The 140310-nt window shown below is 51.2% G+C and overlaps 5 protein-coding genes and 1 long non-coding RNA gene across 8 annotated transcripts in view; 2 read left to right on the plus strand and 4 right to left on the minus strand.

Moving 5' to 3' along the window:
* The first annotated feature begins 2505 nt into the window (after positions 1–2505).
* On the plus strand, positions 2506–28198 carry RAC1 (Rac family small GTPase 1). Of its 2 annotated transcripts, XM_066388251.1 has the most exons (7): positions 2506–2802; positions 15170–15241; positions 17478–17595; positions 22734–22790; positions 25291–25353; positions 26133–26292; positions 26571–28198. In XM_066388251.1, the coding sequence occupies exons 1-7, from the start codon at positions 2768–2770 to the stop codon at positions 26699–26701; spliced, it is 636 nt and encodes a 211-aa protein (XP_066244348.1). In that variant the 5' UTR covers positions 2506–2767; the 3' UTR covers positions 26702–28198. The 2 variants fall into 2 exon arrangements, with proteins under 2 accessions (XP_066244348.1, XP_066244349.1); XM_066388252.1 differs by lacking the exon at positions 22734–22790 and having other exon boundaries at positions 2511–2802.
* Positions 28199–29133: 935 nt separating this feature from the next.
* DAGLB (diacylglycerol lipase beta) lies at positions 29134–57142 on the minus strand. Its single transcript, XM_066342313.1, has 16 exons — positions 57012–57142; positions 55161–55312; positions 48673–48844; positions 46340–46598; positions 44422–44544; positions 42851–42978; positions 41794–41920; positions 39408–39491; positions 38334–38411; positions 35238–35318; positions 35018–35145; positions 34018–34086; positions 33870–33942; positions 32226–32476; positions 29930–32107; positions 29134–29446 (listed from the first exon to the last, which is right to left on the minus strand). Exons 1-15 carry the CDS (start codon positions 57104–57106, stop codon positions 31912–31914), a joined length of 2016 nt encoding a protein of 671 aa, XP_066198410.1. The 5' UTR covers positions 57107–57142; the 3' UTR covers positions 29134–29446; positions 29930–31911.
* A 3742-nt stretch (positions 57143–60884) lies between these two features.
* KDELR2 (KDEL endoplasmic reticulum protein retention receptor 2) lies at positions 60885–79466 on the minus strand. The gene is made up of 5 exons (XM_066342326.1): positions 79000–79466; positions 69330–69430; positions 65001–65159; positions 63519–63771; positions 60885–61989 (listed from the first exon to the last, which is right to left on the minus strand). The coding sequence occupies exons 1-5, from the start codon at positions 79088–79090 to the stop codon at positions 61955–61957; spliced, it is 639 nt and encodes a 212-aa protein (XP_066198423.1). The 5' UTR covers positions 79091–79466; the 3' UTR covers positions 60885–61954.
* On the plus strand, positions 77700–78993 carry LOC136376355 (uncharacterized). The gene is made up of 3 exons (XR_010746173.1): positions 77700–77847; positions 77951–78109; positions 78722–78993. It is a non-coding gene; the product is annotated as an uncharacterized lncRNA (long non-coding RNA).
* Positions 79467–89103: 9637 nt separating the features above from the next.
* Positions 89104–118527, minus strand: GRID2IP (Grid2 interacting protein). Of its 2 annotated transcripts, XM_066342293.1 has the most exons (22): positions 113825–113859; positions 111032–111280; positions 110717–110802; positions 109025–109094; positions 108451–108545; positions 107998–108181; positions 103055–103209; positions 102917–102919; positions 101719–101847; positions 101385–101482; positions 101112–101229; positions 100038–100393; positions 99196–99615; positions 98262–98349; positions 97046–97123; positions 96290–96486; positions 95820–95975; positions 95594–95680; positions 94180–94309; positions 93972–94090; positions 92911–93075; positions 89104–92674 (listed from the first exon to the last, which is right to left on the minus strand). In XM_066342293.1, exons 1-22 carry the CDS (start codon positions 113857–113859, stop codon positions 92603–92605), a joined length of 3090 nt encoding a protein of 1029 aa, XP_066198390.1. In that variant the 3' UTR covers positions 89104–92602. The 2 variants fall into 2 exon arrangements, with proteins under 2 accessions (XP_066198390.1, XP_066198391.1); XM_066342294.1 differs by lacking the exons at positions 102917–102919; positions 113825–113859 and adding an exon at positions 118514–118527.
* Positions 118528–125677: 7150 nt separating this feature from the next.
* LOC136376350 (zinc finger protein 1 homolog) overlaps positions 125678–140310 on the minus strand; it is a 172870-nt gene continuing 158237 nt past the window's right edge. The window contains exon 8 of the transcript XR_010746172.1: positions 125678–125795. The gene's annotated coding sequence lies outside the window, so the exon portion shown is untranslated. The remainder of the gene's footprint in view (positions 125796–140310) is intronic.

A 140310-nucleotide genomic window follows, 5' to 3' on the forward strand; every position in this document is an offset into this window, starting at 1 on the left:
GTGTATTTTGATTTCTAGCTTCCCTTCTGGAGGTCCTGCTCATATATCCTTTAATTCATGGTTGTCTGTTGCTGATCAGAGTTCATGGGAAGCTCGACAGGAGTTAGGAGGCTTCCAGGAGACACTTCCCAGTTGCTATCTGTTCCTGAGTGGAGCCCTCCACTGTCCACTGTCCACTCTTCTGCTTTGAAGAAAACTAGAGAGAGCCATAAAGGAGGGGGTTGGAGAGGTTCCAGAGTCAGCCTCGGCTACTAAATGCTCTCTGGTTTACGCTCTTTATTTTTTTTTCTTTTCTTTTTACAGAGACAGAGAGAGAGTCAGAGAGAGGGATAGACAAGGACAGATAGACAGGAACGGAGAGATGAGAAGCATCAATCATTAGTTTTTCGTTGCACATTGCGACACCTTAGTTGTTCATTGATTGCTGTCTCACATGTGCCTTGACCGCGGGCCTTCAGCAGACTGAGTAACTCCTTGCTCGAGCCAGCAACCTTTGGGTCCAAGCTAGTGAGCTTTTTTGCTCAAACCAGATGAACTCACACTCAAGCTGGTGACCTCAGGGTCTCAAACCTGGGTCCTCAGCATTGCAGTCCGACGCTCTATCCACTGCGCCACCGCCTTGTCAGGCTGGTTTACGCTCTTTAGAGAGGAACCTGTCGTCTTTTGTAAGGGCGGGGGAAGGCAGCCCCCTTGCCTTGTACATGATAGGAAGCCATGGGGACTGCCTGCTGACGCTTCTCAGCTTTCCTCCTGGCTTCCTTATCCGGCCTTCCTTCCTCCCCAGTTCCACGGGTGCCGGGTGCTGCCGGTCCCCAGCCCTTCAGTGGTTCTCTGGTGTAGACGTGGTGTGGGTGGGCTTTTCCCACAGCTACCATCAATGGCTGCTTACCATTGATCCCATTATGCATCCGCATGTTCATGTAACCATTCCTCTAGTATCAGACAGCTGAGTTGTCCCTATTTGATAAACAATGCTGGGATGAACATGTGCAAGAATCTTTCTAGGTTTGTTTCTTTATACTACTTTCCCCAAAATGGAATTCCTGGATTAATGGATTAATGTTTTTAAATTTTTATTTTACTCATTTCAGAGAGGAGAGAGAGAGAGAGAGAGAGAGAGAGAGAGAGAGAAGGGGGAGGAGCAGGAAGCATCAACTCCCACATGTGCCTTGACCAGGCAAGCCCGGGGTTTCAACTGGCGACCTCAGCATTCCAGGTTGAAGCCTTATCGGGGGAGGATGTTTTTAAAGCTTTGTTCTAATAATGATTCAGTGTGGCTTCACAATTTTGTTTAAAACACGTTCACTATGTATATATAAAATCTACCAAAATATTGGCGCAATACTTGAATGGTCCGCTAACAGCATGTTATCTCCAGGACTTGGTACAAAGTGACAGGACAAAAAGAAATCTGAGATGTTCTGAGTTAAGTTACAGAGGGCTGGCGAGCGAAAAAGGGACAGGGTAGTTAGCCTGTTAACACCTGGGGGCCAGCTAACAAGACTGCTCGCATTCCTGAGTGTCAGCTGGAATTCCGAAGAGACTTCCAGGTGGCTCCGCCATTATCTAAGCAAGGGTAGCCAGGAGCCATCAAACCCCAGGAGCTTCCACTTACTTCCTTGTGAACTTCCTAGACTGTGTCACCTACCCCGTCCGTCCGCAGGAGCAATCCAAACCCTTGTTCCTCAGGGACTCTGCGCCTATCCCCCAGCCACCCGGGCTTCACCTTCTCCCGCCCGCCCGCTCATCTGTAGCCAATGTAAATTCTTTCACAACAACTTACATCTTTCTTCCCCCAAACTGTTTGTGTAACAGAGCCGGACAGGGCAGGACGCCGACGTTTTCCACTGGGCGCTGCTGCAGGTGGTTTGGACTCGACGCCTCAGGCCCTGGTTTTCTTTTTCCGTTTAGAAATGGCCCAACAAGCCCGTTCTTTTTAAAAAGACATTCGGCCATGCGAGTTAAAATTTCTGTTCAACAAAAACATAGGACATAGTAAATGTCCAACGCATTAAAAAGAACAGAAAACGTATACACCGGGGAAGAGAGTTCAGCATGTTTTTGGATGAATGAACGTTTTTGGTTATGTCTGAATAAATGGTGCGGTGTATGGCCTTGTCTCTCTAGTTTTGGGTTCCGAATTTCTAGAAGGGCCTTGTCATTCAATAAGTTAAGGTAATCACACAGAAAGAACAGAGCGACGCCCTCCTGCCGCCCTCGGACAGGACTTGGTCGCGGGCACCTGGGGCTGGTGGCCCGGGACCCAGGGATGCTCTTTCAGCAGGAATCTGGGCCTTCCGCCGCGGGACCGCGGACGTCAGCGCGCACAGGTGGCAGCCGGCGCGCGCCGGGCCGCAGTCGAGCTCTCCCGAGCGTATCCGAACGTTCCCGTGAGTCCCCGAGCGTTCCCGAACGTCCCCGAGCGTGTCCGAAGCCAAGAGGAGGAGCCCCGGGAGCGCGCGGGCGGGTGGGAACGCCCCGCCCCAAGCCTGGGAGCGCCGGCGCCGGCGCCGACGCGCGGGGGAGGGACAGCCGGATGTGAGTGGAGCGGCCATTTCCTGTTTCTCTGCAGTTTTACCCCGCTTTGGGTGGTGGCCGCTGCCGGGCTTGCGCTTCCCGTTGGCCGAGGGCGAGGCGGCGTGGACAGCGGCCCCGGCACCCCGCGCTCCGCCGCCCGCAGCCGCGCGCCTGCCCGCCCGCCGCACCCCAAGCCTGCCGCTTCTCGCCTGAACGCCCGGCCGTCGCCGTGGCCCACGGAGCGGCCCAGATGCAGGCCATCAAGTGTGTGGTGGTGGGAGACGGGTGAGTGCGCGGGCCGGGCCGGGGCCGGGGCCGGGGTCTGCGGGCGGGCCGGGCGGGCGCGCCTGCGGCCTGCGCTCTGGCCTCTCCGGGGCGCGGGCCGCCTCCCCTCCCCGGGACCCCGCGGCGCGGGCCTGGTTCCGGCCCTTTTCCTCTCTCTCCCGTGGGGGGGGAGGGATCGCCGACCGCGGCCGGAGGGAAGAGGGAACTCCACCCTTCGCTGGTACCCCGCGCCCGCCCGCCCGCTGACCGCCCGGCCGGACTCACCGGCCGCCCTCGGCCGCCTCGCTGGCTGGCTGTGCGTTACGTGGGCTCGGAGAGTTTGCTTTCCTTAAAAAAAAAAAGGACCCATGCTTGGCTTTTGCGGGCACCTCTCGAGTCCCGTGGAGGGAGAGCGTCCGTGCTGCCCGGCGGTCCGGCGGTCCGAACTGGCCAGCGTGCGCCTTGCGCTGATTTGGGGACCCTCCACTGATTTACCGCGGGTGCCCTCCGCTGGTTCTTGGGCCGATTTGAGGTTGTTTCAAGTGAATATTTTTGCTCCTTCCGTGGAGAAACTTTTTAAGATTCTAGTTGCGAGGAGCTGGGTGTGATTTAAGACGATTTTTTTTTTCCTGAGCGTGGTGTGGTCATTAAAAGAGGGAAATTGGCCTCCGCTTTTGGCGTTAGGTCTGGGGTGTAGCCCCCTCGGCCCCTCGGCTCAAGGCATTTCTTTTCATTACTGTCTGCGGTGGTTCCAGGCCTTAGAGGAAGACAAGACTTGTCTTATGCAGTTTTTTTCCCCTCCCATAGAAACAAGAATCTCAGTGTAATGCGAGCAAAATTGTGCGTCTCAGCACTGCTCCAGTAGTTAAGCGAAGAATTGCTACCAGTTTTCATCAAACTCGGGATGCAACTGGTCCTTTTTTTTTTTTTTTTTTTTTTTTTGCGTAGCGTCAAGTCGAAGAGCACTGCCATCAATGCTCCTTTGAACTGCTGTTCCCCTAACTTGTCATTAGAACTGATGTTGTTTTTATGCCTCTCCATGAGTTTATGAATTTCAGCATATTTCGGTCGTTATTAGACACTTGAAATTGTTTCTGTAAGTTAAGAGGAAAAAAAATTGCAAATTTTCTTTTAAAACTGAAACTTAAGCCCAACAGATATATGTATATGTATATGTATATGTATATGTATATGTATATGTATATGGTTTACTTAATACTTAGAGGTGATGAACCTGTTTGTATTGGCTTGATCGGTCCGAGTGCTTGCTGAATGTCGACTGTGGGATCTGATGCTTCCTTCAGACCCTGGCCCCACCACTTATGAGGAATCGCTGAGCGATCACTCCCTCATCCCCCCCCCCCCAAGAGAGGTGCCTCCAGGGGAAATGGGGAGAGTTAAACAAGGTGCCAGAGATTACCTAAGAGCCTCATAGGTGTCTGGTCCTGTTGAGTGCCTAGTAAGTCAGCTGACAGTGTTATTGCTGTTCTGTTAGTCCCAGGGTCCGTGAGGCTCTGTGAAGGGAGCTGTAGGCATACAACACAGTTCCTAGCCTTGAGTTTTTTCTTTTTTAACACTATTGACATTGATGTTGACCACAGCTAAGTGATACTAAAAGTGAAATGAACCTTGACAAAAAATTTCAAGATGTATCACTTAACAGGCAGTAATGCAGTAATCGTCACCTCAGCACAAAACTTACTTACCGTAGATACCTGATTTTCCATGCTGAAAATATTTTTCTGCTTTTACCCAGTTAAAATATATTCCTGATGATAAAATTGGAACGTTCCTTTTTATTCAAGAATGGTTAAAGCTGTCAGTGTGGGTCTCAATTTCGTGGGACTAAGAGGTCACTTCATGTGTGAGATTTTGGCAGTTAAAGGCAGCTTAAGCAAGGAAGGCAAACAGGTTCCACAAATTGCAAGCTTCCTCATTTTAAACATATTCTTGGGAATTATGGTTAAAAGCCATGTCCTAACCATGTTATAACTAGGATCAATTAACGTACATTCTCCTAATGGATTATGTCCTGTATTGTGATTTAATTGGCATTGACTCTTTTAAAATATGAGATAAAATTTGATACTTCTAAAATTCTAAGGCAGTCCTTCGTGAGCACAGGGTCCATCACTTTTATATGGGGGACCTCTGCCCCAAGATTTTCTCTCAGTTTTACTTAGGTAAGAGAGCATCTCACATTCAAATATTTATAAACAACCATTTTTAATAGTGTTGTTTTGCCTTTGGTTTACTAGAAGACTAGGAGTGAATTACTTGAAGCCCGCATTTCACTCATACAAACTGGTGTCCAGATTGGGCTAGTGGGCTCTTCAGCCCAGTCTCTAATTTAGGTACTGCTGGCCAGGAATTTTGTTAGTTGAGCATGAAAAATGCCTTCCATGATGTCATCTTTATAGGAGTGTATTCCCACTAATCACTTTCTACTTCTATTGAACATTCAATAATTGCATGATACATGAAAGTTTTTTAAGCTTCATGAATTGTCTTGATGTATTTTGTCTTCAGGTATAGGATGCAATGTTTCTGACCTGTTGTAAACATGTCTGAATTCCTCTTTGGCTTCCACAGTTAGGTTCAGTATTTGATTCTGATCTTGGTTGGTAAAATGACACATAATGCTTTTTTTTGGGCTAACATGTCATTGTTAATTATAGCCATAGCTTATTCAGTCATTCTGTTGGATAGTTAGGTCATATGTGATTTACTTTTTGTGTGTGTGTGAACTATTTTTCCCCCCATTGATTTGGGGGAGGAGAAGGAGGGAGACAGAGAGAAGCATCAACTTGTTGTTCCACTTAGTTGTGTACTCACTGATTGCTTCTCATACTTGCCCTGACTGGGGATTGAACTCATGACCTCATTGCTTTGGGACAATGCTTTATGCCAGGGCTGTAAACTATAAAATTTATTGGGGTGACATTTGTTAACAAAATTGTATAGGTTTCAGGTGTACAGTTCTATAATGCATCACCACCCCAAGCCAAGTCTCCTCCTACCATTTATCCCTCTTTTCTACCTCCCCCCACCCCCTTTCCGTTTGGTAATCACCTTACTGTTGTCTGTGTCTATGAGGTTTGGTTTTTTGTTTGTTTGTTTGTTTTAAGTGAGAAGAGGGGAGATAATGAGACTCATGCAAGTGCCCTGACTGGGATCCACCTGGCAACCCCTTTTAGGGCGGATGCTCCAATCAACGGAGCTTTTTTTTTTGGTATTTTTCTGAAGCTGGAAACGGGAAGAGACAGTCAGACAGACTCCTGCATGCGCCCGACCGGGATCCACCCGGCACACCAGGGGGCTACACTCTGCCCACCAGGGGGCGATGCTCTGCCCCTCGGGGCGTCACTCTGTTGCGACCAGAGCCACTCCAGCGCCTGGGGCAGAGGCCAAGGAGCCATCCCCAGCGCCTGGGCCATCTTTGCTCCAATGGAGCCTCGGCTGCGGGAGGGGAAGAGAGAGACAGAGAGGAAGGAGAGGGGGAGGGGTGGAGAAGCAGATGGGCGCCTCTCCTGTGTGCCCTGGCCGGAAATCGAATCCAGGACTCCTGCATGCCAGGCTGACGCTCTACCACTGAGCCAACCAGCCAGGGCCTCAACCGAGCTATTTTTAGTGCCTGAGGATGATGCGCTGGGACCAGCTGAGCTATTCTCAGTGCTGGCGCCACAGTCAAACCAATTGAGCTACTGGCTGCAGGAGGGGAAGTGGGAGAAACGGGAAGAGGGAGGGGAGAGAAGCAGATAGTTGCTTCTCCTGTGTGCCCTGACCTGGGATCGAACTGGGACATTCATACTCTGGGCAATACCATCCACTGAGCCAACCATCCAGAGCCTGGGTATTTTTGTTTTTTTTCTTTTCTTTCTTTTTTTTTTTACAGAGGCAGAGATAGACAGGGACAGACAGGAATGGAGAGAGATGAGAAGCATCAATCATCAGTTTCTCGTTGCGCATTGCGACTTCTTAGTTGTTCATTGATTGCTTTCTCACATGTGCCTTGACCACGGGCCTTCAGCAGACCGAGTAACCCCCTGCTGGAGCCAGCGACCTTGGGTCTAAGCTGGTGAGCTCTTTGCTCAAGCCAGATGAGCCTGCACTCAAGCTGGCGACCTTGGGGTCTTGAACCTGGGTCCTTCCGCATCCCAGTCTGACGCTCTATCCACTGCGCCACCACCTGGTCAGGCTAGGGTTTTTTTTTCTTCTTAATTCTTTCATCTTGGCCCAGGCCATGGGGATCAGTGGCTCTGGTCGGGGCAGAGCACCGCCCAGGAGGGGCAGAGCATCGCCCCCTGGTGGGCAGAGCTTCAACCCTGGTGGGCGTGCTGGGTGGATCCCGGTCGGGCGCATGCGGGAGTCTGTCTGACTGTCTCTCCCCGTTTCCAGCTTCAGAAAAATACAAAAAAAAAAAAAAAAAAATCCTTTCATCTTTTTCAACCAGTCCCCTAAACCCCCTCCTTTTGACAGCTGTTTCAAATGATAATCTCAGTAAAAATTCGGGATTTGGTTTAGTGGAGGATGATCAGAATCCAATTTTAGCAACCTTAAATCACCTTTTATGATCTGTGTTTGCACTAGTCATCTAGTGTTTCAGTATTTAATGCTTTTTCACCTCTGCATCATCAGGTAGCTCTGTCTTAAAATTCTGGTCTTCCGGCCCTGTCCTGTTTGCTCAGTAGTAGAGTGTCGGCCCGGTGTGTGGAAGTCCCAGGTTTGATTTCTGGTCAGAACACACAGAATAAGTGACCATCTGCTTCTCTATCCTTTCCCCTCCTCCCTCTCCCTCTCTCCCTCTCTCTCTCTCTCTCTCTCTCTCTCTCTTTCTTCTCTCTTTCTCTCTCTCTCTCTCCCTCCTTCCTTCCCTCCCTGCCTCCTTCCCTCTCTTTTCATCCCACAGCCATGGCTCAAATGATTCGAGCAAGTTGACCCCTGGTGCTGAGGATGGCTCCATGGCTTTGCCTCAGGCACTAAAATATCTCTGTTGCCAAGCAGCACAGTAACGACCCCAGATGGGCAGAGCATCACCTGGTAGGCGGCTTGCCCAGTGGATCCCGGTTGGGGCGCATGTGGGAGTCTATCTTTCTGCCTCCAACCTCTCACTTTCTCACTTAATTAAAAAAAAGAATTGTGGTCTTCCTAGAAAGGAGATGTTTTATCAGGAATCCTGCTACTACTTCCTGATCAGCCATTACTAGATGTCATCAGAAGGAATATTTCCTCCAACAACTTTTTTTGTCTTTTATTTTTAATTTATTGTGGTAACATGGATTCAAGTGTCCCACTCAATATAACACCCTCTACACACCACATTGTGCTCCCCATGCCTCATGCAAAGGCTCTTTCCACCCCAATTTCTTCCTCCTTGCCCCCCCCCAACATCATTGTGTGTGTGTGACAGAGAGAATCAGAGGGACAAATAGGGACAGACAGACAGGAAGAGAGAGAGATGAGAAATATCAATTCTTTGTTGCGACACCTTAGTTGTTCATTGATTGCTTTCTCGTATGTGCCTTGACCGCAGGCCTTCAGCAGACCGAGTAACCCCTTGCTCAAGCCAGCAACCTTGGGCTCAAGCTGGTGAGCTTTGCTCAAACCAGATGAGCCTGCGCTCAAGCTAGCGACCTTGGGGTCTCGAACCTGGGTCCTCCACATCCCAGTCTGATGTCAGCTCTATCCACTGTGCCACCGCCTGGTCGCCCCCCCCCCCCCCCCATCTTAATATGAAAAATGTTAACCTTGGCCGGATAGCTGGGTTGAGCATTGTCCCGAAGTGCAGAGGCTGCAGATTTGATCCCTGGTCATGGCACAGAAAGAAACCGATCGTTGTTCCTTTCTCTCTCTCTACCCGCCCCTCTCTAAAATCAACAAACTAAAAAAAAGAAAAAGAAAACATTTTAAACTAGAAAAGTTGAAAGAATTGTCCAGTGAACACATGTATACCTATGACTTCGTTTCTGTAATAATCATTTTGCTCCGTTTGCTTTATAAGGTGTCCTCCCATTATCGGAGGGAGTATTTTAAGAGGGTTTAATGGAAAAGTTGATTTTGAAAGAGATCGAGGGTGATAGGCAGTTAGATATAAATGCCTTTCTTATTTCTTACACTATCTTCAACTAACTCAAATATCAACTAACCCTAGGGTGGTTCTCAAAGGGCGGTCTGTAGTAAAGGCTGCTTCAGACTTGAACTCTTATGGGTAGTATCTTCAGCTTTCAGTCTTCTAGAAGCTACACAGAATCTGAACTTAAAAAAAATGTACTAATTTTAGACAGAAACATCGGTCTGTTCCTGTATGTGCCCCAACCGTGGATTGAACTCATAACCTTTGTTGTCGTTTTTAAGATTTTATTTATTCATTTTAGAAAGGAGAGAGAGAAGGTGGGGGCAGGAGGCATCAACTCCGATATGTGCCTTGACTGGGCAAGCCCAGGGTTTTGAACCAGTGATCTCAGTGTTCCAGGTTGATGCTCTGTCCACTGTGCCACCACAGGTCAGGCAAACCTACAACCTCTGTATATTGGGATGATGTTCCAACCAATGGAGCTATCCAGCCAGGGCAGAATATGAGTTTTTTGAAGCCTCCAATGGTGATAATGGGTGGCTTTCTGTAAGCTGATTGCAACGTCCTCTGTTAGTAGCAGAACATCAGAAATTCCGTTTAGGTTTTGTATTTTTGTAGTGTGAAACGACTCTGTTCATAATTTTCTGAACATATTCTCTGCATAGTTATTCATTCACTGCAGGCTTACTATTAGAGTCCCTGTTTCCATTTCCCAGTGTGAATTGAAGGCTTTTATTCAAGGTGTTTCAAAAACCTTATTGATTGATATTTTTAAAAATTGATTTTAGTGAGGGGTGGGGGACAGAGAGACAGGAACATCAATCTGTTCCTGTATGTGCCCTGACCGGGTATCGAAATGTCAACCTTTATGCTTTGGGATGATGCTCTAACCAACCTAGCTATCTGGTCAGAGCTATTCAATAAATTGATTGCTTTGAGAGAGAGAGAGAGAAGCATTTATTTGTGTTCTACTTGTGCGTTCATTGGTCGCTTCCCATATGTGTGCCTTGACTGGGGATGGAACCCACATCTTTGGTGTTTCAGGATGATGCTCTAATAAGCAACTGAGCCAACCGGTCAGGGCCACCCTTACTTTTTCTAACGTGAAGAAATTGCTGATGCTTCTAGGTTTATTGACTGTTTTATAAAAAAGTTTTGGTTTATAAACTTCAGGAATTAACACTGAAATTTACCCAAAATGTTGTAAGTTAAACAATTCCTTAAAATTCTCCTAATGCCTGACCAGGCAGTGGTGCAGTGGATAGAGCGTCGGACTGGGATGCGGAGGACCCAGGTTTGAGACCCCAAGGTCTCTATCTTGAGCTCAGGCTCATCTGGTTTGAGCAGAGCTCACCAGCTTGGACCCAAGGTCGCTGGCTCGAGCAACGGGGTTACTCGGTCTGCTGCAGGCCCACGGTCAAGGCACATATGAGAAAACAATCAATGCACAACTAAGGTGTCGCAATGAAAAACTGATGTTTGATGCTTCTCATCTCTCTCCGTTCCTGTCTGTCTGTTCCTATCTATCCCTCTCTCTAACTCTCGCTCTGTCTCTGTAAACAAATAAAATAAAATAAAAATTCTCCTAATGGAAAAATGAACGTAACAGGAACAGAAGTTACTGGCTTCAGTCTTGGTTCTCTCTACTGCAGGGGTCCCCAAACTTTTTACACAGGGGGCCAGTTCACTGTCCTTCAGACCGTTAGAGGGCCGCCACATACAGTGCTCCTCTCACTGACCACCAGTGAAAGAGGTGCCCCTTCCGGAAGTGCGGTGGGGGGCCAGATAAATGGCCTCAGGGGGCCACATGCGGCCCATGGGGCCGTAGTTTGGGGATGCCTGCTCTACTGGATGGGGCCGAAGCACTGGTAGGTTAAAGAAAAGGAGCCATGTGAACTTCCTCCCAGTGAACTCACATTCATTTTCCAGAGCTAAACATCTTTCAGAGATTAAAAAGATGTTGAACTGAGCAGTTAAATATATAAAATTGGAAATTCAAAAGCAAATAACTTCCAGAACTTCTGTAGCAGCTTCAGTCCAGGCTGTGACCAAAATGGCTTCTTTCTTCCTGTGGGGAAAGCTTTGACTTTGCCTGGAGCCAGTCAGCTCGCAGTTGTGTCATATGCGCCTTGGCAGGGGGTTTGGGGGGTGCTCAGGCTGAGCCAGTGACTCTGAGCTCAAGCCAGGGACCTCAGGCTTCAGACATGGGACCTCAGTGTCCCAGGTGATGCTCTGTCCACTGTAGTACCACTGGTCAGGGAAGTAAATATTTAAATCAAAGGTTGGACATGTACTTATTTAAAATGTTATAATTTTATAATTTTCTTACAGAATTCAATTTGTGGCAAATGATTGGTAATAAAATTTCAGTCAAAACAAGGTTATGTCTTTATCTTGATTTACTTTACAGTTCAACCTTTCAAAAAATAATGCCTCAGCTGGAGACAAAGTTTCAGGAAAAGAAATTTTACAGCATTTAAAACACAGATGGTTGTATTTATAGTAATGGCTTTGTTCCTGTATATACAGAAGAGACTTAGGCCATGATCTTTAAGGAAGTGCTATTAACATGGAAGTTAAAATCATTTTTTTTCCTTTAAATCCCCCCCCTCCCCCATTGATTTGAAAGAAACATCTATTTGTCATTCCACCCATCCATGCAGTCATTGGTTGATTCTTGCATGTGCCTCCACCAGGGATAGAAACCTCAACCCTGGTGCATCAGGACAAAGCCTCGACCAACTTGGCCAGGCCAGGTTAAGTCTTTATCACTGTTTATTCTGAACATTAAGTGGCACAACCTTTGAACATTTTTGCACATTTGTAACTTTGAAAAGAGGATCACTATGGCCTTAGCCTCTGCTCTTTTCCTCAGCTAGCATATTCAGTCTGTGGCCGAGCCGTGCTTGTGCCTCAAGTCTGCATAGCTCTTAAACGGCCCCCTTCCCTTCACCCTGAAAGCCCCTCTTGGTCCAGACCACCGGGGTGGTTCCCGTACTGCGGCCGCCACTGCTTCCTTCCTTTCCTGCTCCAGTGCCAGCTTCCTCTGTCTTCTCTCTGTGCTTCTTCTAAACATGCAAATCTAATGGTTTCTTGGCAACTAAAAACCTGTGACTTCCCAAGTAGATCAAGTCCCATGTCCTTAGCAAGAACAGATGACAACCTCTTCACATTTTCCTCTGCCATTTCCTTCTTATTTCTTTGTTCTTCAGTTATTCTGGGCTTCTTTTAGTTCTCAGCATCCCCATACGCTGTTGCTTTTGTCTAGAATATTCCTTCCTATGGTGTCCCTCCTCGTAAGTCTCAGCATACACTATAGCCTCCTTTGACCGCCCCACAACTAGGCTAGAACTCGCTGCTTACGTTTCGAGAGCATCTTTGATAATACTTGCCTTATCTATAATTTTATGTCATGACTGCTGCCTTCATTTTTTTTTTTTTTTTTTACAGGGACAGAGAGAGTCAGATAGAGGGATAGATAGGGACAGACAGACAGGAACACAGAGAGATGAGAAGCATCAATCATCAGTTTTTCTTTGCGACCTCATAGTTGTTCATTGATTGCTCAAGCTGGCAACCCCGGGGTCTCTAACCTGGGTCCTTTCGCATCCCAGTCCGATGCTCTATCCACTTCGCCACCGCCTGGTCAGGCTGCCTTCTTCATTTTTGAATTAAGTAACTGCATGAGTTCCATGAGACCTTGTTCGCAGTACCTAGTACGCTTCATGGCATTGCACACACTTTGTTGAGATACACTGAAATCGAATTAATGCTCACAGTGGTTTTGTGATGGAATTGGTAGTTATGCATCTATTTTACAGTTGAGAAAACCGGAGGTGAAAGAAGTTGAAACTTACCCCAAAATTCCAGCCAGTAAGTGATAGAGTTGGCTATGAGTGGGTCTCAAATCCGGGGTAATGACTTCAAATCTTAGGCTCCTGCTCCTACAGGTTTATTTTGACATTCTAAGCCTTTAACAAAATGTATGGCCAATGAGTCATCTCTGTTTAGAGAGCCTCCTGATGAGATACAACTATTGACTCTGAGGTCGTTATGGTGAGGAGTTCCAACTTTTGTTAAGTCCTTAATAATGTTAACAGTGAAACAAGTATTGGCAAGACTGGATGGGCCTGTAATCTGCTCTCGATGACAGGTTTTTGCCTTAAACTAAGAGTGCAGGGAAAATAGGCACTGTAAGTAAGTTCTTTATGGTGAATCCTAATTTAGAGTAGTTGAAATTGAACAACAGAGTCTTACAATTTGAAGTCCATGTGTCCTCATAACTTTGGTAAACCAACAGAGGGCAGCAGGGACACGGGCTCACAGAGGAGAGCATTTGGTAAACCATTAGGAGGCCAGGGACACAGGCTCTGAAAGCCCCTGTATCACCTTCTGAATTTTGTAAAGTTTAGAGGCCTTTTTTTTTTTTTTTTTTTTTTTTTTTTTGGCTAATGGTGTAGTAACCTTAATTTTTAGGTGATGTTTTCTTGAAAAGAAATTAAAAAACTTTTTTTTTATTCAGTGAGGGGAGGGGAGGGGAGGCAGAGAGACAGACTCCGGCAGCACCCTGGTAGCACCCTGACCGGGATCCACCCGGCAAGCCCACTAGGGGGCGGTGCTCTCCCCATCTGGGGCGTTGCTCCGTTGCTCAGCAACTGAGCTCTCAGCGCCTGAGAGGGGGGTTTGCCCCAGTGAAGCCGTGGCTGCAGGAGGGGACAGGAAGAAAAGCGAGAGGGGACGGGAGTGGAGAAGCAGATGGGTTCTTCTCCTGTGTGCCCTGACTGGGAATTGAACCTGGGACATCCAGACGCTGGGCCAGTGCTCTACCACTGAACCAACTGGCCAGGGCAAGAATATTTTTGAGGTGGTTGGGAGACTTCAGCCCCATGCAGACCTCTGCCTGATGGTACATGGCACCCAGTGCCGTCTGTGCAGGAGGCCCTCCTGTCTCTGCAGTCGTTCTGCGTGGGTCTCTTTTACTTTCTCCTCCTCGCAGCTGCTTGGGAAGTTGACTCCAGCATCCCTGAGCTATTAATTAATATGTCTGGATTATACTGTGTTAGCTGCTCTAAAAGCTTGTGGTGATATGTGAGGATGGCGGGGCGGAGGTGGTAAGTGAAGACAGACGAGTTAAAGTGAGAACAGTTCTGTGTGGTGGTTATGACTAAGCAGTCTGTTAAGAGAACAGTCATTACTGATTGTCAGAGGGAGGGCTCAGGAAGCTGCCACTCAGAAGCAGCAAAATCTATGACTTAGCAACAAAGTGGAAGCTGCAGAAGTAAGCTGTGTTTGCATGTCAGTACTGGTCAAAATAATTTCAGGACAGAAGTGAAGATTTTTGGTTGAAAGACTTCTCTGTAGATGGTCACAAAAAATATTTTCCATTTTAAAATATTGTAGGGTGACGAAGGATGATCTGACTTTGGGTGATGGGTATACAGCATAATCAACTGTCCAAATGATGTGGAGATGTTTTCTCTAAATCTGTGTACTCTGGTAGACCAATGTCACCCTATAAAATTTAATTGTCTAAATAAAAAATATATATATATATATTGTTCCTCTTGCCCTGGCCGGATATGTCAGTCGGTTGGAGCATCGTCCCAAAGCACAGAGGTTGCCAGTTCCACCCCCAGTCAGGGCACACACGGGAGCAGATCGATGTTCCTGTATCTCTCTCCTTTCCTCTCTCTCTAAAATCAATACAATAAACATTTGAATATATATAACATATATATATATATATTGTTTCTTTTGAATCTTGTGCTTACTTAATAGCTATTTTTTTTAGCGTAAGACAGACGGGGGGCGGGGATGGGGAGATGAGAAACATCAACTCATAGTAGTGGCACCTTAGTTGTTCATTGATTGCTTTCTCACACGTGCCTTGACCAGGGGGCTCCAGCCGAGCCAGCAACCTATGGGGTCATGTCTGTGATCCCATGCTCAAGCCAGTGACCTCGGGGTTTCACACCTGGGTCCTCAGCCTCCTAGGCCGATGCTCCATCCGCTGTGCCACTGCCTGGTCAGGCTTAATGGCTATTTCTTGTCTAGGAGTGCTAATACACATACCTGAACAGAATGTGAAGGCTCCTGACTTTGCCTTTCTGAAAAATTCTAGTTTGTTTACTTTGAATTTCAGGATAAAAATATGTATTTAATGTTAATTAAGAGGTTGTAGAAATGCTTTTCTTTAATGCTAAGTACTTGGTGTATACTTCCTGATTTTTCTGTAAGTTATTTTAACAGAATAATGAAAATTAGGATTGCATTCATGTTGACTAAGCAACTTACACCTTTTTTCTGTCTCTTTAGGGCTGTAGGTAAAACTTGCCTACTGATCAGTTATACAACCAATGCATTCCCTGGAGAATATATCCCCACTGTGTAAGTATCTGAGGTTAAACTGGGAATGAACTCATCTATGGTGGTTTTGGACACCTTTGATCTTTGTTTTGCTATAAAGTCATTCTTAATCCTTCTATGAACAGGTATGCTTACCTCTCAGACATTCACCAAGGTCCAGGTGTTTGGGCTTTTAAAAATACTTAAGGTAATGTCAAGTTTCCACATAGTGATGAAACACACAGCTTCCCTAATTGATTTTTAGACACTTTGGAAACAAAAGAAGTTTAAACTGTTGAAGTGTAGAGGCTGGGTAGTGGAAGTTTGAGATAAACTGGCTCTTGGGCTCTGTGTGAGCGAGCAAGGAGCTGGGACGTGAACTACTCCAGCAGGGTTTTATTGGCCTTTGCTGGCGAGGAGCCTGCTGGGTACCTGTCAGTGTGGAGTTACGGGCTTTGGAATTGAACCCGGGTGTGTGTGGTGAGTGGATGGGATTGGCTCACGGCTGCTTGTGCCCTCGTGGCAGCAGGGTTGGGTGGAGGTAGAGCAGTGCTTTTCTGATGATGGGTTACTGGGAGCCCCGTCTCGCCAGCCCAGCCTCAGAGCGCCGCCCTGTGGCCATGCGGGCTCTGTCCTCGCAGCCCCCGTCCGCCAGCGCTCACCTCCTCAAGCACCACATCACACTTAGGTGCTGCCTGGTGTGTCTTGTGCATACTTTCACGTAAGTGGAGTCTTCCTGCCCATCTTTGATGGTGAGGACTGTCCTTACCTCACGTCTATGTAGAGCTAACTCCTACAGCTGATTTAACCACTGGTCATTTAGGCCCTTTTTTTTAAAAAAAACATTGCATGTGTGTTTGTACACATGTGACAGGTTATTATCAGTAGTGGAAACATATTATACATGCTGTGGTCCACATGAGTTGAAAAAGTTACCTCATTTGCATTTCTGATCATTAATGAGGTTAATGTCTTTTGATGTTAATGTTTACTGTCCATTTATAGTCTTTTGTGAATTGCCTGTTGAAGTTTTTTTGCTTATTTTTCTACTGAAATTATTTTCTTGTTGACGGAACTTTTCTATATAAGAAGTATTACTTCCTGTCTCGTTTGTCTTTGAACTTTGTTTGGTGTCTTCTGCCCTGAACAAGGGGAGCATTTTAACGTGACTGTGCCCCTCTCCCCGTTCCCTGAGTTTGATGTCTTCCTGAGGAAGACCATTCCTACTTAAGGGATGCAAAAATATTCTCAGGTCATTTTTCTAGGATTTTTGTGGCTAAAGTTTTTTATCTTTTAATTCATTTAGAATGTATTTTTTGGTATGATACAGGCACCTGATTCTTGTTCCCAAAATGGGGGGAAATAGTCTCCATTTAGTGACTAATCTGTCCTTTTCTCATGAGGCAGAATTACTACAGGTCACGCCTTTTCTTTGTGAAAGCTAGCTTGGTCACTAAATTCTAGAGACCACACTAGCATCTGGCTCATACCTTGACTTGACTTTGCTGTCCCACTGTAGTAAGATTCTAAGTTTTAGTCTTCAAAGTATGTAAAAATGAATTCTGAGTATTACTGTGTTTTGTTTGGTACCTGTTCTGGTTTGAATTGCAATACCAGATTTTCTTTTTAATGAACCTCATAGTAATTTTTTATCAACCTTATTTTTGCCCAGTTAGCCTGTAGGTTTTCCTTGGTGACCTCTTACGGTTAACGGATTTTTGTGTAGCAACTTCAAAGTTATTTAAATACGTGTAATCTGGTACGCACGTTGACAGTGGCACACGATAGCTTCTCTGAACCTCTGCACGCGGGTTGCGGGCATGGGTGAGCAGACTGACTCAGTCCAAGCTGCCCAGGTGGGTCTGGAGGCCCAGCTCCAGCCACGCGCTGTCTTGCTGAAAGCGAGTCAGTCATCTGAAAGACAAGTGGGATTTGAAAGAGGGACCAGGCTTACACTTTATTTCTTCCTGGGGAGAAAAACCTTAATGTTCTTATTAAAAGCAAAGCCTTTTCATTGCTGGCATTTTTTATTTCAGTCAAACTGAGTAGCTTTGCTTTGTTGTCAGGCATGTTTCTCCAGTTGTGTTTGTTTCCGTCACACTGCACCTTGTTTTCCCTCCACTTAGCTCACGGGCAGCTCCTCATGTCTGCAGGAAGGGCACTCCGGCCTTCTCAGGACCACCTCCCCTGGGACCCAGCTGGGACAGGACTCGGGGCCTGGACTTGGGCCTTAGTGCTCCAAGGCAAGGGACTAACCATCTTCCTCCCTGTTTTACAGCTTTGACAACTATTCTGCCAATGTTATGGTAGACGGAAAACCAGTGAATCTGGGCTTATGGGATACTGCTGGCCAAGAAGATTATGACAGGCTACGTCCCCTCTCCTATCCTCAGACAGTAAGGAGCTCTCCTGGTCTTTAATGTGCTCTTTAGAATGTACAGTTCCTGAATGTTTAATTAGTGCACACCATCGTGAATTTGCCTCTGTTACCTTTTTTTGGGGTATATTTAGTAATAGCAAGTAGTTCATTAGTGAAGTGCAGAGCCCACTGGATATAGACCCAAGTTTTGTTTGTGTTTGTTTTTTTGAGCATTACCAGTTATTGAATACTGTTGTTCTAGGACAAGCATATGAAATATGTACTGTTTGGTTGCAGACCAACTTTAACAGGAGCTAATTTCAAGGTGGTTTGCATCGTAAACAATTTTGGAGGCTTAGTGACTAAGTGGCACACACAGTATAGAGACAGTTGAGCTAATTTCTGGGGTTCCAGTCCAGCTCTCTTACTAGCTGTGGGGCCTTGGGCAGCTCTCTTCATCTGTGGTCCTGACTTCTTTCCTCGTAGGAGTCAGTGAGTTACTATACGCAAGTACGCGGGACGCCCAGGCACGGTGCAGATGCCGGGGCAGCTGCCCTTAGGATCCCTGCGCTTCTTACGTGGACACGTTGCTCTGAAGACCTCCTCAGTTCAGGGTCGAAACCAAATTCTTGTAAATTGTACACCTGTCCTCCCAGCAAGCCAGGGGGGCCACGGGGGTGATGGTCAGGGTCAGGAAGACACCCAGAGAAGGTGGGCTTGGATCCTGTGATTGATTTAACCATCACTTTTCCTTGGTGGATAGTGTGGATGAAAAGAACTAATTTGTTCCCGTCCACCAAAATCTTGTGGGTTTTTTAATGAAGTTCCTGCTTAGTAATGATAGTTTTAAGCCTTCGAGCACAAAGCCTTTTCCTGGCGACAGCCATTGTCCTTGCTGGGTTTCTTGCTGGCGGGATAGCTGACTGCACCTCTGAGGTATGGGTTTTTGCGGATTGTTCTTTAGCTGGGGTCCAATAACAGACCCACATTCTAAAATGGGAGGTTTGACTCGTGTGATTTATTAATCTCCAGCTAAAAACTAAGTATTAAAAACCAGCCAAGCCTGACCTGTGGTGGCGCAGTGGATAAAGTGTCAACCTGGAATGTTGAGGTCGCCAGTTCAAAACCCTGGGCTTGCCTGGTCAAGGCACATATGGGAGTTGATGTTTCCTGCTCCTCCCCCCCCCCTAAAATGAATAAATAAAGTCTAAAAAAAAAAAAAAACCCCAGCCAAATCATCAAATGGTTCAAATTCTTCAATATCTTTGAAAATCTATTCTATACTGGTGGTGCTTAATAATTCCGGCTTTTACATGTATTTGTAGACACACTGAGAGGGAGCCTCCTAACCCACTGGATATATCTGGAGAGGTGGGGAGTCGCTTGGCCACCTCCTGTGACTCAGGATTGGGCGTGGCCTTTTTCTCTGAGCGTCACTCATAGTATGTCAAAGGTGACTTGGCAAGATTCTTGCTTTGTGTGCTAAAGAACACATAGATAGTAATTGACAATCAGGCTGTCGTGCTGAGGCCTGAAGTCAAATTCCAGAGGGTGTTGTCTTTCCAAGGGCTGGGACCTAAACTTATGTTGCATCCTGTCTGAGAGGAAAGGCTGTTTACATGTCAAATATCTGAACAGCCAGAAGGAGTGGGATGTGATTCTTGTCCTCAAGCAGCTCAGAGGTACCGTGTGATACACTGCACCACTTACGAGAGTGTGTTGGGCTGCTTAGGGGCGAAGGTAGAGCGCCCAGCTGGTAGTGAGAGACCGCCTGCCTGGACCCCTCCGGGATGGGGGAGGATGTCGTCTCGGTGCTGAGGGCAGGCGCGGGTGAGGGACCTGTTGGGAAGGCCTCCTTCCTGTGAGCCGCGCTGTCCCGCTGGGAGGAGCGGGCCCTGGGACTCACAGGCTGGCCCCTGGTTTCTGGCAAAGGAGGCGACAACTCTGAACTTCGTGCCGATGGGACATGGTCTCCATTGTTGGCTCTTTGGTCTGCAGGCCTAGTCCTGTGGCTCATCCCTGACTGCTCACACACACTCCGGAAGGGCCAGTGGGAGTCTTATCTCAGCGTCCTAAAAAGAGTTGTTCCACTTCCTGTGGTCACTCACTGCTGGCCTCCTTCTCCAGTGGGTAGCTCTGTAGCTAAGTTCAGTTCCTTAAACCATTATTTTCTACTTCATGCTCCAAAAGGTGATGAGCAAGTAGTCATTATTTTCAGTATAAATTGTCCTTCAAATTTTCAGTTTTCTAAATTAAGTAATCCTTAGGGCTTTCTAGCCTTCAATAAATGACCTTTATATTTCCTTTAAAAATACCTTGTAGGTTCTAAGAAATACATGTTGTGTAAGTTCTGCGTGTTGGTCTTTAGCTGGTGGTTCAGAATCGAGGTGGTTGGCACGCACTCAAGCCCGACATCTCGTGTGGCATCTGCTCACCAGTATTTGCCTGCCCGTCCCAGCCTTCAGTGGTGTGAGTGGGAACAGCTGGGACTTGCGAGTCACCAGGCCCGAGCCCGGTGCTTGTTCTGAGGCCCAGGTCGCTGTGGTTGGTGTGCAGAGCCCTGCTGGCCTGTCCCTTGGGGTCAGCCAGGGCCCTGCTGTGTCATGGCCGTGTTTCCCTTTCTGGGGGTGCTCTGACTGGAGAAGGGTCTTTAAGTGCTGAGCATGGTTACTGCACCATTAGATACAAAGGAAACCAGTGTTTAGCGTGGCTGTTTTGATGTTCAGAAGGCTTTGAGCTTTGTTAGGTTGCCTGCATTAGTGTCCTCCAGCCAGAGGCCACTAGGGCCACACCTGTGGTTGAACACAATGGGGGCTGTTACTCTGCCCTGAGGGAGACACACTCGTTGGGGGGCTGTGGGGCACGGGCTCAGGGAAGTGGAGGTTTGCTCCGGCTCTGACACTGGCAGGAGCAGGTCCTGGCTGGGTGGTTTAGTAACTCTTCTCCAGAAGGTGGGGATGAGGTGAGGCTGATGCTGTGCTTGGCACAGAAGTGGTTCCTCTCTTCGGCTGCGAGCGGGAGCTGTTTGGTGGTGTGTAGTTCGCAGTGACCTTGTATTTGTTTGTGCTTAGACACAGCTGTGGAGGAAGTACTCTCCCATTTAGTTCTTCACTGTTGGTCTCAGTTTCAGCCTGGTCACAGTGACCTCGTGTGATGCTGGTGTCCTGGGACTTGGCTCGACCCCATGTGGACCGTGGCGGAGCTGTGGGCGCCAGGCCGGCTCCCAGTGCCAGGGCTCCTTTTCTCTGCTGTGTTTGCATACCCTGGTCTTTTTCTTGTGCATAGAATGCCTATATTAAAAAATATTCCAAGCCTGAAAGTACAGACCAGGTAGGAAATGTCTGGAGAGAATAAAATGGAAGAAATGATCATGCTTTTGGAGCAGTGAGATTTCAGCCGCTTCGAGTTCTGCCCACCTCTCACTCTGCTCAGAGCAGACTTAGGTTTTTGTGAATTGTACCGCTGAGGGGAGGGAGGCAGAAGGAAGAACAGCTGTTGACCAGTGAGGACAGGAGGAATAAAGCCTTTGAAGGCCCGCAGGGAGTCGGTGTAGTCAAGATGTCCTGCCTGGAACACTCAGGTCCAGAGGAAAGGTGGCCTGTGACCCAAGACCGCTTGGATGGGATAATGAGGCTCCAGAGCACACCGGTGGGTGACCTGTGAGGAAGGGAGAGAGTGGCCACGGCACGCACGCCTGTGCTGAGGACGGGCCCAGGCAGGACGAGTGGTGTGGACACTGAGGCATCAGGGTGGGAAGCAACGGCCGAGCAGCTGGTTCTGGAAGATTAGTACTAGAAGCATGAGAACTGACTCCTTAAAAGCAGAGTGAGGCAGGGGAAGGAGCAGGCAGCTGGTGTAACGGTGACACAGGGCGGGAAGCATTTGATTTGTCAGAAAGATGTTTAAAACTGGGAGGCCTTGGCCAGTTGGCTCAGCAGTAGAGCATCGGCCTGGTGTGTGGATGTGTCCCAGGTTCATTCCTGGTTAGGGCTTCAGTCAGGGCACACAGGAGAAGCGAGCGTCTGCTCCACTCCTCCCCCTCCTTCTCTCTCATTCGCATGCTCTCCCTCTCTCTCCCCCCTCCTTCTCCTCCCATAGCCAGGGCTCAACTGGAGCAAGTTGGCCTGGGTGCTGAGGATGGCTCCATGGCCTCTGCCTCAGGTACTGGAATGGCTCTGGTTGCAATGGAGCAACACCCCAGATGGGCAGAGCATCGCCCCCTGGTGGGCATGCAGGGTGGATCCTGGTCGGGCGCATGTGGGAGTCTGTCTCTGCCTCCCCTCCTCTCAACTAAATAGTAAAAAAAAAAAAAAACTTGGAAAGAATATCTTGAAACTGCAGTTTTGTGGCCAATCCCCAGGAGTCCCTGAATTACAGTGAAGATTTGGCATCATGTCAAGGCTTGGAAGGACAAATCTTCAAAAACAGCCCACAGATTAAACCAGAATATTTACGGAAACTTTAATGGCTATTCAAATTGTAAGTCAGAGAAGCTTGAGTGGGATGAAATTAATTCCCGTCCACCTGTCTCTTAAAAGAATCCAGGGCTCTGTGTTGCTGGAAGAGCAAGTTTCCATTGTTACTGGGACAGACACTTGGATGCTGTCACTTCTGAGTGGCCTCACCCAGATCTGCAAGGGGTGAGGGACCAGAGGACTCAGTCTAGCAGCTCCGCTCCCAGCCCCTGAGGAGGAGCCCAGCATTTCTGCACAGGCAGCGGCTCAGCCCTGCCCCAAGGGGCCCGCGTCTCAGACGCCTGTGGGGGCTTTGGCCTCAGCTGGGTGCCCGTCTGACAACCGGGGCGGAGACCTGCGAAAGGCGTGCCTGTTGCTGCCAGCTGCCAGTGGCAGGAAGGACCCTCACGGTACATTTCCTCACTGAGCATAGGTTTCCTGGGCCTGTTAGTTCTGCTGGGAAAGGAGCCCCAGGTGCACACGGGGAGAAGACACACTGTCTCCCCGTGGTTGCCTGAGTTCTGTCTTCCCATCCTCGTGTCCCTTTCCCAGGTGGTTAACGGTGTTTTGGTGGCTTTGGCTTCATACACCTGTTGGGTCATCATCTGCTTTTAGATCTAAATCTTGGGAAGGCTGAGACAAACTTCTGTTAAAGAATGAATAATGGGCTGTATTAATTTTTATTTTACTAAACTCAAACCAAGTTCTCGTGCATTAATAGGTTGGAGACACGTACGGTAAGGATATACCCTCCAGGGGCAAAGACAAGCCGATTGCCGTATGTAAAACTTTCAATCGACTTCAGTTTCAGCTCTGTCTGTTCTCTCGTTTCACTTAGTTTTCCTAGGATTTCCTACTCAGCCTCCTGTTCCTTGAGTGTTTTATATTGAATTCACTCAAGGCTGGGGTTTTGCTTGACGAGCCTTGCTTTTACTAGAGTGTAACAGTTTATCTCCTGGCTTGAATGAAAGTGGTTTGGGAACTTCTGTCTTCCCTCCCTCCAAGTGGAAGGGGAGGGGCTTTTGTGAGCGGCCCCTCCCCAGGCTGGTGGGGAGGGAGACGCGGGGGCTCACCCAGAAAGCCCCCTGTGCCCGCGCTCAGCCAGGCAGGACTAACCGGGCTGCCGGGCCGCCTTCTCCTGTGGGTGTCCGGTGCGTGGGCTTGTGGGGCGGCTGTGCGGGCTGGTGAGCTAACCCACCTGCTTTGTCCTGTCATAATCAGCTCAGGTGATTCTCGGACAAGCTTGTGCATGCGCTGGCACTGAACACGTTGTTCCTAAAGAGCTATGGTGGGATGTTTCTTCCCTTTCAGGTACAAGATTCCAGCTGGATGATTGACAGTTAGCTTGGGCATTTCACAAATTAGCACAGTTGTCATTTTTTTCTAGGAAAATGTTTTTAAAATTAGCATTTTAGAAACTCTTAGACATCTTAAAATTCAAGGAAATAGACCTTTTTACACAGTAGCAGAAGAGGAAGAAAAACCCAAATATTTCACGTTTAGTCCAAAATTCTCCCAGGTGTTCTGCACCTACTTTACTTTGAACCTACTTCAGGCACGCCTGCCCCGGGTACAGGCTTTTCAGAGGCTGTGCGTGGGTGTCAGAGCTCTGACAGCGCGAAGAAACCTCACTCACACTAGACCAGCCTCCCTCACGGGGACGCGCCCCGTTAGCAAGTGCTGGTACTGCTCTGGGCGGGTGGGACTGTTGGCAGTTTTTTTTGTTGTTTTTTTTTTTTTTTTTGTATTTTTCTGAAGTTAGAAGCTGGGAGGCAGGCAGGCAGGCAGGCAGACTCTTGCATGCGCCCTACTGGGATCCACCCAGCATGCCCACCAGGGGGCGATGCTCCATTGCAGTCGGAGCCATTCTAGCGCCTGAGGTGGAGGCCATGCAGCCATCCTCAGCGCCTGGGCCAACTTTGCTCCAATGGAGCCTTGGCTGCAGGAAGGGAAGAGAGAGAAGAGAGGAAGGAGAGGGGGAGGGGTGGAGAAGCAGATGGGCGCTTCTCCTGTGTGCCCTGGCCGGGAATCGAACCCGGGACTTCCTCATGCTGGGCTCTATCACTGAGCCAAACGGCCAGGGCCCTGTTGGCAGTCTTAAAAGAAGCAGTTTGATTGGATCCTAGGATCATCTAAAGTATTAACATGCAGATAAGGAGCTTCACAAAGAGCACCTAATTTGTAGATAATGTTTTGAGAAACAGACCAGGTTTCACAGAAGTTATCTGACACTTGCTTTTGTCCCCTATGTCCTTTGGGTCCCAGTGGGAATTGGGAGTGGTGGGAAGAGGCCTCCCAAGGTTCTGATGTGAAGCCCCCACAGCCTCAAGTGACATTCAGCACAGTCCCTTCCTTCCCCTCCTCACAGGAACCGGCTGCTTCATGGGCTGGTTCCAGTGTGGGAGCCGTCTGACAGCCTAGGGGCGTGCCCAGGGAGCTGGGGCCGGGCCGCTGGGGCACTGTCCCTGCACCCGGCCGGGCCTCACTCCTGGCAGCCTAGTGGCGTGCCCAGGGAGCTGGGACCGGGCCGCTGGGGCACTGTCCTGCACTGTCCCTGCACCTGGCCGGGCCTCACTCCTGGCAGCCTAGTGGCGTGCCCAGGGAGCTGGGGCCGGGCCGCTGGGGCACTGTCCTGCACTGTCCCTGCACCTGGCCGGGCCTCACTCCCCGCAGCCTAGGGGCGTGCCCAGGGAGCTGGGGCCGGGCCGCTGGGGCACTGTCCTGCACTGTCCCTGCACCTGGCCGGGCCTCACTCCTGGCAGCCTAGGGGCGTGCCCAGGGAGCTGGGGCCGGGCCGCTGGGGCACTGTCCTGCACTGTCCCTGCACCCGGCCGGGCCTCACTCCCCGCAGCCTAGGGGCGTGCCCAGGGAGCTGGGGCCGGGCCGCTGGGGCACTGTCCTGCACTGTCCCTGCACCCGGCCGGGCCTCACTCCCCGCAGCCTAGGGGCGTGCCCAGGGAGCTGGGACCGGGCCGCTGGGGCACTGTCCTGCACTGTCCCTGCACCTGGCCGGGCCTCACTCCCCGCAGCCTAGGGGCGTGCCCAGGGAGCTGGGGCCGGGCCGCTGGGGCACTGTCCTGCACTGTCCCTGCACCCGGCCGGGCCTCACTCCCCGCAGCCTAGGGGCGTGCCCAGGGAGCTGGGGCCGGGCCGCTGGGGCACTGTCCTGCACTGTCCCTGCACCCGGCCGGGCCTCACTCCCCGCAGTGTGCAGACAGCAGAGCACTCGCCGTTGTGAGGTCGTCTTCTAAACGCTTCCCTGTGTTTCCTTCTCACAGGATGTGTTCTTAATTTGCTTTTCTCTTGTGAGTCCTGCGTCATTTGAAAATGTTCGTGCAAAGGTGAGTGGGTGTTTTTTAAGAAAAGTATTTTCTTACATAATGTCACTGTTAGGAAGAAACATTAAGAAATAAAAGACCATGTACTGCTTGAAATTTTCAATGATTTAAATTGGTTTCAGTGATTCTGGGGTAGGTAATCAGTTTTGAAGTGTACGACCTCAGTGTCGAGCACCCTGAAGTTGCAGGCTGGTTCTGAGTGCTGTTCCTGGTTAAATGCTGAGGCACAGCCATTACTTTCTACTCCTGTGTCTCTCAGAACCTTAGTGAAATGATACTTAGGAGATGCCCTTTCCTCAGAGTGACCAGTGGGGTGAGGGCAGCGGAGCTGAGACCTCGGTCCACCTAGTTTATTCTCATCCTTGAACGTATGTATGGAGTGTTTTCTGAGATGACCTAAGAACTTGACTTGTTTTACCACAAAAAGTGTTTTGGGGGAGGAACCATCCCTCTTCCTTCCCCTCTCTCTCTGACACGTGCAGCTGCCCTGTAGGTTAATTCTGGTTGGGAGTCCTGGCTTGCTAACCTGCAGGTAGTTCTGTGGTCCAGGCCCTCCTGTTGTCCTGGTATGTCCCATGGTGCACGCAGTCCCTTGTCTTTGAAGGTGTGGACGGAATGTGAGCAGGGCTGGAGAACAGGTGCAGTTTCCTGCGTGAAGGCTCTGTAGGGACAAGGGACACAGTGACCAAGGTCTGGTTGACATTTTGGCGACTGGACATAACTTAGGTGAAGGATGCTCATAAAGGAGAGTGCTACAACTGTCTTCCTTTCTTCGCACCTAGTGGTACCCTGAAGTGCGACACCACTGTCCCAACACTCCCATCATCCTCGTGGGGACCAAGCTTGACCTTAGGGATGACAAAGACACGATTGAGAAACTGAAGGAGAAGAAGCTGACCCCCATCACCTACCCGCAGGGCTTAGCCATGGCCAAGGAGATTGGTACGAACTGCATACTGCACGTTTGCTTTGCACGTTTTTATTTCCCTGTGGAGACTGGAGCCAGTCTGGGAAGTGGAGGTTGTATTCCTCCAGCGCAGGGTCTGACTGACTTTTGGGGAACCGGCTGAGTAAGGGCTGTGTGGTGTCCAGTTCAGGAGGAGGCTGGGGCTGCTCTGCTGTGCCTCGCCTGCCGGCAGGTCGGGCAGGCCCAGGGCTCCGGCCTGGTTCTGATCAGAAACGGCCGTGTGGCTGTCTTGTAAGAGCTGTGTTTTCGGCAGGTGCTGTCAAATACCTGGAGTGCTCGGCTCTCACGCAGCGAGGGCTCAAGACAGTGTTTGATGAAGCTATTCGAGCCGTCCTCTGCCCACCTCCTGTCAAGAAGAGGAAGAGAAAATGCCTACTGTTGTAAATGTCTGGGCCCCTCTCCCCTGCTGCCCTGTCCCCTGGGAACCCTTTGTATGCTTTGCTCAAAAACAATGGAGCCTTCGCACTCAATGCCAAGTTTTTGTTACAGATTAGTTTTTCCATAAAACCATTTTGAACCAATCAGTAATTTTTAGGTTTTGTTTAAACAAATAAATGTAAGAGTTCAAACTTTCACATTCTATTAAAATTTAGCCCTAAAATTACAAGCTTTCTTAAAGCCTTATTTTTCAAAAACCCCTCTTCTTGTTCAGATTAAGAGTTGCCAAAATACCTTATGAACTAAGTTGCATTGTTGTGCTAAGAACACTAAGCACTGAGCTGTTTGAAGACCTCCATCTGAGGTTAGGGAAGGCAGACACTTTCTAACGAGTTTCACAGGCAAGCAGTTCAGCCTCCTCTATGAAATGTTGCCATTTAATGCATTGATAATTTATCAACCCATGTTCATTGCCTAACATTTGTACTGTATAGCATAATGGAGTGTAACAACTCAACTCTCTGGATGGATCTTTTTGATTTCGTAGTGAGATTTATAAAAAAAATTAGTGTATTAGCTTTTGCTGAGATTTTGAACAGAACCCTTGCTCACATGTCCCCTCTGAAGTGTTCTGCTCTAGCCTGGGCGCACTGGGTGGAGTGTGCGGGACACCTGATGTGATCAAAGGATGAAGACAGTATTTTGACAAAATAGGAAATCGAGATTTACACTACATTGTACACATAATAATTAAACTGAATAAAAATGTCACGGGTAAAATTTTAAAAGGGTTAATTTCTGTCCAGTGCGGTAGATGGTGAAGAAAGTCGGTATTAATCAGTAAGTGTTCTCTGACGCTTTCCTTTTTCTTAAACCTGCAGTTCCTGAAATTGGGCATTTAATTAATTCATCACTGAACTGGCCATTCCCATAGTTGCTAACTTAGTGCTTTTCTTATAGAACCCCTTTTCAGCAAGCAATATGCCTCCTTGTATTATAAAATCTTTCTTGATAATGCATTAGAAGTTTTTTTGTAGATTAGTAAAAGTGCATTCCTGTTTTCATGTTCCTTTATTCAAAGCTAATAAGTGCTTCCTTAGTTTTCTAGTAACTAGATGTAAAAATCACGTGTTGCACCTTTACGGTTTTTAAAATATTTTAGATATTCTTAAACTATGAACCTTCTTAACATCACCGTCTTGCCAGACCCCAGCACCGTCCCTGACTAATGCTGGCCCTCTGCCTCACCTGCGTGGACACGCCCCTGTTGCTCTAACAATCTTCCTCTGGGTGTGTGTGAGGTTCTGTAAACCCTGTGCTCGTGCTAACCAAGTTTGTACAACTTACCCCCTGGCAAGAATACAAGGTTGGACCTTTCAACCACTAGAACAACATTTTTTAAATTGACAGTTGCAGAATTGTGGAGTGTTTTTACATTGATCTTTTGCTAATGCAATTAGCAGTATGTTTTGCATGTATGACTTAATAAATCCTTGAATCATATGACTGGTAATACTTGAGTTCTTGAGAGCTTGGGGAATAGCCTTCTGGTTTATGTGTTCATTCACCTCGCTTTTAAGTCCTGTGTTGTCGGTATTCATTTCCAGTGCATGTTTTCTTGCTGGGGGACAGGCAGTGGGCACTCCAGGGGAGGACATGGATCCATCAGCAAACGGGGGACGGTGTTTGGTTTGGGACCTGTTGAGTGTCGGTAAGATCCTCACGTTGTGTCCGCCCTGGGGCATGTGTGTGCTCAGGCACATCACAGGTATATCTCGGGGCTGAAAATGAGATGTTGGTACCTGAGTTAGCATCTTGGGAGAGCGGAAGCCAACCCTATGGCTCTTACTGTCCTGTCCTTTCTGGAGCCTGAAATTGTGCTATAAATAGTTTATACTAGAATCCATTTTCTCAATACGATTTTTTATTGCTTTGAAGATTGAGTCTCTTTCTCACCAAAGATAAATATGCTGTTTAAAGACCCAGTAGTTCTAAAGGTTTGCTACAGAAATAGCAGTCTTCTGCTCTTAAACCCTCCCAGAAGCAACTACTTTTGAATTCTAATTTTTGATGCTTATCTCCACGTCTAACTCATACACTTTTTTATTTACTAGATCAGCGGCTTATTATAAAAGGTTATCTAGAACTTGGCCTGATGGAAGAGCTGCGGGGGCAAGAATGGTGAACGGCTGTGGGTGTCCATGCCTCCCAGGGCCACGCTCCCCAGGTCTTCCTGAGGCCACCCACCTGGAGGCTCTCGGGGCCCAGGCCCTTGGTATGCTTATTGGGGTTGGTGCTGTTGAGTGTGTGTTATTATATGAATACACACACATATAATACACTACACAGCCGAGCAATAACAGACCTTATTTTCCTAAAGTCTCAGGATCCTCTGAGCACCATATTTCTCCGATGTGTTGGTCTTTTATTGCCTGCACCCTACTTTTTTTTTTTTTGCGCAAGAGAGAAGATGGGAAGGGAAAGAGATGAGAAGCATCAACTCATATTTGTGTGACTTCAGTTGCTCATTGATTGCTTCTCATACGTGCCTTGACCGAGGGACTCCAGCCAAGCCAGCAACCGTGGGATCGTGCTGATGATCCGGTGCTCAAACTGGTGATCTCAGGGTTTCGAACTTGGGAACTAAGCATCCCGGGTCGATGCTCCATCCACCTCGCCACCAGTGGTCAGGCTCCACTCCTTTTTTTCATTTATTGACTCATGTCAATGAAGAGCTTCTCCCAGAGGTTCCTGAAAAGTGTAGGAATTCTGTTTTTGAGCCCTTACAGCAGGGGTAGTCAACCTTTTTATACCTACCGCCCACTTTTGTATCTCTGTTAGTAGTAACATTTTCTAACCGCCCACCGGTTCCACAGTAACGGTGATTTATAAAGTAGGGAAGTAACTTTATAAAATTTATAAAGCAGAGTCACAGCAAGTTAAAGCATATAATAATAATTACTTACCAAGTACTTTAGGTCGGATTTTTGCTAAGTTTGGCAGAATAAGTCTTTATAAAACAACTTACTATAGTTAAATCTATCTTCCCCCCCCACCCTCCCAAAAAAAAATCTATTTATACTTTGGTTGCTCCTCTACCGCCCATCATGAAAGCTGGAATGCCCACTAGTGGGCGGTAGGGACCGGGTTGACTACCACTGCCTTACAGCTTTGAAAGGAACTTCATTCTACCCTGATGCACTGGCTGGGTCTGCAATTCCAGGTTGGAACTACCTTGCCTTTAGGTTTCTGGAGGCCGTTCTCCCACCGTCTCCCCTGGCCATTGCCATTGCGTGGGGCCCCCAGTCCCAGTCCGAGGGGCTTGCCCTTGCTCTCCATGGCCCGGGCATGTCTTCATCCCTGTGCTCCGAGTCCTGCACCTGGAAACGCACGGCTCCCGTCACTCGGGTATCCGTTTCTGCTGACGGCAGCATCTTTCATGCTTTTCTAACTTCTGGGGTGTTTTTTTCTTTACCATCTTTCAGCATTGTAGATCAGTTCTGTGGGTGCAGCTCTTTATGCTGTTCCCTACTTGTAGCTGGGGTAGTTTGAGACTTCTCCCACACCTGTTTCTCTTGGTCCCTCTGTCCCTTGTCCCTCAAGTGTCTGGCAGTCCTTGGCTCGTGCTTCAGGGCCGAGAACGTCAGCAGCACTGCAAACAGCACAGAGCCGAGTCACAGCAGGGCAGTGCTGGTGAAAGTGTGCCTGAGACCTCGGACCTTTGTGCCTCGAATGTACAGGAATTATAGACAAACTTGTAGCAGTTGAGCATTACTGTGGCATTTCTAGCGAAGTTTGTTTTTTGTTTTTAGTAAAGAGAGGGAGAAGAGGGGAGGAGGGAGGAGCAGGAGGTGGTCAACTCCCCTCTGTGCCTGGACCGGGCAAACCCGGGGTTTTGAATGGCTGACCTCAGTGTTCCAGGTCGGTGCTTTGTCCGCTAAACCACCACAGGTTGCGAAATTTTAAAAGTGGCCCTGTGCAGGTGTCCAGAAACTCGGGCGGTCTGGCAGTGCCACCTGAGGGGCCCTGCGGGGAGGCGGCACTAGTGGTCAGATTTCCCTGGTGATTTTTTCCTTGAAGGTTCGAGGAGCCGAGTGGGAGGAGGTGAGGAATGCCCTGCTCTGCCCTGTGCTGGTGTCCAGCCCCCTGCCCCCGGGGAAACCGAGCCAGGTTTCTTCCGGCTCTCTAGTGACCCTCACCTCGGCTAGTCTCCCTGTGCCCTCCCGTGCCTAGTGCAGGGGTCCGGGCGGTACAGCAGCTCTTCCGTTTACCCTCAGACTTTTAACTGTCCCGTCTCTTCCTCGTCCTTATGGGCTCATGCTCTTTAAGGAAATCCCTGGATCGTCCTTTTCTGGGCTTTGTGTGCTGGGCTGAATACAGCCTTCACTCTGCAGCCACATGGCCAAAGACACATAAGACTTGTTTGCAATGTACAGAAAATGATCCACTTAAGAGATGATCACTGTAAAAGCACCCCGTATGCCAGACCTTCCTGGAAGCATCCAGTAGGAGAGCCCATCCCTGTACAGACACCAGTGACACATGTAAATGCTTTATTTTTTAACGGCTTCAATCCATGGTCAACTCCAAGAGCAAGGAGGATGGATGCACATCACTGAGTGCTGATGAGACAGGCGGATCTTGTAAACGAGGAATGGGCTGCGGCCCGAAGGGCAGGAGCGTCTCCACTCACCTTCCTGACCTGTTTTTGTCTCGATTCCCGTTGCAGTTCAGGGCTAACCCTTAGTGGCAGCCGGAGCAAAGCCCAGCTGAGGACGGTTTCGTAGCCAGGAAAATCCAGTTTGCTAAATGAACTATCTGAACGGAGACAAACCAAGACCCCGCTAGTGAGAAGTGGCGCGAGGGGTAGGAGTCTACAGACCCATGAGGGCAGTGAACCTGGCTGTGGGTCCCAGCCGTGCCCGGGCTGTTCTCGGGCGCCCAGGAATCCACGGGGAAAGGCCCTCCGTGAGGCCTGGCGCACGCTCGGTCTGAGTCCCGTCACCTCTGCTCCCCTGACTCCTGGTGCTCTGACACTGTGATCGAGATTATTTCTCTATTTCTCAGATCGTTTAGTCATTCAGACAGCTCTCAAGTTCGGTGCCTGTCCAGTTCCCATGGGTGCACCGGCATCATGGGATTCACTCGGCCGTCAAGTCATTTTAAGAACAACAGTGCAAGTCCGAGTCCACCGTGGAAGTTTCCAGGGGCTTTGGTTACACCACATCCACATTAGAGCCTCGTGGGGCGGGGCAGGAAATGCAGACGGCCCTGTCGGACACCACACTGTCCAAGGCTCTCATCAGGATGTCTGGCATGTGGTCTGTTAGCATCTTTGGGCCAATGAGTATTTTGCTGAATTCTGATTCATGTGACCACTTTGCAGTATACTGAGCAGTATAACAGGAAAACCTGAAAAAGAAAAAAGTCATTTAGCGAAGCATCGTTCTGAGTTGAACTCCACGCACATTTCTTTTCCTGGTGGTGAATGGCTTGAGCCACGTCAGGGCCCCCGCCGCCCACGTCTCACCTCCCGGAAGTGCCTTCTTCCTCCAGATGGATGATTCTGCCAGGCGGGTAGAGAGGGGGGTACTTGGTGGGGGACTCCAGGGGGGAGTCACTGGAGAAGCTGTACGGCGGGGACCTGTGTGTCAGCAGACTCTGCTCCCCGAGGAGAGGCTGGGTCAGGTCTCGGTGCTCGCCCCCGTCCAGCTCTGTGGGAAGGTCATCCGGGTTCCCTCCAAACAGCTCATACCAGCACCCGTGCAGCAGGATCTGGTACTAAGGGCGAGACCCAGGAAGGCAGCGTTCCCGTTACTCAGGCCCTCGTGGTCACCGCACAGATCTGGGACCTGTGGGCTCGTGCTGAGTGGCAGCCACTTCAGAGCTTGGACAAACGTCTAGCTGTCTTGTTTCTAAGTCCTGGATCTTAGGAGTGTGGAGATCGGTGGGACTAAACTCAGGCGTCTCTTGGGCAAAGAAGCCAAAACACTAGAAGCAATATTTAAAAACCAAATCATGCAGATTTTGAGGGAAAGATATCCTTAATTTTTTTCAGATAACTCTAAAAACCAGTTTTACTCTTCCCTTAAAGATATTAGATACTAATATTTTTAAATAGCTGATAAGAAAGTTTACTCTAAATTTTTAATATTTTTTTTCTGACCAGCAACAAAAGAAGTCAGAAAATAAAGGTTAAAAAGAGATCTAAACAAAACCCATTCTTGTATGTTTTTGGTCAGAGCTCCTTGTTACTTAACCCCTGCCCTCAGGTCATACCTCCAAGAATTATTTTTTTTTATTATTTATTTATTTTTTCATTTTTCTGAAGCTGGAAACGGGGAGAGACAGTCAGACTCCCGCATGCGCCCGACCGGGATCCATCCGGCACGCCCACCAGGGGGCGACGCTCTGCCCACCAGGGGGCGATAATCTGCCCATCCTGGGCGTCGCCATGTTGCGACCAGAGCCACTCTAGCGCCTGAGGCAGAGGCCACAGAACCATCCCCAGCGCCCGGGCCATCTTTGCTCCAATGGAGCCTTGGCTGCGGGAGGGGAAGAGAGAGACAGAGAGGAAAGTGCGGCGGAGGGGTGGAGAAGCAAATGGGCGCTTCTCCTGTGTGCCCTGGCCGGGAATCGAACCCGGGTCCTCCGCACGCTAGGCCGACGCTCTACCGCTGAGCCAACCGGCCAGGGCCTCCAAGAATTATTTTTAAGCCTGCCTACATTTTTTAAACTTTTCAATACCTGATGGATAGATAGCTCTATTGGCATATAAAATTTTATGTCACCATTTTTAATGGCTGCATAATATTCCACAGGACAGTTATACCATTTCACTTTAAACTCTGTGGCAGCCTGACTTTCTAAGCTTTGGGACCAAAGGCATTGGAATACTGTTGGTCACAAGACAGGGCTAAGAGGTATGACGGCAAATCACTTAACTGGAACGGGATGATTCTACTGTAGTATTCTCTAGCTGGGTATTTTATGTGCTTAATTTAGCCATCTGCTTTCTTAGAGATCATCTGTGGGACACCGGACAAGTCTTACAGCAGTGGCAGCAGCTGCCCTGGCTAAGAGGCTCTGAACTTAGGAAAATCCCCCTGCACCCACAGACAGCCTCGTGGGGAGACCCAGACTCCCGCAGGTCCCCTGACAGGGCACACGTTACCTTGGGCTTGTTACAGTGGGCAATCACTCGCAAGATTCTCTTCTTCAGATCTTCCAAGTTAGTGACACTTAACCTGTTAACAATCAGATGGAGGCTTAGTGCTGTCTTTTCAGCTCCACCAACCCCAGATGCAGCCTCCAGCACTCACCTGGGAATCACATCCTTGCCCAGGACTAGTGACACAGTGAAGTTCTTCGAGTATTCATAAAGGGATTTGCTGAAATTTCAAGAAAAACATTTTTATTTCTCTACCTTAACTTGATAATATGCACCCACATGTTCAGTGCAGCATTATTGACAGTAGCCAAGATAATCCAAACAGCCTAAGTGTCCATCGATGAATGAGTGGATAAGGAAATGTGGTGTGTGTGTGTGTGTGTGTCTCTGCAGACACCCTCAGACACCCTGCAGACACACACACAATGAAATATTATTCAGCCACAAAAAATAATGAAATCTTGGGAGTATGTGAGATCTTGCTTCCCAGCATATGTCATCAGTTTGGCTCAAACTCTTATAAAATTTTTCTATAAAAAAAGGAAGGAAGGAAAGAGAAAAAGAAAGAAGGAAAAATCTTGCTGCTTCAAACAATATGGTTGGGCCTTGAGGGCACTGTGTTAAGTGAAATAATGCAGAGAAAGACAAATACCATACGATCGCACTAATATGTGGAATAAAAAAAAAGCTTACAGAGAGAGGACTGGTGGTTGCCCCGCGGAGGGCGAAATGGACAAAGGGAATCAAAGGGTAGAAACTTTAGTTATAAAAGAAATACGCAACCACAGTTAATACTGTATTGTGTATTTGAAGGTTGCTAAGAGTACTCAAGAGTTCTCATCCCAAAAGTGTGTGGTGACAGATGTTAATTAGACCTATCATGGTGATCATTTTGCTATATACAAAAATATTAGATCATTATGTTGTACACCCAAAATGAATAAAATGCGTGTCACTGGGCATTATATCTTCAGGAAATCAAAGCCACGGTCAGGTAGACCTAGGAAAGACTGTTCAGTCTTTCTTCAGCTAACGAGCACAGTACTTGAAAACAAAACTTGTGAGGGTGGAAAAGGAAATGACCGGCAACAACCCGGTCTTCAGCACCAACTCGCCCGCAGCGCCTTGTGACAGGGTGAGGACCCCAGTACCTGAGCAGCCCCCGGGGCGGGGAGAAGGCGTAGCATCGGACTTGCGGGTGGGAGTGTCTCAGCATGATGGCCAGCAGGGCGGCGGCCCCCGCGCCCAGGCTGTGCCCCACGACCACCAGCCGGTACTCCTGGAGGACAGAGGGAGGAGGGGGAGAGGGTCAAGGAACCAAACAGCGAATGACAGAGGAGATGAGAGGAAAGAGAAAAATGACAATCTCACAGGAGCAATGCTGAAGGCCTGGCTCAAGATCCCGTCGCTGACGAGTCGGCGGTACACGTATCTGGCAGCCTGAGAAATCCCCTAAAAAGGCAGACAAAGGAAATGACTAGTGATGGTCAGAGGAGGCAGGTTCCATCACGACGGATGGCGGGGCTACATGGCATACTTATGGGTGACTCTGTCTTTCCAATAAGAGAAGTGTCTGGTGCGGCGGCCACGCCCACTGCACTGGCCCGACCCGGCACCTGGTGGAGACTGGCGTGTCAGTGGGGGCTCAGCAGGTAGTGCCGTGAACCAGCGGGTGACGTGGGGAACACCGTTCCTCGTCAGTGAGTGTTTCCACACGGTGTTTTCTGTTGCTGTGCAGTCATGTGTTACCATGTGAGTGTACCACACTTGAGTCCAGCCAAGTCTCTATGGTTGGTCAGATTTAATCAGATGACTGAGGTTGCAAAATGAGGTTAGAATAAAGTTCGGAATCAATGACACTGATTAAGCATCCACTGTTCCTGCACATGCAAAACTTAGACCAGCAGAATTGAGTTTTAGGGAGGTTGGGCTTTGATTTAATTTCAAAAAGTAAAACGTAAAGCTTCCTAATAAATACAGCTTTCTTGAAAGTGAAGCCCTTCTAACAGGAGAGGCCAGGCTATCAAGTATATTTTCGAAGTGCTTCCTCCATGACAAGATAGCCTGGCCTGAGGAAGGAGAAGTTCTGTGCACGATGGAGGCTGGCTGACCCTCTCTGAAGCTCCTGAGATTTCTGATTCAGTAATTCTGTGACTCTGAGTAGAATGCTGATCCTGGCCTCAGAAGAGAAACCAAGAGAAGGCGTGAAGGGTTTACCATTTGGGGTACAATCTGATGGCACTTCGTGACAAACCACCCAGTTCTCCTCTACTCCCTCCCACGATGCAGTGCAGTCAACTTCCTTCCACCGTGTACTGGGCACCTATCACATGTCTGGTTCTCAGCAGTCAGAGCCAAACGACTTGTGTCTCCCTGGCAGTGCCTCCCACAGACAGAATGCCAAGACCGTTTTCAGTCGCAGGGCTTTCAACTCCAGTTACTGTGGACAGTATCGAAGCCAAGAGCAGAGGACAGTTCATGCCCTTCTGCCTGGAGCAGCTGTCTCCCTGGCCAGGGGGCAAAAGCTGTTGGGCTGAGACATCCCTGGAGGCGGCCTCGGCTGATAGAGCCTGTCCCTAAGGGTCACAGCTGTGGCTACACAAATCCTTTACCTGTGGGTCAATCCTGTAGGAACCAAGCCACAACCAAGCCCAGCAGGCTGGTTGTTAAAAAAAATTTTCATACCCACCTAGTAATAGTTAAACAGGACTCTTGTGAATTGAGACATAAAGGAATAGCTAAAGGGTCAAGGGGAAAAAATCACATTCCTAGGACTGCCAGGCTTCTATCTGGTGACAGAGAGAGCCTCCACTCCGCCTCCTCACTGGACACTGTCCAGGCGGGACACTGCGGTGCAGTGACCAGCAGGTGCACTCCTGCTGCAACACATACTTGTAAAAAAGGTAAGCATTTTCTTTTAAAAAATGATTACTACAAGTCGATGTTTCTCTCCCTCCTTCTCTAAAATCAATCAATCAATAAAATTACAAAGAATAAACAATGACGACTACAGAAGTCATACATGTTTTAGTGAAAGAACATGCCTGTGCTGTTTGTACATGGCATGTGTTCTGAACTACAACACACATGACTTTTGTAGAACAGCACGAGCCACTGCCCTCCGCCCCTGCTGCACTGACTGACATCATCTCGGACTTCCCCACGAGTGTTAAAACCCCCTGCCCTGCAACCTCTGGTCACCAGGGAGAAGCCCACAGAAGCCACAGAGGACGCCGCCCACACCCAGAGCGCGGCCTTCACTAAGAGAAGGGAAGTGCGGGCGTGGAGAAGCGGGGACTCGCACACACGGCTGGTGGGCTGTAAAGTGGGGCTGCTGCTGGAAAACTGCGGTTTCCTCAAAAAGTTAAACATAGAAATGACCAGCAGTTCCCCTCTGAGTCCACCCAAAAGAAATGAAAGCAGCGACTCGAACAGATGTCCGGACACCCACGTTCACAGCAACATTATTCACAGTGGTTGGAATGTGGGCATCACTCAATGTCCATCCTCGAGTGCACGGGTAAGCCAGAGGGGCGATGGGATGTCATCAGCCTTAACAAGGAAGGGAATTCTGACACCTACAATGTGGATGGGACCTCGAGAACATGATGCTGTGAGAAACAAGTCCTAAAGGGGCACATATGGCCTGACCAGGCGGTGGCGCAGTGGATGGAATGTCGGACAGGGACGCAGAGGACCCAGGTTCAAGGTTGCCAGCTTGAGTGTGGAGTCGCTGGCTCGAGCCAGGGGTCACTCACTCTGCTGTAGCCCTCCCAGTCAAGACATATGAGAAAGCAATCAGTGAACAATTAAGGAACTGCAATGAAGAATTGATGCTTCTCATCTCTTTCCCTTCCTGTCTGTCCCTATCTGTCAAAAAAATTTTAAAAAGGATACCTATGGTACGATCCCTCTCACAGGGGTCCACTAGAACAGCCACATTCCTAGAGACAGACAGCGGTTACCAGGGGCTGGGGAAGGGGAGAGTGTTCCGTGGCACAGAGTATGCTTGGGATGATGACAAGCTCTGGCTATAGACAGTGGTGATGGATACACAGCCTTCTGAATGTGTTAAAGAACAGGGAACAGCACACGAGAAAGCGCTGTTGGCATCTGCGCTCGGGACTGAGCTGAGGGTATCTTTCCCACTGTGAACACGCAGTCCTTTAATTACAAGGGAATAAAACATTTGACTGGGGTTCAAATGCCGACTCTGATACTTATTCCAACAACCGTGAGGCTTCTGGCAAGTCACTCAATTGCTTCAAACCTGCTTCTTTCTCTTAAAAATACTGAAACCCACGCCACCTGACGGGCTGTGAGAACAAAAGCCCTCGGCGTGTCCGGCGTGTGGCGCAGAGCAACCATCTGCTACAGGGTTTGACTTAATAGGAGATTCAGAGTCGGAAACATTTGACCCCTGTCACCCTACAGAACCCTCCAGACCACAGGCCCCAGGGCTCCTACCTTGTGTGCCAAGCAGTCCTGCACCTCACACTCTAAGTCGAGGGGCTCGCTCTCCGCTGACAGGTCCGTGAGGATGTCCTATGAAAGAGCATTGGAAGAAGAGGCCGTCAGCTGGGGTGAGCCAGGCATGTGGCTCTGAGGCTGGGCGGGTGGGTCCCTCTGAGGGACAGCAGGGCTGGCAGCCTCCTGGGCCAGACTGAACTCAGGAGAAAACCAGGCGGCCAGGTACCCCCTGCGAGACCTGTGACATGACCGGCTCTGGGCCAGCCATGAACAGTGGGAGGGGAGCCCGGGACCCATTGATGAACACCCTGTGTTCTCCGTCACCGCACACAGGTACCACACATCTAAGTATCACAACCATCTGTGAGCCCTGTACTGGGGCTCAGTCAACAGCTCACTGAAAAGCAAGGGAGGGTAAGAGACCCATCAGATGGAGCTGATGCAGGCGAGGCTTCCTGGAGGAGGTGACAGTTGGGCCAGTGCTTGAAGGAAAATCTCACTTTCAGGAAGAAGATAGGCAGCACTTTTTTATTTTTTGTAACTTTATTCATTTTAGGGAGGGAGGAAGGAAGGGGTGGGGGAGGAAGAGAGAAACAGAAACTGATCTGTTCCTGTATGTGCTCTGACCAGGGATCAAACCCACAGTCTCTGTACTGGGATGATGCTCAAACCAACCAAGCTATCGGCCAGGGTGACAGGCAGCGCTTACTAGCCCCTTCCGGCGCTGGGAATAGAAAACCTGAGGGGAGGGTCACTTGGGTTGGGGCCTGCCCAGGTACATCGGGGGGTCAAGCGGGCACCCCTGCAGGAGCTCCTCAAGCACAGAATCCCACCCCATGACAGCCACGTTTCTGCCATTTCCCAATTAGAAGGAAATAACTTCATCTGTTCTGCAAAGGGAGCGTTTCACAAGCCTGGATTCACTTCCTCCTTTCCCGCCCGGTGTTTTCCCACCTCTGCTGTGGGAACTAATGACTACTTTCCCCAGTGCCGACTCAGAAGGGTCTCCAGGCACCTGCGCCTTGCTGACTCGCGCCCCCTGGTTCCGGGGCCTGATGTCGGGCTCCTCACCTGCAGAGACATGGTCCCTCTCACAGCCACCACGACGGACTCTTTCCTGTGGTCCAGAGCCACTATGAAGGGAAGCTCGTAGACCTGCGGGAGACAGAAGTGGGCGGGAAGACTAAGTAAGAACACACACGTCACAGTGAGGCCAACTGCCCTGATTCTCTGCACACGAACATGACAGGCTGTCAGGAACCATGCCGTAGTTCATGTGAACAAGTCCCTCTGCTCTCCGCTCCCGCCCCCCCACGTGCTGCATGGCTGCCAGGGCCCCAGTCTAACTGGGCCGCCCTCGCTACAGCCTGGCATCAGCAGGGTCAGTGGGTAAGTCCTGTTCTGTGCTGACCAACTAGAAGTCTCTCTGGGTGCTGTGTGCCAATGACTCACTCTGGGTTACCACTGCCCTGTTACCTCGGCGGGCAGGCCCAGAGCCCCCACTCCGTCAGTGTGAGCAGGTACAGGCACACGTCACTTTATTTCGTTTTTTTTTTTTTTTTTTTATAGAGACAGAGAGTCAGAGGGAGGGATAGATAAGGTAAGACAGGAACAGAGAAATGAGAAGCATCAATCATTAGTTTTTGTTGCGACACCTTAGTTGTTCATTGATTGCTTCTCATATGTTCCTTGACTGGGGGGCTACAGCAGACTGAGTAACCCCTTGCTCGAGCCAGTGACCTTGGGTCCAAGCTGGTGAGCCTTGCTCAAACCAGATGAGCCCGCGCTCAAGCTGACGACCTCGGGGTCTCGAACCTGGGTCCTTCCGCATCCCAGTCCGACGCTCTATCCACTGCGCCACCACCTGGCCAGGTGGCACAGGTCACTTTCATCCAGCTTCCAGCACAGGTAAAGCCGGAACTCCAGGCTCCTGCCGTCCAGCCCAGTCCTGCACGGACACTGGGAGCGTGCCCAGTTCTCTAGGTGTGTGTCATCATCCAGAGGGTATAACGGACCGAGCCCTGCGGGCTGGAGCAGACACAAAATGACCAGCTCACAGACGGCGACGGGTCGGTGACAGCGGCACTGTGAGGACCACACCGGCTGACGGTGAATGGTGACGGATGTGGAGCAAGCAGAAAAAAAATCACCGCCGATCATTTCCCTGGTTTCTACGGGAGAGGAGCACCGCGACCCTGTGGGGGCTCCTGGAAAGAGCTCCCAGGACAGTCACAAACCCTCCAAAACATGACCGTCTGTACGATTCCTCAGCTCTTTCTGGTCTTACTGCTCAGGTGAGGCCAGCGCAGGGCTGCAGAGACCCAGGGAGGGCATTAGAATGACACTGCCGCTGGGCTCACCCAGATGCACTGATTTCACAGGGACACCACGTGACCTGGGCATCGGGGTTTCTGTAAACTCCTCAGGTGAGTCTGAGATGCAGTGCTGTGGGCGCTGCCGGGCTGGAGAGCATGACGCCCACCCCTGGTCACGGATCGTCTGCACCCTGGAATCACTGGGGGCTCCTGGGCGGGCGTCCCACTGCCAGGGACTCTGATTTAAGCGACCTGGGTGTGGCCTGGACTTCAGGGGACTTAAAAGCCCCCAGGAGATGCTGAGGTAGCACACTGGAGACCCAGTGCCCTAGAGCAGTGGTCCCCAACCCCCAGGCCGCGGACCGGTACCAGTCTGTGGGCCATTGGGTACCGGTCCGCAGAGAAAAAATAAATAACTTACATTATTTCCGTTTTATTTATATTTAAGTCTGAACGATGTTTTATTTTTCAAAAATGACCAGATTCCCTCTGTTACATCTGTCTAAGACTCACTCTTGATGCTTGTCTTGGTCACGTGATACATTTATCCGTCTCACCCTAAAGGCCGGTCCGTGAAAATATTTTCTGACGTTAAACCGGTCCGTGGCCCAAAAAAGGTTGGGGACCACTGCCCTAGAGCACGGGTCCTTCACTCTGCTGTGTAGGAGTCAGCTGGAGAGCTGCAAAGCCACACCAACCACAGGTTGTAGAAATGGGACACAGCAGACTTCCACAGGGTCACAACTTGCCCAGTGCTCCCGGTCTCCTCTGGAGAGTGAGACCCCCCCCGCCTGCACTGCGCCACTGTGGGTGGCACTCAGGCCCAGAAGCCGGGACTCACTACCCCCAGACCGCTCTGTGGGATGAACCCACGCAGCGCTCAGTACTCGTCAATAAGAGACGTTCAGTAAAGGCACAGCAGAGCACCTCTGGTGACATTTTGCTCCAGCCTATGTTAAACCTGTGTGGGCTTCAGGGGGCTTGAAAAGTCCCTGAAATGATATGCAAAGCTTGGGGTCGAGTGTGTGTGGCACGTGTGCCTATGCACATTTTTCTGGGGGGAACAAGTGACAACGTCCATCAGAATCCAAGGGACTCCCGGGCCTCGAAGACGCCAGGCAGCGCTGGGGCGCCCTACCTACCTTGTCGTGGAAGCTTATGTGAATGAAATCCCGGTACTGCAGCCCGGTGGTTTGCAGGATGGAGCCAAAATGACAGTTGAGCTGATCACCTCCAACCAAGTCGTATTCTGTTGTCCTGCTTCTGCAACTAAAAACAGGGACAACCTGAGCCACTCTCCAAAGGATGTTAAACCCTCTATCTCGTTTTCCCAGCGCACAGGGAAGACCAGAGTTTACAACTTTCTGGGCTGACTCTAACAAACAATGGCCCTTAAAAGAGAATATATCTCTGTACACGCTTCTTACTAGAGTTTTGACTTCTGGAGTCATGAGAATGCTTTACATTTTCAAAAACTGAATTAAAGCCGTGAGGATGGGAGACCCTGACGTCAGCAGGGATGGACACGCCGGTACCACGTGTCCCCCACTAGGATGCACCAAGGACACAATGCTGCTAACAGAGCATTCCTGCCGAAAACGTACAGCCTGACTCTAATCAAGAGGGAACCAGCGGATGAATGCAAACTGAGGGCCAGGCCAAACCTTTCCAAAATGTCAGTATCGTGAAAGGTAAAAAAAAAAAAAAATGTGACTGAGAAACTGTTCCAAGTTGAGGGACACATAACTAAATGACAGGAGGAAAAACTGGTATAATAAAAATTATCATCGGGGCAACTGGAACAACCTGACTAGAAGTTGTCAATTAGCTAAGTTAAGATTAATGATAACATTTCCTGACCTTTGTAACTGTACTGTAATTACGTAAAAGAACGTCCTTGTTCTTAAGAAGGACAAGCTGAAGTCATCAGAGGTGAAGGGGCAGGTGTTCGGGGGAACTGTGTACAGAGAGAGGGATGGATAACAGCACAAATGACAAAAATGAGTCCCCACTGGTGGCTCCAGGTAAAGGAGACATGGCAATTCTTAGTGCTGCTTTTGCAGTTTTTGAAATATTTCAAAACAGAAAGTTGTTGTTTTCTTCCCTTTAAGGGAAATGGGATTATTTTTAGAAAACAAAATATGGGGGCCATAGCAGTGACACCCGGGACGCCGGCGGACGCCCCGCCCACCGACCTACCAGTCCCCGCCAATCTTGCACAGCCCCGTGAACGGGTTCCTGTAGATGTAGAGGGGCCACCCGTAGGCAGCCGCCGCAAAATGCATGTAATGGTGGCAGTTCTCTAGTTCTGCATCCAGATCGGCTTCCTGCGGGAGAAGAACAGCTCTTTGTTTAGGGGAACCGTTCTGGGGCAGATCGACACACTCAGACCTTCAACCTGAACTTGAATTCCTGATTCTCCCCTTTCTGCGCTCACTGGGCCAGCACTCTCAGAGGGCTTCCCCAGGGAAACTGGCCCTTAGACACGGGCGGGACAGATCCTCCATCCACAGGAATGTGGCCGGACAGTGGGAGTCAGCAGTACAAACCCCTGAGGGCTTTCCTGGCTCCTGGGGGAATGAGCTGCTGACCTCTCGCTGAGGCAGGTGAAGACCAGCAGATCTTTTTTTTTTTTTTTTTGTACTTTTCCGAAGTTGGAAACGGGAGGCAGCCAGACAGACTCCCGCATGCGCCCGACCGGGATCCACCCGGCATGCCCACCAGGGGGCGATGCTCTATTGCAACCAGAGCCACTCTAGCGCCTGAGGCAGAGGCCACGGAGCCATCCCCAGCGCCCGGGCCAACTTTGCTCCAATGGAGCCTCGGCTACAGGAGAGGAAGAGAGAGACAGAGAGGAAGGAGAGGGGGAGGGGTGGAGAAGCAGATGGGCGCCTCTCCTGTGTGCCCTGGCCGGGAATCGAACCCGGATCCCCCGCACACCAGGCTGACGCTCTACCACTGAGCCAACCGGCCAGGGCTCAAGACCAGCAGATCTTTACACCACTCCAACAAAGCAGCTGAGAACTAGGTGCCTGAGTAAGGTGCAGAGAAACACGTGCATCCATGTGGAATTTCCTCTTTCAAAAGCATAAAAATCTATGGTGGAAAAACCCTCAAGCAAAGCTGGCCTGCTCCTGCTCCCCAGGCCAGGAGAAGGGAGCAAGCACGTTTCCCTGGGAGAATCAGGCCCCACCCAGGAGGAGTTCTTTTGGTTTTTTTGTTTTGTTTTGTTTGTGGCAGAGAGAGTCAGAGAGAGGGACAGACAGGGACAGACAGGAAGGGAGAGAAATGAAAAATATCAATTCGTTGCAGCTCCTTAGTTGTTCATTGATTGATTTCTCATATGTGCCTTGACTGGGGGGCTACAGCAGACCGAGTGACCCTTTGCTCGAGCCAGCGACCTTGGGCTCAAGCTGGTGAGTCTCGCTCATACCCCATGACCGCGCTCTCAAGCTGGAGACCTCGGGGTCTTGAACTCGGATCCTCTGCGCTCCAGTCCGACACTCTATCCACTGCGCCACTGCCTGGTCAGGCTCCAGGAGGAGTTTTTAAGTGTGGAATGGTGGCCAGTGTCCCAAGAGAGAATGTTTGAAAATGCACCGGATAGTGAAGTGGCTCCCTCTACCTGAGCCCAGGTGATGAGAAGCTGCCCTACCCACAGGTGACAGAGGAGCACAAACCACAAATCTGATTCCAAGCCAACTCTGGAAATTGCTGACTCGTTTTGTTTTCTTTTGAAACTGTACAACCCAACGGAAACACAGGCTTACCTGGCAGGACCCCGGGGAATGGCTGATCACTTCCTTAGGCTCCTGGTTATTCCTGAGGTTGTCCTGCTGCTGATGGAGAAGGGTGAGGCCTGCTGCGATGTCACTGGGCACCAGGTCTGTGTCCTGGATGGGAACCAAAGAGCTTATAAAACTCAGCAAGAAGTGCCCATGAGTTCCTTAAACTCAGTTTATACAGTTCACACCCATGCACACACACACACACCTATGCATGCACAAACTACTACATGTGAGCTTAATGTGTTTTATTACTCTGTCCTCAGACAAATCCACTGGAGAACACAGAAATTTTATGGGTCTCCATTTTCAAATTTCCCTTCCAATGACTCAGCCACTTTTAATCTACTGCTCATCTTTTATAAATTGGAAGAGTAACTGGATAAATTTGCTGCTTTGGTAGTAATGGCTGATTCTGGCCCCAGTTTGTACTCTCAACGCTCAAGATACCAGGAAGGTCTTGTTGAAAGGCCTGTGGTGGAGATTCTGAGACTGAATCACACTCACTGGGGACAGAAACCTCAGAGAGAAGCCGAATGGGAGAGCAGCAGAGAGGTCTCCTAGGCCGGCCCTTCCCCTTCCGACCGGTGTGGCTAGAGAGCGGGCAGGGACCCCACCACCTCCGGGCACGCTGGTCCGTAAGAAAGAACCGGCTACTGACCATGCAGGCACTGAACCTTGAGTTCTGCCTAGGATTGCGTGTTCCAACATCCCCTACGGAGAGCCAGATTCCTCCTCCTTCCAGCCGTCTCAAGACGAGGCTGAAGCACTCCTTGAAAGTGATTTAGGGGGACGTACTTCTCTCATCCCCACACGGAGGCTCTTGCAGGTGGACAACACAGAGAGCCCAGACAAAGATCACAGGTGTGTGGATGTCAAGATAACTCTCTTCCTGACGTGGTCTCAACACTGAACATAACAGCCGTTTATCAGAGACCATTATATGACAAGACACATTAAATGTAAAAGAAAAATGAATATTTCTAAGTCACTGAAAAAACACTCTAGAATGGCATGCTCGTTTATCAGAGACCATTATATGACAAGACACGTTAAATGTAAAAGAAAAATGAATATTTCTAAGTCACTGAAAAAACACTCTAGAATGGCATGCCCTTCTGCATGGCAATAATCTATACAACCTTTCCTTTGTAAGCAGAATAATCTATCATTTTTATTATGCTATAAGTAGTAAGAAACCAAGGGCTGATGGTGCCTTAGATTCATGATACGAGCACTAACTCAACAGAGGACGTGAAAAGACAACTGGAAAATTATTCCCAAAATGTACAGGTTCCTTAAAAACATCATCAGTTCCTGCTGGACCTGTGGTAGCACAGTGGATAAAGCGTCAACCTGGAATGCTGAGGTCGCCGGTTCGAAACCCTGGGCTTGCCTGGTCAAGGCACATGCAAGAAGCAACTATGAGCTGATGCTTCCCGTTCTTCCCCACACCTCTCTCTCTCTTTCACACCTCCTTCTAAAATCAGCAAATAAAATCTTTAAAAATAAAAGCAAAGAACACATTCATTCCTTAAAACCAACTAAAATTAGAGTAATTAAACTAATTAAAATGAGAATGCTTTACATTTTCAAAAACTGAATTAAATCCGTGAGGATGGGAGACCCTGACGTCAGCAGAGATGGGACAAACTGGCCCCATGTGTCTCCCCCTAGGATGCACCTAGTGCCAACACCAGGAGACGCTGACAGGAGAGGCAGGGTCTGCACACGAGCACATGTCCTCATCTAGGGGGCAGTACCGGCTCCCCACTCCCACCCCACGGACTACAAACTCTCAAGAGCTAGTTTGTGTAAACGGGGTTAGCTCAAAGTGCACAGCACTCGTCTGAACACGACAGGCCTTTACTCAGACAAGAGGAAAGCAGAGCCTTCAGCTTACTGAGAAGTAGGTTGAGAAAAGCTCGGCTGTACTCGAAAAGGCAACTCGTGTGTGGTCGTCTTTCCCGATGCAGCAGCACAGGAGCTTGATTCTGGTCTCCCACACGCTCGTCGCTGCTGTCCTGAGGCCACTGAGGAACTGGCTTGACTCGTGGTTATCCAGGGGACTGGGGCCAGTGGAGGAGTACGGAGCCATTTTCCCCCCCAGTGGGTCAAAGACAATGACGATGGTGACCATGGTGGAGATGATGATAACCCAACTGCAAAACAGAGAGAGGAGCCCTGGCCGGTTGGCTCAGTGGTAGAGCGTCGGCCTGGCGTGCAGAAGTCCCGGGTTCGATTCCCAGTCAGGGCACACAGGAGAGGCACCCATCTGCTTCTCCACCCCTCCCCCTCTCCTTCCTCTCTGTCTCTTTCTTCCTCTCCCGCAGCGAGGCTCCACTGGAGCAAAGATGGCCCGGGCACTGGGGATGGCTCCTTGGCCTCTGCCCCAGGCGCTAGAGTGGCTCTGGTTGCGACAGAGCGATGCCCCGGAGGGGCAGAGCCCCTGGTGGGCGGAGCATCGCCCCCTGGTGGGCGTGCCGGGTGGATCCCGGTTGGGCGTATGCGGGAGTCTGTCTGACTGTCTCTCCCCGTTTCCAGCTTCAGAAAAATACAACCCCCCCCAAAAAAAAAAAAAAAAAAACCAGAGAGAGAGGAGCAGGTGATGCCCGTGGGCCGGCACCAGAGGTCGGGGAGCAAGGCTTCAGGTTGGTGTCATACAACCGCAGCTCCAGTTACCCAGGAAGACACAGCTCTCCCGGCAACTGGCGCAGACGCGCAACTTGTTTCCTCTAGAAATCTCCTTACGAGGCCCCACAAAGATCAGAGCCCAGACGGTAAAGATCACAGAAGAAAGAAGGAGCTGCTGGTGGGCAGAGCCAGAGCCCCGATAGTGACCCAGGCTCTCATTCCTCAGTGCCTCAGGGTTCCTCTTGGTAAAACCACAAACGCTTTGCCACAGAGCGAGGACTCTTCCTCGGTCTTTCATTCAGATGTTTAAACAGTTGTAGGCCGTCCACCACAGGCAGGGCTCTGTGGGTTCATGAATGCCCGTGCTACCACCAGAGGGCAAATCTCAGAGACGGGACTCTGCTGCCCCTGGTGGTGAGACCCGGGAAAAGCACCGGCAGCATGACTCCCGTTTCCTTATTTATAATAATACGTACAAGGGATGTAACCAGATCATTTCAAACATTTTTAGCCTGTCCTGGTCTGTGGTGGCACAGTGGATACAGTGTCAACCTGGAACGATGATGAGGTCACCGGTTCAAAGCCCTGGGCTTGCCTGGTCAAGGCACATATGAGAAGCAATCAATAAACAACTAAAGTGAAGCAACTATAAGCAGCCACTTCTTGCTTCACAATCCCCACACCGTGAAATCAATAAATCAAATCTTAAAAAAAAAAATTTTTTTTTTTTTTTTAGCCTGGAAAACACAAATTTCTTATTCTAGTGTGTAGTTCTTGGTCAGCGTTCCTGACACTATTTCTTCTCTCCCTCCTTTAGTTGTTGCCCTTGTTTTTGGTCTCAGATTTTCTTCTTCTTGTATGAGAAGGGAGGGATATAGAAAAATGAGAACCAGTATGAAAAGAAAGCCCCATCAATAAAAGCCCCCCCGCCCCCAGCGGGTCAAAGACAATGGTGACAGTAACCACAGTGGAGGCGATGATAATCCAACTGTAAAATCTTAGTGTAAGATGAATTCTTTCCCATGTATAAGCAGGTGCCTCTACATTTTAATGATTTCCTCAAAAAAAGGTCCAATCGCCCTGGCCGGTTGGCTCAGCAGTAGAGCGTCGGCCTAGCGTGCGGAGGACCCGGGTTCGATTCCCGGCCAGGGCACACAGGAGAAGCGCCCATTTGCTTCTCCACCCCTCCGCCGCGCTTTCCTCTCTGTCTCTCCCTTCCCCTCCCGCAGCCAAGGCTCCATTGGAGCAAAGATGGCCCGGGCGCTGGGGATGGCTCTGTGGCCTCTGCCTCAGGCGCTAGAGTGGCTCTGGTCGCAACATGGCGACGCCCAGGATGGGCAGAGCATCGCCCCCTGGTGGGCAGAGCGTCGACCCTGGTGGGCGTGCCGGGTGGATCCCGGTCGGACGCATGCGGGAGTCTGTCTGACTGTCTCTCCCTGTTTCCAGCTTCAGAAAAATGAAAAAAAAAAAAAAAAAGGTCCGACGTCCTCCTCTCTTAGGAAGCCTGCACGACGCTGGGCGATCTGCAGTTACTCCAGGTCTGTTTGCCTCCCTCTCAAACGCATCTGTGACAAGAACACGAGAGACGACGGAAGACCTCACCTGATGACGACGGTGGCAATGATGCCGTTCACGACGATGCTGTCGCACTGGACGCTGTCCGCAATCCACGCGGCCCCCAGGGAGGCCCAGACCATCTCTGGCAGGAAGAGCGCCAGGCGGAGGTAAAGCAGCTTGGACATCGATTTCCGCGGTCCAGGGTTACAAATGGTTCCTGAAATAGAGAAAATACTGCCACCCGTCACTTGCTTCCACGGAGATGAAGGGTTTCCTTTCTACGAACACAGAGCTAGTGGAGCACATACTGGTGCTGCAGGCACACCCACCACCCAACTTTTCCTACTTGTAATTGGTAATCAATGCCAAAGATTGAGAGCAAGTGACAAAGTCAACGACGGGAAACGTGACAAAAAGCCTCAGATTCATTTCTTAAGATTTACTAGGGTTTAAAAACACTTCGGGGTTCTACCTAGGGTGTCCGTACAATCCCTGTCCAAAGTGGGATACTTTTGAGAGCAAAAGAAGGTGCTATTAATAATTATGCTGGCCTGACCTGTGTTGGTGCAGTGGATCAAGTATCAACATGGAACGCGGAGGTCGCCAGTTTGAAACCCTGGGCTTGCCTGGTCAAGGCACATATGGGAGTTGATGCTTCCTGCTCCTCCCTGCACCCCTTGCTCTCTCTCTCTCTCTCCTCTCTCTAAAATTCAATAATAATAAAAAAAGATGCTGGGGCAACCAGTATAAAACAGAACTGCTCCAGGCAAACGGAGAGAAACGGTTACCCAAGACCCAGCAGCCCAGAGTAAAAGCTCCACCATCTCTGCGAGCCCTCCGTGGCCTCAGGCACCATCCAAACACTTTCTATCCATCATTCTTTAATCCTCACAACTGTGACACAGTCACCACCCCAGTTTGCAAATGAGGAAGCTGAGGCTCTGAGAGCTTAGTAGCCACTTTCTAAAATAGAATCCACGTCTGTGACCTCGGCTCTCTGCCCCTCCAATCTCCCCTTGGTCCTCAGTTTTCAGAAGTGAACAATTCTGATGTTCAAAATTACTCAAAGGAAACCTAACATTTTTTAGACACATTTTCACTGTATTTGCAAAACAAATCCAAGTATCAGGAGAGAGAGGCCTGTGTGCTTTAACCCTTGAGGTACAACATCAACTCTCTCCCTTTGGGAAAAGTGATGATAAACACTAACTTAAGTAACACAACAATACCATAAGATCAAAACAAATACAATAAACCTAAGCTCTAAAAGAATGATTTGGTAAGGAAACCACTTTTAAATTCCCAAAATGATCTTCCATTACAATGAATTAATATACAGTCACATTTAAAAATGTCAGACATTCTCAGGCCTCATTTCTGGCACAAAAACAACATCTTTTTTTTATTTTTTTATTTTTTATTTTTTTGTATTTTTCTGAAGCTGGAAACGGGGAGAGACAGTCAGACAGACTCCCGCATGCGCCCGACCGGGATCCACCTGGCACGCCCACCAGGGGCGATGCTCTGCCCCTCTGGGGCGTTGCTCTGCCGCAACCAGGGCCACTCTAGTGCCTGGGGCAGAGGCCAAGGAGCCATCCTCAGCACCCGGGCCATCTTTGCTCCAATGGAGCCTTGGCTGCGGGAGGGGAAGAGAGAGACAGAGAGGAAGGGGGGGGGTGGAGAAGCAAATGGGCGCTTCTCCTTTGTGCCCTGGCCGGGAATCGAACCCGGGTCCCCTGCACGCCAGGCCGACGCTCTACCGCTGAGCCAATCGGCCAGGGCCCAAAAACAACATCTTATACGGTAACTAAGTCGGCACTCTGTCCGAGATGGTGAAAATATCAGTTCTATATTTGGAGCTTGTTATTGTGTACCAATAGCCGATCACTAGAGAGAAACAGGAATTAATATCTGCACACACCCTCTGCTTCCTGGGGGGCTGGGGCTCCAAATAAGGGAAATAACCTCCTGCCCAGCAGCCCCTGGATCTGAAACCCCAACGTGCTGACGCTGCATCAACGAAATGAACGTATAAAGAAGGAAGCAGCCGTGAAATTCTGGTTAAGGTTCCAGAATCAAAACAGATACTGAAAAAGTCTCCTTTACATAGTTACGCCTGCCCAGAAAAACAGTTTAATCTTATTTAGGTATTTATTTTCTTTCCAAGAGAAAACGCTGCTGGTGTGTGGCCCTGGCTGCTGCAGTGGGCGTCGTGACGCCAGTGCCTCGTGATTAATAAGACAGCTAAATCCCTGAATGTCATGCCCGCAACAGCCTGGGTGAAGCAACCCTATTGTCCTTCGCTGGGCACAGCCATTTACGTAAGCGCTACAAAAGGCAGGATTTCATACCTCTAGCCACTGTAGCAATCTTTTCTGGCATGAGCTGAGCAAGGAGCTTTTGAGATGCAAATGCAGAACAGGTGTTGGGTGTCCAACAGTCAAACCAGACGCAGTGAATGGCGGACCTCCTGTGTCTACACAGGGTGTTCTCTCAAAACATGGTGGTCAAGACAGTGGACCTTCCCTAATTAAACCTCCCACCAGTGCGTGCCCACCCTCTCCGGAGGACACCCCCACATTTCCCTTCCACCTCTTCCTCGCCCGAGGCGCGTGACCTTTGTCTTTCTCTCTCCTAAGCTCCAAAGGTTCTTCTTCGGCTCCTGTCACTTGTTTCCTGCGCCTACGCAGCTCAGCTGGCTCCCTCCCTCCCACTACTTTCTAAATCAACTTTCTCTCATCATTTGAAAAAAAATAAATAAATACCCCCCCCCCCCCGACAGGGTAATAACAATAAGATTTCATCAGGGAGGTTCTCAAATCAAAACAAGAAACTACCACAATCATATCAAGACTCTTCCCAACTAAGCTACATAGATGACCAAGAGAAAGAGGACAGGTAAGGGCACAAGCCTCAGTCTTATGGATGAAAATGACTGAATTCCATTTGTCCTACAAGTGCTCTACAGCTTGCGCTGTTTCTTTTAAAGAGCTGTCTCATCCAAAGCTAAGTAAATGTGATCCTTCCACTTAAAAGACAGACTGTCGACCTGGAAATGCTGAGGTTGCCGGTTCAAAACCCTGGGCTTGCCTAGCCAAAGCACATATGGGAGTTGATGCTTCCAGCTCCTCCCCACTTCTCTCTCTCTGTCTCTCCTCTCTCCTCTCTCACTCTCTCACTCTCTGTCTCTCCCTCTCCTCTCTAAAATGAATAAATTAAAAAAAAAAAAAAAAAGACAGACTGATTCCTGAGATGACTTATAAAACAAAAGGGCAGCCCTGGCCGGGTGGCTCAGTTGGTTAGAACATCGTCTCTATACACCAAGCTTGCAGGTTCAATCCCCGGTCAGGGCACAGACAAGAATCAACCACTGAATGCATAAATGCATAAGTGAGCGGAACAACAAATCGATGTTTCTCTCTCCCTCCCTTCCTCTCTCTCTCAAATCAATCAATTAAAAAAAGGGGAGGGGGCAATGAAATTTATCCATGCATCAAGAATAAAATTTACCAATGTGTTGACAGTTATTAAAAATATAACTAGCGTTTACAATTTGTAAAGAAACTTGTTGATTTTGTACAAGTAATGCATGTAAAGGGTAAAAAATCCACATAGTTCAAGTAGGTACAGAGGAAGTATTCAGCCTTCCTCCATCGCTGAACCGCCTTTCTGCTACCCCCCTAAAAGTGCCCCAGTGACTTGCGTAGCCTCCCACAGTCTGCACATGAACAAAACATGTATGTAATGTGCAAACGCGCATACATGCCCGTGAGAAAAAAGGAGTGAACTAAGACCATGTTCTGTCCTCAGTGCAGAGGAAATCTTTCATCTGTGCAAGCATTTCTAATTTGTTTAACTTTCTTTATGGTATGTTTCACTGAGGCATACCCTGTCTCTAATCATTTGTAACAAATTGGCAATTAAAATAACATTATAAAATACTGTTTTCAGTTCAGCTGTGATATCTCTTGCCACAAGTAACAGAAAATCCAACTCAAACTGGCTTCCAAACCAGAAAGATCTATACCAGGGGTCCCCAAACTACGGCCCTCGGGCCACATGCGGCCCCCTGAGGCCATTTATCCGGCCCTCGCAGCACTTCCGGAAGGGGCACCTCTTTCATTGGTGGTCAGTGAGAGGAGCATAGTTCCCATTGAAATACTGGTCAGTTTGTTGATTTAAATTTACTTGTTCTTTATTTTAAATATTGTATTTGTTCCCGTTTTGGTTTTTTACTTTAAAATATGTACAGTGTGCATGGGGATTTGTTCATAGTTTTTTTTATAGTCTGGCCCTCCAACGGTCTGAGGGACAGTGAACTGGCCCCCTGTGTAAAAAGTTTGGGGACCCCTGCTCTACACTTAGGGCCGGGCCAGGCTACACGGCTCCCTGTCCTCTCAGGGGCTCTGTCCTCCTCTGTGTTGGCTCACGCTGGCCTGAACGCAGCAGGACTTCAGCAGCTTGTCCAAGCACAACGTTCTCCGGAAGGGGAAGATGTTCCTAAGGGAGGCAAGGAAGGAGTTCTCCAGAACTTCCCAGTAAGCTCCCAATCGGGTCACATGGACATTCCTGAACCAATCACTGACACACGAGCATCACTCCTGAGCTGGGCAGAGGGCCAGCTTCTCTGACACACGTACTTGGTATGTGGAGGGATGGGGAATGTCCTAAATTAAACTGGGTCCTGTTGGGAGGAGTTGCTGGGTAGGCAGCACCCCTCCCATCATGATAGTGAAGCACTGTGCCAGCGCCTACGTGGAGGGGCCTGGGTGAATATGGCCATCCAGCACAGGGGTGTGAATGTGCCCTGACACCCCCAAAAATATCTAGGGGAAAACATGTCATGGGAGAAATAAAGTCACACTTATTGCTTCAAATCTGAACCCACCTATTACAGTTGTAAACATGGTGTATTAACCAGAATGTGACCTGAACAGAAAGGGCGAATAAATGATGTAATGCTCTCTCTGAAATGAGAGCAATCTCGATACCTCAGTTTCCAGAAGTCCTGACTTACTAACAACCTCATAATGCCGCCAAAGCCACACTGGACACACTCGGCTTCCTCTCTTCAGCATGCAGCACCAGTGACAGGCAGACTTGGGGACTGACACAGACCATCGAAGGAGGGCCTTCTTCGTTCCAGACTCCAAGCACCCTTGCTCTCAGAGGTATGCTAAAATGCACAGAGCTCTATTTTCTATGGTGTGCCATCCATAGTTAAGTGGGCACATGCCATGCTTCTGGGTCATCTAAATCCGAAGTAAGGTCTTTTTTTTTCCTCACGTAACACTTTGCCACTCACATTTTCCTCTTTATCTCACCTCGTAAACAACTATTTTTTTAAGTTTCAGTCGATCATTCCAAAACGCCAAGATACTCTTCTGCCACCCACTGTTATCAGCTACGCCTCTCCCAGTCTCATCATCTACAATCTGTAAGCATGCCTCCTATACTCCTATTCAAGCAGAGATAAGAGAGACACGCGGGATGGGGGCACGCCCTGTCTAGGACCAAAACGTTTTATTTACGGATGCTTTTCTTTATTAGTCACCAGGGTGCTCAGCTCATCCCATGCACCAGAGCAATTAACAGGGATGCTTTCCGACATTCTCAGCTACACGACTGTCTGTGGAAAATGGTAACGTGTAGAAAAAAAAAACATCATTAAGGCTAGTTATATCTCTTGGCCCTGGCTGGGTGGGGGTGCTCAGTGGATAAAGCGTCAGTCCAGTGCACCAAAGATCGCAGGTTCGATCCCCAGTCAGGGCTCACACAAGAAGCAATCAATGAGTACACAACTAAACGGAGCAAGTTGGTGCTCGCTCGCTCTCTCTCCCTCCAACCCCCAAATCAATGAAAAATTAAAAAAAAAAATATGTGGAGAAATTGGAACCTTTATTAATTGCTGGTGGGAAAGAAAAATGGCACAACAGTTCCTCAGAAAGTTAGAGTCACCACAGCGAGTCTACCCCTAGGCACCTATTGCGAGGATTGAAAACACGTCTATATCGATGTTCACGGCAGCGGGACTTCTAACAGCCACACAGTGGGAGCCACCCCAGTGTCCACCAACTGAGGAACAGATACGTCAAACTGGGCGTATCCATGCAGTGGAACGTTACCGGGCCACGAAAAGGACGGAAGTACTGGTACACGCTTCAACATGGACGAACCTCAAAACCACGTGAAGTCAAGAAGCCACGCCGAAAGGCCACATACTGGAGGCTACTCCCTCTCTGAGGCCCGGAACAGGCAATGCGCAGAGAAAGAACCTGGATTAGTGGATGCCTCGGGCTGGGGAGACACAAGGAGTGACCGCCACTGGGCACGGCATTTTTCTGGGGGGGGGGGGGGGATGAAAACATTTTAAAGAACTGACTGTGGTGATGGTGGCACAACTCTGTGACTACACTAAAACTCACTGAAGTGCACACTCTACACGGGTGAGTTGGATTGTGTGCGAATTATATCTCGATCAAGCAGTCACCCATACACGAGGTGTCAAAGGGAAAAGGCTGCTCCTTTTTTACCTTTCATGCTGACGTGCACGATGGCTGACACCGTACAGATAATAACCGCCAGGAGGACAATGAGGACGATCAAGTAAGCGCTGAGCAGGGCCCCGCCAGCACAGTTCAGCTTCGCTCTGTGCCGGAAGTACAGTGTCAGAATGCCAATCCACCTGTTGAGAAATGCGTGTGTGGGGGGGTGGTCAGAAATGCAATCCAAGGAGCTGCTTCGTATAACATGACAGACAGACAGAAAAGGAGCCAGCGGTCTCCAAAACAAGGTGAGGTTCCCTTTGAAATATAATTCTCATCCATAAAAGATCGACAAAGTCAGCGAAGAGTATGACTTTTTGAAATGCGTTTTTTATGCTGCCAGTGAGTCAGTCGTTCATTGTTCTTGTTCTCGGGCCTGCTGTAATAACCCCAAAGGCATTCACAGCCTTAAGAGTGAAAATATATCCTGAGCCGCTGGAAAAGAGCCCCCTCGCCCTCTCACGATGCAGAAATATGCAGCTGGTAAACCAACAAACTACATGTTTGTTAAATTGTTAACAAGAGACTTTTTACTTCTGTGAATTAACAAGAAATTGATGCACACACACGAAGTAATCGGCTATGTAACAAAAAACAAGGGCGTGGAAAGCAAGTTGCGCAAACCTGTTCCATGGAGAACAGCGATAAACGTGAAAAGACAAGTATTGTGGGCCCATGAATATGTTTTGTAATCCAGCACAGAATAATGAAAGACAGCACCAAAAAAATAAAAAAAATAATAATGAAAGCCAGCACCAAGCAATGCCAAAGCAATGGACTTGCTACTGGAGGTATGTCAACAGAGGGCACAGCTTACCTGGCAAGAACATGGTATTAAGGATTCAATCCCTCCCCACCCCACCTCTCACCTCCACCCCCACTAAAGTTCAAGCCCAGGCCAAGGATTCTAGTCCAAGTGGAAACGGACTAGATAACTTTTTATGCTTTTTGTCAGCTCTGTGATGTCATGACCCTGTGTCTAGAAATAATGGGAAGTGATTTTGGAAAGACTTAGCTCTGAAAATTATGAAAGTATTGAGTAGCAGCTCCTAAGGTTTTGTGTTCTTATTTCTTTCCCCTCAAGAGTCTGCTTTTTAAAAAAATGTTTATTTTATTGATTTTAGAGAGAGAGAAAGGGAAAGGAGAGAGGGAAAGAAGGAGAGAAGGAGAGGGAGAGAGGGAGACAGGTACATTAATCTGTTCCTGTATGTGCCCTGACCATTCCGCCAGACTAAGAGTCTATTTTTTTTTTTTAATAACAATAACATTACTCTTCGCTCAGACCCTCTGAGAACAGACCTCGGGGCTCCAATTCCACTCCCTACCCACTCCACACCTTGAAAGACAAGCGCGTCTCTGCCCATCTCGCCTGCTTCTCTGGGACCCGGACCCGGCCGGCCCTGCACGGCGCTCTCGCCCGTCTTGCACTTGGCAGGTGCGAGACGCTGGGCGTTCCCGCGCCAGGTGCAATAAGGATGCGGGTGGCTGCTTCTGGCTCGAGGAAGCAGGTCCCCAGGCCATGGCTTTCGGGAGGCATGGAAGTCCCTGCGGCTGCTGGGCCGGGGCCCCGCGCCGCCCGCGCCACCGGGGCGACCCCAGGCACGCCCACCGGCTCTGGGCCTCCGTGTGCCCGTCTGCACACCGGGGAGAGGACCAGCACCCACCTCCCCGGGCTGTGGAGAAGACCAGCTAAGAGAACGCAGGGCAAACTCGGGTCACGGCAGTCACCTGTCACTGTCACCGCTCTCGGACAGCTGGCCACCCGCCTCCACCCCTCCGCGCGCGCGCGCTCTCCCCCGGGGCCCGGGACGCCCACCCGCCGGAGCCCAAATCTCTCACCACAGCACTCGCAGGAACAGCTCGAATAACCCCGGGAAGACCAGGTCGTCGCTGGCGATGGCCCAGCGCCGTCCGAAGAGCACCATCCCCGGCATGGCGAAGGCCCCGCCGCCCGTCCTCGGACGGCCCACTGCGCGCCCGTCGCCACTCGGCGTCCCGCGCCCTCGCGGCTCCCACAACTAAACTAGCCGCGGCCCGGCGCAGGCGCACGTGAGAACGGGGCCAGGCGCATGCGCACGCCGCCGCGGCCGAACCTGGCGCACGCGGCCGGACCCTCTGCGTCCTTGCAGATACGCTGACCCGGAAGACGCTGATCGGCTTGATCGCAGGTGTGCTCGAGTGTGAAGTCCATTATTCTGCTATTATTTTTCGTTTTCTAGATAAGGGCTCACCTGGCCCGGAGGGATTGGCCAGCTGTTAGTGCGGATCTGGGACTCATGCCAGGTCTGTGCGACTTCAGGCTCGTGATGAAGTTGCCCCCGCTGCGCATCCCGTGGTCCGGAGAAGGGAACGGGAGACGCTTCTCGAGTTCAGGGCCTGAAACGACTTAGCAGCTTGAGCCAGGAGTGTGGGGAACGGCATGAGCTGGCCTCGTTCCTCCCGAGTAGGCCTTCGCTCAGTGCCTTAGGTGCCGACCACATCTCAGCACCTCCATTCTCCTCCTCCCTGGTCCAAGCCCCCAGCATCTCATGCCTGGCCATCTTCCCACTGCTCTTCCTTCTCTGCCTACCCCTACAGTGCATTCCTCCACAGCAGCCGGGGTGACTTTGTTGCACCGTCAGACCCAGCCCATCCTTTGCTTGGATCTTGCAAGGTTGCACTCCGTGTAAAGAATAGACTATAACCGCCCGCGGAGGCCTTTCCCTGGAAGACACACCTCGCAAGTCAAATTGTTTATCCCACTCCCCGATTTAGGGTTACTACTCTCCCTCCACCACCCTATTGCCTGCCGCCGTTTATTCCTCCCTGAAACTCATTCTTGCTCCAGGGCTTTTTTTTACGTTCTGTTTCTTCTGCCAGGGATGCTCCTCCCGCAGGTATTTTCCTGTCGCTCACTTTATTCAGGCCGCAGCTCAAGTGTCACTGCCTCAAACAGGTCTTCCCTGGCCACCTTATCTAAAACAGCACACCCATCGGTTCCCATTACCTTCCCCTGCTTTCATTTTCTTCATAGCACTTCATCACTCCCCCGCATTTATGTTTATTACCTCTCTCCTCCCACCTGCCAGTGTAAGTGGTATGAACTTAGGCAACCCTGTCCATCTTGTCCCTGCCACGCACATAATGGAGCGCATTAAATACTTGATGAATGAATACTCATCAAATGTCAAGATTTCCCAAGTCTGAAGACCTTCTAGGTTAAAAAGATTAACATTGAAATCGTATGGTTGTCAAAATGATACAAGGTTTTGTAAATAGAGAAGTTATGAAGTTTTCAAAGACAAGAGCCATTCATCCATTCATAAAATTAAGTTTACTGGGAACTTGATTAGATAATGAGAGGTCAGGTAATATAGTCAGTCCTGAAAAAGATATTAAAATGACATCCGAAAAGGTGCAATGTTATATTGAGCTTCAACTTGCCTTTAAATTACAGGGATTAGAGGGAAAAGTTTCAAAGCTGCAGCAGAAATACCCACAGGACCTGCGAAGACCACACTGCAAAGGCTAAACCAGGTCAGGTGTGTGTGGGGTGAGGGGGCACTGTGGCACTATTGAGCAGAGCGCAGGATCCTTGGAAACTCCACACTTAGCCACCAGAGGGCGAAGGAGACCCCACCTGGAGCCCCAGTGCAATCAGTTCTCATCTGAACTCACTGGGATGGGTGGTTTGGGAAGGTACCTAGGAGTCTAGATGCACTGCTCTCCCAACCAGGGCAAAGCTGACCAATATCATCCAATGGGCCAGAGGGACTGCTGCCAGAGTGCTGCTGGTTCCCGCCAGCCAGCTGTTGAGGTAGCTGTCCCAAGCTAAGCACAGGAGGAGACAGGGGGTCGCCTCAGTGCTGGGCCCTTCCTGTGCTCCAAGCTGTGCAGTGAGCTTCACTCTCATGGGCTCATTTACCCTGGGGTAATAGCCTCCACATCTGAGTAGGGGCAAGGCACATGTTAAATTGAGGGTCACAGCGGCCCTGGACCAGTAGTTCAGCTGGTAAGGGCATCACCAAGGTTGCAGTTGCATCCCAGGTCAGGGCACATACAAAAATCAACCAATGAATGGAACAAATCAATGTTTTTCTTTCTCCCTTCTCTCTATCAAGATAAATTTAAAAATCCAAGGTCAGAGAGCTGCAGTGTGGGGAGCCAACTCAACACAAGGCTGACCCCTAAGCTTGTGGGTTTTTTACTCAGGGTTCCCACAAATCACTTTCAATTGAAACAAAATCATTGCTTGACCTTTCCAGGAAGTTGTCCAACCTAGTGGCATCTTTGGGAAGGCTAGACCTTCTTGAAAGTCCTCCCTCCTGCACTTTTTTGGGGGCCACCTCTTTCTCTACCATCTCTTTTGACAAGACTGTCCTGAAGCAGGAAATGTAATTCTAAAGCTGGCTGCACTGGGCAGGGAATAAACGACTGGGAGCAGCCGACAGCCAGAAGCTTTTCAGTTTTCACTTAGTGGGCAATGTATAATATTAACTTTGCTTTATTTCTCTTCATGCTTACATTTTAAATAGTCCACGCAAGTAAAACAGCTCGGTAAAAAATGTTAATTACCTGACAGTCTTTATTCAGAAAGTGAGTTACTTGGAAACAGTGCTCCCTCGGGCGTGTCATACCGGGCTTTTGTTCCCACCATGTATGAGGACGCTGCCCGAGTCCAGAGTCCCGCACCGCCACTCAGGCAGCCTTTCTATTAAGACATCATCCTGATTGGGCACAACATGGTGGTCACCTCTCAGACAATTTTATTTTCCTTGGGCAGAGTGACCGGAGAAGGCAGATACTTCATAAAGCAGGCAACAGTGCTGAGGTCCGAGATCCAATTTCTGTGCGCTCTGCTGTCCTGTGACTGCCCCCGCTGGTGTCTGATTTACATGCATAGAAACCTGAGAGCCCTCCACCCAGTCCCCAGTCCGGGCAGCAAGCAGTCTGTTCCACTTATGACGGGATTTCCTCCCTTCCCTCCACACTCTCAGAATCTCCCGCGGAGGATAAAAACAGAAACTTAACACCAGACAAGGATGCTGGAAAGAGATACTGATATACAAAAGCAAAACCATGAGGCAAGGGGAAAGCAACACAAGAGATCAAGACAGGAGCTTAGGCCCTGATTGGGGAGCTCAGCTGGTCAGAGCACCGTCCCAACACGCCGAGGCTGCGGGTTTGATCCCAGTCGGGCAGGGCACGTGCAGGAACCAACCAATGATGGCACGGAGAGGTGGAACAACAAATCGATGTTTCTCTTTCTCTCTCCCTTCCTCTCTCTTTAAAAATCAATTTAAAAAAGAAAAAAAAAAAAGGCAGTAAAACTGTGCAGTCACACAGCCAACTGAGAAAAATATTAAGAGACACTGGACAAAAATAAAACCCACCCACATCCCTTCCTCCACAAATTATTTTAATGCAGCAGGCAAACCGATTATACTGCTCTTGTAGTAAGCACTGTGGGTATTCAACACTTTAACAGTTATAGTGCATTCATACGCTTTTGCATAAATCAAAAAATATAGCAAATCAATATAATGGCAAAATCAGGAGGAAAAATTCTAATTTTTCCACAAAATACAGTTTTAGATTATTAAATGGATAATAAAATGTTTGCAACCCTATATAGAGCTTTGGTTGCCAAATGAAAATCAAGCAAAAAAAAAAAAAAAAAAAATCATCCTGTCACAGGACGTTCCAAAAGCCTAATTCATGGAAAAGAGACCATTTAGTCTGTTTAATAAAATGTTTATTAAGGTGGTAACACAAGATAGATCATGCAAGAGCTCAGTAAAAACAAACAAAAAAGAATATAAGGAATGGTAACTGGTGGTGCCAATTTAAAAATATGTAAATCATTTTATACTACCCAAGATTCATTTGAAAAACCATTTGAATCTGAGCATGGACATGGTTGTAGTAATCTTTTGGAATCGTAAACTGAAGTGACAGGTACTACCTGTGTTGTGTTCCTCAGAGAAGCAGAGTCCTAGATCCAAAATCCTCATGAACATCCCTCTCATCCCACACTCAGATGGCAAGCAGCCCAGATCCCCTGCCTACCAAGTCTTTTGCTACCCCTGGGACAGTCTCAAACTGACGTTTCTTAGCAGGGGAGGAGGGCAGGCACCTTTGGTGACTCTCAAATGAGACTCCATCTACATTCAGAACCTTAAAATTTTTGGTAATGAAAACTATAAGACTTGCATGTCATCTTTACCAGCCTTAAATGTAGTGTTGTGAGGTCCAAGGGAGGATTTCCATATCTGGTGGGAAGAAATTTGAACAGACACACCAAATTGAACATAGTGTTTCAGATTTCAAACAAGTATGACTCATCTTTTGGCAAAAAAAAAATAATAATAAATATAGTGGAATGCAAGTTTGATAGATGGAAGAATATATTAATCTACCAACTGTCAAGGAGTACATTTTCATTGCAGACACAAAGAATCAACTATTTCGAAGAATTAAAAAAAAGATTTGCACTATTTCTCACAAAAATCTTCACTTTTGGAACTATCCCAATTGTAGCTAAACACTGAATTTATTAATACAGCATTAAGTTTCTTTGTGTAAAAAAATCTTTGTACATAGTAATAAAAAATGATAAGGCAAGATGCATTAAACAGAAACCTTCTGGCTCTTTGCCTCTGGGTCTCACAGAGCCACTGATGACTATCTGCAACGAATGAGGATCGTTTCCGACTCTCCCATCGAGCATCTTGTGCCTTTGCTGTGGTAGGAACTCTGTCCGAGCACCCTGAAGGACAGAGGCTGGCGGTGGTCTTTGGCAGTTACGCTGGCAGACTGAGCTTCTTTCCTTTGAGAACTAGAATGTCAGAGGGAGAGAACACAGAGGGTCACTGGCGTTGACAAGCTGGGTTTCTTTCTCCCATCCCCTGAGGTCTGTCACACTCCAGACTCCACATAGTAAGGTTAAGGAAATAAAGGTTTTGGCGACCCACATTCACTGGATTCTGGTGTCACTAAACAAAGCCCTCTCAACTATGAAAATGCCATGCAAGTGTACATTGGAATTTTCATGTACCTGGATGCCATAGCAATTGTAGTTAAGAAAAATAAATTTGGCCCTGGCCAGTTGGCTCAGTGGTAGAGCGTCGGCCTGGCGTGCGGAAGTCCTGGGTTCGATCCCCGGCCAGGGCACACAGGAGAAGCGCCCATCTGCTTCTCCACCCCTCCCCCTCTCCTTCCTCTCTGTCTCTCTCTTCCCCTCCCGCAGCCAAGGCTCCATTGGAGCAAAGATGGCCCGGGCGCTGGGGATGGCTCCTTGGCCTCTGCCCTAGGCGCTAGAGTGGCTCTGGTCACAACAGAGCGACGCCCTGGAGGGGCAGAGCATCAGCCCCTGGTGGGCGTGCCGGGTGGATCCCGGTCGGGCACATGCGGGAGTCTGACTGCCTCCCCGTTTCCAGTTTCAGAAAAATACAAAAAAAAAAAAGAAAAGAAAAATAAACTTGATTGAATTGTTGTTAAATTCATAGCAACTTTTTATCATGGCTTTCTTCCTTAGTCAACATATGTTAAAATGTAACCTTCACTATGTACAAGGTCCACCAACTTTGGATGCTAACAAAGAGGGAAGATACATACCCCTGGTACCAGCAACTCCACCATTAGGAAAGGCAGAACATACAGCAACGGTTCTTAGCCTAGGGTCTACAGTTGGGTTCAAGGGCTCTTGAATCCCCTAAAACTACATTCATAAATATGAATTTTTTCCTGAGCAAGGACAAAAACTCCCACCAGTTTTGTGAAATTCACGTCCTCCATTCACATAAATGCAAAAATGTACATATAGAAGGACGCTGACTTAAGCACTGAATTTTAATAACAGCACAATAGCAGTAACAGCCCGACTAGCCATGAACAAGGGGTGAGTAAGCAGGGTATGGTCATACACATAATGAAATACTACGGCTACTGAAAATCATGTGGATTTCTATTTACTGACATGAAAAACTGTGAGTGGGAAAAAAAGCAGATTATGGACTAGCACGTGTAATTTAATCATGAATCTGTGTATACACACAGAGATCTGGAATGATAGTTACTGAAACATTGATAATGATCTGAGTGGCAGGATTTCAGGTGATCGTTTTCAGAATTTATAGTTCTTACTGAACTTTTACAATGAAAATACGCCATTGTAAAAAACCATACAGCCACAGCAAAAGACAAGAGACTAAAAACCTGACCCAGATTGAATCTGACAGTCATTTCAATGTCTGTCTGCAGCCAGCCAGCTTCACAAAGCTGGTGCCGGGGCTGGAGCGTGCCGGCCCAGGGAGCGGCCGAAAGAGCCGAGCTCCAGGGACGCAGCAGGGGGCGCAGCCCGCGTACCTTTTGTGATGTACAAGTAGAAGAAGTCGCAGTAGAGGATGGTCTGGACCACACCGGCCACCACAGCAATGAGGTCAAAGAAGCCCTCAAAGTAGAAGCGCCAAATCCAGTTGACGAGATAGAGCGCACGGTAGAGGCCCAGAAAGAACAGGTAGTGGGTGGTGATGGTTTCCGCCTCCCCGGTCTTGCTGATCATGAAGAGCTGCGGAAGGATGGCCACCGACTCCAGGTAGATGGAGAAGGTCCACAGAATCTGCGAGGGAACCAGGCGGCAGTCAGCGTCCGCAGCCCACCCTGGGGTCCCTGCAAACACTTTTCTTTTCATGTTGATTTTATTGATTTTAGAGAGGAAGGGAGAGAGCAGGAAAGAGACAGGAACATCTGCTCCTCTATGTGCCCTGACCAGGGATGGAATCAGCGACCTCTGCGCTTAGAGACGATGTTCTAACCAACCGAGCAATCCAGCCAGGGCCACAGGCAATCCTCTCGTTGTACTGTGGAGCAGCACAGAAGTGGGAGTGGTATCTGAGCCCAGACCAGAGGAGCAGAGCTATTTCATGAGTCATAGAAACTTAAGCTGCATGTAAGAGGCGCAGACACTCCCAATGCCCAACCGGGTCACCTGGACACATCTACCTCTCTGAATGTTCATTACCTCACCTCTCAGTGTTCTGTTTTCCCCCGCACAGGTCTCTGTGAATGTGCAGATACCATGTCTCTCCTGGATAAGCCTGGCCCAGTCTGAGTCCAGGGCCCCGAGTCAGCCCCGATTCCTCCCCGGGGGCTACACTGACAGCCAGGCTCCTTCTCTCCCTCACCCCTAACTTCCCTCACCAACAGCTCTCCTTCCCAGACTACCCAATAGTCTAGTTTTCTTATTCTTTAGACTTTTTTGGAGGGGTCAAATTAAAGGGGTAAGAAATCAGAGTTGTAAGTATACTCTTTGCCCAACATGGTATTTCATTCACACTGACGACAGAGGGACACACGAGCAGGCACCCCCAGCTCCTATCAGAGGACCAAGAGCAGAGTGGGAACTTAGCCGCAGGGTGACGAGGAGCAGCCCTGCCCTGCACAATGCCAGGGCACCCCCAAAACCACTTTTCTTAAAGTTGAGCACAGCAGCAGCCCTACTTAGGGGAGTCACAGGCATAGTCTCAACGTTGACATCCATACACGAAGAAACAAAGTTGGGTTGGAGTGTGGAGAAGGCTGTGTTCATTAGACACTAGGCAGGCAGGGCACCATGTCTGATACCACAGAAGCCAAGTTTATAGTCTAAGAGTCAGGCAACAACTAGTCAGCAGACAGCCAAATACCTGGGGACTTAATTCCTGTCCAGGGTTTATTTATACCAAATAGTCTATGCTACACCAGAAGTTGCCAAACCAAAAACCAAACCAGAGGAACCCCATGTTACCTGCAAACAGGTCTAGCTCCCTAGGGAACCAGGTATGTCCAGTAAATAACCTCATAACTAACCTCGAGAGGAGAGAAATCATGATTGACTAGAAAGGACAGGCCGCCCACAGGGACCACCAGAAACTCCACTCGGAAGGTATCATGGTTTCCATCGTAAGTTGCCTTAAATTTCATGTAGATCAGGTACACGGTGGCATAGGAGCAGGCGATGTAGATAAGCTACAAACAGAAGAAAACACCAGGTCAACAATGTCTTACAATGCTTCCAACTCCCTTGGCTTTCTACATCATCCATACAGATTTTCCTAATTTTAAAATTTAAATATAGTAACATTCATGTTTTTTTGTTTGTTTCTTTTTTCTGTATTTTTCTGAAGCTGGAAACGGGGAGGCAGTCAGACTCCCGCATGCGCCCGACCTGGATCCACCCGGCACGCCCACCAGGGGACGATGCTCTGCCCATCTTGGGGGATCGTTCTGCCGCAATCAGAGCCATTCTAGTGCCTGAGGCAGAGGCCACAGAGCCATCCCCAGTGCCCGGGCAAACTCTGCTCCAGTGGAGCCGTGGCTGCAGGAGGGGAGAGAGAGACAGAGAGGAAGGAGAGGGGGAGGGGTGGAGAAGCAGATGGGCGCTTCTCCTGTGTGCCCTGGCCGGGAATCAAACCCGGGACTTCCGCACACCAGGCTGACGCTCTACCTCTGAGCCAACCGGCCAGGGCCAACATTCATGTTTTTTTGAGTCATATTATCACCACCACAATCAAGAACCAGATCAGGATTACCACCCCACAAAAATATTCCCCATGCTGCCCCTCTGTGGTCCAGCCTTCTTCCCGGGCTTGACCTCTGGCATTCTCTGATCTGTCCTTGGTCTCTGTAGTTTTGACTTTTTAAGAATGCTGCATAAATGGAATCATACGATGTGTCCACTGTAAGACCAACTTCTTTCAATTAACACTGTGCACTTGAGGTCCAATTAATACGTTGTTGGTGTATTAATAAACAAGTGACTCCCTTTTACTGTTGAGCAGTGGCAGCAGTCCACTGTAAAGGTTACCACAGTTTCTTCATCTACTCACCAGTTAAGGACAGGTGGGTTGTTTCCAGGTTGGGGGATAAAAGTTGCTATAATTTGGGTACAGGCTTTTGTGTGATTTTTCATCTCTTATGTAAATATCTAGGAGTGGGATTGCTGGATTGTATCTAAAGTGTAAGTTTAACTTTATAAGAACTGCCAAAGAATGTATTTTTTAAAAATACTTTATTGACTTTATAGAGGAAGAGAGAGAACGAACATCGATTTGTTGTTCCCCCTATTCATTCCAGCATGGCAAGGCTGTGAGTTCGATCCCTGGTGAGAGCACATACAAGAATCAACCAGCCCTGGCCAGTTGGCTCAGTGGTAGAGCGTCGGCCTGACGTGCAGGAGTCCCGGGTTCAATTCCCAGCCAGGGCACACAGGAGAAGCGCCCATCCGCTTCTCTACCCCTCCCCCTCTCCTTCCTCTCTGTCTCTCTCTTCCCCTCCCGCAGCCGAGGCTCCATTGGAGCAAAGTTGGCCCAGGCGCTGAGGATGGCTCTGTGGTCTCTGCCTCAGGCGCTAGAATGGCTCTGGTTGCAACAGAGTGATGCCCCAGATGGGCAGAGCATCACCCCCTGGTGGGCATGCCGGGTGGATCCTGGTCAGGCTCATGCAGGAGTCTGTCTGACTGCCTCCCTGTTTCCAACTTAATAAAAATACAAAAAAAGAATCAACCAATCACGGCATGGATAGGTAAAGCAGCAAATCAATGTTTCACTTTCTCTCTCATAATCAATAAAAATAAAAAAATGTAATTCATGTTAAATTTTACAATGATGGTTTTTAATTAAATTGTGTTACCTTAACACTGAACATTCACATTGCTGCTATGAAATTTTGTCTCGTAATGTAACAAAAGAAAACTAAAAGTAAGTGATAATTTGTAAAACATTGCTGCCTACAACAGGGAGCAATTTCAGCTGCAGTATAGCAGTATAGCTGTTCAAGAGCTTACAACCACATGTTCTTGCACATTCAAAAGGTCAAACACCATAAATTCATCTGATCAAAAAGAAAAGTTTGACATTCAGAAATTATACCATTTTCAGCCTGCAGAATTTTAGGCCCAGGCACCAAAGAGCAGGATGTTTATGAATAACGACAAGGAGGACAGCAGCGGCACTGCCTGGTACTACTTCTTAGGAAAACCACCTTGTAAAACTTAATTAGGGGCAGCATTTGGGCAAATGACTTAACAGGACACTGAAATCAATCATCTAGCCCTCATACTCTTCAAAACAAAACAAAGATACACCTGGCACCACATAACGTTATATTTGCAAATAAATAGTCAATAAGGTACCCAAATTGTTGGTCATACCCATCCACACACCAAAGAACTACCAAAAAAAAAAATCAAGGAAAATTAATATATTTTTAGATTTCTATCCACAGATAAATATATGTATCTATTATATGCATAAAATAAAACAACATATAACCTAAATATATAAACAAAATTAATACACACAGAGTGCTCACCCGCCAAGGGACACGACAGCCAGCTGGGGTTCCCTCCCCAGCACCTCGTCTTTGACTGGCCCAGGTTTTGTCCATAAAGGCTTAGCAGCCACAGGGAAAAGCAACCACCATCCTCCCCTCATCAGTGCTCGGCATTTACAGTGATAAGCTAGGACAGAAAACTTGAGCTGCACTCCTCTGATTCTCAGGAAGTGCTTGGAAACTAGACCCAAGCAGAAAGACTCCTCTGAAAGCTAGTTATCCCGAGGGGGATGGAGGGTTCTTGCTCACACACTTCTAATACCTGCAGTTTTAACTTGCCTGGACAAGCAGGGACGCAGCGATTTCAAGTAAACCAATTTCCTGATTACTAGGCTCCCATCACTTAGTAACAAAGAACAAAATGACTCTAGACAGCTCAAATTTGCTTTTCAGCAAAGATGACAGACTCAAACAGTGCTCTGTCTACTTCAACCTGTGCTTATGAAAATGCTTTTGGACACAGTGTTGGGAGTTGTTTGAAATACCATGCCAACAGGCTTCAGCTTAAACAGTACTTCCTTGGGTGTGCCCATAACCAAGTACCCACCAACAGCACCCAGCACACAGGTGCTCACTAAGCATCTGAAGAATGAATGAATGAAAGAAATGAGACTCATTTATACATCCTGAGAGCACCCTACTTTTCCTTCATGGCACCTACTACGAACCACAGCCACTCACTCAGCACTGGGGTAACTGCACTGCTCTCCCCCACCAGACCATGAATTCTGTTTGTTTTCCACCCTGTCCTCAGTGCCGGGGGGGCCTGACCCCATGTGTGTTCAGTTAGTATGAGTTTAACATTGTGTGACAGAACTGAGGCTTCTCCAAGTGCGAAGTGTGTACCACTGGTGCTAACAAGATGTTAGGTGTATGCAAACATTTTGTAGTGTAACGGTTATACATTTGTTCTAGTGTGGCTTAGAAAAATACATGGACACCAAAGGAACCACAGAGACTAATGCTGAGGATAAATTAAAAAACGTATTTAGTAAGTTACAGTACAGATGTTATTTAAGCTGGCAAAAGTAATAAAGATGGCATACACAGCAGAAGTTTAAGAAACATGAACTTGGGGGGGGAGTTGATGCCTAACACAGCCCCTGAGCAGCAAAACTAGGCATTGCAGTGAGGAGCCCTGGCTTTCAGTCTCGTTCTGAACTGACTTGCTGGGTTTCCAGGGAAGTCTGTAATTTTCCACTGCTTGGAAACATAATAGTTAACCCCTCTTTCTTATACGGTTATCAAGAGCGTTAGAAGTGTATCATACTCAAGGAACTTTTTATTTATTTATTTATTTATTTATTACAGAGACAGTGAGTCAGAGCGAGGGATAGACAGGGACAGGCAGACAGGAACGGAGAGAGATGAGAAGCATCAATCATTAGTTTTTCATTGCGCTTGCAACACCTTAGTTGTTCATTGATTGCTTTCTCATATGTGCCTTGACCACGGGCCTTCAGCAGATCGAGTAACCCCTCGGGCCTTCAGCAGACCGAGTAACCCCTTGTTGGACCCAGCGACCTTGGGTTCAAGCTGGTAGACTTTTGCTCAAACCAGATGAGCCCACGCTCAAGCTGGCGACCTCGGGGTCTCGAACCTGGGTCCTCTGCATCCCAGTCCGACGCTCTATCCACTGCGCCACCGCCTGGTCAGGCATACTCAAGGAACTTAAGATTAAAAAATTTCTAAGTGCCAAGCATTTAATTAGATACTGCTCTGAAATGAAAAAAATATGCTCAGTGATACGTTTCCATAGGTCTGTGAATTACGGATGAAATCCATCCCATTGGCTACCATACCTACCTTCATAGATGTGTTATATAATGAAATGAATGAAGTAAAAAGATCCAGGTAACGTGTTGTGAAGACCAGTGCAAAGAGAAGCTGGCTTTTTCCAGAAATACCTACAAAAACAAAAGAAAGTAATTAGAACAGTCTGGAAGAGCTTTGATTCCTGTAGATAACACCGTCCAGGAAGTGCAGATCTGAAAAGTGGGAAGCTGTGGTCAGAGGCTGATGTCTGGGATGTTTTCAGTTTTTCTTTCCCTTAACATTCTTGGACATGCTCCTCTGGGGAGGTTCTAACAACTTGTCTTACTAGGATGGGGTGACTACAGGAAAGTGACTTAATTATGACAGAGACAATATACCAGGATGTCTAGGGTTCAAATGACCATTTCTCAAATATGTGACTTGAGGCAGGAATACATTTATTTCAAAAATTCTGCTATTGCCCTGGTTGGGTAGCTCAGTTGGTTCGACTGTCATCCCAAAATGCCAAGGTTGCGGGTTCGATCCCCAGTTACGACACATAAAAGAATCAAACAAACCAACAATGGGCTCTGGCCACTTAGCTGAGTTGGTTAGAGCATCACTCAGAAACAGCAAAGCTCTGGGTTCAAACCCTGGTCAGGACATATATGGAAAGCAACCAGTGAATGCACAACTAAGTGGAACAACAAATGAATGCTTCTCCCCTTTCTCCTCTACCCCAAAAGCAACCAATTAAAAAAACAAATCAAATAATGAACTAATGAATGCATAAGTGGAACAACAAATTGAGGTTTCTCTAGCTCTCTCTCCCTTCCCTTCTCTCTAACATCAAGAAACAAAAAAAATTGTTCTAAATTCTGCTATTATTTAGTGTTGTAACTTGTCTGTCACTTTCAGCACCTTTCTTTCCATTAGGAAACATCTCATGGCAACAAATCTTTTGAGGATGGAGCTAGACTCTGGTTGAGAAGATGAGAAACACGGCTTCAGGGGAGTCTGAGCATCAGCCCCCTGCTATGGCCACCAAAGTGACTTCTTTTGTGAGGGCAGCATTTACTTGGCCATGTTAAGATTTTTTAAAATTCCATCTCTTAGATTCACCACACAGCCAACCGCATTCTCACATAGCCAGTCTTCAAAAGCAGGTCTTTTTTTCTTTTTAAACACCTTGAAACTATTCACACCTCCAATCACCAACCACCTCCAGAGCACTGATGTGGCATGTCTGGAATCAGCTGGGGAAGTCTAGAAGGTCACACAGCGTGCACCAGGCTTTTCTGGTATCTATATTTGGCCAAATATTTGTGACAAAGGACATGCATAGGGTTTCAAATGTTGCAGACTGAGTGAATTCATTAAGGAAACAGCCTTCTAGATGGCAGAACGCACACCCCCGCACCTACTCTGCAAACCTCACACCATGAGACTGATTTAAGCAGGTATTTAGCAGATGTGCCGCTGCACCCATATTATTGGCAATATACCTACAGAATTAAAAAACCACATTTTAAAAATATTTTACAGAACAAATTTGCAGCTTGTTGGAACTAAATGCCTTCTAGCCTACTCACAAAAACACCTAAGTAGAACTTGAACCTGGATCCATCAACAGTAACCAATCTCAAGGGCTCAGGCTGGAGATACAGACAGTAAATCTGCTCTTTTTAGTTTTTTCACCCAGAAACTTTATTTTCCTTTCAAGAACAATGTTCCAAAGGAGAAGCAACGAGTCTGACATTGTCACAGAGAACACGAGAGAGAAGACAGGATGGGAGGGGAAAACAGGAGGACTGTGGTTCACCTTTAATGTTTGTGGGAGCCTCGAGAAACGTTTTCAGTGAATTTCCTGGATTATTCTTTAATATATATCTATGTATCTAGTGTGTGTGTGTGTGTGTGTGTGTGTGTGTGTGTGAGAAAGACAAATGGATACAGACAGGAACGGAGAAGCATCAATTTGTATTTGTTCATTGATTGCTTTCTCACATGTGCCTTAATGGGGGGGGGGGGTTACAGCTGAGTCAGTGACCCCTTGCTCAAGCCCGTGACCTTGGGCTCAAACCAGCAACCTTGGGGTCATGTCCATGATCCCACACTCTAGCCAGTGACCTTGGCGTTTTGAACCTGGGCCCTCAGCGTCCCAAGCTGACGCTCTATCACTGTGCCACTACCTGGTCAGACAATGGTTCTTTCCAGTATTTTAAATTTAAAAAATTATAGGTTACAGGCAAATTTTGTTGCAAAGGGTTTATTCTAATGGAACTTTGAAATTCCATTAGATTTGAAATTGTATTCTCATTGTCAGCATTCCTATATGAATCAGGGACTATCATGTTGCTTTTACTGCTCCCCTTTGGGAACCAACTCACATATCACCTCCTCTGGGAAGTCATCTTTAGACCCTCTCGCAATGCTGTTTATTATATAATAGAAACCACTTCATGCCAGCTGCTCCCTACTCCTATTACAGTACTTATAAAATACCTGGTGATTACCTGGTTGCCTGTCTCCCCTCTCCCGCTAGTCCCCAATAAACACAGAGATTTCCAAGGCAGGGACATGTCTTATTCCATTTGGTATTTTATGTGCTAAGTACTGGGTCTGACACACAGCAGGGCTAAGGAAGTATTTGCTGAATGAACAAATGGACAAAAGAAAATGGAATTCATTTTATTTTCATGTCATGGGGTAAATTCTCATTTTGCAGTATTTTGGGATAATACTTCCAAAGAGTTTCTAAGTCATACTGTGTTTCTGTGACTGCAAACAGACCATGTGCTCTCTGGGCTCTGCCCTAATTTACTGCCAGTCAGAGGGTGGGACAGCCCCTGAGCAGAGCATGGGGCAGAGGAGAGGGACAGGCAGCATGTGGCCTGGATCTCGTCTCATGGTACAGAACACCCAGGAACAACTATGCCAGAATCTGAGGACACTTACCCAGTCCTACTTATTCTTCCTGGCTTGGGATCCTGATTAGCAAGTAGCAGCTTTGACACAGAAAAACTGTTCTGTCCTCATAGGAAGGCAGGGATCCCAGCAGAAGACAGAGGGGTAGGGACAGGAATCTCCTTGCAGGGGGAATACCTGCTAATAAGCCACAGCGGCTCCAATGTTGTTTCTCCTTATTCTGAGACCAAAGCATGTGAACGCTATCAGCTCTCAACACTCACTCCAATTGTTTCTATACTGACCATTCCAATACCAAATGCACCAAAAATCCATATTAAAGAGTATAACTTGTAAAATATAAAATAGAAATCAATCATCAAAAACACATTTTTGACCTGTGGTGGCACAGTGGATAAAGCGTCGACCTGGAAATGCTGAGGTCGCCGGTTCGAAACCCTGGGCTTGCCTGGTCAAGGCACATATGGGAGTTGATGCTTCCAGCTCCTCCCTCCTTCTCTCTTTCTGTCTCTCTCTCTCCTCTCTCTCCCTCTCTGTCTCTCTCTCCTCTCTAAAAATGAATAAATAAAAAAAAAAAAATTAAAAAAAAAAAAATTAAAAAACACATTTTTGTCTTTTCCCACAGGGGCAAGTTAAGCTCAATAAAAACCCACAACAGGCCCTGACCGTTTGGCTCAGTGGAAGAGCATCAGCCCAGGGTATGGATGTCCCAGGTTCAATTCCCAGTCAGGGCACACAGGAGAGGTACCCATCTGCTTCTTCACCCCTCACCTTTTCACTTCTCTCTCTTTCTTCTCCTCTCCTCCTGCAGCCATGGCTCGATTGAAGTAAGTTGGCCCTGGGCGCTGAGGATGGCTCCATGGCCTCCTCCTCCTGCGCTAAAAATGGCTACAGTTCAATGGAGCATCGCCCCCTAGTGGGCTTGCCGGGTTGGTCCTGGTGCATGCAGGTATCTGTCTCTGTCTCCCCATACTCTCACTAAATAATAATTTAAAAAAACAACACCCAAAACATATGTTCCAGTGTATGTTACCTTAAAATTATGCTGCAGGTTAAAGTTGCATTTCTTATATTCTCATTGATTTACAGAAAAGAGCTGTTCAACAAACAGAAAAGCTTTCCACAAATTATTTTTGCCCTGCTAACAGCTGGGAGGCAACCCAGCACTGGGGTCAGACCACCGGGATAAGTTGGACAGCAGAATTTAACAAGGGTCTTGGGTACTGTGCTCTGACCCATCTCACAAGATCTGGATACTCTCTTAAAGGCCATCAACTCTCCCTGGAACCAGCAGCCCAAAGGTCAGGAACTGACTCATTACAACAGGGGTCCCCAAACTGCGGCCCCCTGAGGCCATTTATCTGGCCCCCGCCGCACTTCTGGAAGGGGCACCTCTTTCATTGGTGGTCAGTGAGGATGCATTCCGTGCTCCTGGAGTACTGTATGTGGCGGCACCCCAAGGCTCGGCATTGCTCACATACAGTACTACTTCCGGTGATGGGGGCCTCATGCGTCGTATCACTTGTTACAGCTAGCAGTGACAAATATGGAACCGGACATTGACCATCTCATTAGCCAAAAGCAGGCCCATAGTTCCTGTTGAAATACTGGTCAGTTTGTTAATTTAAATTTACTTGTTCTTTATTTTAAATATCGTATTTGTTCCCGTTTTGTTTTTTACTTTAAAATAAGATATGTGCAGTGTGCATAGGGATTTGTTCCTAGTTTTTTTATAGTCCAGCCCTTCAACGGTCTGAGGGACAGTGAACTGGTCCCCTGTATAAAAAGTTTGGGGACCCCTGCCTTACAAGGTTCTTGTGACTTAGGGAAAGAGGCTTTGGAGCCAGAGGGTCTGGGTTCAAGCTCAGCCCTTGATATGGGGACAAATTATGCCAACTTTGTGGGACTGTTGGAAATAGAAAAAGTACCTTATACTATCCCTGCCACATTGTGAATGCTGGACAAATGACAGCTCTTACTATGTATGTTTTGCCATTTTTCTTGTTTTCAAAGAAATCCATGCTATTTTATCAAAAATTCCAAAAGGGCTAAAATATATGGACTAAAAGGCAAATGGACCTTTTTAACACCCCCCTCACCTCTACTTAAAGTTCAAATTTCCAGGCCTTTTTTATGCCTTTTCTAGTTCATCCTTTTTTTTTTTTTTTCCTGAAGCTGGAAACAGGGAGAGACAGTCAGACAGACTCCCGCATGCGCCCGACCGGGATCCACCCGGCACGCCCACCAGGGGTGATGCTCTGCCCACCAGGGGGCGATGCTCTGCCCATCCTGGGCATCGCCATGTTGCGACCAGAGCCACTCTAGCGCCTGAGGCAGAGGCCACAGAGCCATCCCCAGCGCCTGGGCCATCTTTGCTCCAATGGAGCCTTGGCTGTGGGAGGGGAAGAGAGAGACAGAGAAGAAAGCGTGGCGGAGGGGTGGAGAAGCAAATGGGCGCTTCTCCTGTGTGCCCTGGCCGGGAATCGAACCCGGGTCCTCCGCACGCTAGGCCGACGCTCTACCGCTGAGCCAACCGGCCAGGGCTCTAGTTCATCCTTTTTAATTGCTGCATGGTGTTCCACACTGTGAATATACCAACATCTGTGCGACCACTCTATGAATGGACATTTGGGTTGCTCTTAGTTTTCATTCTTAACAACACTGCATGAACATCTTTATACAGATAAACAGTGTTTCGTCCTTATTAGGTACAATTTCTGTCCTTTAGATTCCCTAGAAGTGCTGGGATAAAACGTGTGCAACTTTAAGTCTGATACACTGTCAAACCTCTGCTAGAAAGGCTGTGCCAATTTACATGTTCATTAACACCAGATGAGAATACCCTTTAGAGCACACTCTGCCTACATTAGATGTTGTAAACCTTACTTTTCCCTACCCAGTGGGCAAATGACAGTATGTGCTGCTGTTTTAATATCCTAGTTCCTAACTACTAGTGACACTTGGCATTCTTTCACACTTAACTGGCCTTCTGTTATTCTTCTGCAAACTCTGTCCATTTATGTAGCAGGTGTTTCTTTTTTAATTTGTAGGGGTATCTTATTACTAGTATTAACCTTTGTCACTTAGATCTCTTGCAGATCATTTCTCTCAGTTAACCGTCTAACTTTGATGACATTCTGAAGAAGTTAATTTGGGGAGACGCATCATCTTGTTTCCTCACCAGCCTGCCTGATCCTATCCCGAGTCTAAATGTACATTCAGGTCATCTTCTGTGTCCATCAGCAAAGTCTTATACCTTTCTTCACAGAGGCCTACACATCGCTAGTCGGAAAGTCAGGGAGCCGTCCCTGGGATCCTTCCCACCACTTCATTCACAGGATTGACTGCCTACGTGGTTTAATTTACCCTACATTTTTATATATGGTTTATTATTTCAACTAGATTGCAGCTTTCTTGAGAGCAGAAACTTTGATAGCAACAAGCTGCTGCTCTGAATTGTGTCCCCAGTGCCACATAGCGGGTGGTCAATAAATGTTTCAAAGCAATGAATACTCAAGAGACTGGCACTCAAAAAACCAGAGGTGATAGCTGCTACAAAGAGGGAAGCTGGAAATGTGACTCAAAAGCTTCTTGAAGCACTCAATAATAAAAGATGAGGTACTTTCTATTTACTTCAAAAATATAAACTGTCCAAGGCCCTGGCCGGTTGACTCAGTGGTAGAGTATCGGCCTGGCATGCAGGAGTCCCAGGTTCAATTCCCGGCCAGGGCACACAGGAGAACCGCCCCTCTGCTTCTCTACCTCTCCCCCTCTCCTTTCTCTCTGTCTTTCTCTTCCCCTCCCACAGCCAAGGCTCCATTGGAGCAAAAAGTTGGCCCGGGCACTGAGGATGGCTCCATGGCCTCTGCCTCAGGTGCTAAAATGGTTCTGGATGCAACGGAGCAACGCCCCAGATGGACAGAGCATCGCCCCCTGGTGGGCATGCCGGGTGGATCCTGGTCAGGCACATGCGGGAGTCTGTCTGACTGCCTCCCCGTTTCCAACTTCAGAAAAATACAAAACAAACAAACAAAAAAACCCCAAAAACCTAAAAATATAAACTGTCCAATAATGAGAAAGGCAAGGACACAGTACATTCCTGGCATGTTTGGTAGGACAAAAAGTCTACAACCTACATAACAGTCAAAGCAGTTGGGGGCAAGTCTAGGGGAGGATGGCTGGAACACATGGATCTCAAAAGGATTCCATCAGTAATTTAAGCATAACAGATACAGCACGATTAATAACTATCAGCCTACAGAAAAATATAGCTAGAAGTTCATCTACAAACTCAAACATGTTCTCTCCAGGATATGCAGGTCAGTGGTTAGGACAAGAATAAAGTGATAACCTGAGCACACTGTGAATCCAGTTGCAATGACTGTTCAGGAATATGAAAAACTCACATTTCATTTGGGCACCCCTCTGTAATGACAGTGGCAGACACAGAACAATGCCAATTCAAACAGAGCTAAACCAAGATCAACTCCTCCGCCTCCACTTTAAAATAGGTCCTTTAAGTCAGCCATTCTCAAATTAAACTGTCAGGAAAACAATTTCCAGCTTCCTCACTAGCCAGCCTCATCCCTTACCCTAAGAGAAAAAAAGCCTATGGTTCTGTAGCTGCAGGCATGTTCAAAACAGGTGCCAAAATCCTAAAGTGAACGCCAATACCAGTATTTTCAAAGTGAGAAACACAACCCGGATGTACATGTCTCCTATTCCAGTTATTTGAGAAACTCCTATCAAATTCTTACTCTTTCAAAGGTCTCTAAACAACTTTTATAATTTAGGATGGGAAAACAAAGCAGCTAGTCAAATTTAGCATTTAATTCTGAATATATAATCTTGGTGATTTTAATTTTTAAAAGGCCAAGAAATCTCAAGCATAAGAACTAAAATGATCCTAAGTCGGAGAAGAATAGTTCAGTAATGCTCTATAAACACAGGCTAACTGCAGGAATACCTGACAAACACAAACTTCACTCACCTATTTATCTTTCTAATCATTTTGGCTGAAGTACTTTTTATTTTCCCAAATGCCCCTAAATCTCCCAAATGAAAAGAGTGAATATTAAAAAAACAAACTAAATAGCAAACTCTCACTTTTTCCTTATTACACAAGGTTCCCTTAATACTTTTCTATCTGAAGTTGCACTAACCTCTCCCCAATAGGTATATGTTGAGGAGATATTGTGCTTCAACTCCATGACTTCACAGAAGCAAGGTATTCTGAGAAACATGTGGAAAAAAGAGACCCATCCAAAGACTGAGTTACAGACCACCTCTGTTCCAATCCTGGCTCTACCACTAATCCTCTCACCTCCCTTAGACTCAGTTCCCTCCTCCACAGAATGGGAACAACAGCACCCACCCCATAAGGTTATTTTAAGGCACTTAGCTCACTACATGCAAGTGCTTCCATGTCAGCTATCACAACCACTGGGATTACTTTGCTGTCGTTGGAAATCACAGAACTGAACCCCTCGGAACTACGTGTAAACTGAGAGATCATCTCCAAGCCTGCCTGACACAGTGGTTTCGGTCCATGGACTTTGTAACATCCATTTTGATCGCTCAAAGGTCTTTTTTGTTTTTTTTTGCATACTTCCTGGATCTCAGCTATGCTGCGGGGAGAGAGGTGAGGCCTGAAGACAGCAATCAAAGATGCTGCGTGACTTTAGAGGTGGAAAATTTTAGAAATCAATCAGGTAGGTCGAATCGCTGCCACCCAACTCCTGTAGGACTCCGTCTTTTACTGTCTCTGCAGAAATTAAATTCCTGACTTGGTCAAAAGTTATCTCACGGAGACCATGGCACCAAAAATAAGGAAATCACTTAAAACGCCGCCATCCTGAAGTTTTTCGGGTTTTTAATAGAAGGTACAACTCCACCGCGATCAGGTTCGTCTCCCTGCTTCATGCCACTGCAGGCATGAAATGTGTACCCCCGAGCAGGGAGACGCCAGCTCACTGGTGACGTGGAGCGAGACCTGCCCGAGGCCACAGGAGGCTCCCGCAGGTTTAACAAAACCCGTTATTAGCCTAGCCGGAGGCACTCGGGAGTTTCTCAAAGCAGCCTTCCTTGTCCCCAAGACAGTCGTTAGGGACCTCCCCACACTGACTCCCGCGGCGGGCGCGAGCCTGGACCCGGGAGGTGGGGTATAAAGCCCGCAGACCTCTCTCGAAGGACAGGGCTGACCCGACACCCTGTAACTAACCTTAAAGGCCTGTCTCCAAGGGGCAGGGCGCGGGGCCAGGTGACCTCTCCCCACGCCCGCGCCACCTATACCTACCGACCGCGCTGGCCCCGCTGCCACGTCAGGCCGAGCCGGCCGCGGTCCCTCCCGCCCTCCTTCCACCCGTCCCATTGATTCGCAGGGTCCCGGCATCTCGGGGTCCCGCTCGGGCCCGCGAGCGGAGCGGCACCCGTTAAAGCCAGGGACGGGGGGGTGGGGTAGGGGTGGGGGTGCCTGCCTGACTCTTCCCCCTTCGCCTCGCTATCCGAACTTTCAGGCAGAACCGGGTCGGCGCCTCCTCCGCCCCGACGGCTCAAGTTCGGGAGCGGACCTAGTGCGGCGCGAGGCCCAGGGCCGCGACCGCTCACCCCGGCCCGGGCGCCCACCCCGGGGGGTCGAAGGCCCTCCGGGTTCCCGCCGCCCGCCAGGCTGGCCGAGGGGGCGTGTCCGGCCCGCGCCGGCCCGCGAGGCCGCGGGGAGGCCGAGGTCGGTGGGTCCTCTCCGAACGACCCGGCCCCGCGCCCGAGTCTGTCCGGGGCCTCGCCCGCCGCTCACCGGCGCAGGAGCGCGTCTTCCAGATCTTCAGCAGCAGGATGACGATGGCCGCCAGGTGGGATAAGTCCCCGGTGAGCCGGAAGATGTTCATGGCGGCGGCGGCGGCGGCCCCGGGGCTCGGCGGCTCAGCGGCGGCTCAGACGGCCCCAGAGAGGAAGCGACGAAGATGGCGAGAGCAGGCGCGACGTGGCCAGGGACGTGGCCAAACTGCCGGCGCGCGCGCGCGGGGCAGCCTGGGAAAGCTGGCCGCCGACAGGCCCCGCCCCGTGCCCGGCCCTTAAAGGGGACGCTCCCGAACGCACGCTGGGCGGGGTGCTTCGGCTCCGGGACTCCTTCCCTAGGACCCCGACTCGCCCACCTCCTCCCTGCTGGGTTTCCGGCTTCTCCTCGACTGCCAGCGATTTCCTTTAATTTTTGAAATGACACTCCCTTCTTGTGAGCGATTTTTTCCCCCCCTTCCTGTAATCTTAAGAGCTCTACAGGCTTACTGTATGAAACAGTGTAAGAGAAAAATAAAAGTTAATCCGTGATGGCATCATTCAAGATAAGGTCGATATGGGGGTGTCCGGGAAGAAACGGTTTATGAAGGGATCTGAAGATTTTATTCTTTCTGGGAACTCCCTTTGAGAAAGAGTGCAAAATTAGGTAGAAAAGGGAGCAATTCTGTAGGGTGAAAGAATAAAGCACAAGAAATTACCAACGGAATGAAGCCGACAGAATCCTCTGCATAATTTGTGGGGCTCAGTGCACAATGAAGATATGCGGTTCCCACGTTCAAAAGCGGTACGTGGTGGGGGTGGGAGGAGACGGAAATGCTGTTAACCGTACTAAAATATAAAGCATTTCCCTGTCTTTTGCAGTCTCTCTCGACTTGGGGGTGTTTCCTGTTTGCTACTTATTGTCATTCGAAGTAAAGAAAATGTTTAAATTATGATCATGGATTTTACCGTTTGTCTTTGTATCGGGCAATGCCAGTTTTGAATGCAAATATGAGAGCATTTACCACGGATGCAAAATCGCGGAAAGATTCGTATTTCCTGTCTAGTCCACGGATGGTGCCTGGAGTTGGCCAGAAGAGGTTAACACAGCCCAGACCCAGGAAGGTTGGAAAGAGAAAGAGAGGTCCCGCAGGTACAGTGCAGGCCAAGAGAGCATACCTTTGGGCATGGAAGTACCAGATAGGCCAGTGCTAATGCTCCAGTGAGCCAGGACCCACTTGGGACTTGAATGGGGTATGCACGTGGGCCAGATGGCTGCTGGTTAGGGTTAGGGTCCCCCCCGGCTGGCCTTGCTGGGGCATGGAGGTCCAGCCAAGCATCTCCTCTTCCAATGCTACCACCTCAACACCTGGCAGAGGCTACCCTCAAAGGTATTACAACCTTGGTGCCAGGACATCCCTGGATCAGGGATGGGTAAGAAGCTTGTCCCTGAGTTGACTGCCAGGCGTTAGGCTGGCCACTGCTGTGCCCTGCACAGAGAGGCCACAGGGCACCCAAGTTCAACCAGACCCACTCCACACCTGCACCCAGACCCAGTGGGAAGTGGTTGTGGTCACTGGGCAGCAGCAGACAGGAGGAGGCCAGACTGCCAGGGGCGCAGGACAGCGGACGGCTGAGCACCCATCCTGAAGAGCCAAGGAAGAGGCGATAGCAGAACCTCACCTCTGTGGCATACTCTATTGTCTCATTGGACTGCACATATTAAAGCACAAACTCGAGGATAAAATTACTTAGAATTTAAAGACGGTGACTACAGAGCATGAAGCCTTGAATGTGGGGCCCTCTGACCCTGTGAAACGGGTCACTCACCATGAAGCCAGACCTGCTGATAGACACCACAAATAGCACAGAAGCCAAAAAATAACACAATACTTTTTTTATTAACTACCTCACATACCTCCTAAATACTCTTTTTTTCTTACATTTCTTTTACTGCTCACTCTTTGGTCACCTCTCCATATGATACTAATTTTTGCGTCTGTGTACTGGGATTAACAACCTAAATAGTGCAAAACATTGTCAGTTTTTTCATTTCTTCTTTTGTTTGTTTGTTTGGGGGTTTTTTTTAGAGAGAGAGAGAAAGAGGGACAGACAGATTGGAAGAGAGAGAGATAAGAAGCATCAATTTGTAGTTGTGGCACCTTAGTTGTTCATTGATTGCTTTCTCATACGTGCCTTGACCTGGCTGGGGCGGGGGGGTAGCGAGTGCGTGATCCCTTGCTCAAGCCAGTGGCCTTGGGCTCAAGCCAGTGACCTTGGGCTTCAAGCCAGCGACCAAGAGATCATATCAATGATCCCACGCTCAGGTCAGTGACCTCATGCTCAAGATGGTGAGCCTGCGCTCAAGCCAGTGACCTTAGGGTTTCGAAACTGGGACCTCAGTGTCCCAGGTTGACACTCTATCCACTGTGCCACCAAACTGAGATGTGCATCACAGGCAATCGCAGAAGGAACATGAGTAATAAGACATTTTCAGACACAAAAACTGAAAGAATTTACTACCCACAGGTAGCAACTCACTACCAAAAAAGTTCTCACGTAAAAAATGTACTTGAGGAAAAATGAAAACTGTCCCAGAAGGAAGCTGTGAGAAGCCAGCAGGGATGACAATTCAGAGTGGTGTGAAGATAAGAATTCTGCAATGCTGGAGACTTTGGGAGCCCCTGAAAAACACAAGAACTCAGCACCCAGTCTTTCATTAGGCAGAAGCTCTGTGTCCCCAGGACAACGGTCCTGCTTGTTTTCCAGGATAGAGGTTTCTCCTCAGCGTGAAAAGATACTGAGCAAATGAAAAATGTCTCCTATATCCGTGATCCCTGTGACTCAGGAGTTCAGCTCCTGAGTCAGCATAATCAGAACCCATTTGCACAGCATTTTTCAGAAGTATCACTTGGCACTTAGTCTAAGGAAAGACTAGTCAAGGTTTGGAGATGAATTTCTTGAGCAAGTGAAAGGTGGTTCTTGACTGTCGCTACAGGTGTAAATCTCATTTGTTTTGGGGACCTTTAGTTTTTAGTAACTAATGTGTTTTTTTGCAAGTATTGTATGTTTCAAATACTTCTACCAACTGGAAAATATAAAAATTTGAGACTACACTTAATATTTCGGGCCGCTCATAGGCAGCATAATTCATTTCACTGGTGTTTGGGCATCCTGGTTGCATCGGGCTTGGGCCCTCAATGCCAAGCAAACGGATCTGTGTAGTGAGATGTTGCCTGATGGTATAGATATTTACATCCAGCGATGTTGCCTGATGGTATAGATATTTACATCCAGCCTACCTTTGTGTTTCTTTTTTTTCCCCTGTATGAAAAAGATTCAGAGCACATACCACTTTTCATTCTGGGGAATTATATAGATGCATAGGACATCCTCCTATCAGGACAATACAAAGTTAAGCACTTGAACGTATCCAAATACTTTGAAAAAGCTGCCTTCTTCATCTCCTCCTCCACTTAGGGTATAATAAGTGTTTACCTTTTTTTGGTATAGAATAGGCTTTTTGAGCTATTTATTTATAGATAGAGAAGAGAGAAGGGGGAGGATTGGGAAGCATTAACTCGTAGTAATGCTTCCCATATGTGCCTTGACCAGGCAAGCCCGGGATTAGAACTGGCAACTTCAGCATTTCAGGTTAACACTTAATCCACTGCATCACCACAGGTCAGGCTGAGCTATTTTGGGAGGGGGGGTAAAAATATTATAACAACAAAAAAATTATAGCATATTGGCTTGCCTAAGAGATTTGTAATTTCTTATTTTTTTAATTTGATTTTGAGAAAGAGACAGAAAAAAAGAGACATTAATGTGTTGTTCCACTCATTCATGTCATCATTGGTTAATTCTTATATGTGCCCTGACCAGGGATCAAACGTGCAACCTCAACATGTCAGGACAGTGCTACCTGGCCAGGGCCTGTCATTTCTTTTCACTCTTTTCTAGAGCCAATGAGATAAAGTCTTAAGTGAGCACCATCAAAACCTTTGGCAGGCATTTCAGTTTGCTGTGTAAGGTACTGATATAAAACCGTACTTTGCTTTCTCATTTCTTGCTGGACAGCTTGGTTGGTTGGAGCGTTGTCCCAAAGCACAGAGGTTGCCGGTTTGTTTCCCGGTCAGGGTATACATGGGAAGCAACCAAAAAATGCACGACTGAGTGGAACAACAAATGCTTCCCTTCCCTCTCCTCTCTCTTTCTTTCCCTCTGTCTCAATAAAAATTGGGCCCTGGCCAGATAGTTAGGTTGGTTGGAGCATCATCCCAGAGCACAGAGGTTGCTAGTTCGATTCCCTGGTCAAGGCACATACAGGTGAAGCTCGATGTTCCTGTCTCTCTCTCTCCCTGCCTCTTTCAAATATATATATATAAATATTTATATATATAAATATAATATAATATTATATTATATATTATATTATATTTATTATAATATTATAAATATATATATATATTTAGTAATAAATTAAATTGTACTTTGCTTTCTCATTTCTTTTTTCATTTAAGTTTCCTGTGGAAATGTCAATCTCTGAATGTGTGAATTATAGCTGAGATTTGTTTCTCCCGCATGTGTCTGAGTCCATGATAACTTCAGAAGGACTATGAATTATTTCTGTGTGTATACATGTGTATATATGTGTATATGCCTCAACAGACACACGCACGTGTACACACATGCACACGCACACATGGTTTTGAACAATATAACATCACCTGAAGAGAACTACGTTTTGCAGATTCCTTCACTAACCAGGATTAAATTAATGATTACTGAAAGGCCCTTGGCAATCTGAGGATGCTCTTCTCATGAGGTAGATTGGATGGCTGATAACAGGCACTTAGAAATGGCAGTCTGTGGACTGTTTCTTTGCTCCTCTGGCCCACCTGGCAAGTTCACATCTCTTTTGTTCCAGAAAGCAGTCACAGTGAGGCTGGAATCTCCAGGTATTATTTTAAATCCCCTGGGGCAGAATTCTGCCTGGACCAGCTTAGGCCAGGGATCCGCTCAAAGTCCAACAAACTAGCCAGTAGGCCAAGACATATCGTGGGAAATGGCAGCCCAGGGTCCCTTGGGTTTACTGGAGGATAGACAATGGGCAGGGCCAGCACTGACCATGAGATGGCCGTCTGTCCACCGTATTCCATGGCCCCAGTCACTCCCACTCACAGCACTAGGACATTTCAGGACCCTCTAGCTTCGGAATTTGGGTCAGAAAGCATAGTCATCTTTAGTCCAGCCTAAAGCTTGCTCTCTGGTTCCTCATTTCAGGCTCTGAGCCTCACTGGCTTCTAGGATGTCTGTCTGTTAGTATGATTTGTGTTTCCATCAGGAGAAAGTATCCACAGAGAAAGATAGTCACAGACATTAGCATCAGTGCGTTCCCCAGTGTCTACATTATTTAGTTTTGCATGACAGTGCATATGGACATCAACGTTCCGGTCCAAATTGGGTCGCTCCAATCAGCCCTGTTCCACTTATGAAAGGTTCAGAAAGTTTTGTTTCACCCAAGGTTATCTTGTCATATGCAATTTAGTATTTTTCTCTTTTTTATTATTCTTTTTTTTTTTTTAGAGGAGTGAGAGAGAGAGAGAGAGAGAGAGAGAGAGAGAGAGAAAGGGGAGGAGGAGCAGGAAGCATCAACTCCCATATGTGCTTTGACCAGACAAGTGTAGGGTTTCGAATACGCAAACTCAGCATTCCAGGTCAACGCTTTATCCACTGCGCCACCACTGGTCAGGCCTGTATTTTTCTTTTTTACTTATTACATCATCAATATTCTCCCATGACCTTAACAATGCCTCAACATTCTAATCACTCACTATATTATGTTCTAACATCTGACTGTTCCAGAATTCATTTCACTGATTCCTGAGTTTTGGACATCCTGGTTGCTTCTGATTAACTCCACAAGGAACAATCACATGCCTCGATTTCTCTCTGCATTTCTGACTATTTCTGTGGGGTGAACTTCCAAGTCTGGTCTTTTTCCTGGGGTTCCCCTCTTCAAGGAGTTTCTGGGGGACCCCCCCTTAGAGATGTGGCCATGTGCTTGACACTTTGGCCAGCTTCTGTGGTCAGAGCCACCACGTCTGCTCAAGCTGTTTGCATTCCCTGAATCAATGCCCTCCTCACGTGGACAGCTCCTTCCAACACAACTAAGGCCACATCATGGTGACTGCTCAATACTCAGTGGGGGAGAGGCTGCTCTTCTAGTGGCTGGGCCTCTCTCCCTGTAGCTCCTATGAAGCAGGACCCAGATCACCTCCACTGGTGGGGAGTCCCCACCTCCACCCCAGACGGCAGTCCCCTTCTGCACACTGCCAGTCCTTCCTGCCTCTGGACACTGGACACTGGGGACATCCACTTCCTTCTGTGGAAACCCCCACACCAAACCCACATGGTCCAAGATCACACATTCACTGTGTTCATTTGATGCTGATGCCATCAGGAGTCCCGTCAATCTCTCTAGAGAAAATATTTTCTATACCTTCCAGGGCAATATCAAGATAAAGAGTAGTTTATCTGCACAACTAAACAGACTCTGAACCCCTGAACCCCTTGCTCTGTGGAACAGCAATTGATTGCATGGTGACTTTGCAGTCCCCTCCCCCCCCCCCCAGAACACTGCGTGTGTGTCCTGCCTTCCTGTGGCTAAACGTACCATCCCGGTGAATTTCCTAACACAAAGGGCATCTTTAAAATACAGTCATCGGTATCGTTCCATTCAGACCACCCAACTAGCCCCCAGAAGAGCTAGCTCCCCTGCTAACATTTAAAACAAATGGAGTCTCATTTTTAGGGATCCCCGTACCCCAGGGTACTAGGAATGCATCAAGTGACGTCGATGTTTTATTTCAGAAGTCACAAACTCGCAGCTGGGCTCCACCTGGCTCACAGAAATGTTTTCTTTGGTTCAGAATTGATCACCTTTTCTCAAGTTTTGAATTGGTTGCCAATATTTCATCAGGACATTGCAAACAAAAATCTGAGTTTCGGACTGTCTTTGAGAGACCCGAAGATCAGGCACCACAAGCGGTGCTTTCCCACTTGGAAGTCCATGGCTGGAGGGGTGGGAGGCTCCCCTCCCCCCCCCCCCCCCCCCCCCGCAGAAGGGTCTCCTCCACCTCCAGCTCCTCGGTGCTCAGCCCTCCTATTGCCTCACCCCTGTCCCTGTCTCAGTTACCTGTCATCCCTGTCCTTGTGTCATTGTTTCTTTACTCCCGCCCACGTCATGCTTGTGTTACTTGCCTGGCCTCTGCAGACTTGACTTTTCAACCCTGGTTTTAGGAGTCTGGAGACAGGTGTCCAAACTGTTTTTTACAGAAAGGAGGCAGTAATTTTCTTGAGCCGCTTGGGAACCCCCTACCTTGATGTTATTTGGTTTGATTTAATGGGCAATTATCGAGCACTGACTGTGTGCAAAGTCTCTAAACACCTGGGCCAATGGGAAATCAAGTTGATGACAGGGTTTGATCTGGGAGTAGACACCTGGTAACTGAAGCCTGGGTGTGTGAGAATTTGCCAAGGGAGGGCAAACAGTGCCCAGTGCTGCTTGAATAAAGGTCAGTTAAGATAAGGACACCTCCCCGTAGCTTCTTGTGATGGCAGGTTCAGGGGGATGATGAGAGAGAAAGCCAGACTGCCATATGCTGAGCGGTGACTGGATGGTGAGGATGCAGAGGCAGCCAGTGTAAACAACAGCCAGAATAATTTGGCTCTAAAGGGTACCAGACACTGGGGTCTAGACCAGTGGTCGGCAAACTCATTAGTCAACAGATATCCAAATAGCAATAGTACACGATTGAAATTTCTTTTGGGCCCTGGCCGGTTGGCTCAGTGGTAGAGCGTCAGCCTGGCGTGCAGAAGTCCTGGGTTCGATTCCCGGCCAGGGCACACAGGAGAAGCGCCCATCTGCTTCTCCACCCCTCCCCCTCTCCTTCCTCTCTGTCTCTCTCTTCCCCTCCCGCAGCCAAGGCTCCATTGGAGCAAAGATGGCCCGGGCGCTGGGGATGGCTCTATGGCCTCTGCCTCAGGCGCTAGAATGGCTCTGGTAGCAACACAGCGACGCCCGGATGGGCAGAGCATCGCCCCCTGGTGGGCATGCCGGGTGGATCCGGGTCGGGTGCATGCGGGAGTCTGTCTGACTGTCTCCCCGTTTCTAGCTTCAGAAAAATACAAAAAAAAGAAATTTCTTTTGAGAGCCAAAAATTTTAAACTATATAGATAGGTACATTCCTTATCAAGGTAGTGCCCACACGTGGTGTTTTGTGCAAGAGCTGCACTCAAGGGGCCAAGGAACCGCACGTGGCTCGCGAGCCATAGTTTGCCGAATTGGGGTCTTCAAACTTTTTATAAAAACCGCCCACTTTTGCAGTGCTGGTCAACCTGGTCCCTACCAGGCAACCAAACAGCGCTGCGACTGGCCCACCATGAAAGCTGGACCGCCCACTAGTGGGCGGTAGGGACCAGGTTGACCAGCACTGCAAAAGTGGGCGATTTTTATAAAAAGTTTGACGACCCCCTGAGTGGGAGGAGGGATGTTTACAGGGAAAGGGGAAAGAGTTAGTGGAGAGTAAGTTGAGGTCACTGGTGCATTGGGACACTCGGGAGCTGGGGGCGGGCAGGAATATAGCACAGACAGGAAATTAGCTCTGACTGGCAGTAAAGGAAGGGCAAGGCCTGACCAGCACAGGATGAAAATGAGAGCCAGTGCATAGAAATTTGCAGATGGAGGTGAGAAAATCCTGCTTCGATGGAATCCTTTCTCCTGAAAGCATCAGCTCAATCCAGTGATCTCTGAGGCCTCCTTGAAACCAGGAGGACTCTTATCCCCTTCCCAGCTGATAAGGCGGTAGGAAGGGTTGAACTGTGCGCCCCTCCCAAAATGTGTATGTTGACGTCTTAACCCTCAATACCTCAGAGTGCAGGACTTTGGGAGATAGCGTCTTTCAGATGGCAAATAAGATTGGGTGAGGCCTTAATCCAATAGGATTGGTGTCCTTTTAAGAAGAGGAAGGGACACAGGAACGCGCACACACACACACACAGAAAAGGCCATGTGAGGGCACAGTAAGAAGGAAGGTGGCCGTCGGCAAGCCCAGGAGGACACACTCGGCAAGAACCAAGCCGGCCTCTACCTTCATCTTGAACTTCCAGGCTCAGAACAATGAGAAAATAGACCCCTGTGGGGTTTTCCCCCCATTGATTTGAGAGAGAGAGAGAGAAAGAGAGAGAGAGAGAAGCATCAACTCGTTCCATTTAGTTGTGTACTCACTGATTGCTTATCATATGTACCCCTGACCAGGTATCAAACCTGCGACCTTGGCATATCGGGATGATGCTCTATCCACTGAGCAACCTGGCCAGGGTCTAGATTCTTGTTTTTTCTTTCTTTTGTTTTTTTCTTAGATTCCTGTTTTTTCAGTCAGTCAGTTTGTGGTATTTTGTTATGGTCCTCCGAGCAAGAACAGAAAGTAGTAAGAAATGAGGTAGTCGCTTTATGTTGAAGTCACCAGCATCTGTGGTCCTTGGAACATTACTATTAAAATTAAATAAGCTGTAAAAATGATATTAAGCAAAACAAGGAAGATATTTCCACTCAGAGGACAGGCTTTGGATTTAGACAGACCCCAGGTTTTTGATCCAGCAAGTCACATAACCTTCCTGAGTTTCAGACTTTTTTATTTGTAAAAAGGAACAAAACCCACTTCAGAGGGTTGTTGTCAAAGTAAAATGAAATGAAATTTGTAAAAACACTGAGCACACTACCTCGTAACTACTGAGTGATGTTATTAGGAAAGGCGGTGTGTAATTAGACTATGTTATTTGTTGGTATTATTGAGAGAGAAAGTCCTGGTGCAAAGGTGCTTGCATTCTCACCTTGTCATTTGGTGAGGAGTGGGGAGGGGGACATATTGGCTCCCATATAGGGCTTTGTCCTGACTCGATGTAGAACCACCAGGAAACACAACCCTAGGAAAACAGACTCAGACACACGGAACCACAAGATGTTTGCATTCGGCATTAATCCTGGCTCCTCGGAGGCAGTCAAAAGATATTGGCAAGTGCATTTACGAACGAAGAGAGTTCACTGAGAATGTTAAAAGACTGAACATCTCTAAGCATCTGTTGATGGATGTATATTAGTCAACCCCCTTCGTGTTGCAAGGGACAGAAACCTGTCCAAACCAGCCTAAGCCAAAAATTCAAATAAAATTTTAAAAATTTACAAATGGGGAAGGAATTTGTTGGCTTGGAAACTGACAAGTCCAGATTCCTGCTTCAGGCATTGTTGGATCCAGGGCCAGAGAGATGTCCGGAGTGATTGAGCTCTCTTCTGCTCTCCTGTCTCGACTCCATACCCAGGCAGGTCATCTCCAGGGGGTGGTCTTGGCGGCTCCCTCTAGGCGTCCACCCCTCCTTACAGCCAGCAATTCATCCAGAAGGACACCTCCCTTCCCAAACAGTTCTAAGTTGAATCTTGAATTGACCCTGAACCACCCAGCCAGAGTCACGAAGACCATCCTTATCCAATCGGCACTGCTCCAGGGTGTGGAAGGAGGGGGGAGGGATACTTTCCCAAAGGAAAACCAGGGCGCTTTCCCCGGCAGGGACCAGGGACGCTGGTTTCCAGGCAGGCACAGACCACTGCTGCCCACCGGACTGAGTGTGTCTGGAGAGGGGTTAGGTCACTCATGGGTAACTAGGTAAGAGAGAGTGAGGAGCATCCCACCTGGAGGACACATGAGGGTAGATCGCCAGAGCCATGCTGGGTCCAGGCAGGGCCAGGGGCACTGAGGACTTTAAGGAGGCTAGGGTCGGTAATGTACCAGGTGCCTGGCCAAGAGGCCCTATGGTACAGTGATTGCAAAAACGGCCTGATTTCTCACCCACCCCGGAATCCTCGGCAATGTGATTTTACCGCCTCTCTCTTCAAGAGTGGGAGGCATTTCCCTTCTCCTAGATACCGGGCTGGGTTGTCACTTGCTTTGACAATAGACTGTGGTGGAAGGGATGGCATGCCAGTTCTGAGCTTCGGCTAAAAAGGTGTCTCCTCTGCCTTTGTTTTTCTTTTCTTTTTTTTTTTTTCTTGAATTTTTCTGAAGCTGGAAACGGGAAGACAGTCAGACAGACTCCCGCATGCACCCAACCGGGATCCACCCGGCACGCCCACCAGGGGGCGATGCTCTGCCCATCCGGGGCGTAGCTCTGTTGCAACCAGAGCCATTCTAGCTCCTGAGGCAGAGGTCACAGAGCCACCCCCAGCGCCCAGGCCATCTTTGCTCCAATGGAGCCTTGGCTGCGGGAGGGGAAGAGAGAGACAGAGAGGAAGGAGAGGGGGAGGGGTGGAGAAGCAGATGGGCGCGCCTCTCCTGTGTGCCCTGGCCGGGAATCGAACCCGGGACTTCCGCACGCCAGGCCGACGCTCTACCACTGAGCCAACCGGCCAGGGCCTGCCTTTGTTTTTCTCTTGGACCCCTGCCTCCACCATGTGAATCATCCCGGCAATTTGGCTGGAGGATGAGAGGCCACATGAAACCACCCCAACACTCCCAAGCCAACGCCCCAGACATGGGAGAGGGCCCTGTATGGTCAGCACAGGTGACTCTAGATACATGAGTGAGCCCACTGAGCCCACTCAGAGCAGAACTGCCTAGGTGACCCACAGACTCATGAGCAGTAAGTGGCCGCCGTTTTAAGCAACTGAGTTTTGGGACAGTTTGTTACCAGGCATTACGTAGCAAAGAGATAACCCATAGAAGGGATGTTAGGGAGAAACCTAACTAGTGCTCAGCTTGCCAACCTGTGCTCCCTGGCACAGGGCTGGATCTACCATGTGTTTCTAACCAGCAGGAAAATGCCCTACAGGCTCCCTGGGCTGTGGGATGACACCTGTTCGCAGCCTGGTGACGTCTGTCATCACTACAGATCTCGAATGGGGATTAACTGCCCTCCTGCCTGTTTCTCAGAGACACAGCTTTGGAAATGTATGGAAATTAACCCAGCTTGAGCTGCCGGGGAGACATGTATAGCACGCATCCCAGGTGGGTGTTTCCTCCCCACCCTTGAATTAGACAGGCTGTTTTAGCGGGGAACAGCAACGACCCCCACAAAACATGTACAGGGCCTCAAAGGGGGCTTGTGGGAGGGGACTGGCTGGAACGGAAGGGGTCCCCTGGGAGCCACGTGGGCTGTTTGAGCCCAGTGGGAGGGAAAGAATCCAAGGGAGGGGGGTAGAGCCCAGTTCAGACTTCCCTGGAAGGTAAAGAAAGCGGCGACAGGAAGCTGCTTGGTGTCAGGAGTTGCCCACTGGAGCTTGGAAGGAATGAATGTCGTCAACACGCCCTCCCTGCCCACCACACCCCCTGCGCCCCGGGTCCAGGCAGCTCTCTCTTCCATCCCCAGTCCCCGCCGGGGGCTCCAGACACACATGAAGAACAGCGGCTGGGATCCCAAATATATCCTCGCTTGTGTCCTTCACCCCTAAGCCGGCTTGACTCACAGGACCTGGTCCAGGGACCGTCACGTCTCCAATCAGCCACCGAGTCCCGGTCATTCACCACCTAGACATCTCCCCGCGCTGGCTCCCCTACTCTGATGACGCCCCCACTCCCAGACTGCCCACTGCAAAGTGACCCCTGCTACGCTGCTTGGAGCTAGTCCACGGGACGAAGCCCTCCATTCTGCAGTCTAACAGAAGGGTTTTCCTAATCCAGTCCTGTCTACTTCTCTCCCCTGCTTTCCTCCACCTCCATCCGACCTGACCCCGTCAGGGCAGCAGCAACCAACTGCAGTTTCTTCCCGATTCCAAGACCCAGGCTGGCTGCAGACGGGAGGGCTCTCCTCCCTCCCTCCCTGCCTGCCTGCCTTCTTCAGAGTAGCCCTAGGAGGCCCTGGCTGGCTAAGGGACCTCCAGGCCTCAATGCCCCATGGTGTGGCGTGTTCAGGGGCTTCTTCTGCCTCCTTCTCCAGGGCTTGGGGTCCACGAGGTCTGTGCTCCATGATAGTGTGCCCCGGCCCACTCAGAGAGGGCTAAGCAAGGTTTAGATGTCCTTCCTCCGAACCTGGTGTGCTCTGGCTGAGTCATGGAGGAGCAAATAGCAGAGCAATTCACCTGCTGGTTGCTGCCCCCACCCCGCCCCGGGTCCCCTGTGGCCTGAGGGCTCGTGCAGCCGGCTCCTGCTTGCATGCCTGGGAGCCAAGCAGGCGAGGGGCAGGAAGCCAGCGGAACATGGCACAGCCACGCCCGGGACCTGAGGACGGTCCTCCCGGAGCGAACACGCCAGTGCCCGTGGGCAGTGGTGGCTCACTCTCCCTGGGAGTCCGTGTCTGCTCCTGTCCCACGCACCCAGCAGTGCTTACGGCCAGAGCTCGGCCAGGAGATGGGGGTTCGGCCGAACCCCGTGCATTCCAGGTGGCCGAAGTTCTACGGCTGAGGTAGCTGGAGACGCGGGCCCAGCGGGCAGAGATGCCCGAGCTTCCAGGCACGAGGCGTGCGACGGGGCAGGCGTGACCCAGACGTCGGTGGCATCCAGGCTGCCTTCTTGGTCCCAGCCTCCGGAGTCCCTCTCCACGCCCGAGCTGAATTGGGCGCGGGGCCACCACCGTCACCAGGCCAGGGGGGAAGCCATCCCTGAGCTGCGAGAACCCTCCCCGGCCTGCAGGTCGCTGAGCGCCCGCTGGGGAGGAAGCGGCAGGTGGGAAGGGCTTGGTCGGTGGTTCTAAGAGCAACTCCCCAACACCCACCCTGCTTCATCTCGCCACTCCAGAGCCAGGGCAGAGACTTCCCCTCCCAGGCTGGGGGTGGTGTCACTCACTGGGGGGTGCTTTCCCAACCCCCTGCTTCACAGAAAGACTCCCCTCTTTTGACTTCTGCTCCTGACCTCTCCTGACGGGCCCCTCCTGACGGGCTCACCTCGAACTTGCTGATGAACTCAGCGAAGATGCCGAAGAAGGCCTCGGAGGTGGTGGCTTTGGAATCCTCCCCGAAGAAGGCCAGCGCCTTGCCCAGCTCCTCCATGGCCTCCAGCTGCAGCCCGTCCAGTGCCCGCAACACTGGCTGGGCCGTCTCCAGGAACGACTGATGGGCCTCTGTCAAGGAAACAGCCAACCGGCTGGGTATCCCCGGGTTCCTAGGCAGTGACCCCAGACAGCAGCCGAGCTGCCCCAGACCGAGGGCTCAGCTGAGGACTGTACCCTGTTCGGGGGCTCCAGTCCTAGTGCCCGCAAGTTCGCCCTGAAGCCCGCCACACCCTGTCCAGCCCCAGGGGTTCACTTGCCCCACTTGGCAGGACCACTCTCTCTTTCCTCCTGGCTCTGGCCAGAGGCCGCCACCCCCCTCTTTCCCAACCATTCACTCGGAGTAGCCCCCGTCCCTCTCCAAGCCGAACCCTCTCTCTTTTTCTGTAGCGCGTGTCATTTTCTGTGCTCAGTGGGAATGCTCCTCTCTCCTGACAGGCTGCCTCTGGCTGGCCAGGGCCTGACAAGTCTCTTTTTTTAAAGATTTTATTTATTCAATTTTCAGAGAGGAGAGAGAGAGAGAGAGAGAGAAAGGGAGGAGCAGGAAGCATCAACTCCCATATGTGCCTTGACCAGGCAAGCCCAGGGTATCGAACAGGCGACCTCAGCATTCCAGGTTGAAGCTTTATCCCACTGCACCACCACCGGTCAGGCACAAGTCTCTTTTTGTATCTCGTGACAAGTCTGGGCTCTCCCGTGGACCAGGATGATGGAATAAGGTGGCAGTGTTAGGACAGTCAAAAATGCTCCTTCCAGTGACACACAGACTTGGCATAAGGGCTTGGATTCTAAATGACCCAGGATGGACCCTCTGCCAGCACCCCTGGACCCACGGCAGCCTCTGCCCAGAATCTCTGCCGGGAGACAGGGTCTGCGGTAGTCACCGGAGTCATAGCCAGTTGTGCCTGACCGCCCCAGGGTCCACTGTGGCACTGGGACAGGCTGCTCAAAGGATACTGTCATAACCACAGCAAACTTGTCCTCACTGGAGGGGGTCATGCTCTGGCAGGCAGCCTGTATCTCGCTGATGGTGCCGTGGAGGTCATCCAGGTCACTGGTCAGGGCCCGTTGGTTTACTGTAGGGAAGGGGACAGGGTCTCGTGGGGCCACACTTCCAGCCCAGGACGGCAGTGCCTCTGCCTCCCCATCCATCCACCCAGCCTACCTTTGGCAGCCAGGGGCACAGTGGGCAGGTCCTGAGCAAAACCCAGGAGTTCAGGGAAGTGCTGGCTCAGCGATTTGGCAAGGATGTGCAGGAAGGTGGACTTCCCGTCCACTGTCTTGGTGGAGTTTAGCTGCAAGTGACCCCCAACATATATCCCCCTCAAGGACCCCATCAGATTCCTTATCACATGGGACCAGGCACACTCAGTCTTGCTTCCCCCAGACTGCGGCTTCAATTCCTGGCCCTCGACACTCACTAAGTCCAAAGCTCATAAACCGATCGCTAGAGTTCCTTACTGTGAGGGCTCACCTGCTGGGATGCCATGGGTCTTCCTAGGAGTTAAGAGGTTTCCTGGCCCAGAACTTTGAGGTCCCCTGGAACCAGGCCCCCAGCTCCCAGCTAGGGGGTGTGTGGTGGGTCCTAGGTTTTCCTGTCCTTGTGAGTTTGACTTTGTCAGCAGACAGAGCCCAAGATTCTCTGACTCCAAGGGGATGAGGAGCATCACTCATAGACCTTTCTTCTTGTGGTTTTCCAGAAGCACCTGTGGCCCATCTAAGCCTCAGACATCCTAAACTAGTTATATCTAAATTTGAAGTTTTTCTTCCTCTTTTTTTTTACTTTTTTTCTTTTTGTGTTTTTTGGAAATTAGGAGGGAGGCAGTCAGACTCCCACATGTGCCCTACAGGGATCCACCCGGCATGCCCACCAGGGGCGATGCTTTGCCCAACTGGGCCATTGTTCGGCTGCAGCCAGGGCCATTCTAGCACCTGAGGTGGAAGCCACGGCACCATCCCCAGCGCCCGGGGCCAACTTTGCTCCAGTGGAGCCTTGGCTCCGGGAAGGGAAGAAAGAGATAGCGAGGAAGGAGAGGGGGAAGAGTGGAGAAGCAGATGGGCGCTTCTCCTGTGTGCCCTGACTGGGAATTGAACCTGGGACTTCCACACGCAGGGTCAATGTTCTACTGCTGAGCCAACCGGCCATGGCCTTTACTCTTTAAAAAAAAAACACCAAAAAACAAAAGGCACACTGAGGAAAAGTCCCAGAAACCCTGGGGGAAGACTGAGTATTTGACCTGTCTTTTTTCTGATCCTACATCTTGGGGTGTGTGTGTGTGTGTGTGTGTGACTAAACTGAGTGGTGTGCTGCTACTGAGGGTACCAGACGGGTTCTCCTTTCTCCTGGAGCTCTTCCTCCCTGCTCTCCTGCTCTCGGTAATTCCACGTCCTGAGGCTGGGCTCAGAGGAGCACCCCCACCCCGACTCCAACCTTTGCTGCAGGCAGCCAGCCAGCTCCTCTTCCTGGGGGAAGGGCCCTCCTTGGTCCTGATGGTCCCTCCTCTGCTCCGCCCCAACTTGCTTGTGAGGCCTGGCCTCCCTTCCCCAACCTCAGTGTCAGAGCAAGATGAGCTCCTCACCTCCGTCAGGAAGTTGATTTTGAAGCCCGTGGTCTTGTTGGTTTTGGGCTGTCCATCATTGAGATAGTTGCCCATGGCCAACACAAACTGTGGAGAGTAAGGGGGCGCAGGCAGGTACTTACCCCACGCCTCACCCCCTAACCCATCAGGATGGACTCCGGGCTGAAGCCCCAGGGGCAGAGGGGCAGGTAGAGCGACAGGGAGGGGGGGGGGGATGTGCCCTGACCTCCAGGATCTTGGCGAGCTTCCGGCTGTTCTTGAGCTCCAGGGAGGCCTGGCGTAAGCACTCCAGGCTGCCCCTGATCTCTTCTGTCTTCTCCTGCAGGGTAGCCTGGAAGTGGAGGCTGCGCAGGCGGGTTTTGTACTCCGGAACCAATAACATCTGGTACGAAGGCAGGCCCAGGGTCCATCCCTCAGACCAGAAGACCCACTGCCCCGTCACAGCCTGGGGTGGGGGGTCCGCTGGCCGTCTAGGCCTGGTATTCCCTTGGGAAAAATTAAGCACAACCTCTAGGGGGCACCCTCATCCCGTCTACTTTAGACCCCAAGGGGGACCTGGTCATTCAAGGGGGTAAACAGGGACTCAGAGGTGTGAACGTGGGAACGCAAGCGGAGCGAGATTCCGGACAGAGGCGGCCGAGGCCGCTGGGCAGCAGCAGCCCCTGACCCTTGGCGGGGGGGTCACGGCCGCGGCACCTGCAGGACGAACTGGTCGGGCTCGCTGAGCCGGCCGGGCGCCTCGCGGAAGGCCTGATAGCGCAGCTCCTCGTCGGCGTCCGGCGCGAAGAGCAGCAGCTGTGCCAGATGCGCGGGCTCCAGGCGCCGGGGCTCCATGCTCATGAGCACCTGCCGCAGCTCCGCGGGGCTTAGCTTCAGGTGCGCCAGCAGGATGGCTGCGGGCGGAGCCGCACGTGAGCCCGGGCGGGGCCCCGGTGGGGAGCGGGCGGGGCCCCGCGGTTCTCCTGGGCTACTGGGAGGAGCCCTAGAGGTGGTTGGGGAGGAGCCGGGGCGGGGCAGGAGCTGGCCGAGAGGTGGAGTAGGTCCTTCCTGCGACCGGTTAAAGGGCGAGGGCGGCGTTCTCCAGGGGGGATAGGTTTAGAATTGAGTGGGGCCAAAAATACTAGGGAAGGGCCTGGAGGCGGGGCCAGACTGGGCGCCCACAAAGGGGCGGGGCATGAGGGGTGGGTCCAGGCCCCGCCCCCCCGCCCCCCCCCCCCCGCCCCTACCCCAGGGACTTCTGGTTGGATGTGGGAACTGGGAAGGGGACCATCTCTCCGCTGGGAGGCAGGGTAGGGTGTGTGTGTGCGTGGAGGGGAGAGTGTAAGAAGGGGGTCGAGGGGAGCCTTACAGCCTAATCTCTGTCATCCATCGGGGCGAATCCGCGGCTCTGCGCCCCAGAGAGGAGGGCCGCCTCCTGCCCCCCACAACCCCTGGGACTCCCTGGCCCCTCACAGGTGTTGTAGGCCTTCTTGTGGGACAGGATCTCCACCACCTCCTTCTTCCTGAAAGGCTCAGGCCCAGGCACTGGCTCTGGAAGGGAAACTGATGGTTTAATGAAGGGAGGCTGGGCTGAGGCTGATGTGAGAGGGACCAAGAGGGGCCACCCCCAACAGCCAGGACAACCCCGACCAGAGCCTTGACTGAACTCCGGGAGTCCAGTCCCCACTCGTGAACTCTGCGGCCCAGTCTAACACACTCGTCATGCAAGGTGTATGTCCCTCCTCCGTGGGACATGGGGTCTCTAGGCCAGGGGTCCCCAAACTTTTTACACAGGGGGCCAGCTCACTGTCCCTCAGACTGTTGGAGGGCCGGACTATAAAAAAAAAACCCCACTATGAACAAATCCCTATGCACACTGCACATATCTTATTTTAAAGTAAAAAAACAAAACGGGAACAAATACAATATTTAAAATAAAGAACAAGTAAATTTAAATCAACAAACTGACCAGTATTTCAATGGGAACTATGGGCCTGCTTTTGGCTAATGAGATGGTCAATGTGCTCCTCCCACTGACCACCAATGAAAGAGGTGCCCCTTCCAGAAGTGTGGCGGGGGCCGGATAAATGGCCTCAGGGGGCTGCATGCGACCCATGGGCCATAGTTTGGGGACCCCTGCTCTAGGCCCTGGGGGAGTGCAACTAAGCTGGTCGAGTAAGGGGAACCAACCACCTCTGGACCTTGCAGATGCTTCCTGGATGGACAAGGGCCTTTCCCTTCCCTCTCGGAACCACTTTCCACACACACTATCCCTGGTTGCCCGGAGCCCCACCCAACAACTCTAGGAAGATGCTCAGAGAGGGGTGAGGGGAGAGGGGGACTGGAAAGGGTGTGTGGATGCCTCCTGTCCACCTGATTCCGGCTGTGTGACAGAGCAATCACCTAGCCTCCCTGTGTTTTATCATCAGGAAGTTGTCAGTGTCACAGGATTCATTTGGAAATGACAATGAGGGTGTCTGGCCTTGGGTAAGCATGTGACAAGGGCCAGCTGTTAGTGTCTCCATTTTGAGGTGGGAAGACCGAGGCTCTAAGAAGTTAACGTGGCTCAGTAAGCGGAAGTCAGTGCGGACCTCGGGGGCTCTAAGCCCTGGGATGCCACAGAAAGCAGCTGGGGGGTTGCTACAAAGTCCCTGGTATTGGGGTCCCCTAGAGCCCTCAGGCCACTCACTAGCTGGTTTCTGGGTGCCGAAGTGGAGCTCCAGGTCGAGGTATTTCACCATGTCACTCAGCTTATCATAGTCAGAGTCTTCCCCAAGCTGCAAGGGAGGGAGGGGCAGGCTCCGAGTAAGAAGGAACCCTGGCAGCTGGACGGCTCTCCCCGAGGGAGAGCCCCCATCAGGCCCCGGGCTACACCCAGGGACAGGAGACTGTGGGAGGAGCTAAATCATCTAAGTTATCAGGCGGTGAGCTGGCTCCTCTGATGGTGGGTAACCCTCACATTCGGAACACCGTCCACACAGAAGCCAGCAGTTGTGCTGGGGCAGAGGGTCAAGGGACTGCAAAGGGGCTAGTGCCACCAAGGGGTTGGCCAAGGGGTCTGGCCCTGGTTTTTTTTTTGTATTTTTCTGAAGCTGGGAAAGGGGAGGCAGTCAGACAGACTCCCGCATGCGCCTGACCAGGATCCACCAGGCACGCCCACCAGGGGGCGATGCTCTGCCCATCCGGGGCGTCGCTCTGTTGCAACCAGAGCCATTCTAGCGCCTGAGGCAGAGGCCACAGAGCCATCCTCAGGGCCCGGGCCAACTTTGCTCCAATGGAGCCTCGGCTGCGGGAGGGGAAGAGAGAGACAGAGAGGAAGGAGAGGGGGAGGGGTGGAGAAGCAGATGGGCGCTCCTCCTGTGTGTCCTGGCGGAAATCAAACCCGGGACTTCTGCATGCCAGGCCGACGCTCTACCACTGAGCCAACCGGCCAGGGCTGGCCTGTTTTGAAGTGTCCTTCACAGGAAATGAGTTCACCAGAGCTGCCCCGGGTTCCCGATGCCAGGGGAACTGAATCAGGGAAATGCCAGGGGCTAGAAGCTGGGCAGTGTTTTGCTCTCAGCGCTGCTTTCCAGGACCACCCTCCCCTGGTGCATGGCAGCCTGGGGCCCCAGGTCACCTACCTGACCCCAGATGGTGCCTTCCGAGTTCTCCACCTGCTCCCACCGTAGGCGCTTGACGCTCATGTGGCTGGTCTCGCTGCGGCGGTGGCCCAGGCCCCGGGACAGCATGGGGGGTGCGCAGGGCACAGGTGGGGGCAGGGGTGGCGGGGGTGGTGGAGGGACAGGATGGCTGAGTTGGGTGAGGGGTTTGGCCAGAGTCTGAGGGGGGCCCCAGGGACCTTCAGGGGTGCGGGAGCTGGGCTTGGGGTCGTGGAAGGGCAAGGGTGGCGGCGGCGGGGGGCTGAGCGGGGGCGGGGGGATGTGGTCGGAGATGGAGGAGTAGGTGAGCGAGCTGCCCTCCTCGCTGCTGCTGACGCATTCGCTGGCGCTGCTCCGCTCGTTGGTTACGAAGCTGCCCTGGTCGTCATCGTGGAAGCTCATCTGATGGGGACAGGATGGGGGGAGGGGAGGACCAAGCCGGCCCCAGGAGCAGTAGAGCGTGGAGCAATGTGAGGAAAAGTGGGATAGCCTGGGGCAGGGAAGGGGATGGCCTGGGGACAAGGATAGGACAGTCTGGTGGGACAGGCTGAGGCTGTGGGGGAAGGGTGGCCTGACGGTGTGTGGGGTAGCCAAGGACAAGGAATGGGGTAACCTGAGACAGGGTTTATGGCGTAGCCTTGGGTAAGGGGTGTAATAACTTGAGTCAAAGGGTGGGATAGCTCAAGCCGGGAAGAAAGGTAGCCTGTGACAGGTCCAGGGCAGCAGGCTTCTTGCAGGAACTCAGGGACACTGTTCCCCTTAAAGACCCCCCATATCACACCTTTACCCCGGCCCGCCACATCCGCCTGCATGCTCAGACCTACCTCCTCATAGTCATTCTCAGGGCTCAGGAAATCATCCACCACAGTGACCCGGGGGCCCAGCTGCTCGCTCAGGACATCCAGGAAGCGGTCAGTATCCCGGCTTCGCACAGGCCGGGAGAACGTGAAGAGCTTCCCGCGGCCGGGCTGGCGGGCCAGGTCCGGGCTGGGGGGGCTGTCGGAGTGGATGGGTCCGGGGCCCGGCTGCGGGGAGGGCGCCCTGCTGCTGTCCAGGCTGGCGTAGGGGTGGGACTCGGAGCTGCTGGGCGAGGCCGGGCCCCCTGAACACAGCGGGTAGTAGCAGGGGGAGGGCAGGTGCCTCTCGCTGGGCCAGGAGATGCTGGACAGGGTCCTGGGCCCTGGGGGAGGGGAGGGTTCATGAGGACGCCTCTTCCGTCAGTACCTGGGTTCCAGGTGCAGGCTGGAGGGGAGGGGCCCCACGGTAGGTTGATTCTGTATCCCTGGACACCTTCTTTTCCCTCTCTGGACACAGTGCAGGAAAATCAGGGTGACCCCACTCCCCACACTCTTCCCTGAGGGTGATCAGAGATTAGAGGTGGGTGTACTGCTTAAGCCCAGGACAGTCCGGATCCAAACTCAGAGGGCCAAGAGGCCTTCTGCGGGCCCCAGGCCAAGGGTCATAAGGCACTTCCTACACCCAGCAGGTCCTTGGCTCCCAGGACCACTGCGTCCTGCCTTCTGAACTTCAGAGGAGTCTCATATGTGTCCTGCGAGTAACCATCTTTCCAGCTGCTCCATTCACAGAGCAAGGCACGCACTCAAACGTTTATCCAACGGCCACATACTAACTTGGGGGACTCCTTTGGGGGCGGCCTCTGCTTTTCTAGATCTACAGCAGGGGTGAGGCTCAGAAGGGACACAGAGAGACAAGGACAACCCTGACCTTGATGGCCTCCTCACCATGGAGGCTGCTGGGGTCGCCCCACAACTCATTCCCATGGATATGGAGCAGAGAGACTCCAGGATTGTGCCCGGAGGTGGGGCAACACCCAGCCACCCGATTGGGCCGACAGAGGCCCGTGCTGCCCTCAGGAGCTGGGCTGGCCGAGCCCCTACCTGCTGTGCTCACTAAGCTGGGTGCTGGTGGGGACACACGGGATCTGGACGTGGTCCCGATCTTCCCTTTGAAGCTGCTGTTCAGTCTGGACTCCAGCTCTGCGTAGACAGCCGACATCTGCAGGAAAAGGAGGCGGGGAGAGTCTAGCCGCCCCCACCTCCCCAAGGTGGCCCTAACACGGCCTCAGAGGCCAGGCCTGGGTGGTCGGGGAGGCAGGGGTCCGCCCCAGCCCCCCACTGACACCACCGGGAAGACAGACGGAGAGGTCTCACCATCTTGGGGTTGGGGGTCTCAGGGAGGGACGTGCCATCACCCGCCTGGCGCTCTCCTGGGATCAGAGGAAGAGGCATCTCAGGACAGTCGCTGGGACCTGGCAGGGAATCAGGGAGGGCAGAGTCAGCTATGAGGGGTCTAATGACTGTTTCCCAGACCGCCCAGCCCGAGGCCGCGGAGAAAGAGCCTGCTAACCCTTACGGCCCCGAAGGACCACCGCTCAGCCTGTTTCCAGGGATTTCTCATTTTGCAGGTGGGGAAAAAAACAACAACAACAACCAGGCCCTGGTGGCTTCCTCCTACCCTCTCCTGCCTCTCGGCCGGGGGCCTTACCGCAGCTGTGGCTGGCCTCCAGGCCCTGGGACCGCAGGCTGCGGCGGCACACGGACGAGGCCCTCAGGGAGCTCCGCGACGGGGGCTCCGGCTCCGGCTCCGGCTCTAGGTCCGGCGAGGGTTCTGGCTCTAGTGGGGTCACCAAACATAGGTAGGGGAGGGCAGCGGCCAGCAGTGCCCATCTGTGACCCTGGCCCTGCTCGGCTCTGGGACAGCTGTCCAGGGGAAGCCTCGGGAGAGAAACCGGCACCAGGAACCGGAGCGGGGGGGGGGGGTGCTAGCCGGAGAGGGAGGCTGGGGGAGGTGGCCATGCGGCCTCTTCTCAGGACAAGAGCCCAGGGCCCCACGGTCCCAGGTCTCAACCCCTAGTCACTGCTGCCTATAGGGACTTCTGGGATGAAAAGGAAGGTTCCAGGTCTAGGCAGATGTGTGAGACACCTGCACCCTGAGCTTTTTTGCTACAATCCTGGAGCCCCCTACTAATTGTGTGTCCCTGAGACGAGGGACAGTGGGCACACAAGGGCCAGCACATAGATCTGCAGGCTGTGACCAGCAGGCGCAGCACGCCTAGAATAAACGTGCAGGGTTTCGATGCCCATGGCCTAAACCTAAACGATGAAGTGCGTGGTTTCGTGGGCACACGGGCACTGCGGCAGGTGGCAGCAGTGGGAAGGCCTGGCAATGGCAGGCCCTGTGCGTGTCTGCGCCCAGCCAGACGTGACCCAGCCACACGCTCACGATGCCGGTCTGCAGAACAGCGGCTACACGGACTTCTCGATTGGTGCCACACTTCCTGGGGTGCAAAGCACAGCCGCACTTTGTGGGTGAGAAACCTGAGACCCCAAGTAGTTAGATGGGGTGTCTAAGGTTACGCTGCGTTTGCTCCTTAAAGCAGGGAAGGCACAAGGCTCCATTGGAGCAAAGATGGCCCGGGCGCTGGGGATGGCTCCTTGGCCTCTGCCCCAGGCGCTAGAGTGGCTCTGGTCGCAGCAGAGCGACGCCCTGGAGGGGCAGAGCATCGCCCCCTGGTGCAGAGCTTCGCCCCTGGTGGGTGTGCCGGGTGGATCCCAGTCGGGCGCATGCGGGAGTCTGTCTGACTGTCTCTCCCCGTTTCCGGCTTCGGAAAAATACACACACACACACACAAAAAGCAGGGAAGGCACATCTGCGGGGCCTAGCGTGGGACCTAGCCTGGGACCAGCTGGGTGTGATGGGCCTATATCTACGTGGACACAGCTGGGTGTGAGAGGGGCCCAAGTCTGCTGGAGTACCCAGCAGGGGAGCACAGGTGCCTGGCTCTTCCCCGGCGGGCTGGGCAGGATGAGGGGCTGCTTACCTGTCATGGCCGTGTAGCCCAGAAAGCACGCGATCTTCTCCTGACAGAGCTCCTGCTCCTCGTAAGTCAGCAGCTGGTAGATGAACTGCCAGAGCACCTGCTTGACGGGCGAGTCCAGCACGGGGTAGACGTCGACGATGAGGGTGTCGATGTTCCTGGGGGAGGGCGCAGGAGCGTGGGGTTCGTTCCCCAGGGGCTCGCCCCACTGGGTGGGGTGGGGACGAGCAAGGGGAGCCCTTCTAGGCCACAGGCTTCGGGCTCACGCCGAGACAGAGAGGTGGGCGGGACGGCAGGCAGGTTCTCCAGACAGTCTGCCCAAATTCAAACCCTTCCTCTGCCGCTTACCAGCCAAGGGACCTTTCTCAAGTTACTTAACTTCCCTGGGCCTCAGTCTCCTCACCTATAAAATAGGGACAGGCCCTGGCAGGTTGGCTCAGCGGTAGAGCGTCGGCCTGGCGTGTGGGGGACCCGGGTTCGATTCCCGGCCAGGGCACATAGGAGAAGCGCCCATTTGCTTCTCCACCCCCCACCCCTTCCTCTCTGTCTCTCTCTTCCCCTCCTGCAGTGAGGCTCCATTGGAGCAAAGATGGCCCGGGCACTGGGAATGGCTCCTTGGCCTCTGCCCCAGGCGCTAGAGTGGCTCTGGTCTCGGCAGAGCGATGCCCCGGAGGGGCAGAGTATCGCCCCCTGGTGGGCAGAGCGTCGCCCCTGGTGGGCGTACCGGGTGGATCCCGGTCGGGCGCATGCGGGAGTCTGTCTGACTGTCTCTCCCCGTTTCCAGCTTCAGAAAAATACAAAAAAAAAAAAAAAAAAAAAAAAAAAAATAGGGACAAAAAGGACATCTACCGCACAGAGCTGTGGTGAAGACTGAAACATATGGAGAGTGTGTTGGGGAAGCAGAGTCACTGTGTCAGGGACAAGCAAGTGACGGCCCATAGGCCAAAATCGGGCCCACCACCTGTTTTCGTAAAGAAAGTTTTACCGGGGCCCTGGCCGGTTGGCTCAGCGGTAGAGCGTTGGCCTAGCGTGCGGAGGACCCGGGTTCGATTCCCGGCCAGGGCACATAGGAGAAGCGCCCATTTGCTTCTCCACCCCTCCGCCGCGCTTTCCTCTCTGTCTCTCTCTTCCCCTCCCGCAGCCAAGGCTCCACTGGAGCAAAGATGGCCCGGGCACTGGGGATGGCTCTGTGGCCTCTGCCCCAGGCGCTAGAGTGGCTCTGGTCGCAACATGGCGACGCCCAGGATGGGCAGAGCATCGCCCCCTGGTGGGCAGAGCATCGCCCCATGGTGGGCGTGCCGGGTGGATCCCGGTCGGGCGTATGCGGGAGTCTGACTGTCTCTCCCTGTTTCCAGCTTCAGAAAAATACAAAAAAAAAAAAAAAAAAAGAAAGTTTTACCGGGACGTGGCCATGCCTGTTTTATGTTTGTCTGCGGCTGCTCGGAAGCTACCACAGCATACTTGAATTGTTTCGGTGGAGACTGGCCCCAAACGCTGAAAGTATTCACTATCCAGCCCTTCATAGAAATAGTTAGCTGGTCTCTGCATTATATGGGAAAGGGGAAACTGAATTCTCACCTCACACCATGCTGAAAGATGAACGCTAGGTGGATGAAAGACCAAAGTTGCAAGATAAAATTATAAAAAGTTAATAGAAGAGAATTGCAGGAAAGTATCTTTTGAGCTAGGAGAGGCAGAGAAGAACTTCTCAAAACAAAAATTCAAAGTCAAAGCCATGAAACCCCATGTGCACGAATTTGATTACACAAAACCAAGAATACCCGTTCAAAGAAGCACAACCTGGGCACATTAGCATTAGATATATCACAGCAGTAATAACAGAAATGACCAGTGGGAAGTGATAGCGACAACGTTCAAAATTAACCAAGAACTTTTGCAAATTAACAAGAACAAAAAGCCCAACAAAACAAAAATAATTTTTTTTTAACAAAAATAATTTATAGGAAAAAAGGAAATGAAAAAAAAAAGTGGACAAGGATATTAGAGGATGTTTAAAGTAATTAATAATTTAAAAAAACAAAACCCAAGCTGTCACTTTATGGCCCAAAAGACTAGCAAAAACAGAAAGCTAGCCCTGGCCGGTTGGCTCAGTGGTAGAGCGTCGGCCTGGCGTGCAGAGGTCCCGGGTTCGATTCCCGGCCAGGGCACACAGGAGAGGCGCCCGTCTGCCTCTCCACCCCTCCCCCTCTCCTTCCTCTCTGTCTCTCTCTTCCCCTCCCGCAGCCAAGGCTCCATTGGAGCAGGGATGGCCCGGGCACTGGGGATGGCTCCTTGGCCTCTGCCCCAGGCGCTAGAGTGGCTCTGGTCACAGCAGAGCGATGCCCCAGAGGGGCAGAGCATCGCCCCCTGGTGGGCAGAGTGTCGCCCCCTGGTGGGCGTGCCGGGTGGATCCCGGTCGGGCGCATGCGGGAGTCTGTCTGACTGTCTCTCCCCGTTTCCAGCTTCAGAAAAATACAAAAACAAAACAAAACAAAACAAAAAAAAACCCCAGAAAGCTGGATAATGCCACATGTTGGCCAGGACCCGGCGATGAGGGAGCCCGTGGGCACCGCTGGTGTGAGCGGAAACGGTGCTCTGGGAAGCGGTTTGACCCAGCCTCATCAAATTAGGTAAACAAATACCCGAACATCCATCCAGCAGTTCTGCTCTTAGATCTAGATTTCCAATAAATTGTGCACAGCTCCGTGGGACAATGAGCACAGAGATGGATGTTCATCCCAATGTTACTGTGATGGAAGAGAGTGGAGGCAACCCTGTGTCTGTCACGGGCAAAGGAAACCGATGAGACTGTGGCTGCGATCTGCAGTAATGTGGCCGCAGCTACACACAGTGTATTAAATGTACGGCAGAGAAACGTGGGCAGATCCAGATGCAGAGCACTGGGTGGGGAAAAAAAATAAATAAAAGAAGCCAGACACAGCCCTGGCAGGTTGGCTCAGTGGTAGAGCGTTGGCCTGGCGTGCAGAAGTCCCGGGTTCGATTCCCGGCCAGGGCATACAGGAGAAGCGCCTATTTGCTTCTCCACCCCTCCCCCTCTCTTTCCTCTCTGTCTCTCTCTTCCCCTCCCGCAGCCAAGGCTCCATTGGAGCAAAGATGGCCTGGGCACTGGGGATGGCTCCTTGGCCTCTGCCCCAGGCGCTGGAGTGGCTCTGGTCGCAGCAGAGCTATGCCCCCGGAGGGGTAGAGCATCGCCCCCTGGTGGGCAGAGCATCGCCCCCTGGTGGGCAGAGCTTCGCCCCCTGGTGGGCGTGCCGGGTGGATCCCGGTCGGGCGCATGCGGGAGACTGTCTGATTGTCTCTCCCCGTTTCCAGCTTCAGAAAAATACAAAAAAAAAAAAAAAAAGAAGCCAGACACAGAATGCAGTATATAGCACAACGGTGATGTGAAATACAAAGACATAGCAGGGAACAGCCACGCCCACTTTTCAACGTCTTCAGACAAAGGGGTGCCCATTAAACTCAACAGACTTGGCGGGAGCGGGGGGGACACAGAGAGGGGATTGGGGCGAAAGGGGACACAGAGAGGGGATTGGGGCGAAAGGGAATGAAAGGTAGAAACACCTAACTGTCGATGGATGGATGGACAGAGCGTGTTCTATCCCTACAATGGAGTATTATTTGGCCATAAAAAGAAATGAAGTCGATGTTGTAACTTGGAGGAAGGCTGAAAACAGTCTCGGTGGAAGAAGTAGACACAAAAGTCCACACACTGTGCGGTTCTGTTTGTGTTGAAATGTCCAGAACAGGAAAATGATAAAGACATAAAGTAGATTAATTAGTGGTTCCTTAAGGTGAGGAGGAGCAGGGAAGAGGGAGGGGCTGATGGCGACAGGAGGCAGAGTGCCTTCTGAGGTGACAAAAATGTTCTAAATTTCAGTGTGGTGATAGTTGTACATATTTGTGGATATACTAAAAACCAGCGCATTGAATTCACACTCCAATGGATGAATTGTATGGCACGGGAATCATGTCTTAATGAAACTCCTTAAACAAACAAACCAAAAAGGATGAACAAGTGGCCCTGGCTGGTTGGCTCAGTGGTAGAGCGTCGGCCTGGCATGCAGAAGTCCCGGGTTTGATTCCCGGGCAGGGCACACAGGAGAAGCGCCCATCTGCTTCTCCACCCCTCCCCCTCTCCTTCCTCTCTGTCTCTCTCTTCCCCTCCCGCAGCCAAGGCTCCATTGGAGCAAAGATGGCCCGGGCGCTGGGGATGGCTCCTTGGCCTCTGCCTCAGGCGCTAGAGTGGCTCTGGTTGCAACAGAGCTTCGCCCCAGAAGGGCAGAGCATCGCCCCCTGGTGGGCAGAGCGTCGCCCCCTGGTGGGCGTGCCGGGTGGATCCCCGTCGGGCGCATGCGGGAGTCTGTCTGTCTCTCCCCGTTTCCAGCTTCAGAAAAATAAATGGAAAAAAAAAAAAAAAAAAAGGATGAACAAGTGAGGAGCTTTGCATGGACCAGGACAATGAACCCTAGGGACCTAGGAGCGTGATGATCACAGCCTGCCTTCCCTGAGGTGCAAAAGATGTCAAACGAAGTCCCTGAGGTGCAAAAAGATGTCAAACGAACCCCCCAGGGGCCTGGCCGGTGGACAGTGCCCTCAGGCGTTTGGCATCTTGGGGCTTTGCTGACACTGGAACTTCTGTTCCTGTGAGGGTCCCACCCTCAACGTTGTCTGCTCCACTTTACAGAAAAGGCTGTGACTTGCCCCGGGGTCACGTGGCTAGGAGGTTTCAGAGGCAGGGTTTGTTCTGGGGCAGCCCAACGGTCCCCACCTTGGGGACCCTGGTACAATCTGCTACTTTTTTTCCCCCGAACCTCCCCCAGGAGAAGGGGGATGGGGAGGCTCAGTCAGGGAGACCCGATGGTGAGTCTGGGCCGGATTTGGGGCCCACCCAGAGCAGGTCCCCAGCGCCACTCCGGCCGGGCCACCTGTGCTGGAAGAAGCTCTCAAGAGCCCGGCAGATCCCATAGCGCTCGGGAGGCGTGAGTAGGTGCTCCAGCTGCTGGCTGAACGTCTTCCCCTGCACGCGGATACTGGAGGGCAGGATGTCCGCCACCCACTGCAGGGAGGTGAGCGCTGACGACGGGTTGGGGGAATCCAAAGAATCAGAATCTGCAGGGCCACAGGCAGGAGAGGCACAGGTGACCCAGTATCCCCAGGCCAGGGGACCTTCCTGAGCTGGGGGGTGGTTGCACGGCACCATGCATTGGGTGGCATGTCTGCAGCCCGCAGCTGGGGATGGGGTTAGAGGGACAGCCTGGGTGGGGTCCTTGAGGTAGTAGTCCCACTGGATCCCACAGCACCACCTGGGGAGGAATGCTGTGGGTCTGGGGCAGAGCAGAAGGGCCCCTTGGGGTCTCTGTGGCAGTGGGGGGTCTCACCGCTGGCGAATGGGACGAGCCCCTCTTCTACCACCAGCGTGGGCATCGCACCGCTGCCCTGCAGCATGGACACCACCTTGTCGTGGGAGCAGTTCCTGCCAAGCAGAGATGGCCCAGGGGGGGCCTGGCTGGGATGAGCCCTGTCCACAGCCACCTACCAGACCTCCCTGTCCCGCCCGCAGAGGCCACATTGCAAGTCCCCAGCTGTGCCACAAGCAGAAGCCAGGGCACTGCTCTCCTGCTCGTTAATCTCTGCAGAAGAAGCTCTCGGCCCAGGGCCTGCTGGACACTTCTGGGCACAGAAGGGCTCACACCCATGTCAGCCCCAGGCAGGGCTCCCCTGAAGGGCAAGACTTTGAATTCTGCATGGAACTGGGGTGTTTTCTGGTTGGAAGGATGAACTGATGTCCTAGCTAAGGCGGGAGAGTAGATTCAAAAGTTCCCAGAGGATGAGGGACAGACCCTGGGACCAACTGGTCAGAGGAGATCAGGACCATAGCCTGGAGGTCCCAGGAGGCAGCAGTTTTGGGGGACAGTCCACCACCAAGCTCTGGGGTCCCCAATAGCCTCTGACCTCATGTCCAGCCCATTGAGGAAGAGGATCCGGTCACCGGACCTAAGGGAAGCATTGTCAGCCGGGCTCCCTGGAGGCGAGAAGAGAGGGCGTGTTGGTCAGCGGGGCAGGGCTCACTCCTGTTCCACAGGTGGGTATGGGACGGTGGCAGAAGAGAGCCAAAATAGGCCAGCGGTGCCCACATGAGACCCAGTGCCTCTTTGCTCTCAGCTGCTCTAAGCAGGGAGTAGGGCAGCGTGGACCACCGGTCTGCCCTGAGATGTTGGAGAAGAGCTGAAACAAAGGAGGTCTTGAGAGCAGCATTTCACAGCTTCTGCACCCCCGGGGGAGGGGCACTCTAGACACTGCTCTTGGGCCCTCATCTGAAGGTCCACGTAATAGAGTCAGTCCTCTGTGCCTTTGTCACCTGGAGGAAACAAATCTGCCCAAAGAGAGGCAGTCCTTCAGGCTGGCAAACATGGTATATTCATCACATTTTTTTAGGCTTTGCTGACACTGGAGGACTTAGTGTCCCTCCCTGGGCTCGCCTAGAGAGAGCCAATGACTGGTCTGCAAGCCGGCCTTTCACATGCAAACCTCCCAATCCTGAGCCCATGCCCACTGAGCTCCTCCTCTTCCGGCTCTCAGACACTGAGCACTTGCCCTCACCACCCAGGGCCTGGTACCAGACAACTAGGGCAGACCCTGGGCCCAGAATAGTTATTCACACTAGCTAGTCCTAAGCCTGTTCACCCTGCCTTGCCCACTTCTTCCCACAGAAACCCCAGGAAGGGCTCTTGTCCACCTCTTCCCCTGGGTCCCTCCACTTCCTGTCCTGACCCACCGTGTGCTTCCCATGAGTAGCCCTGCATGGCCTGGCCTAAGCCCCCTCCTCTTGGAAACTGTGAGTAACAAACTACCTTTTCAATGGCCACGAGCTCCTGGTCTGTTGGCCTCACCCTACCTGAATGATAAAAATCTGCCTTTTAAATGTAAGGGAGCAGCTATTTCTCACTCTGCCTCCATGTCCCTGAGGGTCAGACCTAACCCAGAATCTAACAGCTGGAGAAGAGGCAGTTGACACAGTCCTGTGGGTGGTCACAAGAGGAGAGAATTCAATTCAGTGCCAGGAGACACTTCTATCCCCCAGGACCTTCCACATTGGAATGGGCTGCCTCAGCAAGACAGGAGTCCCCCCCCCCCCCACACACACACACACTAGAAGGACAAGAAGAGGAATCCCTACTCTGCCTTCTTCATGATGTGACCTTTCCAGGAGCAAGAGGGAGTGAGCTGGGTGGGAGGAGGAGAGGGTCCAGACTGAGGGGACTAGATAACCCGTAGAGGCCCAGAGAGCCCCGTTGCCTCTCTGCTCTGGCCTGCCTGGCAGGTGCCCAGTGCACAGGGAATGCTGTTTGGGGTGCCACTAGGCAGACAGCAGCTCTGTTCTGGCTGCCTGTTCCTGGAAGTGGCCCAGCCCTCCCTGTGGACACAGGAAAGGTCCGGGTGGAGAACTTGGTTCATTTGGCTCAGGGGTGACCCTGAACTTGGGCGGTGTTTGCCCCAACTCGGCAGATGGATGATTTGGATATGCTGCTCTGAGACACTCAGAGGACTCCGGCGACATGAGGTTTGCAGAGGGGGCGGGGGACCGCTGAGCAGCGGCTTCATGAGGTCCTTCACCCCATCCTGGGCAACTCGCCCACCCCTCACCAGGCAGGACAGACTCGATCCAGACTGGCCCGTGGCCGCGCAGCGTGAAGCCGAAGCTCTTGTTGCCCTTGTAGACTCGTACAGTCCTGGGGATAAAGAAGGCACTGGGTGGGAGTGGGTAGCGTGCTCTGCTCAGGGGCAAGGAGGCTGGGGGACACCGGGACGGAAATGTCCTGTTCACTGTAACCACCCCAACCTAGCCATCCACCCCCACCACCCTCGCCGCCAGGTGTCCACCCCTCCGCCCCACTCTCCACCCCTCTGCCCATCCACCGACCAGGAGGCGTCCACAGCCCGTGCCCCCGCCCTGGATACCTGCGCGCGCCCCCCGAGCCCGCGTGGCCGCCCAGCAGCGAGGCGGCCTTGCGTGGAGGTGGCTCGTCCGGGCGGCGCGGGGCGGCGCTGGCGCGCGTGGACACCAGGAGGCGCTCCGGCCGCTCCTCGCTGCGGCTCCGGCGCAGCCGCTGCGCGCTCTGAGCCCGGCGAGCGCGGCACAGCTTGCCCAGCAAACCCTGCGACACCACCTCGTCGAAGCGCGCCCGGTGCTTCTTGGGGATGAAGATCCTGCCGGGGAGGCCAGTTAAGTCGGGGCGCGCTCGCAGACCGTGTCCTGTCCCGATCGCCGCAAACTGCGGCCCTAAGGCGCCTCCTGGTCGGCGTTGCCCTTGGCTCTCCGCCCTCTTCTCAGGGTGGTGGGGGACTCAGCAGCCGGCACCCCAGTCTCAGACTGTCCCCATTATTCCTCCAGTCTCCGGGAGACCTCAGCGTCCCCGAAAGCCACGGTCCCATTCTCCTCCTGCTTCTCTTTTCTCTGGCCTCTCCCCTCTCTCTTGTATTATGCCCTTGTCCTGCCAGGCCAAGCCCCAGCCAGGGAGCCCACTACCCACCTTCGTCCTGCCTGACTCCAGGCACCTCGGCTGGAGAAAACTGAAGGCACAACCCAGCCTAGTCAGGCTCCCACCAGAAGACCTCCATCACACCCCCAGCTCTCCTGCGTGCTTCTCTGGCCAGCAGGCTCGTAGGCTGCCTACTCAGAAGGTGCCCGGGTCACCGCCTCCAGTCCTGCCTCTCACTTTCCCCACGATGTTGCCCCTGCCAGGTACATGCTCTGCTCCCTTAGCTAAACTAATCTGCCCTTCAACACCCAACATTGGCTTTTTTCAGTTTAACCCTCCATGTTGGAGTACGTCCCTATGATCTGGGCCAGCCAGGCACTGGGCTCAAAGCTGAGGCCATGGTAGCTCCTGCTCTCAGAAAAGTCATCTGGAAGTGGTGAGAAGAAGCGGGGGTAGGGGAGGCTCTCATGGTCCCTCATGTGCGGGTCCACACCAGGGAATGGCTCCTTGGTGACCAAGCTCTCTGAGGGCTGGGTCGGCAGCTCGGCTTTGAGCCACAATGACCGGCCAGGATCAACACCTTGGAGGGACTCAGTGACTCAGTAAACAGGGGTGCGGCTGCCACCAGTGGTCCAACCACACCTCTGAGTGATGGTAGCAGTTCCCATTCAGGTGGACTCCTCGGTCCATAGCAGAGGTTTCCGAGGGTCTGTAACTTTGCAGGGTTAATGCAGCTGGCCCTTGGCACAGCTGGGGTGGAAGCCCAGCCTCTGGGCCTCAGCTCTGTGGCAGGGCTCTGTTAAAGGCCCCTGAAGATCTGGTTGTTAGCAAGGCCTCCCTGGCTGCATCCCAGTCTCCTTCCCTGTTCTTTGTACCAGGAGCGAGTACCAAGGGCATGGTGGGGAAGGGCTGGTGGCATTGCCACCAGATGAAATACAACTCCTCGGAAATCACCCAGGGGGCCCCCCACTCAGTTCCCTAGACTTTGGGGGAGGGTAGGATTAATAAGGCCAGGTGGGCAGAATAGCTGCCTGCTGGGAGGGAAGGGGTGTGGACCTTCATGAGGGAGGTGCAGCAGGACACCCCCCCAAACTCTGCTCCTGGATGTCCCAGGAGACCGGGAGGCCAGAATGAATGGCCTATTCAACTCTGCCAGAAGCATCTTTGCTTGATCCGCTCATCCTTGCTACCCACAGCAATTCCCAAAAGATCTAGAGCCTTGGTCTCATTCCCCAGATGGTCACTCCAGGTCTCTGGAGCCTGACACCTCCATCTGCCCGGCCTGTGCACCTCCCCACACTCTCCCGCACCCCCCACATGCCTCGTGCTCAGACAAAGGAGAGAGGACAAGCCAGAGTCCATCCACCTCAGACTCTGGGCTCCAGAAGGCATCAGCCTGGGGTCCAACCTGGGCAGGGGCCAGATGACCATTCCAGTTCTACCCTCCAGCAACAATTAGAAAAGGCCCTGCCTGCCCCCCCCCCCCCATGGGAACCAGGATGGATCGCCAAGTGCATACATAGGTGGGGGAAAGTCGGGTAGCCCTTTCCCTGATTGGCGTCCTCGGGGCTGAGCTGGAGGCCAAGTGAGCCAGATGCCCTTCCTGCTGCTGTGTGGGCCCTCCACATGGCTCAGTGCAGCCCTGGCATCCCAGCACTGGGTCTGCTTTGAATCGACTCTCACAGCAGAGCCATGCCCAGTGGGGACTCATGGCCCACTGTGGCCCATCACTGCCCCTCTGATCCTGACACGCTGGCTATGGCTGCCCCAGGGCTCTCAGGTCCTTGCTATGCCAACGGGCTTCTCTGAGGCCACAGGAGTCTTCCCGGGCCATACAATGAGCTGCAGTCAGGGTCAGTTCTGTTCTCTCTGCCTGGCTAAAGGCATGTCCGGGTTCCTCCCAGGGGCTGCCCTCGCCTAGGGTCTTCTCTGCCCACCACAGTCCCCTCTGTTCCGTTTCCTAGACCAGCGCAGTCATAGGAAGGAAAGAGGGCTGTTCAATCCCAGCCCTTAGTTCCGGATCCCAATCCCAGCCCCTAGGGCAGCGCACGGGTTCCCGGCGCCCAACGCGGGGAGCTCGCCCCTGGTATCCTCCCGGTTTATGTCCACCTTCCCCAGCTCCCGGGCACTAGCTAGGCACGGCGGGTGCCCACCAAGGGCAGGGAAGCCCTTTAGTGCCCCAGCCCCACCCACTCGCAGGTTGACCGGAGGCGAGACCTTGGCGCCCAGGGCGCACGGTTCCCGGGGGGCGGGGTCGCGATGGGAAAACTACCGAAAGTGCCGGGAGAAGCCCTGGTCCTTCCCCATCTGGAGCCGGCGACGGCGGCGAAACAGGTGCCGACGGCAGAGGGTAGAGGAGCCCGCGAGCGAAGAGAGGGCGCCGCTACTCCTCCAGCCTCTGGCCGGCCAGCGCACACCGCCCCGCCCGGAACAGCCGAACCCGCGGCCCCGCGTCCGCCCCTTCTCGGGTAGCCCCGCCCCGCCCCGCCCCGCCCCACTCTGTCCCTTCGGGGGTACCCTTCAGCTAGCTCCCCGGGATCTGGGGCGGTTCGGAGCTGTCACGCTGTTTCCTGTCGGCCCCCTCAATTAATTCCTCCCGGGCGCCTCGCCTCCGAGCCTCCGATCTCGGGCTGCGACGCACGGGTTTCCCGCATAGTTAGCGAGTCCCCAACACCCACTGCAGTGAGAAGGAACCCGACATCTCCGAAGACTGTCTTTTGTAGAGCATGGGAAGGCTTTCCGGAGAGGGTGACCACTGCGCTGGGCCTCAGGGTGGCTCAGCAGGAGTTGAGGCCAGCAAGAGGAAGCCCCCTCTCCCACCTATCCGAGGGACAAGCTCCAACAGAGAAGAGGCCAGAGTGGGGGGGGGGGCCTGAATGCCAGTGTCAGCGGCTGAGAGGGCACTGAGACAGACTGGTGGGAGCCATGGGAAGGCCTAAAGGATTAAAGGAGAGGTGCTGGTACACCAGGGGAGGGGTGATGTCGGGAGGAGGACAGGGAAGGGTGTTGGGATGGGACAAATGTTTAGATTCTAAAGGCCGAGGAAGGAGAGCGGATGAGACCTGGTGGGTGAGTGGAGCGAGAAGGAGGCCACCAGGTCGGCAGCTCCCAGGTGAGTGAGTGGGTGGGTGAAGGGCGGACCTCACTGAGGTGGGTGTGTCCTACTGGGAGAGGGGAGGAGACAGATGACAGGAGAGGAGCTCCGGGCTGTTCCCCGGGCTCTGAGCCTGCTGCTCCCTGGAAGTCAGAGCAGGAGCAGACGCTAGGCATTGTCCTTTCTCACGGGTCAGAGTCCCGATTGCAGGCCAGGAAGGATTGGTAGTTGTCCTGGAGCCAGCCCCCGGGCATCCTGGAGAGGGGCTCCCTGGGGGCATACTCAACAGGGGACATCAGCACAAGGCTCTCTCCTCACTGGAGGCAGTCACCACCCAGACAGGCTGGAACTGCCCAGGACTCTGCCCCTGTCCCAGTCACTAGGGGAACACTGACACGGTCCTGCCTGCGGGGTCCTGCAGCCCGTCACGGGGAGGACCTTGCAGACCCGACCATCAGTCTCTCTCTGGTCCTCTGCCCAGGCCATGCTGCCCAACACCCCTCAGCCCCACATTGCTGACCCCAGCAAGGCAGCCGCCACCTGCGGTGACCTCTCAGGCTGCTTTTCTCCTCTGTAGCAGCAGGAAGCCACGGCCGTGTCCTCCTAAAGCCCTGCCCTCAGTCCTGCCAGGGAGAGAGATGTCTAAACACCCTCACTGTGAGCACGGCTCCCTGGCACCCACAGGGCCACAGCTGTCCTGTTATGATAGGGCCATTTCTGACGGACCTGCAGGAGCTGCAACGCCCCAGCATTTAGACCCAGGCCTGCCTGGAGCCTATAAGCACTGTCCACCTTGCTGTGTGGATCAAGGAGAAGCCAGCACAAAGCAAATGCGCGCGCTCAAATCCAGACACGGCCGGCAGGGCACACACTGTCTTGGGGCCAGTGAAGAAGGTACAGAAGGGGTCAGCAGCTGGTACATCTGGTCAAATGACTCAAGGCAGCACGGGGCGACCAGGGGTCAGGCAACAGCTGGCCTTCCCTGAAGTGCCTGCCCCTGTGAGAACACTCTACCAAAAAAAGGTGGCCCTAGGGTAGTAGTTCTCAATCACAGCCGAGGTTGCCCCTTGGGGGATGTTTGGCATTGTCTGGAGACAGTTTTGGTGATCACAAAATGACAACTGGGAGTGAACTAGGCTACCAGAACATCCCCATACAGCAGAGAATCGTTGGGCCCAAAATGTCAGGAATGCCATGGCTGAGACGCTGCTCTAGGGAGAGAGAGAGAGACTGTCGTGGGGGAAGCCGCGCTGATTGAGTATGTATGCCTGGCACTGCCAGTTACACAGTTTCATAGAATTCTCCCAATAACTCTGTAGTGCCGTGTCCCTGACACTTGTTACAGCAGAAGAGGGTAAAGGAGGTGCAGGTGTTCCCTCACACGCCACCCCCAAATTCTCCACTAATGTCCTTTCTGCTTGGGTGGTAAACACACAAGGCAACAGACTAGTGGTTTTCAACCCTTTTCATCTCAGGACACACATAAACTAATCACTAACATTCTGTGGCACACACAAAAATATATTTTTTGCTGATCTGACAAAAAAAAATTTCGGTATAATTTTGATTCATTCACACCAGATGGTTATTGTTGTGCTGGCTGATGTCATTTTTTTTTAATTTGACAATCTAAGGGAAAAGAGGTCAGTACCTCTGACTAAATAGTCAAGTATGGCATGTTTTAAAAAGTCTCATGGCACACCGGTTGAAAATCTCTGCAATATATAGATGATGTAGCATAGAATTGTATGCTTGAAACCTATATAATTTTATTAACCAGTAAATGTAGCATCCCAATAAATTTAGTAATCTTTTTTTCTGCTTGCAGGTGGCCGAGTTCATTTATGTGATTTCCTACTAAGAACCCTGCTGGGGACCTGTAGGTGTTACCAACCCCCTTTTACAGATAAACAGTAGAGGTCAATGAACCGGCTCAAGGTCGCACAGGCAGTAAGTGGACTTGGGGTTCAAGGTAGGTCTGTCGGAATTCCAAATTCCAGCTTCCCCCACCACTTCCGTTGTCCCCCCCTGACCCCAGTGCCTGCCCCTTCCTCTCCTTCCCTATTTTCTGAAACACTAGTCCACTACAAAGCGGACTCAGCTTTCCTGTTCCCTCCTAACCACGTCACACTTTCCAGACTGCCTGTCCTGTCCTAATTAGAAAGCTGTTTCCTCACTTCATCAAACTGGAATCCCTTTGGGGACAGACCCAAATTAGGCTTCGAAGCCACAGGATTAGCTGCCAGTTGTAAAGGAAGATGAGACCCTTTGCTGACGTTGCTGCCACTGACCTGAACCTCTCCCCTTCTCAGCAGTGCTGGCCTGGAGAACGTCCTGTGGTGACGTGCTTGTGCCCAGTCTCTATGGTTGCCAGCAGCCAGGTGTGAGTATTGAGCACTGGAACTGTGGTTAGTGAGACTAGGACGCTGAATTTAAAATGTAATCTAATTTTCACTCAATTTAATTTTAAATAGTGACACGGGGCTAGTGGCTACTGCTCCTTCTCCCTTCTCCCCAAGCCTTCTGTTTTGGCCACTGGGACCATGCTTGGAGGCCTTGAAGTGATTTGGGTGGGTGCCAGCTTTTCTTTTGAACACCCATGCATGCTTGCGCGCGCGCGCGCGCGCACACACACACACACACACGCACACACACACACACACACACGCACACACACACACACACACACACACACCCCTTTACAGCTATCCTTTGTTGCTCAACCTCTCATTTAAACCTTGTCTCTCATTGATGGGGGAGGGGAGGTCCCCAAGACCCCTGGAGTTCTTCATGGCCCTTCCTCCCGTGTGGGATGGTTCACAGCCAGGCACTGTTGGGTACACTGAGTTTGGTACCTGTAGGCCTGTGTGGCACTGCCCTTACTTTGGTGCTCAAGGGTCCACTCCTGTGGCTACATGCTCAAGGTGTCCCTGATGAACACCTCTTGGGAACTGTCTTCCCACCTCCACAGTACACAGTGCCAGACCCCACCCTTTGAGCCCCAGACTGGCACCAGCTGCCTCCTCGGAGAAGCCTGCCCTGATTGCCCCCTGACGGTTCAGCCCTCAGCTGTCTCTGCTGGCACTCAGCGCTTGGAATCACAGATAACTGTGCCTGTGACTTCTTCATGCCCGCCTGAACTCTTTTGGGAACGTGCTGCAGGGGGATTGCTGCCTCCCTGGGCCACCAGGGCCTGGGGCTGGGGGGCTGGGGAGGTGGGGTGGAGGTGGCTGAAGCCACACTGCCAGGGTACCCCTCTCCCAGCGGAGCCCAGCTGGGCCCCGCCCCCTCCTCCAGCAGCTTCCCAATTTTCCTGTCGCACTTGACTCGTGCAGACAACAGAGGCTGCTGCTGTTTCATCCTCCCCAGCAGCGCCCCGGGGGATATGCGGCGGGAACGGGCATCCCCAAGTGTCCAGGGTTCCCGCTGCCCGGGCTCTAAATCGGGCGCGTCCCAGGGGGCGCCGCCCCCACCCCGGCTCGTCCTGACCCGCTACCCGCTGCGGGTGGAAAAGGCAGGCGTGGGGGCTGTCCCGGGAGGCAGACAGGCTGGCCTGGCACAGGCGGCAGGGACAGAAGCTGGGGTAGCACCAAAGGGAGATGAGGGGCCCTCGAGAGGGCCTCCAGCGGAGTCCGGCTGCTAGCAGTCCTGAGCTGCGCGCCAACTTCCCAGGGACAACCCGCTCGCCCTCGCCCTTGGCCCAGCGCGGGTGGAGAGGGGCGGGGTTGGGGTCTGCCTATCCATCACTTCCCCAGGGAGCCCTCAGCGCGCGCACAACGTCTTCACTGCAAATTCGGCTCCAGAAATAACTTTTTTTTTTTCCCCCTCTCGGGATTTTTCTCAGCAAGGGGCAGGCCCCTAACTCACCCCAGGCAGCTCATGGTGGCTGGCCTCTTTCGGTGGCCTTCTGTGCTCCGCTGCAGAGCCGAGACGCTGCGCCCGCCGGGTCTTGGGGCGGGAGGGGGGTGGCCAACCCCTTCCCTGACATTGGCCAGGCCCAGAGGGAGGGGCAGGCTGCGGGGTGAATGGCAGCGAGGGGAGGGGGGCGGGTTGAGTCCGGGAAGGGGGAGGGGTGGGGATAGGGGAGCAGTCGCAGACTCCGGAGGCAGGGTGGGAAGAGAAAGTCCCGCAGGATCCGAGCAGGGAGCGCAGCACTCAGGCCCGGGGGCCTGCTGAAAGCTGGGCAGGGCAGGGCAGTGGTGCCCCGGCGGGAAGGGAGGGAGGGGGCGCAGGAGATTCCCTGGCCACTCCAGGTGTGGACCCACCAGGGGGGATTTTATTGTATTTTTCTGAAGAATAAACTCAGAGGATTCAAAGCTGAACAGAACAGCAGAAGTGCACAGCTGACCAAGTTCACATTCCCGTGCCTGCCACTCACTTGCTGTGTGACTTTGGACCAGCCTCTTAACCTCTCTGAGCCTCAGTCTGCCTCTGTGAAATGGGAATAATAATAGCGCTGCAGGATTCAGCCAGAGAGTGTTCTTCTAGGGCAGACTTCCCCAAACTATGGCCAGCGGGCCACATGCGGCCCCCTGAGGCCATTTATCCGGCCCCCCACCACACTTCCAGAAGGGGCACCTCTTTCATTGGTGGTCAGTGAGAAGAGCACTGTATGTGGCGGCCCTCCAATGGTCTGAGGGACAGTGAACTGGTCCCCTGTGTAAAAAGTTTGGGGACCCCTGCTAGGGTCCTGGTGAGGACCTGACACACAGCTGGCATCATTGTCAAAGGGCAGAGAAGAGCATACTCTAGGACCCAGGTGACAGGAATCCATACGGCACAACCCTGGAGTTCCCACTGTGCCACTGCTCTGTCTCAGTACAGGACTAAGACTGCCTGGGTATCCTGTTGATTTCTGTGATCTGGGTTTGGGGCTAGAGCAGGGCAGGCTCTGACTTCAGATCAGGAGGCGGGTCCCCTCCGCGCCTGTCCCCGCCCATCAGTGAGCAGCCCTTTCCTTCCCAAAGTGATGCCCTGGCATCCAACAGGCACCCTTCTCAGGGTCACTGCCCACCTTTGTTCTGGGGCTAAAGGGGTATTGGGGTCCAGCTCAGGAGCAGGCCATCCAGCAGCGAGTGTGCCTGGAGTGGCGGTGGGACAGTGGACACCCCTGAGCCCGACACACCCTGCCTGCCCATCCCGCCCCACACTGAGGTACCTGAGGTTGTCCAGGAGAGGTCCTCGGGCCTCATGGGGCAGGGCCAGGGTGAGCGCCCACACCAGGTCCTCCACCCGCGGCTCGGCTGCGAACTGCTTCAGTGCAGCAAACACTTGCTCCTTGGCAGTCGGCTGGTCCCCCAGGATTTCATCCACCTGCAAGGAAGGGTCCTGCAAATGATCACGAGGGACCTGCCGGGGAATCACGCGCCCCTCTCTTCCTCCCTCAGTTTACCTCCACAGGAGAGCTAACACCAGCAGCACTGCCTGAGCCCGCCTGTGAGCTCTTTACCCAAATCACTCCATTTGAAACCTCGACAGCCCTCCGGCATGGACATGGCTAGGGTCTTCTTTTACACTTCAGGAAACTGAGGTGGGTAGAGGCAAAGGGAACTCACCCAAAGTCACAGGATCAGGACTCAAGCCCAGAGGCAGACTTCCTACTGAATACTGTAAGGACCGAAGGAATCACTACCAGAGCGTACATGTGTGCCAGGCGCTCCATAATGGCTAGTTACTATTATTATACTACACTTCTATACTTCTACTACACGGTTGGCTGAGACCCCACAGAGAACAACATTCCGGCTGCACATAAAAACCCCGGAGTCGGCCCTGGCCGGTTGGCTCAGCGGTAGAGCGTCGGCCTAGCGTGCGGAGGACCCGGGTTCGATTCCCGGCCAGGGCACACAGGAGAAGCGCCCATTTGCTTCTCCACCCCTCCGCCGCGCTTTCCTCTCTGTCTCTCTCTTCCCCTCCCGCAGCCAAGGCTCCATTGGAGCAAAGATGGCCCGGGCGCTGGGGATGGCTCTGTGGCCTCTGCCCCAGGCGCTAGAGTGGCTCTGGTCTCAACATGGCGACGCCCAGGATGGGCAGAGCATCGCCCCCTGGTGGGCAGAGCGTCGCCCCTGGTGGGCGTGCCGGGTGGATCCCGGTCGGGCGCATGCGGGAGTCTGTCTGACTGTCTCTCCCCGTTTCCAGCTTCAGAGAAATGAAAAAAAAAAAAACAAAAAAAACCCGGAGTGCGTGCTTAGCTCTGAATTTTGACCCCTTTGGCGCTGTCTCTGGACTTTTGTTTTCTTCATCTTTGTGTACAAACCAGCTGGCGCTAATCTACTCAGAGGAAACTGTGTGGCTGATGGAAATGGGCATGCAGACATCCATTTGGGAGATATTTGTAGTTTTTTTGGCTGTTCAGTCGAGAAGGGAGGGAGGACACTCCCCAGTTAGGTTGAAGGCCAGACCCTGGTGGTGAAGTTGTAGCTTTGGCCCTTAGGAAGCTCTTGCCCAGGGCTTTGGCCCTTGAAGGACTGATGCAGAGATGTGGGTACAGCAGAGCTTGTTCAGAGCAGCGGGTCCCCTGAGCAGACTCTTCCTGAAGGATGCGTTAGGACAGTTGCGCTCCGGGTTGCCAATCTGTTCCGGGTCTAAGCCTAGGTCTCCAGCACTGATTCAGTGAACTGTCCTTCCCACAATTGCTTCCCTGCCTATGTTATTGGAGTTAACTTCCACTGTTTTGTAGCCAGGTTCCCTCCATACTCTACAACAGGGGACGGGAAGCTTTTTGGCTGAGCCATGAACGCCACATATTTTAAAATGTAATTCCGTGAGGCCCTGGCCGCTTGGCTCAGTGGTAGAGCATCGGCCTGGCGTGTAGAAGTCCCGGGTTCGATTCCCGGCCAGGGCACACAGGAGAAGCGCCCATCTGCTTCTCCACCCCTCCCCCTCTCCTTCCTCTCTGTCTCTCTCTTCCCCTCCCGCAGCCGAGAGGCTCCATTGGAGCAAAGATGGCCCGGGCGCTGGGGATGGCTCCTTGGCCTCTGCCCCAGGTGCTAGAGTGGCTCTGGTCGCGACTGAGCAACGTCCCGGAGGGGCAGAGCATCACCCCCTGGTGGGCAGAGAGTCGCCCCCTGGTGGGCAGAGCATCACCCCCTGGTGGGCAGAGCGTCGCCCCCTGGTGGGCGTGCCGGGTGGATCCCGGTCGGGCGCATGCGGGAGTCTGTCTGACTGTCTATCCCCGTTTCCAGCTTCAGAAAAATACAAAAAAAAAAAATGTAATTCCGTGAGAGCCATACAACGACCCGTGTACGTTACATATTATCCAATAAAAATTTGGTGTTGTCCCAGAGAACAGCTGTGATTGGCTCCAGCCACCCACAACCATGAACATGAGCGGTAGGAAATGAATGGATTGTAATACATGAGAATGTTTTATATTTTTAACATTATTTTTTTTTATTAAAGATTTGTCTGCAGGCCAGATGCAGCCATCAAAAGAGCCACATCTGGCTCGCGAGTCATAGGTTTCCGACCCCTGCTCTATAATATTGGACATCATTGGTTCCAGGGTGAGTATTTTTTAATGTCTTAAGATCCTTGAGATCAGGATATGTCTTATGCGTAACTGTCATTCTTGTGCCTATGTGAATTTGGTCATGGGTGTTCATACTGTTACATCCACTGAGTTATTTATGTGTAATGCTGGTAAGAAATATATCCAGCCTGACCAGGTGGTGATACAGTGGATAAAGCATTGGCCTGGGATGCAGAGGACCCAGGTTCGAAACCCTGAGGTTGCCAGCTTGAGCACAGGTTCACCAGCTTGAACACAGGATCACTGGCTTGAGCATGGGATCATAGACATGACCTCATGGTTGCTGGCTTGAGCCCAAGGTTTCTGGCTTGAGCAAGGGGTCACTGGCTCAGTCAACCTCAGGTGCTAAAATTGGTTGGTTGATCAAGGAAAGTGGCACAGTGTGAACTCCAGTCAAGGCACATATGAGAAAGCAATCAATGAACAATTAAGGTGCAGCAACGAAGAATTGATACTTCTCATCTCTCTCCCTTCCTCTCTGTCTGCCCCTCTCTGTCTCTCTCACGAAAAAAAGAAGAAAAAAAGTCCAAATAAGACTAAAAGTCCTCTTTCAATAACTACTAAGTGACAAGAAAGTGATAAGGATGTGTGTGTCATGGGTTAATTGTCAGGGAGTGTTCTTTCTTAGCAGAAAATAAAACAATGGTGCATCTTGCAATTGATGGTGTTTTGATTTGATACAATGTGGTACTAGTTGGCCAGTGAGAATGCTGCTATCAGTTTTTATTTAAAATCACAAAATGGACAGTGACAGCTAAGAGGTGCAGGGTATCTTTGGGGGCTGATTAAAATGTTTTAAAATTGCCCTGGCCGGTTGGCTCAGTGGTAGAGCGTCGGCCTGGCGTGCGGGGGACCCAGGTTCGATTCCCGGCCAGGGCACATAGGAGAAGCGCCCATTTGCTTCTCCACCCCGCCCTCCTTCCTCTCTGTCTCTCTCTTCCCCTCCCGCAGCCAAGGCTCCATTGGAGCAAAGATGGTCCGGGCGCTGGGGACGGCTCCTTGGACTCTGCCCCAGGCGCTAGAGTGGCTCTGGTCACGGAGTATTGCCCCCTGGTGGGCAGAGCGTCGCCCCTGGTGGGCGTGCCGGGTGGATCCCGGTCGGGCACATGCAGGAGTCTGTCTGACTGTCTCTGCCCGTTTCCAGCTTCAGAAAAAAAAAAAAAGTTTTAAAATTGACTGTGGTGACAGTGACACAACTCTGTGACTATACTGCAAACCATTGAATTGTACACTTTAGATGAGTAAATTGTATGGGATGTGAATTATATCCCAGTAAGCTGTTATAAAAGACATGGAAAAAGTGTGGTAAATGAGCAAGTGAAAAAAGGCAGGTTATCAAATGGAACACACAGCATTGCATTTTTATTGTATATAATTATACATAAGTCTGTGTATAGCAAATATATAGTGACTTGGATTTTTTAAATAATTGAGTGGAATACACTTTATCACTGTTCCTTTTCTTATTGTGTTAAAAAATCTTACAGGCCCTGGCCAGTTGGCACAGTGGCTAGAGTGACAGTCCAATGTATGGATGTCCCAGGTTTGATTCCTAGTCAGGACACACAGGAGAGGCAATCATCTGCTTCCCTCCCCTTCCCTCTGCCTCTCCCCCTCCTCTTCCATTTCCCCTCCCACAGCCAATGGCTGGATTGGTTTTAGCGTTGGCCCTGGATGATGGCTCGGCTGGTCCAAGCACATCAGACTCAGATGCTAAAATTGATTACGTTGAGCAAGCATCAGTCCCAGATGGGGGCTGCTGGGTGCATTCCAGTCAGGGCGCTTGCAGAAGTCTGTCTTTCTATCTCCCTTCCTCTCAATTAAAAAACAAAAATTTTGGCCCTGGCCGGTTGGCTCAGCGGTAGAGCGTCAGCCTGGCGTGCGGGGGACCCGGGTTCGATTCCCGGCCAGGGCACATAGGAGAAGCGCCCATTTGCTTCTCCATCCCGCCCCCCTCCTTTCTTCTGTCTCTCTCTTCCCCTCCCGCAGCCAAGGCTCCATTGGAGCAAAGATGGCCCGGGCGCTGGGGGTGGCTCCTTGGCCTCTGCCCCAGGCACTAGAGTGGCTCTGGTAGCAACAGAGCGACGCCCCGGAGGGGCAGAGCATCGCCCCCTGGTGGGCAGAGCGTTGCCCCTGGTGGGCGTGCCGGGTGGATCCCGGTCGGGCGCATGCGGGAGTCTGTCTGACTGTCTCTCCCCATTTCCAGCTTCAAAAAAAAAAAAAAAGAAAAAAGAAAAAAAATTCTTACAAAATAAAATGTATTATTGTAGTCATTTTTTTTTTAATTTTTTTTATTTTATTTATTTATTTATTTTTTTCATTTTTCTGAAGCTGGAAACAGGGAGAGACAGTCAGACAGACTCCCGTATGCGCCCGACCGGGATCCACCCGGCATGCCCACCAGGGGGCGACGCTCTGCCCACCAGGGGGCGATGCTCTGCCCCTCCAGGGGGGTCGCTCTGTTGCGACCAGAGCCACTCTAGCGCCTGGGGCAGAGGCCGAGGAGCCATCCCCAGTGCCCGGGCCATCTTTGCTCCAGTGGAGCCTTGGCTGCGGGAGGGGAAGAGAGAGACAGAGAGGAAGGAGAGGGGGAGGGGTGGAGAAGCAGATGGGCGCTTCTCCTGTGTGCCCTGGCCTGGAATCAAACCCGGGACTCCTGCATGCCAGGCCGACGCTCTACCACTGAGCCAACCGGCCAGGGCGAAATAGCTTGTTTTTTGATGTGTCTACTTCCTCCTCGTCTCTTTGCCCACAGGAATGTCGGCAGCATGAGAGCAGGCTCCCTGTCTCTCCTGTTCACAGCTGTTCCCGGGTTCTTGTGCATCATGGTCCATAATCAATAACCACTACACACATGGGCCTACATGTCTCTATAGCTTCCTTCCCTTCACCTTCTACAAATGCTCAAGTCTCTCCCGACGTATAAATAAAGAAGGTAATAAAGTCCCCCTTTCTGCACAATCCAGTCATCCTTTGATTTTCCTGGCCCGGCGCTGCCCACATCTGCCCCTTCCACTCAGCTGCCCCTTCCCCACCACAGTCCGCCCCATTTGCAGCACCCTGACCGTGCTCTGGCCGAGGACCCCATCCACATGGTGCCTCCTACATCGAGACGTCAGTCCAGAGCTTTCCTCTCAACCTCAGGACTGAGTATCCAACTGCTTCCTACAAGGGACCCAAGGACATTGAGGAGGGCTTTCTATTTATTTATTTATTTATTTATTTATTCATTTTTCTGAAGCTGGAAACAGGGAGAGACAGTCAGACAGACTCCCGCATGCGCCCGACCGGGATCCACCCGGCATGCCCACCACGGGGCGACGCTCTGCCCACCAGGGGGCGATGCTCTGCCCCTCCGGGGCGTCGCCATGTTGCGACCAGAGCCACTCTAGCGCCTGGGGCAGAGGCCACAGAGCCATCCCCAGCGCCCGGGCCATCTTTGCTCCAATGGAGCCTTGGCTGCGGGAGGGGAAGAGAGAGACAGAGAGGAAAGCGCGGCGGAGAGGTGGAGAAGCAAATGGGCACTTCTCCTGTGTGCCCTGGCCGGGAATCGAACCCGGGTCCTCCGCACGCTAGGCTGACGCTCTACCGCTGAGCCAACCGGCCAGGGCAGGAGGGCTTTCTAAAGGTGATGACACCATGGAAGCAGGGGGTTCAAGGCCATCAGTCGGGGGCCACTTTCTGGGTGTGCCCGCGTCCGACCTAAGCACCTGCACACCACAAGCCTACTTTACCGTCTGTCTCCTCCTCCAGATCTGATGGCCTAGGACCCAGACCTGAGTTCTTACGCCTGCCCAGCCCCACGCACAGGGCCTGGCTGAGTAGGCACTCCGGGAATGTGTATGGAACCAGAGCGAAGATCTGTAAGTGGCAGGCCGTCCTCCTGTTGCATTCCCTGCAGTCCCCCAGCCGACCTCGGTTTCCCTCACGGTGAGCGGGGCAGGCTGCGGCACCAGACAGCCCCTCCGCGTGCACCCACCACGCTGAGGGACATGGGTGGTTTTGAAGTCAAAGTCGGCTGCAGCCTCAATTCAAAGGAGAACATGGCTAGCTGGAAAGGTGTTTTATGTAAGAAAGAGGAAAAAATAGTTCCTCCCTCCTGGGGCCTGTGCCACAGTGCAGTTTTTGGTGTCAGTTATTATCCAGATGCTCTCAACCTACATCTAAGCATGAGACGCCATCACGGGACGCCAACGGATTTCCTATTAAACAGCGGAGTCTTCAAGGAAGAAATATCTGGGGCAGGCAGAGAGCCGGCCGTAACCCAGGAGCCGACTGTTGGAAAACACTTGGGGGGGCTCCGCAGGTGCCCCCAATCTTCTTGAGGCAGTTTATTTTGGGAGGGATTGGTTCTCATCTTTTGGAGGTGTTTGGTGAGCTCTAACCAGATTCCACCACTTTCTGAGCCTCCCCTTGCCAGGAAACACACTGCAGCTGGCCTGGGCAGCCGGTCAGATTCCCCCCTCTGCTGGCGGCCACCCAGGTCCAGCTTCCAGGCCATGTCTGCACGTTCGCCTGCCTGTCTGGGAGGCTTTGATCATATCCCTTTCTCACTTTCTAGGGTTTGGATGGAGTCTGGGACAGGCCTTTGGGTCTATAGCAGGCCATCTGTGATGAGAGCCGACATGACTAGTCGCTACGGTCTAAATGTTTGTGTCCCCCCTCCCCCTCACCAAAAAAATTTGTATTTTGAAAAACCTGTCCTGGCCAGGTAGGTCAGTTAGAGCATTGTCCCAATATGTCAAGGTTGCAGGTTCATGTCCTGGTTGGGGCACATACAAGAATTAGCCAATGAATGCATAAATAAGTGGAACAAAAAAATAATGATGTGTGGTGTGAGTCTCTAAAAATTAATAATTAAAAAAAAAAAAAGAAAACCTAATATCCAATGTGATGATATTAGGAGGTGGGGGTCTTTGGGAGGTGATTAGGTCCTGAGGGTGGGGCCTTCATGAATGGGATTAGTGCCTTTATGAGAGAGAATCCAGAAAAGGGAACTAACTCTACCATGTTGGCACCCTGATCTCTGACTTCTGTCCTTCAGGACTAAATTCCTGTTGTTTATAAGCCACCTGGTCTTCGGTATTTTGTTACAGCAGCCCAAGTGGCCTAAGACACTATGTTAGTCATGCAGACAATAGGAAGAATGATTACTACACACACGGGGATTCAAGTCACAGATATAATGTTGAGCATAAGAAGCCCGGCACCAAAGAGTACGTACTGCATGATTCCACTTATATGAGGTTCACAGATGCAAAATCGTCTATAATGATGGACGTCAGAATACCAGCTACCTCTTGATTGGGTGGAGAGACAAGGAAAAGGGTGCATAGGAACCTTCCAGGGTGAAAGAATCATTCTATAGTCTACATTCTATTATCTGTATTCTTTTTTTTTTTTTTTGTATTTTTCTGAAGCTGGAAACGGGGAGAGACAGCCAGACAGATTCCCGCATGCGCCCAACCGGGATCCACCCGGCACGCCCACCAGGGGCGACGCTCTGCCCACCAGGGGGCGATGCTCTGCCCCTCCGGGGCATCGCTCTGCTGCGACCAGAGCCACTCTAGCGCCTGGGGCAGAGGCCAAGGAGCCATCCCCAGCGCCCGGGCCATCTTTGCTCCAATGGAGCCTTGGCTGCAGGAGGGGAAGAGAGAGACAGAGAGGAAGGAGGGGGTGGGGGGTGGAGAAGCAAATGGGTGATTCTCCTATGTGCCCTGGCCGGGAATCGAACCCGGGTCCCCCGCACGCCAGGCCGATGCTCTACCGCTGAGCCAACCGGCCAGGGCCATCTGTATTCTATTAGTCTATATTTTTGATCAGGGTGGCGGTTCCAAGGACACACTCACATATAAAAATTATTGAGCTGTACACTCAATGCACTTTACCGTACACCTAAATCACCTGTCTATATCTCTTAATAAAAAGAGAAAAGAAAAGCAACCCCACAAATCAGGCAAGCACAACTACAGAATAAGGTACAGGACCTTGAGGCTTGAGCGTCATTCTGTGTATTTCCCGTAAATCTGTCCCTAAAACATGTCTGGGCCCCAGGTCGTGGGAGCCTCAAGCGCCAGGCCCATTCGAGGCTCTAGCAGGGCTGGGGGCCCCGACGTGCTCCGCTCACATGAGCCAAATTCCCGCGCCCCCTACCTTGCAGCTGAACTCCTGGGCCTTGCGCCTGCGTTCCCGGTGCACTGCGTCGGGGCGCCTGCGGCCCGCCAGGAGCAGCAGCTCACGGCCCAGGGAGAGGCCGCGGCCCGGGCGCGGAGGCCTCAGGGCTGCGGTCGGGGGCGCGGAGCCAGAGCCCGCGCTGGCGCCGCCGTCGGGGCCCGGGAGCACGCCCAGGCTGGGCGGCACGCGCGGGCAGCGCCGTGCCAGGCGCACGAGGCGCTCGCGGCTCAGGCCGCCCACCGCCAGTCCCTCCACCTCCAGGATCTGGTCCCCCGGCCGCAGGCCCCCCGCGTGCGCGCTGCTCCCTTCGGTCACCTCCAGGACGAAGCAGGGGCCGGAGCCGCCCAGCCGGAAGCCGAAGTCCTCAGGCCAGCCCTGGTTGGTGGTTGGCATGGCGGCGGGGGCTGTGCGCCTGGAGAGAGACGACGCTTGGGATTTCTTGGGGCCTTGTCTGCGGCCTTTTGGTTCCCTGTCTCGGGAGCCCTCCCACCCCCATGCCTGGGAAACGCTTCTTGGAAGCTGGAGACTTGCTGGCAGGGAGGAGACCCAGGGTTCCACAACAGCCTGTGCACTAAAAGAAAATACCCTTGAGTGGTATCCAGTGAGAATCTGTGTCACGGGACCACCAGAGAGCACAATGTGAGAACTCCTCACACTGGTGGGGTGGAGTCCCTCACACCCCAGGGGCCCTTGTCCTCCCCTGCCAGGCGCCTCAGGGACATTTCCTCTGTTGCTTGGTAGCAGCACCAGACCCCTCGGTCCACTGGGCGTCACACGTTCTAGAGGAGCTTGTACCACGAGAGAAGCTTGTACCACAATCAGGGAGGAGCTGGCTGGACACTCTGGATTTGGGGCCGGGGCAAACGCTTCCCCTCCAGGGGCACGCCTGTTCTGACCAGCACACCGGCCTCAGGGCCACCTGTCAAAGGCCAGAGCCGGCAAGTCCTAACACCTCCACACCCAGCCCACAGGGCCAAAGAGGCTGCCAGCACTAGGACACCCTTGGCTTTACCCATGTTGTGCCGTCCAGTGTGTCCCCAGCCCTGAACACAGGGTCCCTCTCTCTTCCCCCTCACCTTCTCCTGGAAGGAAACAGAAATGCAGGCTCCGGGCAGGGCTGACCTGGCTACCTCAGGGCACAAGAAGGAGGCATCCCAGGGCTCCCCACCCCAGAATACTGAATGCTGCACCTCCCCCCCCCCAGGTTTGCTCACCTTCCTGACTGCTGACTGCGGTGGCCACAGTAACAGAAGGCAGTGCCTGTGGAACAGCCAGGGACACTTGCTTGCTGCTGGCCCTCTGCTGCTCAGGGCCTTGGCATCAGTTACTGATGCTCCTGCAGTGACAGCTGCAGTTTCTAAGGCAAAGTGATCCTCTGAGTAACCTGAGAAGGCCCCAGTTACCAGGTAGACCAGCAGGATGGCTGGACAGCTTGGCCAGGGCCCAGAGTGGCCTGTCCCTGCTGCCTGGTCCTGGGGGGATGAACAACGGTCCTCAGGCAGGAATGAAGTTTCTAGAGCCAGGCCCGGGGCCAGGTCCACCCAAGAGGTCACAGAGCTTGGGCAGGTGGATTGAGAAGATTCAACTGAGTTTTTTTTGGGGGGTAAGGATTGTCACCAGATCTAATGATGGCAGGAAGGGACTGATGAGATTCAGTAAGGCGTGGTGATTCAGTCCCCACAGAGAACACCACAATAGGAGCCCACAAACCAGGTTTTATTGGCAGAGGAAAGGGGAGAGCCAAGCCAGGATACAAAGGTCTGGGTGGAAGAAACAATACTGATATAAGTCATCTTGAAAATGGAGTCTGTAAAACAAAAGGCAAAAGGAATTGCACATAGCGCTGCACTCTAGTTGTTAGTTATTTCCCCGGGAAACAGGTTAACGACTCTGAAATCACACCACACGCGCATACTGGGATTGGACGATCACGTAAGTGGATCGTGGGAGCCATGTTTCTCTCTGTTGGAGCAGGGGGTTACAGACAAGCAGAGGGGAAAGCTAGAATGATGCAGACGGTCCTGGATTAGCTTCCTACAGCTGCAGATGGATTCATGCAGAAGTATTTATAGACAGGTGTATATATGTTGGTATCTGAACGTACACGTTTGCTTGCTCTGTCAGCAGCAAAGGCCTAGAATCAAGGACACCCAGGCAGGAATGGGCACACCCAGCGCCACGTCTTCATTTCCACAGCGTTCCCCAGTGAAAGCTGGAGAAATACTGATTCTGGGGCTTGAGCAGGAAATACACGAGATGAGCATGGAGCATCTTCTAGGGCCAGAGAGTAAGGAAGTGCTAAACTTGCATGCACGGGTGTGCACGTGCACACATACACACACACACAGGATTAAAGGGACACCTCAGTGAACTGAAAACGCTTCCAGTGGCCAATGTTGCAATACTTAGAGCAAAAAGAATAACATAGTATCAGATTATAACCCAAAGCATAAAATAGATATCCACCAGAGCATACTGATAGAAACAGACAACTGATTATATAAATAGGAAAAGAGACAAACCTCTGTACAGAAGTGTTCCAAATAATTTACACAGCTAGAGGAGGTAGAGCATCACTCCCCACCCTTAGGCGTGGGCCGCACATGCTGACATCCTTCCAAAGGGGACAGCATGAAGGGGTGGGGGAGAGAGTAACTTTACAGTGGACAAGCCAGTCAGACGTGACCTCAGTCAGATGACTAAGCTCAGCATCAGCAGGGATGAATCAGGTGGATGACAGGTTCCCTTTATTTGGTGCGAGGAGAATGGCACTTTGCTTCCATGGTCTTCCTCCCAATAACCCACAACCAGTCTAACTATGAGGACAACCACCGTGCCGGCCCAAATTGAGGACATGCTGGAAATACCTGACTCTTCAAAACCGTCAAGGTCATCAACAACGAGGAAAGTCTGAGAGGCTGGCATAGGTTACAGGAGCCTAAGGAGACCTAATGACTAAATGCAATGTGGGATCCCGCATGGGGTCCTGGGGACGGAGAGAGCAGTCTGGGCAAAGAACTAAAGAACTCTGCATTGGCTAGTAATAATGGATCGACATCAGTTCCTTGGTTGTGGCAAATGTGCTCTAGTAATGTAAGATGTCAGCGGCGGTGGGGGGGGAGGCATTGGGTGTGTGGTAAGGGGGAGGAGCCCTGTACTATCCTCATGACTCGTCTGCAAATCTAAAGCTATTCTAAAATTAAAAGTTTATTTTTAAACCCTCTTCTTAGGATGTGGGGGGCTAAGGACCAGATAGATCAGAAGAGATATTTTTAATAGGTCACCATGATTGAGTTGGAGGTTTTCCAGAGTTTGCTTTACCCAGAGGTGCTCTCAAGTTAGTGTGTGTGTGTGTGTGTGTGTGTGTGTGTGTGTGTGTGTGTGTGTGAGTGTGTGTGAGAGTGTGTGAGAGAGAGAGAGAGAGAGAGAGAGAGAGAGAGATGTGTCCATAGGTGTTCTCTAGTCTCATGCATGTTATAAATTCTGCTAGGGAGCTTACAGTGTATCCTCATATTTAAAAAAAAAAAAAAGGCCCTGGCCGGTTGGCTCAGTGGTAGAGTGTCGACCTGGCGTGCAGGGGACCCGGATTCGATTCCCAGCCAGGGCACATAGGAGAAGCGCCCATTTGCTTCTCCACCCCCCCTTCCTCTCTGTCTCTCTCTTCCCCTCCCGCAGCCAAGGCTCCATTGGAGCAAAGATGGCCCGGGTGCTGGGGATGGCTCCTTGGCCTCTGCCCCAGGCGCTAGAGTGGCTCTGGTTGCGGCAGAGCGACGCCCCGGAGGGGCAGAGCATCGCCCCCTGGTGGGCAGAGCTTCGCCCCCTGGTGGGCGTGCCGGGTGGATCCCGGTCGGGCGCATGCGGGAGTCTGTCTGACTGTCTCTCCCCGTTTCCAGCTTCAGAAAAATACAAAAAAAAAAAAAAAAAGATAACCATGAGTGAATGAGAGTGTCCCCAGAACTTGGGAGAGCAGTCCCTGATGTAACAGAATATGTCTTCAAGCACAAAACCAAGCACTTAACGGGCTGCGGAACTGTTGTGCTGCGTGGTAATTGGACATAAACTGTGATGGTCGTGTGGGTGACTCCTGGCCGGCCCTTCGGTCTTCTTGTGTTAACAAACTGATGTTTCTCTAGATGGTAAAAAATGGAATTACCTGACACTACTGATGGGTACGTAAAATGTTGCAACCATGATGAAACACCGTGGCAGTTTCTTAAAAGGCTGAATATACACTTATCATAGGACCCCCATCCCACATCTAGGTGTTTATTTACCTAAGAGAAATGAAAGCATCTAGGTGCACACAAAGACTGGGACATGAATGTTAGAACAGCGCTGTTTCCGGTAGCCGCAAACTGGAAACAATCCAGATATCCATCTATTGGCGAATGGATAAACACCTCTACAAATGGAACGCTAATGGGTAATAAAAGGAAATGAACTACCGATAACACGCAACAACGTGGGTGAGCCCCAGAAGCATTATGCTGAGTGAAGGAAGCCAGTAACAAGTGCTCATGACTGTTCATGTTAGAATCCATAACGTGCAAGCGTTACCTATAATGTCAGGAAGCAGATCAGTGATTCCAGGGGCCCAGGCAGAGGGAGGGGTGAACTGCAGAGGGGCATGAGAAAACTTCTGGGGCCGATGGAAACGGTCTGTATTTTGACTGTGATGCTAATTTTGCAATGAATTGCAACTGGACACCTCAAGTGTATGCAGTTTATTGTGAGTACATATCATGCCTCAATCAAGTCGTGTTTTTTTTTCAAGTAGTTTTTTATTTTATTTTATTTATTTATTTATTATTTTTTATTTTTTTTCTGAAGCTGGAAACGGGAAGAGATAGTCAGACTCCCGCATGCGCCCAACCGCGCCCGACTGGGATCCACCCGGCACGCCCACCAGGGGCGACGCTCTGCCCACCAGGAGGCGATGCTCTGCCCCTCCGGGATGTCGCTCTGTTGCGACCAGAGCCACTCTAGCGCCTGGGGCAGAGGCCAAGGAGCCATCCCCAGCGCCTGGGCCATCTTTGCTCCAATGGAGCCCCGGCTGCGGGAGGGGAAGAGAGAGACAGAGAGGAAGGAGGGGGGGAGGGGTGGAGAAGCAAATGGGCGCTTCTCCTATGTGCCCTGGCCGGGAATCGAACCCAGGTCCCCCGCATGCCAGGCCGAAGCTCTACCGCTGAGCCAACCGGCCAGGGCCTCAAGTCGTTTTTTAAAACTTGAATTGCTTGAGGGGGCCACTCCTAAGCCCTGTAATTTAAGTGTGACCGGGAAGGGGGTGTATCCGGAGCCAGACCTGATCCTGTGCCTGCTGGCTGTCTTGGGTTGTCACAATCTTCCCACAAATTCAGAATTGTTAGCCCCGATTTAGAGAGGAGAAAACAGTTTCAGAGAGACAATGGGACTTGTCCAGGGCCATCCAGGTTTAGGAGTGCCTGAGGTGGTTGGTGTCTGTCTATCTCTGCTCCCCTCTCTCTGAGCCCTCAGGGGAGGACTCCAAGGTCAGGACTCCAGAACTGACCACAGAATCCGCATCTCCGCAGCCCGCGGGATCCTTCGTCCATGCTCCATGTTCCATCTCGAAGGCCGCCCCAGGGTGCTCAAAATGTGTCCTGGGCATCCCCCCCCCCACCCCCCAGTCTCAGAACATGGAGCCAGCCAGGCCCCCGGGGATACCAGCAGGTGGAGGGAGGAGGCCCAGGTTTCCTGGGGTTTCCTGGGGTTTCCCTGGGGACAGGGAGGAGTCTGCAGGTACTGGAAATAAAGAACCCCTGGGGACTCTTGGACAAGTTGCCGCTCAGAAAGGCTGGCATCCTGACTCCTCTATTTTACATCCCAACTCCCAACACCAGAGCATCCAATGGACTATGCCTTTTTTATTGATTTTTTTTTTAAGTTGTAAATCTTTATAATGGAATTCTTATTTTATTTTATTATTATTATTTTTTTACAGAGACAGAGAATGAATCAGAGAGAGGGATAGACAGGGACAGACAGACGGGAACAGAGAGAGATGAGAAGCATCAATCATCAGTTTTTTGTTGCAACACCTTAGTTGTTCATTGATTGCTTTCTCATATGTGCCTTGACCGCAGGCCTTCAGCAGACTGAGTAACCCCTTGTTGGACCCAGAGACCTTGGGTTCAAGCTGGTAGGCTTTTTGCTCAAACCAGATGAGCCCGCTCTCAAGCTGGCGACCTTGGGGTCTCAAACCTGGGTCCTCTGCATCCCAGTCCAATGCTCTATCCACTGCGCCACCGCCTGGTCAGGCTGGACTATGCCTTTTACTTTCAAATTATAACCAGAACTCACCTGCTTCTCTCCAGTTCCACGGCCCCCTCCATTCCTCTCCTGGACTGATTCCTCAGCCTCCTCGTTGGTCTTCCCATGGCTCTTGCAGCCCATTGTCAGCATAACAGCCTGTTAAAAAAAACCTGTTAAAACCAAAGTCACATCATGTCACCCCTCTGCCTTATTTTCTGGCACTACGAGGTGGTGCAAGCTCTTCCCAGTCCTAGAACCAGCCATCTCTCCAAGGAGCTCTGGTTTCTTCTATTGGAGGATGATATTAGAAGCTAAGCTCTGGGCGCTGGATGTGCTCATTGCTACTGGGGGTGTCTTTGCCTCTGGGCCCCTTTCAGCTGACAGAGCAAGCCTTTAGTCCCAGTCTGCATTCATTTCCAAATTTAGTTAGGTCAGGCTCTCTCCCCCTTGACCCTTTTATTAAGGTGATGTCATCCGGTTAGATTCTGGAGGGGATCACATTCTGTCTTTCACCTTCAGATGCTATAACTTCCCCAATGCTTTTGCATGTTTGCATAGATCAGGGTTCACACTGTGTGCTGTTACTTTCTATGGATTCTGACAAATGAGATGTCATGTGTCCAGCAATGGCTACATCATACAGGGGAGTTTCACCACAGAAAATATCCTCTGTGTTTCATCATTCTGCCTCTGCTTCCCCAGTCCTGTGGCCACCGCTGATCTCTTTATTGTCTCTCTAGTTTTGCCTGTTCCAGATTATCATATAAATGGAATCATACAGTATGTCACCGTTTCAGACTGGCTTTTGTCACTTAGCAATATGCATTTAAAATTCACCCATGTTTTTGTGTTTGTTTACTTTTTTAGCTCATTTCTTTTCTTTTAGTTTTTTATTGTTCTGAAGTGAGAATCAGGGAGGCAGACAGACAGACTCCAGCATGCACCTGACCGGGATCCACCCGGCATGCCCACCAGGGGGCGATGCTCTGCCCATCTGGGGCCCTTGCTCCGTTGCAACTGGAGCCATTCTAGCACCTGAGGCAGAGGCCATGGAGCCATCCTCAGTGTCTGGGCCAACTTTGCTCCAGTGGAGCCTTGGCTGTGGGAGAGGAAGAGAGAGATAGAGAGGAAGGAGAGGGGGAAGGGTGGAGAAGCAGATGGGTGCTTCTCCTGTGTGCCGTGGCTGGGAATCGAACCCGGGACTTCCACACTTTGGGCTGATGCTCTACCACTGAGCCAACCGACCAGGGCCTCTTTTTATTTTTGTATATCATTCCATTGTCTGTATCACAGTTTCTTTTTTTTTTTTGTACTTTTCTGAAGCTGGAAACGGGGAGACAGTCAGACAGATTCCCGCATGCGCCCGACCAGGATCCACCCGGCACGCCCACCAGGGGGCAATGCTCCTCTCACCAGAGGGCGATGCTCTGCCCACCTGGGGCGTCGCTCCGTTGTGACCAGAGCCATTCTAGCACCTGAGGCAGAGGCCACGGAGCCATCCCCAGCACCTGGGCCATCCTTGCTCCGATGGAGCCTCGGCTGAGGGAGGGGAAGAGAGAGACAGAGAGGAAGGAGAGGGGGATGGGTGGAGAAGCAGATGGGCGCCTCTCCTGTATGCCCTGGCTGGGAATCGAACCTGGGACTCCTGCATGCCAGGCCGACGCTCCACCACTGAGCCAACCGGCCAGAGCTTGTATCACAGTTTCTTTATCCATTCATCTATTGAAGGACATCTTGGTTGTTTCCAGTTTTTGGGGGGAGGGGGCGGGGGAGGCTTATGAATAAATCTATGTAAATACATCTGCAGTAGGTTTTTGTGTAGATATAATTCTCAATCAGTTGGGTAAATATCTAGGAATATGATTGCTGTCTTAGATGGTAACACAAAGTTTAGGTTTGTTAAGCTGTCAAACGGCCTGGAGTGTCTGTCTCATTCTGCACTCCCATCAGCAATGAATGCAAGTTCCTGTTGCCGCACATTCCTGTAGGCACCTGGTATTGTAAAGGCTGTTTTGGGTTTTAGCACTAGTAGGTATGTGGTTGACATTTTAATTTGCTTTTTCCTAATGTTAAATGGTGTTGAGCATCTTTTCATATGGTTATCTTGACATCTGTGCATCCTCTTTGGTGAGAGGTGTCTGTTTAGATAGTTAAACACTTTGTTTTTTTGGTAATTGTTGAAATTTAACAGGGTTTTTTTTTTGTATACTTTGGATACAAGTTCTCAATCTGAGGTATGTATGATTTACAAATCCTTTCTCCCCGGGTGTAACTTGTATTTTCATCTCTTAGCAGTATTATTCACAGAGCAAAGTCTTTAATTTTAATAAAGTCCAGTTTGTTCAACATTGGGGGGGTATGCCTTTTGGTGTTGTATCCAGAAACTCCCCAGCAAACACAAGGATGTATAGATGACTTTCCTAGTTTTATTTCTTCTAGCACACTCTGGAAAACATCCAGCCCAACCATAGCACTCTGTCAAGAGTATGTTGTGGGGAGCAAATGTGGGCAGACAGGAATTGACTGGGAAAACCCAGACATCGGGGTAAACTTGGCCGGCATCTCCCTCTCTCCATGCCAGGTCTATCGGACACACCCAGCCACTCTGGACTGCCAAGAGTCCAAACTGGGCAATGCTTCCTTGCGGTCAGGTCATGTACTCTTACCTAGAGCCTCTGAGTATATACGTAGTATGCCCTAAAGACCACCTGCTGGGGGGGTCATTGTCCATCCCCATGACAAGAGAGCTGAAGATGATCAATGACATAATGACATTTTCAGGGCAGGCTTGATGACTGGGATGGGTCCATGCTGTGCCTTTCAGGGTGATGAATACTAGCTGCCGTAACAAACGACCTCCAAGTTTCATTTATCACCTACAGTAGAGCTTTTCAACTCTCAGTCTGCGGACCAGTCTGCCAAAAACTTCCTGCCGGTCTGGGAAAGAGTTAACCACCCTGATGTTGTATGAAGATTATAGTCGACCCAATGATCTTAGTTGAATTCGTTTATACTCAGGGTGATTTCTGCCTTAGCGGTCCTGGAAATAATTCTCCTATTTTCACTGGTCCCCAAGTGTAAAAAGGTTGAAAACCACGGACCTACATCACAATCTGGTGTGGGTTGAGTGGCTTTCCTGGATGGGGAGAGAGCTCTCTAGGCAGCTTTGTGCCATCTGTAGTAGGTTCTGAAGAGGAGTGGCCCTGATGGTTTGCTGGTCTAGAGAGGCCATCAGAACCTGGTGGGCTAGTCCACTGTCATTACTGAGCCAGGATGGGGCTCCGCGCTTCCCTGGGGACATTTCATGGATTCTGTGGGACACTCAATCCAGGCCACTCCCATTGGCTCCCCTGTCTGAGTCCTCCCTGGAGAGATTAGCAAAAACCCTCTTTTTTGGCTTCCCTGGTGGCGTTCTTTCTTGGTGCTTGGATTAGGTAGACCATCCTAATTTGGCCTCCTTTGCCAGCTCCTCTTTTTTTCTGCTGGCCCCGTGACATTGGACAGTCTCTGCTTCTTCTCCCTTTACACCTTCTTGCTCCTTTGAAGGAACTGCATCTGTTCTGGGTGACCTTGCAGAACTGTGCTACTGCAGCTCTGTGGCTAAAATTTCCTCCCCTTCCTTTGAATATACATTTCCTTGAACCTACACCAGGAGACGGCTGCCAGGAAGGAATTTTATTAATAGATTTGCCTTTCAGTCTGGGAAGCAAAGGACATCCTCCACAAGCTCCTGCCACGTCCCAAGGATCCCATGTTTTCACTGTTGCACCCTCATTCAACCTGGGCTTCATCTTAACTTTGAGGGATATTTTTGACATATTCCTCCCATCATTCCAGATATTACAACATAGAAGTGTCTACCCAACATCCATGCCCCTTTCTAGTATTAGCCAGGTCTCCATCTGGAGTCTGCCTCTCCCCTGAGCGGTGTATGTGATCTGGGAGAGATTGATCTCCCCCTGCAGCTGCAGTAGGGGGACTCCTTTAATTCAGGAAATGGCACACTCCGTTTTTCTTGGCTGCATCATTGGTTCAGGGGCAAACCTCTGACTCCCTCAGCACTCCCACTTGGAATGCCAGGGAACAACCTCCCACTATCCCCTCATGTTAAGTGAATGTGGAAGTGTGAAGCCCCAAGTGTGGCTAGCAGCCATCCCATCACCAGGAGGAAAGCTGGTCTAGGGACAAAGCTGATTCTGAGGGTGGCAGGATGAGGGACAAAGAGAACATCCATGCTTGGTGAGGTCATTGAACCACTGATTCAAGTCATTCCTGAAGCCTGCCCGTTACTAGACATCCCAGTGGCAGAAGCCAAGGAGCCTCCTTTGTTGTTTAATCCAGTTTGAGTTGGGCTTACGATGACTTGCAACATAAAGAACCCTGATACCCCAAACCTCTTGTATCGGAAATACTTCCTTCCCCCTTTGTTCTTCTGCATTGATCACATTTGTTAACGTTGAGAATTGCATCTCTGACATCAGCGGCCAACATTGATTGACGGTGCTTTACATGCATTAGTCCATTTAATCCTTACAACATCCTTTGAGGCGAGTGCTTCCATCCTTACTTTACGGATGAGGAAACCAAGACTCAGCAGGGTTAAGTAACTGATCTAAGCCCCTACAGCTGGGTGAGATAGATCCCGGACTGGAACCCAGGAAGCCTGATTCTTGAGCTCACACTCTCAACCCCTACATGGCTTCCCAACCAAGATGTTCGTTCTGAATTTCTCCCTGGAATTATCATTCATGTCTGCTCTGCACAGAGCCCAGCTCCAGTCCTGGTTGCTTTGTGTCAAGAGTGTTAATAAGAAAAGCATGATTCTGGGACATTAACCAAGTTGTCCCTTTTGTCCCCACCATTCTGAGACAGCATTCACAATATCGTCCCTTGTCTTCCTTTAGCATCTTTCTAAGTAATGTACAAATAAAGCAAGCAGAGCACAAATGGTACAGTTTATGTGCAGGGATAGACAATTCTACACTTGTCAGACTGTACCCTCTTGCTTGTCTGCCTTTTCTCCAGGTTGCCAGGTGGCTTCTCTTCTGAAGATACTGAGACAGCTCAGCCCTAACTCAGGGTCCAGGTCTGGATGCTCCTTTCTGTCAGTATTGCTAGCCAAGGGATGACCAATTCCAACCGCAAGACTAATTTCTGGTTCCAATTAGGGTAGAAAACTAGACTCTCTGATGAGAGGCATTATGATGGTGGCTGGAAATAGGATCTCCAGATTTAGCAAATAAAAATACGTGATACGCAGGGAAATTTAAACTTCAGACAGATAAAAGACCGTTTCTTCGTATACTTATATGCTCATTTGAAACGTACCACTGCCAGTGGTGAACTGCAGTATTGGTGACCAGAGTAACAGTGCATTTGGGGTGAGGAGAGCTAAACAGTTAAGACCAGCTTGACCATGCCGTGGTGCAGTGGTTAGAGTGTTGGACAGGGACATGGAGGGCCCAGGTTCGAAACCCCAAGGTCGCCGGCTCAAGTGTGGGCTCATTCAGCTTGAGCACAGGCTCACCAACTTGAGCATGGGGGCGCTGGCCTGAGTGTGGGATCATAGACATGACTCCATGGTCACTGGCTTGAGCCTAAAGGCCGCTGGCTTGAAGCCCAGGTCGCTGGCTTGAGCCTAAGGTCACTGGCCTGAGCAAGGGGTCACTTGCTCTACTCTAGCCCCCCA

The sequence above is a fragment of the Saccopteryx leptura genome, chromosome 6 (genome assembly GCF_036850995.1).
Source record: "Saccopteryx leptura isolate mSacLep1 chromosome 6, mSacLep1_pri_phased_curated, whole genome shotgun sequence".
Taxonomy (NCBI): Eukaryota; Metazoa; Chordata; class Mammalia; order Chiroptera; family Emballonuridae; genus Saccopteryx; species Saccopteryx leptura.

Coding starts and splice junctions, on each gene's coding strand:
- KDELR2 (XM_066342326.1), bottom strand. CDS start 79,090: ATGAACATCTTCCGGCTCACCGGGGACTTATCCCACCTGGCGGCCATC. Junction 69,431..78,999: donor GAAGACGCGCTCCTGCGCCG/GTGAGCGGCGGG, acceptor TTGTTTTTGTAG/GTATTTCTGGAAAAAGCCAG. Junction 65,160..69,329: donor TATATAACACATCTATGAAG/GTAGGTATGGTA, acceptor TTCTGTTTGTAG/CTTATCTACATCGCCTGCTC.
- GRID2IP (XM_066342293.1), bottom strand. CDS start 113,859: ATGGGGAAGGACCAGGGCTTCTCCCGGCACTTTCG. Junction 109,095..110,716: donor GATCGAGTCTGTCCTGCCTG/GTGAGGGGTGGG, acceptor TCTCGCCTCCAG/GGAGCCCGGCTGACAATGCT. Junction 98,350..99,195: donor AAGGCACCATCTGGGGTCAG/GTAGGTGACCTG, acceptor CCTCCCTTGCAG/CTTGGGGAAGACTCTGACTA.
- RAC1 (XM_066388251.1), top strand. CDS start 2,768: ATGCAGGCCATCAAGTGTGTGGTGGTGGGAGACGG. Junction 15,242..17,477: donor GGAGAATATATCCCCACTGT/GTAAGTATCTGA, acceptor CCTGTTTTACAG/CTTTGACAACTATTCTGCCA. Junction 26,293..26,570: donor AGCCATGGCCAAGGAGATTG/GTACGAACTGCA, acceptor TGTTTTCGGCAG/GTGCTGTCAAATACCTGGAG.
- DAGLB (XM_066342313.1), bottom strand. CDS start 57,106: ATGCCGGGGATGGTGCTCTTCGGACGGCGCTGGGCCATCGCCAGCGAC. Junction 55,313..57,011: donor CTGTTCCTGCGAGTGCTGTG/GTGAGAGATTTG, acceptor ATTTCTCAACAG/GTGGATTGGCATTCTGACAC. Junction 42,979..44,421: donor ATTCCCCGGGGTCCTGCCAG/GTAAGCCTGTGT, acceptor CTTCTCCCGCAG/GAAGCCGATCTGGATGCAGA.